Here is a 132162-nt window from a genome sequence, read left to right on the forward strand (position 1 = left end):
GCTAGGGTTTGTAGCCTGTGATCCAGGCTTGACCAGTCAGGCACACCCAACCCAGGCCTAGCAACAGGAGCTAGTGATGCCAAGTGGCAGGGGTGTAGGGCACTGACATACAGTATGCCCACTTTTCCCAGAGGTAGCAGCAGTGATGGTCCCAACAGCAGCATTCAAAGCCACTGCTGGCTGTGCAGGATCAGCAGCATCTTCACAGGCTGTGACTGTGGCTGGGTCCTTGTCTGCTGCCAGAGCCCCTGTTCCTGCCTGTTTTCCAAGCCTGTATCTCTATACTCTCCAGAAATCCTTTAAATAACCCAGTGTCCTTTTCTGCTTCTATCAGATTAGGTTAATTTTTCTTGGGCTAATTTTCAACCTGCCAGACTGATATGGATTATCAGATCAGATGGTTTAATAAAATATACGTACACTATTTCTACTTTGTTTTATTGGCTTATTGATTTGCAGTGTGCTTCTACATGGCTCCTGTTCAGGGACTGTTTTTCTTGGATGATTTTTGTTTTAGTAGTGCTGAGATGGTAAAGAGGATTGTTCATTCTTATTGTTGTTTGGCAGGAAGATTTCCTCTTCTCCCTTGCCCTCCTTCCTCTTTTTTGGTGTGTGTTTGGGGTGTGGGTCAGGACATTCAAATTTTAATTGACTGGAATCTACTCCTAGGTAGAGAAAATTAGGTAACTAATGAGTACGAAAATTAAGGAGATGGAGAGGAGCAAAATCAGTGCCCTGTGCAGGAGAGTATCCCAACACAACTGTGAGCTCATTTAATTTATAGATAAGGAGTTTGGAACAAAGAACCCAAAGGTAATGTGTGTTCAAGATACAGCTAACTGTATCTTCACACTCCTAGCCCAGGGCTTCTGGCTCTATCCATTTGCCTCCACACAAGAGGCAAATGACCTAAAAGCAAGCTGAGGTCAGGTTAAATTCAGCCCAGTCAATTACACTTTTTAGGTTTATGATTTTGTATGATAAGAACCTACATTTTCAAGAGCTTTTTATAATTTACAGGCATTTGGTTCATGAAATTCCCTGAACTGCTCTGAAATAAAGTACATATAATATATATTGAGCATTTAATGTGTCAGGCTGGGTACACAAGATAGAGAGCTAGTTAACCCCTTGATAACCAGAAATTTCTATAATTGATATATTTCATTTTAAACCACTATTATTGAAGTTTTTACTGTAGTATAGACTTATTTTAGCAGGCGGCCAATCAATAAAAACTGTTCTACTTACACAAGACTCAAGTAGCTAGATCTCTATGGAGACCAATCTTGAAATATATTTAAGATCTAACTCAAAACCATGTTTTGCATCATTTGTCTAGATTCTGTAAAGTAAAATGGAAAGTTGTGATTCTCAAATGTCCCCAAATGAACAAAATATTGACAAGAATATGAAGTTGACTGCATGACTGTATAATTAATTATTAAAACCTAGATTTAACAAGCTATTTTCGTTTTCAGTCTAATGGCATACAAAGAGGAAATTTTATTCTCTGTATAGTTTTTCTAAATTCTTTGTATGGAATATGAAAGTCACTTGTGAAAGGAAACTAAGCTAATTGACCTGTAACATAAAGTGAGTAATATATATTTTTGTGTAGCTCTGAATCACAGAAAATGCCATTCTTGTATATTTAGCTAAAACAAACCATTAGTATAAGACCTAAGTATTAATGAGATCCAGGATTTTCAACAAAATTTCATTGCCGCTTTCCCCTCGAAAAGTTAAAAGAAAAATGGGGAGGGCTTTTAAGTGGAAACTAAATGACGCTGCTGGCATCATAGTGCAAAGATGCAGAAGACCTGGTAAAATGTGGGTGGGCAGTCTCACAGTAACGTCAGAAATAACAAAAACTTTCCAACAGGCTTCAGGTGGTTGTCAAGCTTTTTAAACATCTGACTGACAAAGGTAGCTTTGTCAAAGGAGCGTTTTCTTTTTCAAAAACATTAGGCGACAGTGCAACAGAACCTGCTCAAAGCCTTGCACCCAGGATAAGTCGCCCCAGGCTTGCCTGGCCACGTCCCCTTCGAACGCCCGCGGCGAGGTCCCGCCCCTTCCACCTCCCACTTCCTGGTAACCAAGCTGCTTTGCGCCGCCTTCGCGGGATCTGATTGGCTGACGAGGCAACCGCTAACGGCTACGGAGTTTAAACCCAAGCCCTGACCCCGAGCGCCGGGCTCCGGGAGCTGAGTGGTGGTCCCACCACGCTGAAAAAGCGGTAAGTCAGTGATCTGTGACATTTGGCGTGGCCTTGCCCTGTCTGGCGGGACCCATGCCCTTCCCGAGCTGAACCTCCCGGCGCTGCCCTCCCGGGTCTCTGGTCCGCCGAGCCGCGCGCGGCCCCGCCCACTCCGCCTCGGGTCTCCCGGCCCCCGGGCCCAGTGCTGGCTCGGAGGGGCTTCTTGAGGAAGGCCCTGGTTTGGATCTAAGTCACTGCTTCTTGCCCCTGGGATTTGAGCTCTCGGCTCCGTGAGGGGGGCCAGCCGCCAGGCAGAAACCCAGCGCCTGTAGGAAGGAATTTCTGTCTATATGACTGCTCTACTGCTTTTAGAACAGTATCTGGTTCACTGTGAGCGCTCAGTAAATAGGCTGAATGAATGTTAGAGACTGCTTTTTTCAAGTTCTTGGAGGAGCCCTTTACTTTGGAGTGCTCGATTAAAAGGGAGACTGACTGAAGGCGAAGCGGTGATAGACGACTGGGAAGAACTTAGAACCAGAACTAGGTCTTGACGCACAGGTAGGATTTCGGTAGGCAAATAGGGACTATGAGTTTTCTAGATGAGGAATCCAATTCAGGAGAATTGAATGTGGGATTGAGTAGTTCTGCTTTAGCCGAGATGCTAGCCAGACAAGAGCTACGGAGTAATAATACATAGGTAATGTTACTGAGCGCTCTGTGCTACGTCCAGTACTAGGCACTGTATATGCGTTGGCTCATTAAGTCCCTACAATGAGATGCTCTGACTTTTTATAATTTTCCAAGTCTGGAAATTGAGACTTGGAGATGCTAGGATCACGTAGCTGTGAAATATTAGAACTGGGGCACCAACACAGTCTAACCACTATTTATAATACAGTCAGCTCTCCTGTCCGACTCTCGGGTTCCGAATCATCTCCTTCAACCAACCGAATCACTGAAGGAAAAAATTGGGGAAAATTCCAGAAAGTTCCAAAAAGCAAAGTTTGACTTGCTAATTGCCGAGCAACTATTTACATAACATTTATATTGCATTTACAACTATTTACATTGTATTAGGTACTATAAGTAATCTAAACTATGCAGAAGGATGTGCCCAGGTTATATGTAAATACTATGCCATTTTATATAACGGACCTGAGCATAGTGGATTTGGGTATCTGTGGGAGTCCTGCAACTAGTACCCTGCAGATACCAAGGAATGACTGTACCTCAATCTCTGTGTGGTAAGTCACCCTGGAATGGGTACTCCAATACAAGGGACCTGAAGCTGAAAAATGCCTGGCATATGTCAGGAGCAGTTAGATCTTGGTGGCCACTGTGGCTTGAGAGTCATGGACTAGGGGGGAGAGAAGGAGGAGTTTAAAGTTACAGAAATGGGAAGAAGAGCAGATGGTGAAGAGTTTTAGATAGTATAGATTAATACACTGTAGTGAGGGCAGGAGTGGAAGTAGGGAGGTAAGAGGCTATTGAAATAATTCAGGTGAGACATGTTAGTGCCTTAGTCTAGGTTGGTAGCAGTGGAGATACTGAGAAGTCGTCAGATTCTAAATGCATTGTGAAGGTAAATTGGGATGTGAGAGATTTTTGACTAGAGCAACTGGAAGGATGGAGTTGCCATTAACTGAAGTGGGGAAGGCTCTGAGTGAAGCAGTTTTGGGCAGGTTAAGTTTGATATGCTCTTTCAGTTATCCAAGTGGAATTGTGGAGTAGACAACTATATGAATCCAGGAAAGTTCAGGAAAGAGATCCAGACAGAGGACATAAACTTTGGGGTTCTTGATATCTAGGTAGTATTTTAAGCCATGACTTAAATACATAAAATACACCAAAAGATTGAGGGTAGATAAAGAGAAGAAATCCAAGGAGAGAACTTATTATAGGTTGGAAGAATCTGTAAAAGAGACTGGAAAGAAGCAGCTAGTTAGCTAGGGAAAAAAAAAAAAAACAAAACCCAGGAGTTTGGTGTTCTGGTAGCTGAGGAAATATTGTTTTTGAGGAGGAAAGAGAAATTAACCACATTAAATGCTGCTCTTAGATCAAGTTAGATGCGGACTGAGATAGCAGTGTGGAGGTCATTAGAAACCTTGGCAAAAGCAGTTTTGTTGGAATTGAGTGAAATAGGTTACAAGAAGATTGGAAACTGAGTATAGGCAATTTTTTAAGGAGTTGTGCTGTAAAGGCTGCAGAGAAATGGAGTGTATGTCCGAGGATGAAGTGGGAACAGTCCCCATAGGATTAGGTACATCTGTTCTGTGCATGTCTCTAAGGTTACACTTCTTACTTTGTATCACAATAGAGTCTGTGCCCACACTGGACTGTGCATTCCATGACTGTGCATTCCTATGCAGCTTTATCCTGTTTTTTGTCCCCAGTGCCTAGCCTAGCTCCTGGCAAGCAGATATAATGATATAGGTTTAAACGAAAAAACAAAGTCATTTACCTTTTTAGGATTCTACTTTTAAACCACTTTTGATTATATTCATACTTTTAGATTTTATATGAAGGGTTCTGCAAATACTTATGTACAAAGTATATTATTTAAGTCATGATTTACTTCTTAGAATGTATTTATCAGTTATCCTTTTTCCCTTTATTAATCAATACTGTGATCTCCTGCTTTCTTTTTTTACTTCAGTGATGGAGTACCCAGTGATGGAAACTGGTTCACTTTTTACCTCAGGAATTAAAAGACATGTGAAAGAGAAAAGAATTTCAAAGGCTGCTAAGTTGAATGTTTCTCTTGCTTCAAAAATCAAAACAAAAATACTAAGTAAGTGTTATTAGTCTTAAAGTATACTCACATTTTTACTTTTTTCTGGAGAATCGATATAGTATTTGATACTTTTTCAAGTATAGAAAATGACTATTTTGTTAAATGAGACTTTCTCTATTCAATTCTTCCTATCTCCTTCAACTCCTGTTAGTTGGGTGGTTATGATGATTTACTGTCAGTGGTGACAGCTGAATTTTCAGCAGTGAGGCTGGGGTGGCCCAAGGCAGCTACCTCCTACACTGCAAAGAAAATACCAACATGACATTTCTGGAAAAGAGCTGAAAAAAAAGTGACGGATTGTCCTTCTGACATGTTGCAGCATTTGGATGATGGGTAATCTAGAGGTGGTTGGCCCAGATAGTGTGCTGTAGTGGGTGATTTTATGTAACCAAAGCTCATCATGAGGGCACTGACCTCTTTGGAGATGGTGTTTCATGGATTCTGGAGCTAAGATGTCAGAAGGCAAAAAAAAAAAAAAAAAAAGAAAGGGAAACACCCCAAGATAAATTTTCATTACTTCTGAAAATTATCTCAGTGATTCATTTCCATCTTAGCAGGATTGGGGGAGGTTTCCTGTTGATCAACACGTGTGAAAAGTAATTGTGCCTTGTGAAATAGCCCAGCCTCTTGAGTGTCTTTAAATCGTAATGTTGCTCCTACCCAGGTCTCTAGGACCATCTTTTGTATTAGACCACTTTCTATAGTGGCAGTTTCCTATTCTCTTTGGCAGGACCATTGCACGCCCACTGCTATGAAGGAATACACTGAGTCTGAGGAGTGCAACAGGAAAATGTTATTAACCTTTAGCTTCTGCAAGTCCTAAACTGGTTCTAGTCTATTTCCACTTGATATGTCAAAGGTGGCTGTCTGAATCTACTTTCTTTGTGCCAAAAATAAAGTACTTTTTGGACTCTGTTTTTTTTAGACACCCAAGCTTTCCCTGAGTATTTTAAAATATATTATTAGTATTATAAACTATTATTACCATTACTATTACTATAGCTATTAATACTATTACATAAAAATATATATTACTATTATAAAACATATTACAGGGCTTCCCTGGTGGTGCAATGGTTGAGAGTCCGCCTGCCAATGCAGGGAACACGGGTTCGTGCCCCGGTCTGGGAAGATCCCACATACCGCAGAACGGCTGGGCCCGTGAGCCATGGCCGCTGAGCCTGGGCGTCTGGAGCCTGTGCTCCGCAATGGGAGAGGCCACAACAGTGAGAGGCCCGCGTACCGCAAAAAAAATAAAAAATAAAAAAAAAAAACATATTACATATACTATAACTTTAAATCCATGGGATGTGTTATTGAATAGTGGCATGTAAATCAAAATTATGAAAATACAGTTATGCTTTAGGTGTACTAAGGGAACACTATATGTAAGGTGAGCGTTACCAAGGAATTCACAATTAAATTTCTTTTGCTAACAACGGGGAAGCATTCTGATTTAAATTATATTTACATAGTACTTGTAAAGAGAAGGGGTCAAGTTTAGATTGCAATAGATGCCTAGAAATAAGAGGTAGGATATCTAAGGTGGAGGTAGAAGATCCCACAGGGTTTAGATGATCTGTCCAACATTACAGTAAGTATGCTGCCTTTCGACTTGAGGTTTTGAAAAATGGACTTTGGGAGCATTAATTCAGTTCTGGAGCCACAGAAACTGGCTGTAAAATTTTCACGGATTGGCTACCCTAATTTCTCTAGGACATCTTTAGTTATAGCTGTGGGATCAGCTTCTCCATTCTACCTCCTAGTCAAAGGTAGGAAGGAAGGCAGAGCAACAAGTATCAAGATTTAGTTTTTGTGACTGATCTAATTATCTAGAATACTGTGTCTATATTAGAGTCCTCTTATTCCTAACTCTGTATTCACAAACATTCTGCATTTCTCACAACTCTTATTCATCTTCTATCTAGCTTTTATTTCTTCAGCTCCAAACTCTGGGTACATTTTTTTCAAAATTCCATCTGTGTTGTCATGCTCTTCTTTTCTAACTTCAGCTAAAACAAAGTGAAATATGTTTTGTCCAAAGTAGTTTTATTAAGGAATATAAAAATGTATTAAGATGTTCAATATTAACTCTTAAAATTTTTTTACAGATAATTCTTCTATTTTCAAAATTTCTTTAAAGCACAACAACAGGGCATTAGCTCAGGCTCTTAGCAGAGAGAAAGAGAATTCTCGAAGAATTACAACTGAAAAGATGCTATTGCAAAAAGAAGTGGAGAAACTGAATTTTGAGAACACATTTCTTCGTCTAAAGCTAAATAATTTGGTATGGAAACTATATTGTGTTTGAATTCTAAAACTGTATTATTTTAGAAGCTCTAAATGTTTTTCAGACCTGTAATTAATATAAAAAATTTATTGAAAGAGTGTGCCATGTTAATGGACAAACTGTTAATGGGTAATAAAATAGGTGTCTTGAATCTACATTCTAAATGTGTACTTGTGGCTCTGCAAACTAATATAATACCTTGATCAACATTTGATTGCTTATCATAAGCAAAACTTGATACATTAATATATTATAAGAAGATGGGCATAATTCCTCCAGTGAATTGAAAGGAGGGAAGTTCCCTGAGTGTTTGTATTCTCTCTTAATGGCAACATTCCACTGGCTACAAGCCAAGTAGAATGAAGATTGTAGTCCTTGCTTTTCCTTCCAACTTCCAACTTTGTCCACAGCAGGGCAGTAACAGCCAGTGCTTAGCTAGGTTACAGCTACAGCTATAGCTCTAACTCCAAAATGAGTAGAAATTAATTTAAAATGGAAAAATGACTTACTATACTTCTTGGAGGTTAAATTCCTGTGGCTGACAAACTGTGGTCAGTTGCCACATGATGTATTATTATTATGAGAAGATTAAAAACTGTAGGAAGGGACTTCCCTGGCGGTTCAGTGGCTAAGACATTGTGCTTCCAATGCAGGGAGCTCGAGTTCGATCCCTGGTCAGGGAACTAAGATCCCACATGCCGCGTGGTGCTGCCAGAAAAAAAAAGTAGGAAAATTTATGACTGATAGCTCAAAAGCATTCAAAACTTGTGCATATGTGTCTGTGTCTGTGTCTTTTTGAACTATGCAGTGTAGCACCTTTTTAGCCTAATGTGATCTGTTATTTTTTAAGTCTTCTCAACTGATGGTATTTGTAAATGTATATGGTATAATAAACTCCAAATCTTAGTTGATTAGAAGGCTCTTTCTTTATTTCAGAATAAGAAGCTTATAGAAATAGAAGCACTCATGAACAATAGCTTGATAACTGCAATTGAAATGAGCACTCTTTCTGAGGTAAGTAGAATTTGTGTCTAAATAGTGTAATATTTTTAGCATTACTGAGGATAATTCAGATTAGTTAAGTAGCATCAAGGTTAGAGATGCATATCTTAAACTTTGTACCAAGGAATGGAGATAATATTAATTTTAATTGGCTAACAGCACATTATTATTTGATATAATTGGTTATTGAAATTTTTATATAAAAATTAGCTTTCAATTAAAAGTAACACAGGATTAGACAGCTTATGGAACACAAGACAAAACAGATTCAAAAACATAAAAGATATTAGTAGAAAAGTCATTTCAAATTAGGGAAGAATTTGTATTATTTTTAAAAAGATGGACACAATCGAAAAACTATTGGGGAAAAAAATAGAGGTAGATCCTAGATCCCCATGTTCTTCAAGGGTCAAATGTATATGTAGAAATATTGTATATGCATGAGTATAGACATGTGTATATATTCATAGGCATAGAATAAAGTTTGGGAGGTTATACACCAAAATATTAGTAGTGATTATCTTTGTATGGCATGATTAAGGAAGAACTGTGTTTGACCTTATCATCACATTATTCTCATTAAACTGTTGAAGGCTACACGTAAGAATTGTTCTATTACTGTTAGTATCTTGTATAATTTGGTACTTTAATGACAAACATGATCTAATGAGATTAGAAATTTCATTCATTTTCTTTGTTCTTTTCAAAAATAGTTCCATGAGAGTCCCTTTCTTCTGCCAAGTAGCAAGAAGAAACGGGTTAGTAAACAGTGCAAATTGATGCGTCTTCCATTTGCAAGGTAATTGCTCCAAAACTTGGTTAAATACTGACTGGTGCACTTTTACCTGAATTGGACTTCAAAAAGTTTTTATTTGGTTTGCTTCCTTGAAACAGAAAAACATTTAAAAATAAATAATGAAATACTTGTCAATATTGTACCAGTGAAAGAAATTGAAGATATAATCTAATAGAATTCAGTTTTAAACTTTGAAATAATATTCAGCTTTCCCATAGTTTCTAGAGAAGAAAGAGACACAGGTAGACCTTGAGTTACATAGGTTTGAATTACACTGGTTCAGAATACTTAGATTTTCATACAACATAATCTGTGTGTGTTATGCAATGTTCTGGTTTCATCAACCTGTAGTTGCCTGTTAAGGTAGAAATGAGATGGTTTGTGGTATCTTGCTACAGGTTGTATTTCCAGGGCTCCAAGGAAACTTACCCATCAATTCAATAACCAAGGTCATCTATAGAATCCTGCTACTCTTCAGTTCTTTCTTTTCCTCCAGGTCACCACTGGCCTCATGTTTTCTGCTGGGTAAATCTCATAATTATTTCTACCTTTATTATCTTGCATACTACTCAGACTTTAAAATAAACTTTCATCATTACTATTCTCCTGACCAAAATTCCCATTTCTTGATTAATTTGATTATAATCTTAGTAAATACTCTATTTCAAACCTATCACTTTTACCGTTTTTTTTTTGTTTGTTTGTTTTTTGCGGTACGCGGGCCTCTCACGGTTGTGGCCTCTCCCGTTGCGGAGCACAGGCTCCAGATGCGCAGGCTCAGCGGCCATGGCTCACGGGCCCAGCCGCTCCGCGGCATGTGGGATCCTCCCACACGGAGGCACGAACCCGCGTCCCCTGCATCGGCAGGCGGACTCTCAACCACTGCGCCACCAGGGAAGCCCAAACCTATCAATTTTAAAGACAGTTACTGAGGTCCAGAGAGGTAAAATGACTCAATGAATTAATAGCATTGATCAGAATTGTCTTGTCTCTTTTAGACAGTGTTCTTTCTGTTACATAAATTATAGGTTTAATGCATTTTTTTAAGTGTACAAAGTGCACTTATGTATTGAAGTGGTATCTGTACTATAGTAAAAAAAAAAATTCTTATATCCACTGTGTCATTTTCTATTCATTCCAGTTTGTTCCATTGTTTTGTCTGTTCTGTACTGGCGTCACATTGCACCTGTACATTTTAATTAATATAGTTTTAAAATAGTACATTTTGTTGTCTTGTAGGTGCTCAGGTTTTTTTCAAGAAAATCTTGGCCGTCATTATGCATGCATTATTTCATGTAAATGTATGAATCAAGTGTTAACTTGCCCTCCAGAAAATTTTACTGTGTTTTTTTAAGTAAACTTTTTTTTTTTTTTTTTTTTTTTTTTTTGCGGTACGCGGGGCTCTCACTGTTGTGGCCTCTCTCGTTGCGGAGCACAGGCTCTGGACGCGCAGGCTCAGCAGCCATGGCTCACGGGCCCAGCCGCTCCACGGCATGTGGGATCCTCCCGGACAGGGGCACGACCCCGTGTCCCCTGCATCGGCAGGCAGACTTTCAACCACTGCACCACCAGGGAAGCCCTTAAGTAAACTTTTGTTTGAAGTATAATGTACATTTTAGAAAAGTGCAAAAATCTTTAGAGAATGGTGAATTTTCACAGTGAACACTATATGGTATAGCCAATACCCAGACCAAGAAACAGATTATTACCAGTACCTCAGATAGCCTTGTGCCCCTTGCCAGTCACTACTCATCACCCACCCGAGGATAAATATTATCCTGACTACTAACATTGTAGATTAATTAATTTTGCCTAGTTTTGAATTTCCTTTAATGAAATCATACAGGATGTATGATTCTGGTCTCTGGCTTCTGTAGCTCAACATTGTGTTCGTGAGATTTCGTCCATATTGTCCTATGTAGTTGTAGATCAGTCATTCTCATTGCTGTATAGTATTCCATTGTATGTATTCCATAATTTATCCATTCTTCTGTTTTTAGTTTTTTTGCTAGGTTTGGTCTATTATAAATAATTCTACCTTGTATCTGCCTTTTGATTAATATATGTATACATTTCTGTTGGGTATATACTTAGGAGTAGAATTGCTGGGTTTACATGTATTTGGCTTTGGAAGGAACTGCTAAACAGTTTTCTAAAGGGATTATGCCAGTTTACATTTCTAACAGCAATATATGAGAATTCCTGTTGTTATGTATCTCCAACAACACTTGTTATTGTCTGTCTTTTAGCCATATGGGGTGTAGAGGTATTTTAGCCATATGGGGTGTAGAGGTATTACACTGAAGTTTTAATTTCCCGATACTTAATGAAGTAAGGCATCTGTTTATATGTTTATTTTCTTTCTATCAGGTTATCTTTTTTTTTTTTTGCAGATTTGTAGGAGTTCTTTCTATACATTGTGTATAAATTCTTTGTGCATACAATTGTCTGTTACTCTGTGGCTTGCCTCTTTGCTCTCTTAATGGTATCTTTGGATGAATCCAATTTATATATCTGTTTGTCCCCCTCCCTCTTATGGTTATGCTTTCTGTGTCTTTTAAGAAAGGCTTTACCAATTGCAAGTTCATGACGTGTTCTCCTATGTATGTTTTCTTTTAAAAGCTTTATTATTTTCCCTTTCATGTTTAGATCTTCAGTCTACCTAGAATTTTGGATATGATGTGAGAGAAGAGTCATTTATTTTTTTAGTGTGGAAATCCTGTTGACCTTGAACCATTTATTGAAAAGACCATCCTTTCCCCACCTCATTGCAGTGTCATCTGTATAAAAAATCAAGTGACTGGATATGTATGGGTCTATTTCTGAACTCACTATTCTATTACATGAGTCTTTTTGTCAAAACCACACTATCTTAATTACTAACTTTATAATAAGTCTCGATATTTGATAGTTTGAATCTCTATTTTAGTTATTTATGCTTTAAGAATACATATTAATTGGCCATTCTTGGCCTTTTGCATTTCCATGTGAATTTTAGAATTAGCTTGTCAGTTTACATACACACACACCTGGAATTTTGATTGGGATTATGTAGAATATAGTTCAGTTTGGGGAAAATTGACACTTTATAAAATTGAGTATTTCTTCCATGACCATGGTATATCACTCTGTTTTTTAGATATTATGTATGTAGTTTCAGAGCTTTTAGAATACAGTTATTGCACATCTTACATTTATTCCTACTTATTTGATGTTTTTAGTGCTATTCTTGATAGTTTTCAAATTTTCTTTTTCTTTTTGATGATAGTATATAGAAATACAACTAATTTTTGAATATTAACCTTGTTTACATTGACATTGCTATTAATTTTAATAATTTATCCATAGTTTTTAAAAAATTTTATATTAATAGAATTTTATTATTTGTAAATAAGAACTGTTTTCCCTTCACCTGCCTCTCCAGTTTATAGGCCTTTTATCTTTTGTTTCTTACCTTGTTGGACTGATTATTTCTTGTTCAGTAATGAATAAAAGTACTAACAGTGGGTATTCTTATTGTATTCCCATTATTTAATATGTTTGCTCTTAGGTTTTTATAGATTCTCCTTATCAGATTAAAGTAGTTCCATTGTACTCCTAGTTTGCTAAGAGTTTTTTCATCAATGGCTGTTGGATTTTATCAAATGCTTTTTCTGTCACTATTGAGAAGATAATATTTTTCTCTTTTTTTCTATTAATGTAATGAATTTTTAATATTTTTTCTACTAAGGTAATGAATTATAATTGATATTTTTAATGTTAAATCACTTACAATCCTGAAATGAATTGCTCCTGATGATATATCCCTTTGATATATATCACTAAGTTTATTTTGCTAATCCTTTAAAGGATTTTTGCATGTATTTTAATAATGAAGATGATGTATAATTTTCCTTTATTATAATATATTTTGTCAAGTTTTGATATTTATATTATGCTGGTCAAAGTAAATGAATTGATAAATACCCCTCTTTCTATTTTCTGGAAGTATTTGTGTAAAAAATTTTTTTTCTTTAAATATTTGGGAGAAGTTATCTGGACCTGAAGTTTTTTTGTGGAAACATTTTTGATAACATCCCATTTTAATAGCTGTAAGAACATTCAACTTTTCTATTTCTTCTTTTGTCAGGTTTGTTAATTTTTAAAAAGATTTATCCATTTCATTTAAAATATCAAATTATTGGCATATAATCGTTCAGAATAGCTTTAGTTACACGTTTAATGTCTGCTGTAGGGTACATAATGATGTTCTCTTTCAATATTGGCTATTTGTTTTTTCTCACTTTTTTCTTGATTAGTTTTGCCCTAGAGATTTATCAATGTTGTCATCTTTACAAAGATGAATCATCTTTGGGGTTATGTTGATCGTTCTTTTAGTATATTTATTTTCTATTGCATTTATTCTGCTTCTTATTATCTCTTTTCTTTTTTAAATTTTATTGAAGTATAGTTGATTTACAGTGTTGTGTTTATCTTTTCAATTTAAAAGTTTTATTATTACTGTAATTATTTGTTTCTTAAAATGGTTTAGATTATTGTTTTTAAGCCTTTTCAAAAATATGAAGTTGTTGGGGTATAGCTGCATTTAAGGCTATTTTTTTCCTTTAGCTGCATCCCACATTTTTTGATAAGCTGTATCCTTATTATCATTTATTTCAAAGTAGTTATTACCTTCAGTTCAGATACATTGTTTGACTCATGGATCATTTACAAGATTATTTAATCTCCAAGCAGCTGGGTGTTTTCTTCTAATTACTTTTTGTTGGTTTCTAATTTAATTCCTCTGGGATTACAGAATATAGTTCAAGTGATTTTAGTCGTTTTAAATTTATTGAGACTTGCATTAGAACACAGCTTGGTCTAATTTGGTAAATATTTTTGGTACACATGGAAAGAATGTGTATTTTGTGGCTGTTGGATGCAGTATTTTATATATGTCAATTATGTCAGGTTTGCTGATTATATTGTTCAGACTTTCCATATCTTTCCTGCTTCTCTTGTCTATCAGCTGTTGAGAGAAGTGCATTAAAGTCTACCACTGTGATTATGGATTTATCTATTTCTCCTTTTAGTTCTGTCAGTTTTTGCTTTATATATGTTAAAGTTGTTACTAGATGCATATAAATTTAGGATTGATTTGTTTTCCTGATAAATTGTTTTATCAATATGAAATATTTCTGGAAATGATACTGCTTTAAAGTCTACTTGTCTGATATAACATTGCCATGGTATGTCCTTTTCTATACTTTCTAAACTCTCTGTTATATTTAAAATGCATGTAGGTTTACCTTTTTTAAAAAATGAATTTAATGTAATATCATCTCTTTTAATTAGAATAGCTGTTATGTTTACATTTAATATAATTCCTGAGGGTTGAGTTTATATCTGCCATCTAGTTATTTTCTGTTTGAGCCACCTGTTTTATGTTCCTTTTTTCTCTCCTTTCTTTATTTCATTTGAAATAAAACATTTTTCATAATTTAATTTTCCTTGTCTATCAACTTCTATTCCTTTATGATGACCCTAATGATAGCAACACTCATCCTTGATTTATTATATCATAAATAAATAAATAAAACATTTTTCATAATTTTAATTTGAAATAAAACATTTTTCATAATTTAATTTTCCTTGTCTATTAACTTCTATTCCTTTATGATGACCCTAATGATAGCAACACTCATCCTTGATTTATTATACTCTAATACTGATTATTATATTAACATTCCTCAGTAATGCTAGCATCTTTGAACACTGACTCGACATTCCTGTGTCCTGCCTTTATGTTATTATTATGTATTTTCATTCTGCATATATTTTAATCCCACAAATTAACTACTTTCACTGTTTTGTGTAGTCAGTATTCATTTCCAATTTCTTCATATTGCTTCCTGCATTTTTTAATTGTATGCTCCTTTTTAATTGTATTTTATTTTTTGTTTTTCCAGCTTTATTGAGGTAAAATTCACAAATAAGCTTGCATTTTATTTCCTTCTGAAATAATTTTCCTTCTGCCTGAAGAAATCCTTTATTATTTAGTTCAGGTACTAGCAATGCATCCGCTCAGCTTTTATTTTTCTGGAAACATATTTATATCACCTTCATTTTTAAAGATTATGTTTGCAATGATAAAACTTTAGGTTATTAAATTTTAGCAATTTAAAGGTATTATTTCATTGTCTTCTGTCTTTACTATTGAAAAGTTGGCACCATTTCTGCAAGTTGAGGAAGTTCCTTTTTATTCTGGTTTGCTGAGAGTTTTAATAATGAATTTGTATTGAATTTTGTCAAATTTGTTTTTTCTGTATCTGTGGAGAGAATCATAACTTTTCTCCTTTGTTCTATTAATGTGACTTTGATTTGTTTAATGTTAAACCAACTTTACATTCCTAGAATAAATTCCACTTGGTCATGGTGTATAATAATGGTGTATTATTATTTCTATGTGTTGATGGATTTGATTTGCTAATAATTACTTAAAGAATTTTGTACTTATTTTCATAAGGAATATTGGTCTATAATTTTCTTATTATATATTTGATAGGTTTTGATAATGGTTATGCTGGCTTTGTAAAATGAGATAAGAAGCATTCCCTCTTCCTCCATTTTCTGAAAAAAATTGTACAATTGGTATTTCTTCCTTAAGTATTTGAGAGAATTCATAAGAGAAGTGGGTCTGGAGTTTTTAATTATTAATTTCATTTTTTAGATAGATATGGAGGGCTTTTCAGATTTTCTGTTCTTTTCAGGTCAACTTAGAAAATATTTGTCTTTTTAGAAAATTATCCATTTCATCTAGACAGTAAAGTTTGATCAAACTAGTTAGAGTATTGTCAATTTTATGGATCTCTTAAAAAAACTCAGCTTTTGGTTTCATTGATTTTTTTTTTCTCAATTTTTTTTCGGTTTCATATTTCTTTGGTGTCTGCACCTTATTATTTCCTTTTTTCTACTTATTTTTTAAAAAATGAGATATAGTTCACATAACATAAAATTTCTCATTAATATGAAGTTTATTTTTTAAAGTATACAATGCAGTGGTTTTTAATATATTTACAAAGTTGTGCAACATTCACCACTTTCCAATTCCAGAATATTTTCATCACTCGAAAAAGAAAACCTATATCCATTAGTAGTCATTTCTCATCTCTTCTTCCCCAGCCCACAGCAACCACTAATCCACTTTCTGTCTCTATGGATTGCCTATTTTGGACATTTCATATGAATGGAATCACACAGTATGTCGCCTTCTGTGTCTGGCTTCTTTCACTTGGCATAACATTTTCAAGTTTCATCCATATTATAGCACGTATTAGTATTTCATTCCTTTTAATGACCGGTTAATATTCTGTGGTACGGATAAACTACGTTTTGTTTATCCATTTATCTGTTAATGAGCATTTGTGCTCTTTCCACTTTTAGACTGTCAATGAGTAATGGTACTATGAATATCCATATAAAAGTTGTTGTGTGGACATATTTTTCACTTTCTTGGGTGCGCCCTTACCAGTGGAATTGCTGGATCATATAACTCTATGTTTAACTTTTGGAAGAATTGGCAAACTGTTTTCCAAAGGTGCTGTACTGTTTTACATTCCCACCAGCAAAGTATTAGGGTTCCAATTTCTCCATATCCTCACTAACACTTGTTATTACCTATCCTTTTGATTATAGCCATCCTAGTGGATATGAAGTGGTATCTCACTGTGGTTTTGATTTGGATTTTTTGGGTGACTAATGATACTGAGCATGTTTTCATGTGCTTATTGGCCATTTATTTATTTGGATCATTCTCTGTTGATTATCTTTTCTCTTGAGTTTGAATCATGTTTTTCTGTTGCTTCATATATTGAATAATATTGGATTGTACCCCCGACATTGTGACTGCTATGTTGTAGAAAATCTGGATTCAGGTATATTCCTCCAACAAGTTTGATGTTTTATTTTAGTAGCTAAGTTACCTTATCTGAACTCAGACTTGTTAATACTTCCCTGTGATGAACAACATATGAAATCTCATTTCAGTTCTATAATCCTTAGCTGGGCCACTTGGAATCTTTCTCATATATGTGATTCAGGAATGAGCTAGAGATTTGGAGAGAGTTTATGCACAAAATTTGGGGCTTCCCTGTCTACTTTTCCTGTTTTTTCTCCCATCACACACACTTTACAGCAGTTGTAGTTGCCCTGAATTCTGACCTTGAACTAATAATAATAAGACTGGATTTCTAACTTCTAGAAAAGGTCGCACTGACTGAGGTTTGTAAACAGTGAGAAGCTCACCCTTTTTCTAAGTGCCAACCCCTCTTCTGTATCTAGTTGCTTTTTATTCACTCTCCAGTGACTTTGGGTAGTTGTTTTTTTTATATTTTGTCCAGAATTTATATTCATTATGTTTGATAAGGTTGATTCAATAGTAGCTATTTGGCCATTACCTGAAGCAGAACCTCTCCTCTGTAAAATAAACAATTTTTGCTAACCTGTTTCTTCAAGTGGTATAGACATTTCTTCCCAATGGCTATTCTACTGATAGGTGCCTTTAAATTTTTAACAAATATTTTCTAGTATTTTCATTATCAATAATTTTTAAATATCTATGATTTGTTTGGCATACAAAGCAAAATCCTTATCATTGGAGCATATTACTCTTTCTTCTTTGAATTCAAAAAGGTCATTTTGTCTATTTCCATAGATTTCTTTTTCCCTCCATAGATTTAACTACTCTAGGAATATGGCTTTAGTTTACATGGATACCTTTTGGAAACATAGCAGACTTTATTACACACAAAACTTTACATACAAGTTGTACTTGTTTGAAACCAGAGGAAGAGTTTTGGGTTTTCCATAGAGTTAATTACAGGAAAATTATAACTATTATACACGAATATTTATAAGTATGTTTGAACTTTATTCATTTCATTAATTTTATTGTCCTAATAGCTCAACCAGTGATTATATCATTTATCTCCTTTTGGAGTCACTGGAGATAAGGGGATAAGAAGCATTCCTGTTTTACTCATCCGTACTATTAGAAACTACCTATTTCCTACCTTCATTGAACACAAAATGGTATCATTGCCTTCATTGAACACAAAATGGTATCAGGGTGGGTTTGTGGTTGGATCTTAAATAAATCGAATATAGAAAGAACTATCCATGTAATTTTCTAAATAATTTTTGTAAAATACAAAATTCCTCATTCATTCTTACTTGCTCTTAGGGTTCCATTAACTTCAAATGATGATGATGATGAAGATAAAGAAAAAAAGCAGTGTGACAATATCATGTCAAAGACATCACCTGATAGCCCCTCTTTGGTATCAACTCAGCATAACTTGGAATTGTTATTTCTTAAAGAAAATGATCAGAATGTTTGTGGTGTAAATGATTCCAAACACATTTCTTCTATTGTTGATATACTTCCCAAAGGTGAGTTTTTTTTTTAATTCATTTTGAGTGTCAGTATTAAATAGTTAACATTCATTGGATTTTCTTCTTGGGGGCCATCATGTATAAACAGTTAATAAGTTAGACTTCTTATGTTACAGATTTCCTAACTTCTACTATTTAAAATTTCTGGTGAAAAAATTAGTTTAAAGGTAAATATGCCAGGACTTCCCTGGTGGTACAGTGGTTAAGAATCTGCCTGCCAATGCAGGGGACATGGGTTCAGTCCCTGGTCCAGGAAGATCCCACATGCCATGGAGCAACTAAGCCCATGCACCACAACTGCTGAGCCTGCGCTCTAGAGCCCGTGAGCCACAACTACTGAGCCCATGTGCCACAGCTACTGAAGCCTGTGTGCCTAGAGCCTGTGCTCCACAATAAGAGAAGCCACTGCAATGAGAAACCCATGCACCGCAATGAAGGGTAGCCCCCGCTCGCCACAACTAGAGAAAGCCCACGCGCAGCAACGAAGACCCAGTGCAGCCAAAAAAAAGTAAATATGCCAACAAATGTCAGGTCTACAGTGGCCTAATACTACTACTCTGGAAACAGTATTTAGAAGTGAGCTGGCCTAAAGAGCTTTTCTTGGTATCTTAGCTTATGAATTGAAAGACATGATATATTATTTAGTTATATCTTCTCTTTTTCAGAGATATAAAAATTGAGGTTCTAGATACGTGTAGTGACTTTTTCAAGATCATAACCAATTGGTGATAAAGCAAGAACTTGAGCCTAGGTGATGGTTGAGCAAGAAAAAATGATGACACTTAAATTTTAATTATATGGTATTTTAAAATAATCCTGTGGTGTAGTCTGGTTTATATATTTGACATAGAATTTCAGATTGGGATATGGAACCATAACTATATTGAATTTGGAGTTTGAATTATTTTTCCTTAAAGGTATATGACTGTGTGTATATAATTTTTATAAACTTTAGCTACCTGCTGATAACATTTTGATAGTAATCCTTATCAGAGTTATCACTGTTACTTGGGTTCATTTCCCAGATTCCTCTCACTTAGAAACATATGTTAATGTTAATGGCTCTGTTGTTGGCTATTCTCCACTCTACTGCTGAGGCCAAGGCAGAGTGAATTCCCAGTATATATTTTCTGTAGATAGAAATGTAAAATGTGACTTATGACTACTCCATTCATTTCTACTTTATTTATTTGTTAAATATTTTTTTATTTTTGGCTGTGTCGGGCCTTAGTTGTGGCACGCGGGATCTTCATTGCAACATGTGGGATCCTCTGCTGTGGCACGCGGGCTTCTCTCTAGTTGTGGCACACAGGCTGCAGAGCATGTGGGCTGTGTAGTTGTGGCATGTGGGCTCTGTAGTTGGCAGCACGTGGGCTCTCTAGTTGTGGCCCACTTGCTCAGTAGTTGCAGCGCACGGGGTTAGTTGCTCCATGGCATGTGGGATCTTAGTTCTCTGACCAGGGGTTGAACTCTCATCCCCTGCATTGAAAGGCAGATTCTTAACCACTGGACCACCAGGGAAGTCCCCTACTTTATTTTTTATCAGCATAGATTCTTCATAATATTAGTATCTGAACAGAACACATCGTCAGAAATCCTTTCTCTGAAACAGTTTGATTCCTAATCTCATTTGTTTAAAATAATAAATTCCTTGTTACTACTTATTTCTGAATTTTGTTTCCCTTTATTTTATAGAAAGCCATTCCCACTCAGACCAAAGTTCCAGGAGTTCTCTAATGAGTGAGATGAAAAATGCCCAGTCAATGAGCCACAGAAAGAAGTCATCTCCTAGTAATGTGACTAAAAGGAAAAAACGTGTATCATCTTGGGAATCAAATAATCCTGCAGACACTCCCTGTGTAACAGATTTGGATCAACAACAGATTTCAAGTCCAATATTAAATTGGAATAATGAAATAAAAGATTGTACTAACGAAGCAAATATTAAAATGCAAAGAAACATAATGTGCCTTCCTGCCTCATCTGAGTCTGCAAGTGAACCTACTGCAGAGGGCCTGAATCCAGTTCAGGGTAATGATGACTTTCAATTGCAAAAAACTGTGTATGATGGTGACATGGATTTAACTGCTAGTGAAGTAAGCAAAATTGTTACAGTTTCAACAGGCATTAAAAATAAAAGAGATAATAAAAAACCAGATGATTGTGGAATAAAAACTTTCAGAAAAGTGAAAGATCCAAGCTCTGAAAAAAAGAGAGAAAGATCAAAGAGACAATTTAAAAATAGTTCAGATGTGAATATTGAGGACAAGGTCAAAAATGGACCGGAAAGAAGATCTCTTGTCCTGGATGGCAAAGAGGATTCAGAAGAACCAAATTTTATTTTCAGTACTGAACAGCTGACTCAGTTGAACATGCCGAAGAAAATAACCCTTCACAATGGCTTTGATCAGGATGACAGACCAAGTACACAGTATAACAAAAAGAGGAAAATAATTCATGTAACAGATGATCAAGAGGAAATATACTCTTTCTCCCAAAGTTCAGATAAAGTTGAGCAGGACAGTAAATTTGATATGGGTCATAGTTCTCTAGCTTATAAGAAAAGTAAAACTTCTAGACAGACATTTGTGATTCATACGTTAGAAAAAGATAACTTATTCCCAAACCAAAAGGTTAAAGAAACCACCTCTGAAAACGTAGGAGTCACAAGTGAATTTCAAACAGTTTATCTTTCCAGCAAAGATAATGGAAAGTTATGTGATTATGAGACCCAAAATATGTTAGATTTGAAAAAGCATGTCACTGATAGGCAACCCACTCAGCAAAATGAACCAAAAATAAATAAGAAGCTTAGGCAGAAAATAAATCGGAAGACAGAAATAATTTCTGAAATGAACCTAATACTTGGGGATAATGCCAAAGATGTGCAAGGCCCAGAAAAAGGTAACTTTTCCTTTCAAACCCGAGAGGATAAAGAAATCATCTCTGGAAACCTAGAAGTTTCAAATGACTTTCAAAAATCTGGTGTTTCCACTAGCAATAATGGAAACCTGTGTGATTGTGAGACCCAGAATGTATTGGGTCTGCAAAAGCAGATCACTGACGTGTACCCTGTTCAGCAGAATGAATCAAAAATTAATAAGAATCTTAGGCAGAAAGTAAATCGGAAGACAGAAATAATTTCCGAAGTGAATCTTTTAGATAATAACAGAAGTGGGTATTGCCCAGAAAAGGGTAACTCTTTCTTCCTAACCCAGGATAAAGAAGTTATCTCTGAAAACCTAGAAGGCACAAGTGCGTTTCAAACACCTGCTCTTGCTTCCAAAGATAGTAGAAACCTATATGATTATGACACTCAAAATGTTTTGGGGGTGAAAAAGCATGTTTATGATATACAACCTGCTTGTCAAAATGAATCAAAAATAGATAAGAAGCTTAGGCAAAAGGTATGTCGGAAGACAGAAATCATTTCTGATATCAACCAAATATATAAGAATCATGACAAAGGAATGCATGACCCAGAAAAAGGTAACTTATTTTCTCTAACCCAGAAAGATAAAGAAATTACCCCTGAAAACCTAGAAGATGCAAATGAGTTTCAGATAGCTGATCCTTCCCTCAGAGGTAATAGGAATCCATGTGATTATGAGACTCAAAACCTTTTAGGTGTGAAAAAGCATGCTACTGATACTGGGAAGCAAAATGAATCAAAAATAAATGAGAGTCTCAGGCAGAAAGTAAGTCGGAAGACAGAAATAATTTTGGAAATGAACCAAAAAAATGAATTTAACGACAAAGGTATACATGACACAGTAAAAGGTGCCTTCTTTTCCCTAACCCCAAAGGATAAAGAAACCATTTCTGAAAACCTAGAAGTCACAAATGAATTTCAAACGATTTATCTTCCCACCAAAAATAATAGAAATTTATATAAGACCCAGAATATGTTGGATTTGAAAAAGCATGTCACTGATAAGCAACCCGCTCAGCAGAATGAATCAAAAATAAATAAGCTTAGGCAGAAAGTAAGTCAGAAGACAGAAAGAATTTCTGAAATGTACCAGATATATGAGGATAATGATAAAGATGTGCATGGCCAAGAAAGCTATACAAAAGATCTTAATTTTAAAATAAATAAATCTAAACAAAGACTTGAAGGCCAAGGTATTAGTGGATACTGTATGGAAATCAACAGTAATGAAAAAGAAAATTGTGGTCAAATTTCAAAACCTTACAAACCAGTTAAAAAGCATGGGGAAGAATCATCAGGCAAGGCAAAGAACATTTTGGCAAAAGGTAACAACAAACCTATTTTGCACTTAACAGGTTCTTCACAGACGTCTGTCTCCTTAGAACTAGGTTTAAAACACACTACTGATGAGACAGATTCTGACCCTGGAAACCAAATGGAACTACATAAGAATCCAAAGCAAAGCACTACAATGCTGAATAAAAAGAGAGATATCCCCTTCATGGAAGTGACAAAGGAAGGAGAGTGCCAGGTCAAAAAAATAAATAAAATGACATCCAAATCAAAGAAAAGGAAGACCTTCGTAGATCCTTCTCCAGATAGTCATGAACTAATGGAGATAATATCTGACACCATTCAGGGAATATCAGTTGAATCTGAATATGCTGTTAAGGAAAAAAAATTGGAAAATGAGGAAATTGTCAAAATTAAGCCAGACTTTCACACAAAAATGTTGAAATCTTTATCTCAGATATGTTCACCTAACAGACAAGATTCTTCCTTTAACAGTGTTCCTGAGGGTTCAAAACCTTTGAGTATTTCTTCTAGTAAAAATCTGAAAGAAAATTTTGCTCTGGAGAGCTCACCCGTCTTTCAAATAAGTGATGATGTGCATGAGAAGATGAAAAAGATGAATTTTAAAGTCAACCAAAGAACACAAAGATCAGAAATAGGTATGTCCATACCTGAAGTGATCAAGTTTCAAAATTCTATATATTTTTTCATTTAACCAGTAAAGCCTTTCCTGTTATAACATTTTTATGGAATTTTAAAACAATGTATAATTGTGTAGCCCGATCTGTAGAAGCAATATGGAGGAATTTAAAGAAAGTTTAATACTTTGAGAAGATAACAGTGAGAGTGGCTTGGACATTTATACACTAAAAAATGTATTTGGCCTTTAGCACAAAGTTGTCTGATAATGACATTAGGCAGATAATTTCATTTTTCATAGTTTTGAAGGAAATTGGCTGTTTTAAATGTATATAATAATGAACTGCCCTGGTTTGATTTTACCAAAGACAATTGCAAATTTCTTAAGGTTGGGACTCTCTCCAATAGCATATATTTAATATGATCAAAACTTATTCTAGGTATTTTAGAAGATTAAAAAATAATACCAACTCCCTTTCCTCAGAGTACATGTATGGAAAAGTAACAGGTACAGTGTTTAAATATGGCAAATGCTTTAATAAAACCACACATGTTAAGGGATATAATGACGGGGGATAATTTTGGCTAGAGGAATCTGCAGAGGCATCATCAAATAGATAGCATTTTAAGCCCTAAAGCATAGGTAGGATTTTTACCTTTAGTGTTTATTTCTTATTTTCCCCAGTTATTAAAATAATACTCATTGCAGAAAATTGAAAGTAGAGAATCAGAAAATAGTAGAAAAAACAATCACCCAGAAGAACTGCAGTCAACATTTTGGCATATGCATGCAGGCTTGAATCTATGCATTTTAAAATATATACTTGAAATCATTCTATATATAACATTACTTACCTCACTTTTTCCCCTTAACATTGACATTCTTTTGTTATTAGCAATTTTGCAACATTAGACATTCCCATATCAATTAAAGTTTTCTACTGGGAGCCTAACATTTCAATGTACGTATGTAGAACACTAGGATTTTTATGGATAAGACTTCATGTAAAGGGAATACTGATGCAAAAGAAGTGCCAAGGTCTAGAGTTGCAGGACATTTTAGAGACTGGTGAGCCATCTTTCTTCTCTGTTCCTCATGGTGCCTTTCATAGCGTGAGCAGTCGATGACAAATGTTGAATGAATGTGCAGTAATTTGCGTGATTCGGTGACTAGAGTTGAATTCATGAAGAATTTCTGTCAGCCTAAATGTGATTTCAGAATAAAAATATTGCAGGCTACTACTTTGCTAGTTTGTCTTAAATGGTAGGTCTCTTTTCCTCTCATTATTGCTAGAAAAAAACTGATTTACAGATAATTTCAGTGCTACTTTCGTAAAATTTAAAGTTATAACTTGATTATTAAGTTTAAAAATTTGCTACCAATAATTTACAAACCAGTAAATATCCTATGTGTAGTTCCATATCTCTATATATACTGTTAAAAATATTTTTGAAAACAATACTCTTTTCAGGTATTAGAATGCTACAGGACTTGACAAATACCAGTTTTGTTTCAAATAACACTGCTAAATCTGAAAACAAGTTAGAAGATCTATCTTCGGAGCTGTCAAGCCGAAGAAGAAGGTGTACTCCTCTCTCTTTAAAAGAGCCAAGTCTCAAAGGGTGAGTATTCAATGACATAAAAGCGATTTCAGTGCAGTACTGTAAAATACGTGCTTTCAAAAAGATTCCTGCCTGAATTAGTATTTGAACACTTCTGAGTATCAGTGAAGCATGTATTGTTGACATGTAACAACGCAGTATGATCTGGGTAAGATTTGAAGAAATGTCTTCTTTTATTCTTTGAACAGGCTTAAAAGGTTTTTTTTGTTGCCTATAATTTGCAAACCTCATTATTTGTTACCCCCATTTATTGATTCAGAGTGTTTATATGTCCTTTGGTCTCAAAGAATAATAGTCCTTTTTCTTTTTCTTTTAAACCTCAAACATATACCCCCAAAGAGGGAATAGTACTCCCCCCACCATTTATCCATCCCTCAGCTTTGAGAGTTATCAATATTTTGCCATATTTACTTCCACTATCTGTTTTTTGTTGTTGTATCTTTAAAGCAAATCCCTAATATTGAGTCATTTAATTCCTAAAACACTTCTGTATATATCTCTAGAATATAAAAACTTAACAAAACTGGACAACAATGATCACAACTAACAGAATTATCAGTAATTCCTCACTGTCATCTAATAGCAAATCCCAATTCACATTTCCTTGATTATCTCAAAAAATGTCCAAATGCCTTTTACATATGTTTTATTCAGAATCTTATTTTTCCAAGGATAAATGAAGTTGCTATTTCAGATAACCTGATCATATTTGAGATGGTATTTCCAAAAGGATAGAGAGAAATATCCTCAAATTTTCTCTTTGCATTTGTTTCAGTGTTTGCTTCTATAAAATTAAAAACATTGATCGTTTTTGACAGGTATTTTAAAACAATAACCAGCAGGTGGCAGCAATGCAAGAGAGGGTGCAAGAGAAGCCAGTTAACCAAGGGCTTTTTTAAAAAACAGCTTTATTGAGCTATAGTTCACATATCGTATGTTTCACCCATTTAAATGGTACAATTCAGTGGGTTTTAGTAGATTCACAGATACGCACACCATCACCACAGTCAATTTAAGAACGTTTCTTCATTTCAAAAAGAAACCCCATGCCCTTTAGCTGTCACTCCTGTATCTCCCAGCCCTAGACAACCAACCGATCACCTACTTTCTGTCTCTATAGACATCCTCTTCAGACATTTCATATGAATGAAATCATATAATATGTGGTCTTTGTGACTGGCTTCTTTCACTTAGCATAATGCTTTCAAGGTTCATCCCTGTTGTAGCATGAATGAGTAGTATTTCATTCCTTTTTATGACTAAATAAAATATTCTATTGTATATATACACCACATTTTATTTATCGGTTTGTCTTTTGATGATCATTTAGTTGTTTCCACCTTTTGGCTATTATAAATAATGCTCCTATAAACATTTGTGAGTTTTTTTGTGTACATATGTTTTCATTTCTCTTGGGTATTTGCCTAATCGTGGAACTGCTGAGTCATATGTTAGCTATGTTTAATCGTTTGAGGAACTGCTAGACAGTTTTCCAAAGCTGCCGTACCATCTTATAGTCCCACCAACAGTGGGACTCTGTTGGGTCCTGATTTCTCTATATCCTCACCAGCACACTTGTTATTATTTGACTTTTTGATGCTTCTAGCCATACTAGTGAGTGTGAAGTGGTATCTTATTATGGTTTTGGTTTTCAGTTCCCTAATGACTAATGATGTTGAGCATCTTTTCATGTGCTTATTGGCCATTTTTATATCTTCTTTGGAGAAATGTCTATTCAGATCCTTTGCCCTTTTTTCAGTTGGGTTATCTTTTTCCTATTGAGTTGTAAGTTAAACTTTTTATTTTGAACTAATTTTATACTTACCAAAAAGTTGTAAAAATAGTAAGAGGTTTCTCATATGTTCCTTACCCAGCTTTTCCCAATTCTAACATCTTACATACCTATACTACAATTATCAAAGCTAGAAAATTAGCAGTGGTACAATACAAGATCTGGGCACTAGGTATTCTCACTGCTTATGTTGTGTTGTATTATCTGTTGTTGCATAACAATATTATCATAAACCTGGTGGCTTAAAACAACACACATTTATTTTCTTTTGGTTTCTGTGGACCAGGAATCTGCACTTAGTTAGCTAAGTTGGGTACTCTGCTTAGTGTCTCACAAACCTGTAATCACAGTGTCATCCAGGCTGATTTTCGTCCGGAGGCTCTCCTGGGGGAAAATCCGCCTCCAAGGTCACACAGATTGTTGGCAGAATTCATTTCCTTGTGGTTATAGGACAGAGGGCCCCAGCTTTTTTGCTGTTGGCTGGAGGCTATCCTCAGCTCCTAGAGACCACCATTAGCTCCTTGCCCCATGGGCCTCCCAACATGGCCACTTACTTCAAAACCAGAGAGAGTCTCTAGAGCAAATCCTCTGGCAAGATGGAGTGCTATAAAATGAAACCTATACTCAAAAGGGAGACACCCCATCACTGTTGCCATTTCTGTTGGTCAGATGCAAGTCACAACTCCTGTCCATACTCAAGGAAAGGGTATTATACAAGGGCATGAACACCAGTAGGCAGGGATCATGGCGGGGTCCTCCACAGAGTCTCTCTACCACAGGGACAATTGATATTAGGCCCCATCAGCAGACAGAGCTAGGAAATGTATGTATTATACTAATCCATGAATATGCATACTCTTATATTTATCTATCTGTGTGTATAGTGAAAACCTTGAGTTTAGACTGATACCTCTGATTCCTGTTCAACATCACAGGGTTCATTTTAGCTTTGCTTATTTGTAATTTCTTTCTCTATTGGTAAGTAGCTTGGCTCTCATTATCTATAACATATTTATTTATTTATTTGTTTGTTCAATTCTAGCATACACATAAAGTAGTTTCAGAATTGCTGACCCATATCCCTATGAGAAACATACTAACTAGATCATAACATTTAGGTACAGTTCTTTTTGTCTTAGGTTAGTTCTTTTCTTACCACCCACCTTCAACATAATTATGTTATTCATTTGTTATTGTTTGTATTCCATTTTCTTCTCCCACATCTTGGTAGGTTTAGTCATTTACTTTTGGAGTATGTGAGTCATTTCTTGGGTTGTACAAGTCAGAGCTATACAAAGTGGTATATGCAGAGAAGTGTCAACTACTTTCATTCCTGCTACCCCATTCCCATTACCCCTCCTTTCTATCCTATTTTCACCACCTCCTGTGGATAATCAGTTCCTTTAGTTTCTGGTTTATTGCCCCTGTGTTTCTTTTGCACAAATGAGCAGATATATGTATATCACCCTTTTTCTTACATAAAGGTAGCATACTTAACTACTTTTTTGGGCTTTGCTGCTTATCATTTAACAGTATGTTCTGGAAATCACTCCATATCAATTTGTAGAGACTTTTCTCATTCCTTTTTACTGCTGAATAATAATTAATTCTTTTAAAAGAGCTACCTATTCTAAACTAAATATAGCAAAATGCTGTAATGAAATAGTATTCTATTTTAGTTTAGATCTTCTGGGCATGCAGATTATCTGGTAATCAGTTTAGTTGGCAAAATTTTTTTTTTGCGATTCGCGGGCCTCTCACCGTTGTGGCCTCTCCCGTTGCGGAGCACAGGCTCCAGACGCGCAGGCTCAGTGGCCATGGCTCATGGGCCCAGCTGCTCCGCAGCATGTGGGATCTTCCCGGACCGGGGCACGAACCCATGTCCCCTGCATCAGCAGGCGGACTCTCAACCACTGCGCCACCAGGGAAGCCCAGCTGGCAAAATTTTTAAAAGCAAATATCACAATGTACATTAGTATAAATACTAAGAGTAATAACAATCCAGCTGCTGTTTTTTTCCTTTTGGATTGGGAATGGCATGCAGCAGGTACATCACAGCTTTTGATAGGCCCCCACTGAGGATAAATCCTGATGGAAACTGCTTACAGTATATTATGGAGTGGTCATCATAGGCATTGAGAGTAGGAGCAGCAGGAGTTACCAGGAAGGTAATACAAATATATTTTTTAAAGTCTTTATCTCTTAAGTCCCAAAGTACTGAATATAACAAAAGGGGACATTTTAAATAGTAAAAGCCCTAATCCACAAAGAGTATGTAATAGTTATGATAGTTATGTACCAAATAGCAGAACAACTACTTTTATGAAGCAAAAACTACAGGAGATACATGGAAACAGATAGGAACACACTAATAAGTTTTAATATACTCAGTATAAAACAAATAAAGTGGGCAAAAAATAAGTAAGGAGATGTAAGGTCTAAACAACATAATGAATAGGGTAAATCTTATGTATACATATCAAACTCCACACTCTGATAAGAGAGAATACATATTCCTCTCAAGTGTTCATGGCACAATTACAAAAGCATATCCACACCATGCTATGAAAAACATATACCATGACTGAGTAAGGTTTATTCCAGGAATGCAAGGTTGGTTCAGTATTAGAAAACCTCTCCTCATATACCATATTAATAAACCTAAGAAACTAAAGCATATGATTCTTTCATAGATGCTGAAAAAAGCCTTTGACGAAATTCAACAGTCACTCATGATTAAAACACTCGATAGACATTGAGGGATACTTTCTTATAATGATAAATTGTATATACATACCTTAATCCTAAAGGCAGTATCTTGTTTAATGAGGAGACAATGGAGGTATTTCCATTTAAATTAGGAACAAGGCAAGAATGCCCACTGTTTCTGCTACTATTCAACAAGGGATTGATGAACTCAATTCAAAATGGTGGTTTCTTCTCAGGAGATGAGAGAACTGTGATCTCGTCTCACAAAAAGGAGCACACTGGAAAGGGGCACACTGGAGGCTTGTGAGGTGTGGTAAGAGTTTATTTTTTAACCTGGGTGTAGGTGTATCAGCATTTATTTGAGTTTTTAAATTGTACATTTTGGGCATCCCTGGTGGTGCAGTGGTTGAGAGTCCGCCTGCCAATGCAGGGGACATGGGTTCGTGCCCCGGTCCGGGAAGATCCCACATGCCGCGGAGCGGCTGGGCCCGTGAGCCATGGCCGCTGAGCCTGCACGTCCGGAGCCTGTGCTCTGCAACCAGAGAGGCCACAACGGTGAGAGGCCCGCATACCAAAAAAAAAAAAAAATTGTACATTTTTATATATTCTTATATGTATGCTAAAGTTCATTAATAAAAAGGAAATATATAGTAAATCATGAAATGTGTAAAATCTATGTTGATTAATTTCTCTTAAACCTTATTTATAATTCCCATTATCATAGAGTATTTTAAATATATGACGAAGCTTTGTTGTTTGAGGAAACTGCTTTCTACTGGTATGATGCAGCAATTTTCCTCTCCATACTTTGCAGCAAAAGCATTAGCTTTAGGTTGTTATTATTGTTAATCTTCCTTTTTTTCCTACTTTGCAGGAAGATGAGAAGATGAGTGAATTTATACATTCTGGTTTTTCTGAATTCTCAAACCATAACAAGTCAAAACAAGGGTATAACTAAGATCAAGAAGATGAAACGTATGACAAAAAGTTTTGGGGGTTTTTTTCTTTTTCATTTTCTGCCTTTTCATGGAGTGTTTATTCTTATGTATAGAGAATATGCATAAAATAGCTATTTTGTAATACTAACCTTTTAAAATTATTATGGTCATCCTATAACATCTTCCTGCTCATTTAAGCTCCTTTCAACCAAACAACCTTTAAGTAAACAATAGCTATTAGCCTTTTAACCAAATAAAATGTATTATAAATACTTTTGTATTGGTTACCTTGTTGTACACCAAGCTATCTTGTTTTGTTTTGTTTTTAAAACCATTCAGTAAATGTGAACACCTGTAAGATTTTAAAAGTCACCTTCTGCCCTGGCCAGTTGTCTTTCACCCTTCGTTCTTCAACTTTCAAGATTACTTCTTCAATTGCAGCTTCTGTATTACTTCCATTATATGTAATCTGATGAGGGGTTGGCTGAGGGGTTAACCTCTCAGGCTCTTTTGAATTTGGTTTTTATAACTTTAAGTAGTAAATCCTATTCCTATCTGAGATTAATGAACATAGCTTACTGTATTCAGATGACTAGTCAAATTCTATTCTGCCTATATGGAAAAGTTTTCTTAGACAATATCCGACAACGAAAAGGGTGGGCCCAGAAATCTGCATTTTTAACAAACACTGCAGATAATTCTGGGGCAGATTGTCCTAGGACCAAACTTTGAGAAACTGCTGTAGGACTACAGAGTCCCACAGAACTTACTCATTATCAACAGTGTTGGCTGAATGGAGGCTAGAGGCTTCATTAAAGGAACAGTTTACACAGTGGTTAAGAGCTTGGCATCCTGACAGTCTGTTCCTTTCCTGTACTCCTATTACTTTAAGGCTTCAGACCTCCTAGAGTCATTCTCTGGTATTATGTTTCCTATTGTTTAGTTCTATTTTTTTCTCTTTTCCATGAGGTTTGTCTTTTCTTTTTTTCTGTTCCCATGCAAATTATTTTTCATTGTATGTATCACACTTATAAACCTTTTCTTTTATTGTTGGCGGAATTTGGTCACAGCAAGAAACAAATTTCCTATTCCCATATTATAAAGACATTTACCCATGGTTCCATTTTGTTTTTACATTTAAATTTCTGATTCATATGGATTTTGTTTCATGGTGTGAGATAGGAATGCAATTTTGACCTTTTTCCAAATGATTCCCCATTAATTAAAAAGTCTGTGTTTTCCACTACTGATTTGAAGTGCCACCTTTTTCAATGTTGTATTTCCATGTACACTTACATTTATTTCTCAATTTTCTGTTCCCTTTACTTGTCTGTGTTTCTTTTGATGCCCCACTACCATCCTCTTTAAATTATAGAGACTTTGTGGGAGTTTCAAAGTTTCCCTCATGTATGTTTTCCACATTTCTTGATGCCTAGGCATTCTCTCTTTTTTCCTGGTAATATAAATGGGAAATAAACTCTGTTATTGTTGCAGTATTTTCTAGATCTATCTCCTGAAAACCAAGCTATCTTTACTCCCTTTTTCTCCCCAATTCTTAATGCCTCTTGTTGCTTTCTCTTGTCTAATTGCATGGCTGCTACCTTATGTTAAATGTTAAATAGCAGTGACAATAGTGGGTATCCTTGTCTTGTTCATGATTTTCATGGGAATGCCTCTGGTTTTATCCCATTAAGTAAGATGCTGTGGTTTGAGCTGGTTCTGTATGTTTATAATCACATTAAACTATTATCTATTGATTATTATTTTATTGAGTGCTTTTTAAAAAAATTATGAATGAATGTTGTTTTGTCAAGTGACTTTTGGCGCTGATGGAGACTATTAGTTAGGGTCCAGCCAAGAGATAAAAACCACAGATATACTGGGCTTCCCTGGTGGCACAGTGGTTGAGAGTCCGCCTGCCGATGCAGGGGACGCGGGTTCGTGCCCCGGTCCGGGAAGATCCCACATGCCGCGGAGTGGCTGGGCCCGTGAGCCATGGCCGCTGAGCCTGCGTGTCCAGAGCCTGTGCTCCGCAACGGGAGAGACCACAGCAGTGGGGGGCCCGCGTACCACAAAAAAAAACCCACAGATATAAATTGTTAACCATATTCTAGAGAATTGAACAAGAACTGAAAAGGCAAAAGGGACTAGGGGAGTATCATAGAGGAAGTAACTATGGGAAGCACCCACCATCTCTGAGGCTGAGGGAACACAGAGAAAAGGATGGAAGTATTGAAACTTAAAGACTTAGAGGAAGACTTTCAGGAAGACTTTAAAGGCTTAGAGGACTCTAGGGGGAGGGTGTGCAACTGGTTGGTGCTGTTTCCCTGAAGGGCTACACAAGACTGGCCCCATAATGTGGAAAAGCCGCGAATTGGAGCCAGCTGTGGCTGCTGAGGTCAGTTGTTCCCGCCGCGTGAACCACTCTGTGGTGACCCTGACAGGAACAGGAAGCAAACAGGAACAGCAAATGTCCCTCTCCTCCATCCTTCCAGTTCCCCTCTATCACCTATCACCAGAGACTGGAAGGGAACCTGGCAAAGGAGAAATGTGGTTTGTCAAGGCTTAGCCTTAAAGTGGAGTAGAGAAGTGTGGATTTGAAGTCAAAACATAATAGCTTAATATGAATCAGCACAAAAGAGATATATGATTATCCTCCTTTGATATATTCACATAGTGAACTATATTCATTAATTTGTTGATCCTGAAACAAATTCTTGCTCTTGTGGAATAAACCCCACTTTTTAATGTGTGCCAGCTCTTGTCTCAACTCTAAGCCCATCTCTCTATACTTTGCCGTGTGATGCCAGAACTCTGCAAATCACGTTTCTTCTTTGCTAGCTGACTTTGAAGCTTCTGTCAATAGGGGACGATAGAAGGAGATGGAAAGTCATGTGAAATCTGAGTGCCCACTGACCCCCGGAAGCCCTTTTCCTACATCCTGAGGTATTAACAGCAGCTGAGCAGTGCCCTCCCCTCAGAGGTCTCCTCTTAAGTTTCCAAGTTCTAATAATCCCAGCCTCTTCCTTTGTTCCCCGGGGAGGTTCCTGTTCATTGCTGGAGGGAATGCAAAATGATACAACATTTATAGAAAAGGTTTTGACAATATCTAGCAAAATTATTCAATACATATGCATATAAAATCATTTGACGCAGCAATCCCACTTTTAGGAAACTATACCAAAAATTCTCTTGAAAAGAATACAAAAATTTCACTATGGTATGGTTTGTAATAACAACAACAAAAAAGGAACAACATAAGTAGCAATAGGGAGCAGCTAACTTGAAAAACAAGTGAAAATGAAAACTATCAAATGGTGACAAACACAGAGATAACTGACCTTAGAAAAAGAATTTTAAATATGTATCTTTATTAGGGTATACTCTAAGAATAAAAGAACTGTAAAGAAATCTTAAACTTTTATTCACTAACCTTATTGTGGCCATAGTATTGATGTGGTTGTTTTGAAATCGATCTAAGGACAAGATAAAGCAATTAGTTTTAGAACCAAGATTTTTGGCATAAGCGAAAAGAGATACAATTGTAAAACCCAAGATGGTTAAAAAAAATTGAACCTGAATTAAATCAAGGCTTTAGATCCGTAAGCAGGGTACAAGAAGTCAGTAGCATGGAGGAACAAAGAACACCAGGGAGAAGCAACCAGTCATATTCAAAATGTGGTTCATTCTATAGGACAACTGACCTAGGTTTCTTCTTCAAAGTGTTGATAGCTTTAGAAAGGAGGAGTGGATGAGGAGACTATTCTAGATTTAAAAAGACTGAAGAGACAACAAGGACGTACATCAAGTAGAAACCAAATGTAAAAAGACTTTTTTTTAAGACACTGGGAAATTTGAAGATATTAAAATACTCATTTTGTTATATTTGATAATGGCATTTTCCTTTGTAAGAACAAAAATTTTAATGTATACTGAAGTATTTAGGGGTAAAATAATGTGCTTGACATTGGCTTTAAAATACTCCAGAAGAGACATGGGAGTGTGGCAAAATCTTGCGAATTTTTAAAGCTCAGTGAGTCAGGTGTATGGGGATGCTAGTTGTACTCTTTTATGTACAAATATTAGAAATTTTCACAATAACGTATACGTTTACATAAATGAGATGGCAAATGTTCTAGGTATGTTAAGAGAAGTCTGGAAAAGAGTGTGAGTCCATTTGAGCTTTTAAAAGGTGTTATAGTGCAGATTTCAAAAATGTAAAAATAGACCCAGAAAGTTAACAGTGGTAAGTTCTAAGTTGTGGACACAGGTGACTTTTCTTTGTATGCTTTTCAGTATTTTCCAAGTTTCATTTTTAAAAAGTTTTTCGAGATGTTTTACATCACTATTGACACTCATCAGATAAACTTTATAGTGATTTACTGGATAAACTGAATAACGATAAAACTTAAAAAAGATAGTTTATATCAAGGTAGCTCTTGATATAAAAAACTGGAATAATTGTTTGTAAAACTGTGAGGTAAAGTTGTAAAACCATCCATTGTCCTTAAGTTTCTTTCCTGCAAAGCTGGAATGAATGTGATTGTTTATCAACTGTTAAAAGTACAGGATGAGGCAGGCGTGGTGGCAGGAAAGGTACAAAAAAAACCCCTACTGTTCCCGGACTTCAAATCTAGCTGGAAAGTCATTAAAATATGTACTAATATAAGAGACCGTAGAGAGTCACAGGACCCGCCCTACCTGCTAAGAGGCGGGGGAGTGGGGCGCAGACGCCCACCGCCGCAGGCGAGGGAACGAGGGTCTCAGCCAATGGTCTCAGGCCGGAGGGAGCGCGGCGGTGACGTCCTGATATCCGGGGGGAGAGCTTCCCTGGCCGGGCGCTCACAGCACTTTGGATCTTAATTGGGACTTTATCCCTCGGCGGTGGCTGGACTTTAGGCTTCTGCAGCCCGGTCTGCGTCGTCGTGTCGGGTCCCAGGTGCCGGCGACTCTTCCTCGGGATCCTCGGACCGCGGGCCTGCGCGGTGGGACCGCGGGACGCCACCATGGACGGGACGACCGAGCTGCTCTTCTACGTGAACGGCCGCAAGGTGAGCGCGCCCCGGGGCTGCCCGGCCGGTCCCACCGGGCCTCCCCGGTGCTGGAGCGCTGCTCACGCGCCGGGCCCTGGACTGCACGCGGGTTTGCCTGCGCGTCGGGGCAGGGAAAGGATGCGTCTTAAGGGACTGCCTGGATCTTTGGGTTCCGCCTTCCTCATGTTCCTTTCTCCTCTCCTTACAAGACGCACAGTATCAACCGCACCCCACCCCATAAACAGGAAGAGAAATGACTGTCCTTATTCAGCAGAGTCAGCACTCCCAAATCTTCCCTCCGTCAAACCCACCCCCAAACGGGAATGTCTTTCATTAGGCCTCAGCTCTTGGGTGTGTTTGGATGAGCAGAGAGCGGTTTGGAGTCAGGACAGGACCACAGAGATGAATTCATTGAGACCTCTCACTCCCATCGTTTCCAAAGTCACAGCTAGTTCCTGGCAGCGCTGAACCGACACCCTCCTCTGGGGACTCGAAGGTCCTTAGTGGGTCCACTGCTGGCGCGGCAGCTGCCCTCTCAGAAGCCGTGCTGGCTCTGCAGATCCTCTGGGGCAGTTCCAGCGATTGTCCGATGTTTGGAGGCAGCAAAGCGCCCGGGGAATCCTTTAAAACACTCCCACGGACGTGACCATAGATTGCTCACTCTTCATGTTGTCCCAGCATATTGCCGCCACTTTGCAAGGGGGAAACTGAGGTAGGAGTGTTAAAGGGCTTCCTTAAGAGCAGACAAAGGAGCAAGGGCCGTGATAGCGGCCTTTCCACACGCCGGCGCCTTCAGAGCCGCCCTGTGATCCCTGCTTCTGGGCCGGGATAGGCCGACTTTCCCTGACTGGCACAGGGACTCACCAGAAAGCTAAGGAAGGTCAAGCGTCAGGGCCTCTCACTCGTGAGGCCTCTTCTAAAGCCCTGAGCCTAATTTCGAATTTGGATTTTGTATTATTTTTCTTAAAGAGGATTCCCTCCCCCAAACTGTGCAAGTTCTAGGCCCTATAAAACCTTCTTCTGTTCCTGCTGCCTGGATTCCACCCTGGGTAAGATGAGCTTGTTTTTCCTGAACTGTGTTGGGGGCCGTTAGGACCCCCCTCGCAGGACTGCTATGAGCGTGAACCATGATAAGGGCGAGGATGGCAGATGGGAGTTGGGTTTGAAGTGATCACGTGATGTCATTTTTTTTTTTCTTTTGCATAACTGAATGGTTTAGTAGACACAGCTCTGGCCTTTATATTTGGACAAACAAGTATTCATTTCCAGCTCCAATTCTTATGGAGACAACCTAACCTAGCCTCAGTTCCTCTGTTAAAGAGAGATAATACTGCCTACTTCACAAAGAGTGATGGTGAGTTTTTAATCCGTTTATTTAAGGACCTGCTATATGTCAGTGTTCCAGTGCTCTCAGGGGACACAACAGAGCACAGAAATGACCAAGTCCCTGTCTGCACGGAGTTTATGTTGTGCTGGGGAGACAGACGACAAGCATATAAATAAATAGAAATGTATCAAGCCAGGCAGTGATAAATACCAGGATAAAAAATAAAGCAGAGTGAGGGGCCGGAGAGTGGCGAGAGCTGGTTCTTCAGGCGGGATGGATGTTTAAGACTTTCTGAGAGGCTGACATTTGAGTGGTGGCCAGTATGAAGTGAGGAACAGACATCTGAGGGAAAAGCATTCCAGACCGAGGGAGCGGAGGTGCAGAGATCCTCAGACACGAGGATTTCTTCGTGCTTGGGGGGTTAGCAAGGAGGCTGGTGGGGCTGGAGATGTGGCCAGGGGCTTTGGAGGAGATGGTAGGGTTTTGGTTAAAGGAGGAGACAGGTGTTTGAGTCTACCTTCTTCTCCCCCTCCTCCCTCCCCTGCTCCCAAACAAACTGTAGTGGAACTTTTAACAGAATGGCTAATAATAGTTTGTGCTCTGTTGATTTTTTTTTTTTTTTTGCGGCACACGGGCCTCTCACTGTTGTTGCCTCTCCCATTGCGGAGCACAGGCTCCGGACGCGCAGGCTCAGCAGCCATGGCTCACGGGCCCAGCCGCTTTGCGGCATGTGGGATCTTCCCAGACCGGGGCACGAACCCGCGTCCCCTGCATCGGCAGGCGGACTCTCAACCACTGCGCCACCAAGAAGCTCTGTTGACTTTTAAAAATAGATAAGCTGGTTCTTATCTATGGGCTTGTTTTATCTATGAGCCAAAAGTCCTGTGATCATTTGGAAAGTGCAGGCTAGAAATATTGATTTAGTTTTTGCAATTACCCTGTTAAAAGAAATTATGTCACCCCTTCCCTTTCCTGCCCCTCCCTTCCAAATTCTGTTAGGTGTGTGCTTCAATCCCAGCAAGCAAGCCTGATTGCCACATGGATAGAATTAGAATAAAGTCTCTGGTTCAGAGGGCAAGTGGATGTCGAGAAAAGTGAGAGAAGAAAGCCACCAGGAGAGGGGGTCTTGAAGTCAAACATAACCTCTGGGATTAAAATCCTGCCCTTGAAAGGAAGCTTTGAAGCCAGTTAGGAGACTCTGGGTGATGCGATTGGCCTGCAGTCTGGGTTTTTTGCAGAATCCCCCCAAGTCACCAAAAGGTGTCGTTGGGTAGGGGCTAAGGCCATGCAGGTTGGTCAGAGATCGAGCTGCAGAGAGATTTCTGAAATCTTTCTCGCTTCACCAGCAGCCTCCAAAGCAGGTGACTCAGTTAACATGGAGTTTGCGGGAGGCAGAGCCCAGGAATAAATTACATCCTAGATGCCACTCTCAACACATCTCAGGAACCGTAGCAACTCATTTTATGAAGCAGTGAGGTGTAGAGATCAAAGGTGTGGGCTTTGGAAATGGTTAGGCGTGGATTTGAGTCCTGTGCTGTCTGCTCTAACGCTCAGCAGCTCTGGGGCCTTGAGCAAGTGTCCTCATTGGTTGTCCCCTCAGGCCTCTTTCCGTCTTTCTCTCCTCACCATGTCCCACAATACACACCTCTTCTGTCTTCTTCCTCTCAGCTTTCCTTGTTTTCTGTTCTTTTACCCCTTTCTCTCTCCTCCTGATCTCTTTCTCTTTCTTCTTTCTGCCTCTGTCTTGTATCCAGCAAGGCCCCCTTCATGCACTAGTCACAAGCCCTGCACAGAGGAAAGTGATTTGTCAACCTTGTGCAATGTGAACTTATCTCCCAAAGGGCCAGTGGAAACAGAGGGACACATGCCACCCTTGCAACATGCAAGGCTTTACTGAGACAAAAACATGCAATGACCCTGAGCTGAGAGCTGGCATCATTTCTCCCAACCAGAGTCAGTGAGAATAACTCTGTTCCTCATTCCCTCCCTCCCTCCCCACCCCCTGCCAGCTACCATCTGAGTCCTGACCTCCCTGTTTCACTTCAAGACCTGCCGGGACAGGGTACGTGCCAGATCCCTGCCCCACTTCCCTCCTCCCAATGTGCCATCCACCAAATCAAGAAAAGTAAACACATTTCAAGCCAGGGGCACTTTGAGCCAAAGTCCGATCTCTTGAGACATCTCCGGGAACAAATACCCAAGCAAGCCAGGCCTGCTCTTCCATTCATTCCTTATGAAATACAAATATCTCTCAAGCCTAAAGTGCTCTTTATTACCCAGATCCTGTCTCTCCATTAAAATTGGGCTTCTGAGGATTCATCATCATATGTATGAATTAGAATTAGTTTCACCTGCAAATGGCACAAATTCAAAACTAAGTAGTTCAAAAAAGATATAATTCATGTTTACTTTTACATAAAGGATACTGTATCTGGGGATAGACATTGCAGAGCTGGTCTAGAAGCTTCTTGGTGTCATCTGAGACCCAAATTTCTTTTCTTTTTTTTCCCCTGTTGCCGTTAATGTGTTGCCTTATGGTCTAAAATGGTTGCTGGCATTCTAGCCACGTCATCTTTATTACAGGCAGCAGGAAGGAAGAAATGGAGAAAGCATGCTGAGATAGACAATCAGTAGTTTCTGCCACCATTACTGGTTCTTCTGTTTTTCTTTCTTTTCTTCTGTTCATAAGTCCCAGCCTGTGAGAAATCATCCCTCCTTTCTTAGTGTTCTCATAGCAAATTGTACATATCAAGTTATTCATTTAGATTAATTAACATTTATTATGTCCTTATCATATATCCCCAGCACCTAGTTCAGTGTTTGACATAAAGAATAATGGAAGGTGGTTTCTCTCAGGATCAAGAGAGGCTTATACATAAACAACTAATTATGCTGCAGAGTAACACGTTCTGTGAAAGATGGGTAGATGTTGACCATGGGAGCACAGAGGAGGACTGTTTCTTGGAGCAGAGAGTGGGAAGGATATATTAAATGGCAGCAAATCCCACAGGAGAGAACACTTGAGCAGGGCTTTGAGTGGCATACAAACTTCTGCTAAGTAGAGAAAAGAGGGAGGACTTTCAGGACAGAGGGAATCCTATAAGCAAATGTAGTTAAGGGTAAAAGTCCCTGCACTGCTGGGACCAGCCAGTTCTCCCATGTGACCAGAGTTCAAGATGCATGGGTTGAATGACAAATGATGGGAAGTTTCTCAAAGAGGCCTTGTAGGCTATGCTAAGGAGTTTGAATTTCTTCTTGTGTTCCAGGAGCTCTTGAGTAGAAATTCACCTAAGACCCACTCAGTGTATTCATTAAAGATGCACATTTTCTGGTTCCCTCTCCCAGAAATCCTGATTCGATAGGGGTTTCATTTTAACAAGAACCCTGAGTGATTCAAGAATTCCCAGCAGAGCAGTTTGGCATCCAGGAGCCAGTGTTGGATTTAGGCAGATACAGGACATGATCAGACTTGGATTTTAGAGAGGTTGCTCCAGTGGTGGTATAGAGGCGGGCATTGAGGGTGCCCGGAATGGAGGCAGGAGACCTGTTAGGCAGCTGTTATCATTGTTCAGGCTGGAGGTAATAAGGGTGGATTTCAGGGAGTGACAGTAGAAGTGAAGGGTGTTTAGACAATCATTTTGGAAGTTTAAATGGCAGGACTTGGTGATGCTGACTGTGGTAGATTGAAGGAAAGAAAATGTCACAGTTAGCGCAGTTTTTTAAGCTTAGGTGACCCAGCAGATGGTAAGGCTATTAAACAAGTTAGGGAAAAGAAAGGAAGAAGTAAGTTTGGGAAATAAAGAGTTCCATTTGAGGACCAATTTAGTTAGGGATGCCTGGGGACGTCCCACAGTTTTCCTTGTATTCTAGTATGTACACACACACACACACACACACACACACACACACACACACACACATAATCACTTGTCTGTTACCATATTGCACATTCCTCTAGGGCACAGATCTGACCTTGGTAATTGGCACATGCCTCACTTTGCCCGGCCTATGGCCACTTAGAATTGAGGGTGAGGAAGCATGTGTCCCCTCATCACCTACTTTCCAGAAGGGAAAATTAGTATAACATGGTGAAGGATGATTTCTAGTTCTGAAATTGTGAAGCAAATCATGCTTCTATTTGTGAATGTAAAAGAAATCCAAATTTGTCATCAAAAAAGAGAAAACACGATCACTTTGGAAAACATAACCAATCATGACATTTCAGTCATGCCATCCACTGGGTGCTGCTGTCCTAACTGCCATGCTGCTAGGCTGCCCACACAAACTTACTTCTTAAGTGTGTCTTTGCTTGCACATCTTTGTATCATCCTTTGTCTCTTAGATTTGGGAGCCATGGTTGGTTGTGATCTCTTTCTGGAAACTGTAATTCTTTGAACATGGTGAACAAATAAGTCTTTAAAAAAAAACTATATCAATTTCTCAGAGACTATTCTAGTCCAGGAGACCTCCCCCACCTCTCTCTTTCTCTTTCTCCCACTCCTATATTCAGTTCTACTGTTATCTTTACCCTCACTTGCTTCAGACTTTCTAGGAGAAGTTGGACAGGAGTCAGTAATGTTTTGTTAGTAGAAACAACCACCGCCTTAGAGAACAGTGATAATTCAGGACCAAGGACAGTGGCAGAGTAGTGGCCGGGGCTCAAGATGTAGACTTCACACTTCAGAGAGGTGATTTGTATATCACAGGTGTTCCGTAAACATTAAATCAAGTTTAGAATATGAGTAGAAGAGTGCATGTTCATGAAATCACCGATGTAAATATTCTAGTTCTCTCAGCTTTGTGAGTTAAACTCTTTCTTTTGGTACAGGTGATAGAAAAAAATGTCGATCCTGAAACAATGCTGTTACCATATCTGAGGAAGAAGCGTATCCTTTGCTTTGAGTGTGCATATGTGTGTATGTGTGTATATCCCTGATATCCTCATCAAATGTTATTTCAAGTATCTTTTTAGAGCCACAATGAGTCATATTCCCTACTGGGGTTTTATGTTCATCTTTAAGAAAGTCCTAGATTGGAGTTTTGTAGGCAGTGAACAATTGTGCTTATCAGAGAACCAAGTTCTTTCTAATCTCTGTTTCGGCATTAAATATATTGAATAAAATGGAGACGCTAACAATGGGAATTAAAACAATGGGTGCTAAAATGGCTTAATTAAACATCCTTTAGAATTGAGTCACAATATTGATATTCTACCTTCAAGGACTAATCATCATGCCCATTAGAAAAAGAGAGCACAGGAACTTCCCTGGTGGTCCAGTGGTTAAGAATGCACCTTCCAATGCAGGGGTCACGGTTTGATCCCTGGTCGGGGAGCTAAGATCCCACATGCGGCAGGGCAACTAAGCCCGCAAGCCGCAGCTACCGAGCATGCAAGCCACAACTAGAGAGAGAAGACCACGCACTGCAGTGAAGAGCCTGCGCACCGCAATGAAAGATCCCGCATGCTGCAACTAAGACCTGACGCAGCCAAAAATAAAAAATAAATAAATAAACAAGTAATAAAAGTTATTTAAAAAAAGAAAAACAGAGCACAGAAATCTCCTGAAATGAAAGTGAAAGAACAATAGAGACATTAAACCTGAAAATGTTACCTTGGAAAAACTTTCTCAATAAAAGTCATCTAAGGAATGGGTTCTTATCCTGCTACGCATGAACTCCAGTGGGCTTCCAGAGGTCTGTGGACCCCACTACATTATATGCAAACTTGTGTGACAATGGGAATTTGTACATTTTTCCCCCAGAGAGAGTGAAATTCCCAAAAGAGCACACAACTCAGAAAATATCAATAGCTATCTTCTGAAAGTCATTCAAGGATTTATTATTATTATTATTCTATTAATTTTATTTATTTTTGGCTGCATTGGGTCTTCATTGTTGTGCACGGGCTTTCTCTAGTTGTGGCGAGCAGGGACTACTCTTTGTTGAGGTGCACAGTCTTCTCATGCTGCAGTGGCTTCTCTTGTTGCGGAGCACGGGCTCTAGGCGCACGGGCTTCAGTAGCTGCAGCACGCGGGCTCAGTAGTTGTGGCACACGGGCTTAGTTGCTCCGCACCATGTGGGATCTTCCCAGACCAGGGATCCAACCCATGTCCCCTGCATTGGCAGGTGGATTCTTAACCACTGTGCCACCAGGGAAGTACTCAAGGTTTTTGGACATAAAAGTAATTAATACTAATTTCCTGGTTATCCATGGTACCAATGTGATATTTAAGATTTGGTTCACTTGTGAGTGACAGAAAATCCCAATAGCAGTAAACAAGATAGTTTATTTCTTTCTCATTGTGTTATTTCAGGTTCTCTGGGAAGCACACACTAAAAAATGAGATTAAATATTCAAGGGTTTTATTAGGAAAAATGCCTGAGTGAAATAGGGAGGCAGCCACGGAAGACTGATACCTGTAAGGAAAAGCGGGAGAGAAGGCTGAGTTGAAGGGTCTCAGACTGCTGTGCAGTCTAAGGCACGTTCATCAAAGCCACTGAGAATGGTTGACAAGGACTCCCACACCTCTGCATAGCACTGAGCCATTGGTGGGAAGCACCCCATGCGAGGCATGGCCTTGATGCAAAGTGGGGTGATGGATATCAAAGTGCAGCAGTTGGCTCTCTTGGTCAGTTACCCTCTGTGTTGAAGGAAGTCTCTGAGGCACATTCTCATGGTTGTCATACTCACGTAAAGGAATCCCAAAGGTAGGTAGATCCAGGCTAGCAAAGCATTGTCACAACATTATCAGGAACCAAGCTCTTTCTGTCTTGCTGCTTCACCCTCCTCAGCAAGAAGCTTTCTCCTCATGGTCAGAGATAACTCACTGAGGTCCAGCCATCATATCTGAATTCCAGCAAATAGGAAGAAGTAAGGGATGAAGGAGGGGCACCCCTCTCCCTCTGAGGACATTTCCCTCCTGGACGTCAAAAACAGCCTTTATGCTTACATCCCATTGGCCAACATTGTTAATGACCCCACCAAGCATCAGAGGAGGCTGTGAAAATGTATTTTTTTAATTCTGGGCAACCGTGTGTGTAGCTCAAAAATGAGGATTTCTATTACCAAGAAAGAATGAGGGAAAAGATATTGGGAAACAACTAGCAGTTTCTGCCACTGAGAAGCAGAGAAATATGGCACATTTGTATAACATGACACTAATATTCTAAGAATTATTTACAATTTGACATTCTACTTTGTATGTCATCAAAGACACAGATAAGGATAAGAACAGATATGCAGTGTACTCAGACCTTCAAATCCTCAAGGCCTTATATGTGTAGACTCTTCCTTTACTTAAGTTTGGCCTTATTTTTGGCAACCTGGGGTCCAGTTGTTTTAAAAAGGAAGAGACTAGATATAGCATGCAAATGTAAATCAAGAATTTACAAGATTATAAATAATAGCAGCTAAGACATACATACATTATTTGATAAATAAGTATCAAGCTTAACTGTACATTTAAGAGTCTTTGATGGTGTTGTCTCCTAAGGTCAGAGCTATTTCACAAAGAGAATTATGGAAAACACATTATCTTTAACTGTGCTTTTTCTAGTCCGACTCACAGGAACTAAATATGGCTGTGGAGCGGGAGGCTGTGGTGCCTGCACGGTGATGATATCACGATGTAACCCCATTACCAAGAGGATAAGGTACCTTGCTGCAAAGTCCAGATATGGTTGAAATTTTGTAGCTTTGAACTTTGTTTTTCTTCTTCCTTTGGTAAATATGCATTGAGCACCTACTATGTGACAGGAACTGTGATAGGCATTGGGGATACATTGATGGGCATCAAATCATTCCGGTTCCAGCAAAAATGTTACATTCTCAGCCCTCCCTGATCACCTTCTCCATAGCAGTGCCCCATCTCACCTCGGCAACTCCCTACTCCCTTCGCCTATATTAAGGTATTCATAGCACTTCTCACCATATGTTTGTGTATGTACGTATTGTCTATGTTCCTATGTATTGTCTATCTTCCTCAACTAGAATATATACTCTACAAAGGCAGGGATTTTATCTGTCTTGTTCACCAATGAATCCTAGTGCCTGGTACTCCACCTGGCACACAGTAGGCACTCAATAAATATTTACATTTATTTTATAAATGAAAAATATTCTTCCAGTCTTTCTTTTGTGTGTATACTTAAGGAAGCATACTGCCTATACAGCTTAGAAACCTCTATTTTTTGCTGAACTTCTCATAAGTATCTTTTCAAAATAATAAATATAATTTTAATGGCTGTATATGTTCTGTTGTTTGGGTGTATCAAAACCAACCCTCAAATAGTGATCACTTAGATTATTTTTTGGTTTTCACTATTATAAGGAGAGTGAGCATTCATGTGTATATATATGTTTATATTTATGTTTCTGATAATTTCCTTATGATAGATCCATGGAGATGGAATTAGAGGATAAAAGAGTGAGTGCGTCTTTAAGTTTTTATGCCTTCCAGCAAAATGTCTCTCAGAAGAGCTCTATCAGTTTACATTCTTTTCAGCAGTATGTGAATTCCATTTTCCCAAACCTTTGCTAATAATGCATATTACAATTTTTTTAACCTTTGTCATTTTCTTTGATAAAAATGATTTTTCATTGCTTAATTTGAATCTCTCTTGATTCCTTTCATTTCATGTATTTATTGGCCATCTGTAATTTTGTTTGGTAAATGAGAACATTTTAGGAGTCGTTTTGAGTTAGACATTTTCTAGCAGTAGGTTTGTGGGATTGAGGAGTTCTGTATCCACACCCTATTTCTTCTTCTGAGGCACAATATCAGTTTAACTTTATGGCCCAACTAACCCCTTGCCCAGCATCTGCTTGGAGGATGAAATATGCTCTAGGTGATTGTCACATGTGACTGGAGAGGAGAATGTCAGCCCCTCAATGGAGAGAAAAAAACAACGTTAGTGGAAACTGTTCTTGAGTTAGAATTAGGAGGCCTAATTTGAATCCTATCTGACACTCCAGCTGTGATCCTGAGCAGCTCACTCTGACCCCCAGAGTCTTATTCTGTAAAATGGCCATGAGCTAAGGACAAAATGTATATGCAACGCCTGGGACATTATACAAAACCTGCCATGTTGGAGGTGCTCCTTTCCCACTGGATACAATGCAGTTTGTGCTTCTCTTTTTCATTCTGAAGACATTATTCAGCCAACGCCTGTCTGATTCCCATCTGTTCTCTGTATGGTGCTGCCGTCACCACAGTGGAAGGCATAGGAAGCACCAAGACCAGGATTCATCCTGTTCAGGTGAGGATGCATCTCTTCTTCAGAGGGTTTCTGTGCTTCGAAAACCATTAATGACATGATGAGCTCTTGAAATGAATACAGTAGATCAATGAGCCCTGCTGCTTGGTGACAGCCAACAGATGACACCAAGCTGGGGGCCAGGAGTGAAACCTGGGACATGTGACTGACTTCTTAGAAAAATACTTTTGAAAGACTAGAGAGCTTTCTCTTTAAAAAAAAAAAAAAATCTTGACATCACTAGCATTGTTTTCTGTATTCTAATTAGATGGGACCTGTCCATTTTACATTTTCCAAACTTATAAAGAAATGAGAGCCAAGTGCATTGGGGGATATAATCTTAATGTTTTTTTTTTTCTATAAAGAGGAAAATAACATGATTTTAAAGCTGAGTGAAAATCTCAGCTACCAAAAAGATTTGTTGAATTTAGGGCTTGTTCGGAAGATATATAATGGGAGTTGTTAATGAATTTTGAAGCTTTTCTCCTAAGGAGGCGCCTTGTTAGAACTTTGCCTCAATGAAAGGGCACCTCAGACTCCTGACTCTTTCAATTATGTATACATTGCCCAGAAAAATGCTGTTGCTACTTGTTTTTATCTAAGTTAATGAGTACCACTTAAGAGGAGAGGGTGGAAGAGGAAAAAGATAGGGGCAGCATAGAAAATGGCCAAAGTTCATATTCTCTGTGCTTGAAGGAATCTTGGGTTCTGTTTATTTTCTATGAAACCTCTTTACCTAGAAGGAGCAGATTCTGCTTGGTTATGCTTGTGAGACACGGCTGTTCGGAGGCATGAAGACACCCTTTCATTTAGTACCTGCCGCCCATCTCCTGGCTGCAGTGTAGACAGATGACGGCTTCTGAAATGGGGTTGCACCTTTGAAGTTAGACTCCAAAGAGAACAGTTGGGGTTGGGGGCTGGGGGGAGATTTGGAAGAGAAATCAAGGCAATGTTTCCTTCTTGATTGTTTTTTGGATTAAAGATGGCACTTTGTAAAAGAGTCCCTGTGTGCTGAAGTGTTAGGGCAATAGGGGCAGATAAAGGCACTTGGGAAATAAAAGGGTTTTTTTCCCTCAACTTGAATATAATTCAGTTCATTTCTGTGAAGGACTTCCTTTATCTCGGTGATTCCCATTCTGGACTACAGATTGAAACACCTGGGAATCTTTAAAAAATACATGTCTGTGCCCCACCCCCAGAGATTCTCAGTCAAATGGTCTGGGGTACTGCTTGGACCTTGGAAATTTTAAAGCTCCCCTGGTGATTCTGAAATCTGAGAACCTTCAATGAAGTTCAAAAGCTGAGAACCTTCAATGAAGCTCAAAAGCTGTTGAGGACCAGTCATCACGGCCACCCCAGCCCAAGAAAGGGAGACACCAAGGCTGAGAAGGATTTTCCAGGGCTGCTTCTTCAACTTTAATGTGCATGTGAACCACCCAGGGATCTTGTTAGAATGCAGGTTCTGATTCATTAGATCTCGGGTCAGGCCCAAGATTCTGCCTTTCAACCTTTCTGTGCTTCCAGGAGAGGATTGCCAAGTGTCATGGCACGCAGTGTGGCTTCTGCACCCCTGGGATGGTGATGTCCATCTACACGCTGCTGAGGAACCATCCAGAGCCCACCCTGAGTCAGTTAACTGATGCTCTAGGTGGTAGGTTATATGTGTGTGTGCTTTAATTTTTAAATGATGTTGATAATGATAGCTAACATTAGCCATTTATCAGGTGCCACACACTGCATTAAGTGCTATATAAACATTACCTCATTTACTCTTTATGATAACTTTATAAGGTAGGCATTATTATTATCCCCCATTTCATAGATGGAGAAACTGAGGTTTAAAGAGAGTAATTTACTAAAAATTATGCCACCAATAAGTGGAGGAGTTAGTTTGTTCAAATCAGGATTCAAACACGATCCACACATTGCACTTGGCTGATATATTTCTCAAGTCTCTCTTAATCTATAAGAGTCGTCTCCCTTTTTTATTGTTTGCTTATTTTAATAATAATTACAAAGCCAGTTTATTCATTTACCCTTGGAAACGGTCCAGTTATCTCCACATGCTGCTCTCTCCTATTGGGTGGGTGCTCTCAGGGCAATATGAAGTTATCAGAAGGCTCATGATGAATACAACATGAAATCAAAGAGACTGACATCTTCTGGTGGTACTTATTTCAAAGAACTGCCTTTATCTGGAGCTAGTTTATCAAGTTCAGGAGCTCAGTGTGTGTGTGTGTGTGTGTGTGTGTAGCGGGGGATGGGGGGAGCATTGGAGGAGGCCTTCATTAACAAGACTCTGAACAATTCTAAAGAATAAGAGCCTCCCGAATCCTATTTCTGGTGAAATTCTCCATGGCTCTACTTGTCTGCTGTCTCCCAGGGACCTTATTTCTCTGCCGTGTTACATGGGCCTAAAGCTCATGTGTTCAGCTCCTCTGTGAAAGTGTTCCAGGGAAGACAGGACTAAACAGAAGTAGAAAGGGGAGGTGCATAAGACACAAACTGTCTTCTGCCTTATTTCCCTTAAGTCTTATTATGCATTTGATCTCGTGGCCGTTTGTGATGTGAACAAGTGACAAGGGGTTCTCAAATTTTCGGGTGCTTAAGACTTACATAGGAGTTTGTAAAGAATGAAGATTCCTGGGACCCAACCCCAGACAGCTGGCTTCAGTGGCTTTGTGTTTTAAATAGATGCCAGGTTTGGGGGTTGGAGGAGAACATGGGATATGGACCACTGTGGAGGAGCACTGGCCTAATGATTTACTGTAAATAAATTGTGTGCCCAATTGCTTCCAGAGTTTAAAAATTATCTTTGCTGCTATATAATGCCTTTGATCTTTCTATCAACTGCAGCTTAGCTCTTTTTTTAAATATCAAATATCAAAATAGCAGTATTTTTAAATATCAAAAAAAAATGACGTACAATGTAGCTTTATTTACATTGTCTTTTACTGCGTATGGAAAATAAATTTTTTTTATTGAAGTATAGTTGATTTACAATATTGTGTTAGTTTCAGGTGTACAGCATAGTAATTCAGTATTTTTGCAGATTATATTCCATTATAGGTTATTACAAGATAATGGGTAAAATTCCCTGTGTTATACAGTAAATCCTTGTTGTTTATTTTATATATAATAGTTTGTATCTGTTAATCCCATACTTCTAATTTACCTTTCCTCTTCCTTCTCCCCTATGGTAACCACAAGTTTGTTTTCTATGTCTGTGAGTCTGTCTCTGTTTTGTATATTTGTATTATTTTTTTAATTCCACATATTACAGTATTTGTCTTTGACTTATTTCACTTAGCCTAATATTCTCTGGGTCCATCCACATTGCTGCAAATGGCAGTATTTTATTCTCTTTTTATGGCTCAGTAACATTCCATTGTATCTATATATACCACATCTTCTTAACCCAATCATCTGTTGATGGGCATTTGGGTTGTGAAGCTTAGCTCTTGAATGTGCCTATAGACCAAGAGTTCTTGGCTTGAAATCATTGTGTTCTTTGAGCACCTATCACAAGCAGAGGATATAAAAACTGTTTACAGAGAGAAAGTACAAATAGCTGAGTTGTTAGATTACCTCAAGACTATCAACCAAGTATCCCAAGTAGCTGACAAAAAAAAAAATCCGACTTTGTGGATTTGGGGACCAAAATGTCAAACAGGGCTTCCTTCTAGGATGGGGTCCTTATTTCCAGCATGCATCTGGCAGACGGTGCCTCTCTCTAGGTTCCTTGATTAACAGAGTTGGGTTTTTCCCCTTCAGGTAACTTGTGCCGTTGCACTGGATACAGGCCCATAATCGATGCATGCAAGACTTTCTGTAAAGTGAGTAGAAAGGAACACGTTTTTGAGTATATTTTTTCCTCAATGAAACAAAATGGTGGGAGTTGGCAGGTGTGATTAGGAGAATAGCCCATTGTCACTAATGCAGGGCTACTTCTTATCTCAAGGTCCGTAATTGCTGTTTGTTACTTGATCTTGAGCAGGGCGCCTACCCTGGTTCATTGAGCTTGCCCTGTAGCCACACAGGCAGCACCTGAGCACTTCAACATTGGCTGTGGGTCATTGTTCCAAGGGGTCTTAACTGACCTGCTTGTCTGGGTTGGGTACCCTGCCCCGCTGCTCCCGCACCCCTATCACAGCGCTGGGCACACGGTGGTGTAATTGCCCATTCGCTCTTCCGTCTCTTTACCAGAATGTGGTCTGCTTGACGCAGAGGCTGAGTCACTGTGCACCAACGGAATTAGGCACTCAATCGATGCTTGTTGAATGAATAGATGAACAAACAATGTTGAAATGAGGGACATAAGATGGCCCTTTGGAATTTAAATGATGAAAGCAGTGTATCATAAGAACAGAGTGATAATAATAATACTTGTTAATATTTCTTTATTAGTAAATTATTAATAATAAATTATTTCTTGTTAATGAAATATTAAATCAACCATTGTTAATATTTATTGCCATGTGCCAGACTTTGTTATAAGATCTTTACAGCCTGGTGACTATAGTAATAATACTGTGTTGTGTACTTGAAATTTGTGAAGAGAGTAGACCTTAAGTGTTCTCACCACACACACACACACACACACACACACACACACACACAAATGGTAACTGTGAGGTGATGGATGTGTTAATTAACTTGGTTGTGGTCATCATTTCACAAAGTATACGCATGTCAAATAGTCACATTGTACACTTTAAATATACCCAATTTTATTTGTTAATTATATCTCAATAAAGCCGGAAAAATATTTAGTAGAATCAACAATAAATTCTTGGTTATTTGTTTTCTTCACCCACTAGGTTTCTGGCTGCTATCAAAGTAAAGAAAATGGGGTTTGCTGTTTGGATCAAGGAATAAATGGATTACCAGAGTTTGAGGAAGGAAATGAGGTCAGTGAAATGTAAATTTTTTATAAGATTTTCTCAGGACATGAGTAGAGACCAACTTACCTTTAGGAAGATTAAATGGCTGTGTAAGGTAGCTAATTTGAGGTGTGCAGCATGTCCCCTCCCGCATTCTCACCCCATGTCTATCAAAAAAAAAAAAAATTCTAACCTAACAACTTCATCCCTCACTCCTGATGTTACTCTCGGTCACATACAACTACCTATAAGAGGGAGAACACATTGATCTCTTATTGTCTCTTAGTTTAAAAAAAGCCTTCTTCAAGTCTTTTTTCTAGTGGAGATGTTAGGGAAATGGAAGGGCAGGGAGTGATAAGAGAGGTGGCAATTCAGGAGAGTGTTCTGGCTCTCAGTTGTGTCTCACGCTGCTGCCTCCTGTGCTCCCCCCAGACTCCAAGGAGCATGTGCAGGGGCTGAGGGCTTTGGACGCCCACCAGCATCTGCCCTGAGATGCTGGTGACCTGGTCTGTGTTAGAGCCCTTGGCTTAGAGCCCAGGTACCATGGCTGACCAGTGGGGTTTTTTGTCTGTCTGTCTCTTCTGTGCCTATCTTCATCTGACCTTATTCCACAAAAGGATTTAAAGTAGGGAGAATTGCCTGATGACAATAACTTCTGGTACTTTCTCTTTTTAAGACAAATCTAAAACTCTTCTCAGAAGAGGAGTTTCTGCCATTGGATCCAACTCAGGAATTGATATTTCCTCCTGAGCTAATGGTAAGTAAGACAAAGTTGAGCTCATCCTGGAGGAATTCACGGTGAAATGCCAGGAAGGATATTTGCTTATAGATCCTCTCGAAAGCTGATTGGCAAATAGGTAATATCCACCTGCCATTCTCAGTCCAAGGTCTAAAGAGTATGGGACCAGGGCAGAGATGGGGGAATGAGGGTGGAGTCACCACCAGGGGACAGTTGAATGTAAGAAGCAGCAGATGGTATGTATTAAAAAATGTCCTGAAAAGACATCACAGCATCTGTAGATTTAGACATGTTTTCTATTTCCGGTTTTGCTGAGTTTTATTCTTCCATTAAATGTTTTGACGAAATTAAGCATGTAAAATATTTTTAAGCATAGAAATGGATTCTTTTGAGATATAAAAGCACCAAAGGGAGATGTATTGGAATAGTCTCCAGAAGGAGTAAAATATTGTCACATTTTATCTTGTACTCTGATTCCTAGTAAAGCTCTACTTTTAGGTGACTTTTATTTTATTTTGTTTTGTTTCTTCCAATGATGATTTTTTTTTTAATATTTATTTATTTGGCTGAGCTGGGTCTTACTTGCAGTGCATGGTCTCCTTAGTTGTGGCATACGAACTCTTACTTGTGGCATGTGGGATCTAGTTCCCTGACCAGGGATCAAACCTGGACCCCCTGCATTGGGAGCGCCAAGTCTTATCCACTGCGCCACCAGGGAAGTCCCACTATTATTTTATTTTTTAAAAAGATCTCTATCTCCTGTCTCTGTTCCCGTAAAGATAGAGAAGAAACAGGTGGAAATATTATCACGAGATGATCTTGAATCTTTACTGCTTTTTCAATAGACAATGGCTGAGAAACAACCTCAAAGGACCAGGATTTTTGGTGGTGATAGAATGACATGGATTTCTCCAGTGACCCTGAAGGAACTTCTAGAAGCCAAAGTCAAGTATCCCCAGGCCCCGGTTGTCATGGGGAACACCTCTGTAGGTATGTAGATCCCCAGGGACTTCTTATGAGGAAACTGAGGAAAAGGGCTTTGGGGAGGAGAAAACCTCATATATGCATGTTCTCAGAAAAAGCAGTCTGAAATAACATTTTAAATCATTTATACTTGACTTCTCTTGAGCACTGCTTAAGAGGCTTTTACAATTTCCATCACATCAGTGAATTCCTGTTGCCCTAACCGGAGCAGTGCACAGAGCTGTACCCAAGAGGCCTGCTCCATGACAAATTAGCAGCAGCAGCTCCAGTGACAGCTGTCCTGTCTTTCCATGTAGAGACTGATCTGGGGCTTGTATTTGAAATTGCTGTTTCCTCTCTCAGTGGTGTCTCAATGGCCATAATAGGTTTTCTTAAACTGCAGGGACAGGCTCTTTCTATGGTGTCCATTGTAAACTCAGTTTGACTGCGTACTTCTTTGAGGAGTCTCCTAGAGTCTTCCCAAGGAGAATTTTGAGTATGCCACACGTGGTCTTGGACGTGTCTGCCAAGTTTTAAGGCTGACGAGTCCAAAGAGTTCCCCAAGTTCAGTGAAAATCCACCCGTCCATTCTCTGTGCGTGCGATTTGGCAATGAACAGACCAATAGATATGTAATTTTTTATATATTTTATATATTTAAAGACATCTGTTTTATATATTTATATAAAATATATTTTATATATTTAAAGACATCAGTTTTATATATTTAAGGACATCAGTTTTAATCACAATTTCAAAATCTAAAAGGCAGTTAGCCCCCCTTCATCTCAGTCTGCTTATTTTTTTTTCCTAATCCTTCAGGGCCTGACATGAAATTTAAAGGCATCTTTCACCCAGTTATAATTTCTCCTGATAGAATTGAAGAACTGAGTGTTGTAAACTATACAGATAATGGTGAGTTCTTAAGGTCCCTATTTTCTTAGTTGAAATGCATTAATCAGCTTATTTGCTTTGATCAGCAGACAAGCAAAAAAAGTCTTATTCATAATTAGAATATACAGAGAGACTCCCTTGTAAGGTGATAACTGGAGGAGGCTCAGGGAAGAATTCTCTATGATTATACGAGATACTAATTGTCTGAAGAGTCGGGTTTTCACTGAAGAACTTTTATGTCTGCTGTATGAGGGAAATGTAACAGCTCTTCAGTGAAGGGTACTGTGCTAAGTGCTGGGTAGAAGATAAAGATGAGAGTCTTTGCTCTCCAGAAGCACAGTAGTAACCAAACAAGTTTACGTATGAAGCAGCTTACAAACTGGCTTTTCCATTTCAATAAAGGAAATTGATTTAATGACAATGATGAGAAGCAATGAAATGTGGGTTTGGAGGCTGGCTCTGGAGTCCAATTCCTGACCATGTCATATATTAGCTGAAAAACTGAGTCAAGTTACTTAACTGAATCTCAGTGTGTGGGGGGCTATTAATACTTCAAAGCTTTGTTAGAATTCAAGAAGATTCTGTGAAGCATTCAGCATAGTGCTTGACCCAGTGAGTATTCAGAAAATTTAGCCTCCATGACCTCCATCACTCTCAACCCTGCCTCTGTCACCAGCACCATCACCTCCTTCACCATCATCATTAACACCTCCATTACCAACCACTATTCCCACCGTCACCACCATGACCACCAGTATGCAGGGTAGCGTGTATCTAGCATAAAGATCCCATATCTGTAGTCTAAAATCTAATGGACATTTCCAGGTCAGCAATGATCACATTGCGTTATCTACAAATGATTTCATTTCAGGACTGACCTTAGGTGCTGCCCTCAGCCTGGCTCAGGTGAAGGACGTCCTGGCTAATGGGATCCTGAAGCTCCCGGAGGAGAAGACACAGATGTACCATGCCCTCTTGAAGCATCTGGGAACTCTGGCTGGATCCCAGATCAGGAACATGGCTGTATGTATCTGACGACTGTAACACCTAGTATGTGTCCCATGAATGACTGTCCCTGATAAATCATGACATTTTCATTCTTTTGGAACAGACAAAAAGAATAGTTTTCCAAAGTCTTGCTCGATTCTTATTTTACCACTTGTGTCTTTATAATTACATAAGTGGAGTGAAAATAACCCATTATTTTAAAAAGTCTTTAGGGGGCCACATAGTGAGCAGGCATCCAGATTCGGATCTGAACCCCCTCCTCGCCGTGGGCAACTGTACCCTCAACTTGCTATCAAAAGGTAAGTGACAGCTCCTTCTTAGGGACTATTAAACCCTGTTCCTCCTACCCTTTTGCCTCTCTAGGGATGCAGGAAGTCCAGTTTTGAAAACTACTATCCTTTATAATATTAATAATTCCTCTGCCTTTCTGGATGCTTGGAAAGTTGGTCAGTCTGGTCCTAAATGCACACACACCCAATGTCTTCATCTCTTTCTTTCTGAGGACTTGTGCTAGATGTTTTCCCATACTGGTCACCTGACATCGACCAGTGTTGGCTAGTGTCCCGGTGTGATCTGAATAGTGGAGAGAACTCTAGGCTATTGACAACGATTGGGCCCCTTTGTCAAAGACTTTCTCCAGGTGGTACAGGAGTGTGTGAGACCCACGTCATGCTGTGTGCTCATGCTGTCATTGATGGAAGCCTGCAGACCTTTTTCTGTTGAACAGTGGTTGGGCTTCATTCTATATTTATTTACTTGAGTTTTGTTTTTTGAAACTAAGTCCAGGACTTTTCAGTTATTTCTTTTATTTTAACTTTGTCGACAATTATTAGGAAGTTTTCATTGGTCCTGTATACATCCGTTGTTTTTTTTTTTCATTTAGAAATATGTACTAACTTTCTGTTACCTGCATTGTTAAATGCCAACTCTTCATGTCCTCTAAACCACAAAATTATCTTAAGGAAGAAGGTGTACATTCAGTTATCAATTTAAGTAACATCCTTTAAAAAAATCATTTATTGAGAAATAGGCTTTGTGATGTAAATATGAACATCAAAACCTTCTTAGCTTTATCCCAAAGTCCTATTTCATTATAGCTTTAAACAGTTCCTCCCCCCAATATACTGATTAAAGAACAGAAATTCTTTTGGTGCTGAGAAAAGATATAAACAAATAAGACTGCATCCCACTAGTATAAAAATTCATTAAAGGCAATTTATTTATTCACTACTGCATCAAGTAGCGTTCTTGGTTATAAATAAATGTTTGTTGAATGACTTTATTAGAATATCAAAAGGGATATTAATGTCCTCTCCCTTCTTACAAAGCTCAAAATGAATCATGCTGTTCAGAAAGAGTGCTAAGGTCCGACTCTACCTGACCTCTGGTCTACTCTGCTAGATATTTTTATTTATAATCAAGCAAGGAAGCCAAAAAAAAAAAAAAAAAAAAGGTGGGCCCTAGTTGGGAAGAAACATTGCAAGATGCCATTTCATGGTGAAAGATTTTTAAACATAGGAAGAGCACTTTTTCCCTCAAACAATAAATTTCCTGTGATATTTGGTAGAATTATTTCCCAAGTTTTGGGAGTTTGATTGTTTAATAGAACAGATTCCAGGGAAAGTGTCATTTCTTTCCACAGAAGGAAAACGACAGATTCCTTTAAATGAGCAGTTTCTCAGAAAGTGCCCCAGTGCTGACCTTAAGCCTGAAGAAATCTTGATCTCAGTGAACATCCCTTATTTGAGGAAGGTGAGAATGTCCTTTCAATTTCTTGGTTTTACTTGTGAGTGCACAGCTTGTTAATTCCCACATAGGGTGGGTTAAGAAAAGGTGTTGAGTGTTTGCAGTGGAGAATATGAGGATTTGTGAATAGTTAGGTTTCACTTGTGTTATATACACCCCATCATTGCTAGAATCTGGAGACCTTTGACTCTACCTTCCTCCCCAACCCTGCCCACCACCTCTCTCTCACTCTCTGTGTCTCTTTCTCCCTCCCCACCTTCCCCCCACCCAAACCAGCCTCTAAAGTTACTTTCTTACAGATTTTTAAAAATACTTTGTCCCATGAGGCTTTTTCCTAAATAAGACTTAAAACTATACTTCTACTTATATCTTGAGGTTTTGAAGAGGCTATAAATTTGCAACAGAACTTAATGGTAAGAAGAAGGGCTTTGGAGTCAGACTCAAGAGTGAATCCTAGTTTTAGACCTACTTTGACCCTGAGCTCATTACTGAATCACTCCTAATTACAGATGCCTCATCTGTAAATGCGAATAATCAAGCTTGCCTTGGAGGGTGTATGAATTTGCTAGGGCTGCCATAATAAAGAACCACAGCCTGGGTGGTTAACTACACTCTTACTTGTGGAGGCTGGAAGTGTGATATCCAGGTGCTGCAGGGTTGGTTTTTCCTTGGCTTTTCTCCTTGGCTTTTAGATAACTATCTTCTCCCTGTGTCTCCGTGTGCTTTCCCTCTGTTTGTGTCCGTGTCCAAATTTCCTCTTCTTGTGAGGACACCACCATGCTGCATCATCGCCCACCCTGATTATCTCATTTTAACTTAATCACCTCTTTAAAGACCCTATCTCCTGATACAGTCACATCCTGAGGTACTGGGAGTTAGGACTTCAACTTATCAATTTTGAGGGGGACACAATTTGGCCCATAACAGAGAGTGTGGCAAGGGTCAAATGAGGCAACATAAACAAACCGCCTTGTGCACAGTTGTCCCTCAGTGTGCTTTTATAGGTGCCACTTCACTTTTGCTTTCAGTGGGAGTTTGTGTCAGCCTTCCGACAAGCCCAGCGGCAACAGAACGCGCTAGCGATAGTCAATTCGGGAATGAGAGTTTTTTTTGGAGGAGGAGATGGCATCATTAGAGAGTTATCCATTGCATATGGAGGCGTTGGTCCAACCACCATCTGTGCAAAGAATTCCTGCCAGAAACTCATTGGAAGGTATGGATTCATGTCCTTAGTCTCCAAGTAATAGAGCAGCTCTTTCTGTGGTGTCATGTAATTACAAGAAGAAAAATGCTTACTATTTTCTGTTTAATGACATGGAATTCCAATAAGATCTCATGATTATTCCCATGTGTCTTAGTGAATTCTGAAGTGGACACCATATAGTGTGTGTGTGTGTGTGTGTGTGTGTGTGTGTGTGTGTGTGAACCCATCTCCCAATAGTATATAGACACAGTAAGCAAAATGAGTAAATCTGCATTCTTTATCATAAGAGAATAATTTACCTTTATGAAAGATAGATTATGGGAGTTTGTTTTATAATAACTTGCTAAATGCACATGCATACCTAACTTTTTTATTTCTATACGTAATACTAGTCGCCAGTATTTCTTGAGCATTTACTAGGTACCAGTTAACATTTCAGAAGTAATAGACTAACAGTTAAAACCACGATCTTGATTGAACCACACTGCCTGCGTCCACATCTCAGTTCAACTCTTATAAATTGTGTGATCTCTTTCAGCTTGCTTAATCTTACAGTACCTCAGTTTCCTTATCAGTCAGGGAGATAATCACACCTCATAGGACAGTTGAGAGGATTAAATGAATGGATACAGATAAGGTACGTAAAACAGAACCTGGCATGCAGTAAATGTTCTAGTGATCTAGGGAGCAGTTATTCCTGGGCTGAGGACTTAACATGAGTTGTCATTTCTTTCTCACGACCATTCCAGGAGGTGTGTTCTACCATTACTGCCCTTTTAGAGATGATGAACTGGTGGGCCCAGGCCAGACACCTTGAGAGTGGTGGTCTGTGATTTGAACTTGGGTTGCCTGACTCTGGAGTTTGTACTCTTTTTCTGCTGCATTAAACTGTTGCTATTTGTCTTACGAGCTCACTGAGCCTGTGAGGTAGTGAGTCCTGTTGGGCTAGGAGTCTTCTCTTTTGACGCCCACAGGCGCTGGGATGAAGAGATGCTGGACACAGCTTGCAGGCTGATTCTGGATGAAGTCTCCCTCCCAGGCTCAGCCCCAGGTGGGAGGGTGGAGTTCAGGAGGACTCTCATCATCAGCTTCCTCTTCAAGTTCTACCTGGAAGTGTCACAGATTTTGAAGAGGATGGTAAGTGGAACTGACCATGCATTACCTTTCCCAGTCTTGGGGGCTCTGGGGATACACAAAGTGGCGGCAACAACTCCTTGCCAAATAGCTGTGGAACAGAATAGAAAAAACAACCCAAATCCGAGACTCACGGGCTTGCTGGGCGTATGGCAGGCCGTCTGTTGATGGAGTGAGTGTTTGGGGAAGAATGGCAAGTAGAACACAGAGTTGTGCGGGATTTGGTTTAATACCACTCAGTTATTTTGTTTCTGACCTGTTGTATGTCTCCATTGTGTTCAGAAACTTGTTAATGATTTGAATATATTTTCCCTTAGGAAAGCGTTTCTTCCACCTGTCGAGGTTTACCTTTGTACGTTTGGCTTTCTTCTCTGGGTTCAGCTTTGTTTTCTCTCACTTGTAAGATGGCAATGGCAGCCACTCCACAAGGTTATTGAGAAATGGGTCATCATAGGAAAAAGCTTCATATGGTCCCTAATGCTTCAGAGAACCATGGTGAAGACTGTCTACTGGTAGTCATAATCACAGTAGTAAGCATCTGGGCATTCTTTCACCTGGCCTCCCTTATGACAAACAATTAGAGTTACAAGACTGTTGGCAAGGGAGGATACAACTGAAAAAAGTTTGGAATAAATTTGCTAGACACAAAGGGAACTTCAGCCATATTGGTTCATTAATCCCAAGCTACAATCAGCGGACCAAATTAGACTAGAAGCCAAGAACATTCCTCATGTGGTATAGAAATTAGTATGATCACTTTTTTTTAAATAAAATTATTTATTTTTGGCTGTGTTGGGTCTTCGTTGCTGCGTGCGGGCTTTCTCTAGTTGTGGTGAGTGGGAGCTACTCTTCGCTGCAGTGCGTGGGCTTCTCACTGTGGAGGCTTCTCTTGTTGCGGAGCACAGGCTCTCGGCACGCGGGCTTCAGTAGTTGTGGCATGCAGGCTCAGTAGCTGTGGCTTGCGGGCTTTAGAGCACAGGCTCAGTAGTTGTGGCACACGGGCTTAGTTGCTCCGCGGCATATGGGATCCCCAGACCAGGGCTCGAACCCGTGTCCCCCTGCATTGGCAGGCAGATTCTTAACCACTGCACCACCGGGGAAGCCCTAGTATGATCACTTTAAATTAGAGGCAGAGTTCTCTCTTATCATTGTTTCTGACGGTATCTTCTCATTATATATGAGAACTAAGAACCAGAACACTTGTATCAAAGTTTTTAGAATAGAAGCTTGAAATCATATATAAGTGATGTATTGTCACTGGGTAATCAAAAGAGAAAAAGTAATAAAGCCAACTATACACTCCTCCAATTAATAGCAAACTAATACAATTTATTGGATGAATCAAATTATATAAATTACAGCTTCCATCTTATAGTCTTTTACCTTCTATTCAATTTCCTCTATTAATATTCCTCTGCTATTAAAAATAATAGCCTTTGTGGGCTTTAATTTTCTGTTAAAACTTTTAAATTGTAAAAAATAACCATTAGGTGCACTGTTTGAAGTCTTGCCTAAGGACCAAATTGACCCACTTTTCCTCAGCTCTAGGAGGTGTTCCTCCTGGGGCCCCAGAATGCTTACTGCTGTGAGGTTGTGGCAGAGGTGCAGCCGCCGCAGTTTCTCTTCTTCCTGATTGGCCAGGTGGTACAAAGCAGAGCTTGATGCTCATTTGCAGCGGTGTACCTTGGCTCTGACATTTTCCTGGTTTAACTACTCTCTTCCTTTCCAGTCATTTACTTAGCTTCTACTTTCCTGTTTTATTGGTTTGTAAGTCCTCAAATCATTTAGGAAGGCATGTGAAAGTATCATAAGAAACATAAAGATATTGGGAGTCAGTAATCTACTGTTTTCATGTGGCTGTTCATAATATGTGGTCATATGTGTGGACCTTCCAGAGTGTGTGTCCTGGAGGTCAGGGAGAACCCTGCTTCTACTTCCAGGATTCTGAATTAGGGAAGTACTTAACAAATTTAGACTTCATAGTAGAGTTGCTTGCTAAGAGCCATGTTAGCCTCCCTCCCAAGACCATTCTGGCATATTTTAAATATCTACAGTGGTTCTACTTTTCAGGACCCGGCTCACTATCCTAGCCTTACAGACAAGTACGAGAGTGCTTTAGAAGAGCTTCATTCCAGACATCCCTGGAGAACATTAAAGTACCAGGTTAGTGGCTTTTTTCTTCTTTTTAATTCAGAGGTCCTGGGCTAAAGCTTCTTCACTTATCTCTCAGTGATTGTCAAGATGTATTAGCCCGAGCTCGCCTTCTGGTGAACCCACAGCCTTCTTTACTGTTAATTAAATTTCAAAATCAATGCAGTATTGTGATTAAAAATAAAGCTAGCAGTGGTAATTTTTTTAAATGTCTGTTTTCAACTTGAGGACTGTGTGTTTTGTTCTGTGGCCTTGTACCACTGACATGAACAAGCTGCCTAGTTTGCCATGTGCTCTTGCCCTTGGCATTGTGGAAGTCAGGACACAACCAAAGGCAGAGCTGCTGATTTATTTTGTTTGGATGTGGAGATACTCTGCTCCCCCAGTCCCCATTCTCCAAGTGTTTTCTCTGTGAGTTAGAGTTTTAGAGTTGAATCAAACGTAAGTTCTAAGAGCTAATTTCAAGGTCTCCTAATGAAAGCTGCCTATTGGAACACAAGTCCTCATGACTTTCAAACAGAATTTTCAGCTACAACATCATAAGAGTATCGCCTGAAGTCCTCCTATTGGTAAACTAGATAAGATTCAGTGCTTCTCCTTGAAATTGTTATCAAGAAACTTTACCTTGAGAGTTTTATTAAGTCAAGAGCATGAAAAGGCTTTTTAAAGATGCTTTTTAAATAGATTCAGTTCATTGGATCTATTGTTGAATTTAGTTATAAAAGCTTACAGTATGTCGTAACAAACAGTTCCCTATTGGTATATATCTCTTCAGTTTTTAGGTTCAGTATATTCAAAATTCAAATATGCCAAACTCCATTGAAAGTGTTGAAAGTGATCATTTTGAAAGTCAAAAATAGCTTCCCTCTTCCCCGGTGTAAAATACGACCACTGCAACGTTTGGCTCATTTATAAATACCCTAACACTGCCTTGACCATGGAATAAACTTCAACAACCACGGGGACAACAACAAATTAATGGGCTTTCAAGTCATCCAAAGAAAAGTGATAATCTTCACATAGTTTGTTATTATAGATTGCAAGATCAAGTTTTGGAAGTAGTGTATCTCTCACATATATGTTTTATTTTTGTTTTTCCTCTGGGTTTTCACACATACACACACGCGCACAGGCGCACACACACACACACAAATACCCACATTGCTAGAGGAACTTCAGCAGTCATGACCAATATTTTTTTTCCCCCAAATCAGTTAATTTGCTTAAAAGCCTTTTGACAGAGATCACCAGTTAGAGGAGACAACATTCTTTCCTCCGTGGTATCTTTAGCCATATAACAAACACAAGCAAGTAATCAAATACAACCTCTTTCATCAGTAGATTCATCACAACTGACTTTTTAAAAAAAATTTTATAGCTTCAGCTAAATTAATCAATTTTATATTTATAGATATATATATGAAAGATGTATTTTGGCATTTATCTTCAACCTTTTGGCAGGCAGGGCTCACAGCAAGGTTTCAAAACACTTTTTTCCCAAAGCAGTGATGCGTTTCAGTATTTATAGTAAAAAGTATTATGTCATAGAAAACTCCCAGAGCCTATGTAGAGACCTATGAATGTGTTTCCTTAGTGTCTAAGCTTATGGATTACCTGGAATTTTGCTCTTCAGGATAGAAAAAATCTCTTTGGATTAAAAAAAAAAAAAAGATGTGGGTGACTCTTCATTCAAATGTTGTTCAAATGGAGAACTCAACACAGCATTATAGGGCAGCACTTTGGGGGCATTTCACAGCGGAATCAGTCCCTACCATCTGAAACAAACCGGACCTGATACATGTTTTTCTTTGGATCACCACCTCAGCTTCTCAGAGAAGAGGGAGAAGAAGCCTGCTGAGAGCACTTGGCCGTGAGGATGGGGCTGGTGTGCACTGGGGCTGATTCAAATTCCTGTTCATATTGCCTGAACCCCAACATGGAAAATTTCCTCTCATTTCCCGCCTTCCCCTACATTTGTGGCCTAATGTCCACCTTTATTTAACGGTGCCTAGTCCAAGTTCTAAATTATTTTTCTTCATAATCTGCTTTCTAGTTGATAAAGTCAGGATGAACACAACCACCACAAAACAAAACACAAAGACTTAGCCAACATTCCTTTTCTGGTGCATTGTCTGGTACTAACTACAGAATTGAAGTTTACATTTAAGTGAAGCAAATATGGGCTTTAAAACGATAAATGTTTATCAGTAAGTATATATTTTACTGTAAAACAGTATATTTTATATGAAATAGGAGTAAGTTCAGAGCATCCTACACATATGTCTTATGCCAAATTCATTTGAGAAATGACTCTACTTTCTACATATAACTGTCAGGGAAAATTTGGCTGATATCTTACTTGTTGTCATTTATAGTATAAAAACAATAGGGTTTTTTTCCTCATTTCTCTAATAACCAATAAAAATGCTGAACGCGTTTTCGGATTACATGTGCCACTCTCCTTTTCCCTCTGACAGATCAGAGGTTTCTCCAGGTTCCTGCCTAGAGAACCTCTGATCTATCTCAAGCTGAAGGTTTATTTTTTGAGTCCCTCAAGTAGGTTGGCAGTGACTGACAACCATTCTTCCCGGATCTCGTGAGCAGCAGAGGGGCTTGGGGAGGTGTCTTTTTACAGATACCTTTATGTAAAGTTCCCATCGTAACCATGCTGGCTTTCCTCCATTCATGGTATTTGGTAAATGGAATCCAAATGTTCAGAAAGGCAAAACGCCTGCATGAGAAGAAAACATGACAGTTGATCAGTGGGATCCCAGACAGCTAGGGTCTTTCCCTTCCATTCTGTGCAGCAAGAGCCTCAGAGCACTTTCGTTGAACCAAGGGAAGCTCTGACTCTGGAAAATCTGCAGCTATGATTGACATGAGCTACCACTCTAGATGGAATCAAACAGCTGATGTATTGTCAATATGTAACAAGTAGGCTTTCTCAAACTGCACATTCTGGGAACCAAATACAAATGTATTTACTTTTTAAAAATTTCTCAGATGCCTTACATGATGCTGAGCTGGAAACAGGTCAGCTTCTATGGCTTCTTTTCCTCTCAGTAGAGGTGCTGACCAGCATGTGTTCTGTTGGTGCCTTTTCTTTTTTTTTTTTTTTTGCGGTACGCGGGCCTCTCATCGCCGTGACCTCTCCCGTTGCGGAGCACAGGCTCCGGACGCGCAGGCTCAGCGGCCATGGCTCACGGGCCCAGCCGCTCCGCGGCATGTGGGATCTTCCCGGACCGGGGCACGAACCCGCGTCCCCTGCACCGGCAGGCGGACCCTCAACCACTGCGCCACCAGGGAAGCCCTGTTGTTGCCTTTTCTGTCTTCCCTCCTACTGTGTGATGTAGTGGAGTACTGTGAGCCTCATCTCAAAGAAAGAGCCCGTGCCTCACCCAGGCTCAGGGTGACGCCGTGAAAAGCGGTGTGGAGCAGCAGATGGGGTGGGAAAGGGAGCCTCCATAGCTTTTTCCGGGCCTTACCTTGGCCAACCCTCCTCCTGACCGGGTCTTCCTGAGAAAGCCTAGGGGGTCTGGCCTCAGCCCTGGTGCCAGATGCAGTACTGACCCCGCGAGGTGTGGACGGGGCAGCTCTGCACTGCCTCGCAGGCGGCTCCTCCCGCAGAGCTCCAGGCCCCAGAGCTGCCTTCTTTGAGAGGAGCCTTTTGGGAGTGGCCGCTTGGCTGGCAACTTTCCTGGAATTCCCACCTCCCACAGTCCCATCACCGGACCCCTCGGCAGCCTCAGCCTTGCCCCTGGCCTCTGAGCGTGGTCTATACCATGTCTCTTAACCCTTCTTTCTTCATACCTCCAATTCTTCTCCCAACCAAGAAAGCTAACAACTCTCTCATTTTAAAATACTGGAGGAGATGTTATGTTTCTTAATTTCGACTTTGGTTAATGAAGCGTATTTAAGGTATACCAGTGGCAAGACATTTTACTCCGTGGGTCTCTAAGAAAAAGTCTTATTAGTGAATAATTACTCAAAATGCAACTTCCTTTGTCCTTCATTCTTTATCAGGATTGTCTGAGTTGAGTCTTACCAATTATTTCTTAGACTTCCTCACTCAAAGAAGAAAATAACAAAAGCTCTTGTGGTTGAATGCATGCACTCATTTTCTATAAACATGGTCATCAGGCTTTTCTGCAAAATAGTACATGTACCATGCTTAGCTACAGCAGTAAAATAATTTTGATAATAAAAGTTAAAGAAATACATGAGCATTTGCAAGAGGACATCATTTTCTATTGTCAGGAAGAAAGATTTATATTCATTTACTTACACAAATAGAATTTGCATTAGAGACGTTTGTGGTCTGTATCAAAATAGTGGGGAAAAAAATAAGAACAACATCATGGCTATACATCCCAGTTTGCCTACTGAATTATTGAAATAGGCTTACTGTCCTGGTGTTATTAATAGTGACGTTTTTATTTTCGAAAGTGTTCTGGTTTGGATGTAAATGATATAGCTCCCCTCTTATGAGAGATGTGCATAATATGATTATAAAAATGATATGTTGATTATTGATTAAACAGAATGCAGACCCAAAGCAGCTCCCTCAAGACCCAGTTGGCCATCCCATCATGCATCTGTCTGGTATTAAGCATGCCACAGGTGAAGCCATCTACTGTGATGACATGCATGCAGTGGACCGGGAGCTGTTCTTGACTTTTGTAACAAGCTCAAGAGCTCACGCTAAGATTGTGTAAGTGATAAGGTTTTTACCCAGTAGACAGAAATGATTGCCTTTTTTGGCCAAGTCACATTAGTGAAAAGTAATGGTTTGAAGAGGGTAAGCTGTTTGTTGGCAATGTCCAATGTATTAGATTTGAAGTGAAATGGGATCAAAGTGTAGGCTTCACCACAGTTTGTCCCTCCGTATAATAACTTCATTGTCCCAGGAATTTTTCCCCCATTGTCTGGCATAGAACTATTGGAGGGTTTTGGATGTATCTTCCCTCTCTTGTATCTTATTCTTGGATTAAGCAAGTTCTCTGTAGTCTGCAGGCTGCGGGGCCACCCTGAGTAGCCCTATTCTGTGTGTTCTCATCTAGGTCTGTGGATCTGTCAGAAGCTCTCAGCCTGCCAGGTGTGGTGGACATCCTGACTGAGGAACATCTTCATGGCATCAACTCCTTCCGCCTTTTAACCGTACCTGAGAAACTTCTATCGACAGATGAGGTACTGCATTTTTGCTTTCTGTTTTAAAAGTAACTTCCTCAGCTTATGACACTTCGTATTTTCTTAAAAGATAACATTGAACTTGGCACATCATAAAGGATTCCAGTATTCTTTGAATGCTTATTATAAATCACTATATTCTGGGCTTCCCTGGTGGCGCAGTGGTTGAGAATCCGCCTGCCGATGCAGGGGACACGGGTTCGTGCCCTGGTCCGGGAAGATCCCACATGCCGTGGAGCAGCTGGGTCCGTGACCCATGGCTGCTGAGCCTGTGCGTCCGGAGCCTGTGCTCCGCAACGGGAGAGGCCACAACAGTGAGAGGCCCGCGTACCACAAATAAATAAATAAATAAATAAATCACTATATTCTAATAGTGAATTAGTTCAAAAATATTCATTTTCCACGTAAGTAAAGAAGTTGACTAGTTATATAAAAGATACTTGAGTGTTTTATATTTTCTAGTAGTAAGATCATGTGTTGCTTTCATACTTATGAAAGGATATATGAGAAGAGAATAATGACTTTTATTTTCTGATACTTTCCCTGAGAATCCCTTGCCATTGCCCCAGTCTCAGTCCAACGTCCAAGTTCAAGGGGTAGCTCCACCATGAAGTCTTTCCTTATCCTTTAATCCAGGAGTTCTCTCTCCCCCTCGGAACTCACTCTCTCTCATTCATTCATATGCCATGTGTTCAACAGGCATCTTTTAAGTGAGCACCTGCTGCCGTAGGTGAACGAGACCCCTGTGGTTCTTGCCCTTGCAGAACTTAAAGTCTGCAGGAGCAGGCAAAGTGGACCTTTATTGCACTGTCTATCTTATGTTGAGCTTATGTATCTATGTCTATGTCTTACCTATTTCTCCTACCTAGTAAAATGCCTTGAGTGAGGGCCCACGTCTGATTCATCGGCATATTCCATACACTGCTTCCTACAAAGAAGAGTCAATGAGCAGAGGAACAGTGATAGCATTGTTGCCATTTGAACGTTTCAGATGATTGAAACATTGACTACTGTATCTCAGGTTATCAGAAGATGCAGCAAGGGCAGTGTCCAGAAGGTTTCCTGCATAACTCCAGATTCTCAGTTCAGTGTTTACCCAAAAGAGCTTTATCATTTGCAAGAGTCCCTGCCTCTGGCTCTCACTAGCAGACACAGTTGATAAAAATGAAAGTTTGGTGACTGAGAGTCTGATGTCAAGGTTGAACCTCCCCCAAGGCAGAGGACAATGAGAGCTATGGCCTTTGCGTAAATGTTAATTAACCAAGCGAAGCCCTCCTGGGCCCTGAGGTGTGTGCACGTTGATTCTGAGCATCTCAGGGGCGTGTCTGTGAACCAGGTCACAGGGCAAGACCCACATCTGTGGAGAGCGGAGAACAGAGCTGTTGCGAATGATTGCCTCTGTTAGTTTCATTCCTTTTTTTAACATTTGTCCTTAGCACGCTATATCTTTAAAAATCGTTTCATTGCAGAAATTTTAAACACACACAAAAATAGAGACTAGTACAATGAATCCCCTTAGGCCCATCACCCAGCTCCAACCGTTATTAACACTTGCCATTTTTGTTTCATGTGTCTCCCCACTGCCCCCGCCCACCCGTACCCAACACCCTTTTGTGTGTGTGTGCTGGATTTAACTTTTCTTTAACTACCATTTTTGTTTGGTGATAAAACTACTATATGTTCATTGTAGAAAAGACCTAATAATCTAATGTCGTTCTTAAAAATGAGTGATTATGTTTTGATTTGGATCACAGTAAAAGGTGGGAAAGAGAATCAAAGAGTCGTATGACTTCTTCCAGTCCTGACTGTTTTACCTCTCTGGAGCCTTAACCTTGTTTATCCCCATCCGCTTTCTACCCTGGTCCCTGGGTGACCTCCTTAGGCCGCCTACCTACCCCACCTGCTGGTGAACCGAAGAATGCTCCGGGCTCGCTCTTGGCTCCTGTAGTCACTTCTCTCCGTGAAAAGCCTGTGCTCCACCACAGTTCAGGGCAGACATGTGCTCACCAGCAGTGCTGCATTATCACTCTCTCCCTCCTTCCTCTCTGGGTGAGATGGTCTGGGTGAGATGGTCTGTGCTCCCGGTTCATGAAGGAGAGGCCACTTCTCAGAATGGCCCAGCTCGTGGTGTGGCAACCCCAGGTCAAACCACGGGACTGACTCTTCTGCTGTACATGAGGCAGCCTCAGACCTGTCCCTCTTCAGCCACCGCTGCCAATGATGCAGCGCAAAGACCTGCACTCTCCCAGTGCCCGAGGTCAGCAGGCCAACTCTGACAAATGTGCTTCCCTACCGAAGCCTTCGTTCACCACAGCACTGCGGTTAAGTCACACGTGAAGGGGTCATTGACTGTGTGTCTAGCTCTGTGATAGCAGGGAGGCGGGGAATGAACAAAAGGAGAGGCCCTGGTGCCTGCCCTCCTTGGGAACAGAGGTCTTTTCTGTGTTGTAGGTATTTTGCGTGGGTGAGCTTGTCTGTGCCGTGATTGCTGATTCCGAGGTTCAGGCAAAGCGAGCTGCGCAGCGAGTGAAGATTGTCTACCGAGATTTGGAGCCACTGATCCTGACCATCGAGGTAATGAGTTCAAAGTTTGCGCCAGAAGAGCAGATTTCAGTGGCATATCACTTAACATGCTTTTGACTGCAGAAACAGGAAAGAAAATGCAACTCAAAGTGGCTTCCGAAAAACAGGGGCTTTGTTGGCCTCAAACTCTATCAGTGTTAGCAAGAAAGCTGATCTTCTGCCTCTCCTCCTTGCTGCCCATGGTACAGGCTTTATCTCCTGTGGTGACAGGTTGGCAGCCAGGAGCTTCCAGTTCACGTCCAATAAGCAAGAAAGGATGCCATTGTCCCAACGTCCCACGAGTAGGTCACATCCCTCTCTGGATTCATGACTGGCAAGAACTGGTGGTTACTGCTGGCGGGGGGGTCAGATTTCTTTGCGGTTTATGGGCTGTATGGGGGAGTGATGGAGACCTAAACAGAAATCTGAGCACTATTTGGAAGGGGACAGGTGAAAAGAATGCTGGATGGGTAACCAACAATGTTCAGGACTCCATATACACCTTCACCCAGACTCTTTCAGGTACACAGTGAGAACCAACAAGATGCTCTATGAAGAATATATTGGAGACACTAGTTTTAGATCCTTTAATGCATATCTTAAGTAAGTATGAGAAATAGATCCTATGATGCCTACAGCTATTTTGGCAACTTAAACAAATTGGGGAACTGCATTTCCTATCCTGTTTTTTAAAAAGGATTTTGAAATTTCTAAAGGTTTTCAGACTCATCTCCCTAAAATGATATGAGTATTCTTCTGCATATATTTCACTGGTTCTTATAATTTACTAAATAATAAAAGCATGAAAGTTGGGAAAGCATCATGAATAGACAAGATTCAGCACATACAGACTCAGTGTAATCTCGGAATACAATATTATCTCCACAACATAATAAATAAATTGGGCTCTAGGTAACTAGCATGCTCTGAGGCAGAAAATAAGGAAATAAGTTGGCCAAGATTAGTGTCTCCAGGAGAACTTGGCCTTGGTTATGTTTCCTATCATGCTGCTTCATGCCAAGGAACATAGTGTTTGTTTCTGGACAATGTCCTCAGTGTTCTGAAATTAAAATAAAATCATGTCAAGGAGACAAAAACATAAAAGTTTAGTTGGAGTCAAAGAGTGACTATGCTTTCCAAATTTTCCTGGCCAGTTTCAAATTCAAACATTCTGTTCCCTTCTTAAACCCTTTTCATTCATATGTTGCCTGCTCTTCTTGCTTACTTTATACATTCCTTCCTCAACATTTTGTTTTAGAGTTAGGCTTACTTCTTAGTAAGAAATTATGTCCGTAATACTTTATCAAAAATCTTGTTTGTAATTCTTTGCCCAATTCCAGTAGCTAAATATCTTCCCTTCCCCCTCATCCCACTTTCCAGCCAAATAAAATTCCAAATAAGCAAATAGACACCACTCTCTTCCCACCCCTTCCCCCGCAACTTGGACCGGCACATCTCTAATTGTCTGCCAGAGAATCCCAGCATCAAATACCAAACTTTGACATCGTGGAAAAGAGCTACCTCTTTATACCTTTATATATGTTTATATCAGAGGTTAAACTCTCCAGGGTTAATCAACTAGATCAAGTAGATTTAATCAAACTGTATAGCAAGGAAGTATGTCCTGCTCCCTACACATTACAGTTCTTTTTATCACTTTGCTGACCAAGAAATATTCTGGAAATTAGCTCCAAGTTACTCAAAGAGCAAGCAGCAAGGGAAGTGGAAAAAAGATTAAACTTAAAAAAAAATTGGATTTATAAAACTTAATTTCTGTTTTGAACCTAGAATATCTGAGTCTTAGATTAATAAGAAAATCATATGAATTGATTCCATTAGGAAGTGTGTTATCAATCAAAATAGGATAAAAACAAATGGATCTCCAGCACTGTCACTACTGTTTAACCTAGCTTATGCTGTTTTGAATTTTTAATAGTTTGAGTGGGGAAATGCTATCAAAACTCTTGGCTCACGGGGTCAGGCTGATGACCATGGTGAGAAAACTATGCTTCCGACCAGAATCTCTCATCAATCGTCATGGTCAACAACGTGGCCATAGCTAATACCTAGAGTTCTCTGTGTGTTTACCTTGTTCTAAGCAGGTTTCCTTCATTAACTCACTAAATGCTCGCAACAATCCTATGAGGTAAAAACTCCCCATTATCCCCATTCTGATGCAGAAACTGAAAAACACAGTTACCCAAGGTCCAGCAGCGGATCAGCAATAGAAGCGATCAACAGACACTCTATCAAAGACCCTTGGCCCCATGGTAGTAGAAAAAAACCAACCCACTTTTTGAATGGAGGAAATGGCGGGATCACAATAGAACATCCCGTAAGGTATACTGATAGGTCTAGACACCGATTGGTGGCCAGAGGGAGCCAGAGTTAGGAGAACCCCTAGCCGCCAGCAGGCTGGAATTTCATAGATGGACAATAATGCATTGTAGAAATTCTGGCAGGAGCTGGCATGTCACGTTTGCCAAGGACCCAGGGATTACAGCAAGATGAATTCCTAAGGATAGGTAAGAAAACCAACCTGGATTATTATAGCTACATCCCTGATTATGTGTACCTACTACTGTACCCCTTTCAGTAGGCATCTGGGAGAAGCCATTAGGAGCCAGAATATAAGTGGATTTGTGGTACCCACTCTGGACTTGTAATGGAATCTTTCTTCCAGGGCTGGAGGTCCCAGGTGCAAATGCTGTACTCATACCCCCAGAGGAGCTTGGGGCTGGCAGGCAAGGCCACCATGTCCTTATCACTAGAGTGTCTTCAGCTAACACTGACAGAGCACTTATTATATGCCGTGTAAGCTCTTTCATGCCTCATTTCATTCTATTCTTTCCACAACCCTATTGGAGCTATGTGCACAACTCTACCTTCATTTTACAGATGAGGCTCAAAGAAGTGAAGTAACAGACCCACAGTCAAACAGCTGGTAAATGGAGAAAATGGACACAACTCCGACTGGGTCCAGAGCCCAAGATCTAAACCCCTGTGCCTTGTTACACTGGCTGCATAACATGGGCTGTGGAATGAAAAGAATAATCTGCCTGGAAATATTAGTTCCGTAATGGGACCACCTGGTGCTAGGTGTTTTCTGAGCATACTTTTTTTTTTTTTGATGCGGACATTTGCCTTTGCTCCATGGGGAGTCTTTCTGCAGCCTGGTTCTCAGCTCAGCTCATGCGATTCCAGAGCAAGAGAAGCGCTGCGCAGACTCAGACGATGCAGCATCACATGTGGCTACTGCTGTAGGGCTGGGTCTCTTGCCCCGGGGGCCTCACTTTTCTGTTCTCTTTCTAGGAAGCTATACAACACAAGTCCTTCTTCGAGCAAGAAAGGAAACTGGAGTATGGAAATATTGATGAAGCATTTAAAATGGTGGATCAAATTCTTGAAGGTAAAACTATCTGAAAAGAATGATGAGAGGGGAAGCAACCCCGGCCTGCCCAGTTGTTATACAGATGGTGTCTGTTTTCCTGAAGGTCTGGAAACTGAGGCTCAGAGTGGTTAAGGAGCACCGTCATACAACAGCCACTAAGCCACGAAGCACTGTGGATTGATAGCTTTTTTCAGGATTTCCAAAGCCCATGTTTCTTTCTGTTTCATCCTTTCTGACTTCTCCCTCCCCCCTCCATCTCTGCTTTCTCCTTCCTTTCTTCTTTCCTTCCCTGTCTCCTTCCCCCACTTCCTTGCAGACTTCCTTTAGTTATGTATATATGTAATGAAAATTAAATTTCCCTCTTGGAAATCAGTTGATTTGAACTTTCCAATAAAATTTTTGTAACTTTTTATTTTGAAATAGTTTTAGATTTCAGAAAAGTTGCAGAAACATTAAAGAAACTCCTAATTACCCAGATTCCCCAATAGACATTTCATGACACTTGCTTTATCATTCTGTGTGTGTGTGTGTCTCTGTCTCTGTCTCTGTCTCTCTGCCTGTCTGTCTGTCTCTCTCTCTATATATATATAGAGAGAGAGAGACATATGCACGCACACACTTTTTTTTTTGAGCCATTTGAGAGTAAGTTACTGACTTGATGCCTCTGTCCTCCTAAATACCACAGTGTCCATTTTCTAAGAACAAGGATATTATCTTACATAAACATACAGTTGGTTTTTTGTTTTGTTTTTTTTGCGGTACGCGGGCCTCTCACTGTTGTGGCCTCTCCCGTTGTGGAACACAGGCTCCGGACGCGCAGGCTCAGCAGCCATGGCTCACAGGCCCAGGCGCTCCGCGGCATGTGGGATCTTCCCAGACCAGGGCACGAACCTGTGTCCCCTGCATCGGCAGGCGGACCCTCAACCACTGCGCCACCAGGGAAGCCCCCATCTGAGAATGTCTTTTTAATTTCTTTTTTATCCTTGAAAGATATTTTCACTGAATATAGAATTCTGAGTTGACAGGTCTTTTAGCACTTGAAGAAATATGTTATACCAGTTCTTCTGGCCTCCATGGTTTCTGATGAGAAATCTGCTGTCTTTTGAAGTATTTTTCCCCAATAGGAGAGGCAGTGTTTTTCTCTCTCTTCTTTCAACATACTTTGTTTTTAGTTTTCAGAAGTTTGACTGTGATGTGTCTTGGCATGAGTTTCTTTGGTTTATCTTCTTTGGGATTTACTCAGCTTCTGTAATTGGTGTCTTTTACCAAGTTTGGGAAATTTTCACGTATTACATCTTCAAATACTCGACTTTAATGACACAGATGTTCAGACTTTAATCTTAATCACAACTGTGTCTGAGGCTCTACTCATTTTCTTTTCAGTCTATTCTCTCTATTGCTCAGGTTGAGCAATTTCTATTGTTCTGTATTCTTGTTCCCTGATGATTCCCACTGTTCTCTCTATTCTGTTGTTGAGCTCATCCACTGAGCCCCTTATATTCTGAGTGTTGTATTTCTTAGTTCTAAAATTTCCATTTTGTTCTTTTATATCTTCTGTTTCTTTGCTGAGATTTTCTATTTTTTTTCATTTGTCCCAAGTGTTTATGTAAATTAAAGCATTTTTATGATGGCTGCTTTAAAATCCTTGACAGATAGTTCCTACATCTGTGTCATCTCACTGTTGGCATCTGTTGATTGTCTTTTCTCATTCAAGTTGAGTTCTTGGTATGATGAATGACTTCTGATTTTACCCGGTTCACTTTGGATATTATGTTGTAAGACTTTGGATCTTATTTAAATCATCTATTTTACCAGAACTCCTCTGACCCTGTGTTGGAAGGAACGAGGGGTGATGTCTTGTTACTGCCAGGTGGAGCATGGAAGTCCAGGTTCCCCGTAGGGTCCCCATTAACACCACCCCAGCGGAAGATTTGGGGTACCTCATCACAGCTTGATAAGGGTGGAAGTCTAAGCTCCCCACTCAACTTTTGCAAACAGAGATAAGTCTTCAGTTTTTTCTGTAGTGTTTGGCTAGAGCAGAGTAGGTATTGCATAAAAGTTTTCTGTCTTGATAGGCTTCCGCTCTCCTGGTCCTTTGGCTAGAGAAAGTAGGCTTTTCTTGGGGGATTTTTTTTCTCTTTGCCTGTTGGTGTTTCTGGATTTCTGCTTCCCTGGCACCAAGTCTGGGATATATGAAGCAAACAATAACAAAACCCACTGAACTCAACATTGTGTCTTTCCTTGGGTCCCAAAGTCCCTAGCTGGTTTGCCTTTTCCTCTACTTTTCAGAACCTTCTTATGTTTCTTTTATTACATATAATGTCCAGAATTGTTAGCTGTACATAGAAGAAGGAACAGGGAGAAATATATCTACTCCATCTTGTCTTGGAACTGGAATTCTCCTTGCTGTAGTATTTTGACTCTGAAAAGTCACACATCTTTCCCTATCACTCTAAGACCTACCCTGCTGGCAGACATGACACATTCCCCTGCAGAACTCTACTTCAAATATGCAGGTATAATAAAAGCTAAATATTGTTATGTTTGGAATACATAAACACTTGGAACAAATGAAAAAAAATAGAAAATCTCAGCAAAGAAACAGAAGATATAAAAGAACAAAATGGAAATGTAACCCACTGCCCCAGCAGAAGCACTGTCATAATTTCTCTGTAATGAGATAACACCTGAGGGGTGCTACCTGTCCTATCTGACTGCCTCCTTGATTCTGGAATATTTTCCTCTAACAGGTGAAATACACATGGGAGGTCAAGAACATTTTTATATGGAAACCCAAAGCATGCTTGTTGTTCCCAAAGGAGAGGATCAAGAAATTGATGTCTACGTGTCCACACAGTTTCCCAAATACATACAGGTAATGTGGGAACCATTATGGAGGGGACATGGCTAAGTGGTTTCTGTCAACAAGATATACCAAGAACAATTTAGAACATTTTAGAAACTGAAGGAGTTTGGAATACTAATAGCCATATCCATTTGGGTATTAATAACCATACAACTTTAAAACTTTTAAGATAGTATTATGAAAGTAATGGCCTTCTGTTTGTGGGTCTGTAACTTTAAAATCAGTTATGGGATCAGCCGGTCTCTTTTTCTATACTCTTGACACTGTTAAGAACATGAAAGAAATGACGACTATAGTCAACACTGCTGTATTATATATGAAAGTTGTTAAGAAACAGATCCTAAGAGTTCTTGTCACAAGGAGAAATTTTTTTCTTTTAATTGTATCTATATGAGATGGTGGATGTTAACTAGACCTATTGTGGTAATCAATATATGTAAATCAAACCATCATGCTATGTACCTTAAACTTATACAGTGATGTATGTCAATTATTGCTCAATAAAACTGAAAAAGAAACCCCAAAATTTTACAAAGGAAGGCCTGCCCTCCAAAACTTACAGTCACCTAACTCACATGAAGCAATTAGGAAATAGTACTGGGCAAAATGCAACCAGCAAAGTCAGAATTTACATAGGTGGAAGAATTAAGGGAATGGAGGTTTGTAAAGCCCGAGAATCATCCAGGAAGTCTCATGAAGATGAAGTCTTAAGCTGGGATTTACAGTGGTGGGAATGAGGTTCGTCTAGATGGTGAGAGGAGAAGCCATTTCCAGGGAGTTCCACACCACGATCAAATGCCACTCATTCGTTCATTCATTCATTCACTTGTCCCTTCTGCAAACACTTTTTGCCTGTGTCCTATGTGCCAGGCAGCATGCATGTAAAGAAGGAGGAATAGTACGAAGACTGCCCAATCTGGAGGTGCCTGGGGTGGCTAGTTTAAGCATCGGGGTGAAAGTAAGGGGAACAAACACTGGGGTCTTGATTCAGTAGGTCACAAGGAGCCAGTGTCATTATCAGAGCAAGTAGGAATGTGGGAATGTGGAGAATGAGGCCTCTTAGAAGGTGGAACACTAAGAAGGATCAGGCGAATTCCATTCCATTCCTGTCGTGCCTCTCACTCCCTGTGTGACATTGGTCCCATCACTTCATTCCTCTTGGGCTCCCCACCTATAAAAATGAGTTATTAAGACTTAATGACCTGGACTTCCCTGGTGGCACAGTGGTTAATAATCCACCTGCCAATGCAGTGGACATGGCTTCAAGCCCTGGTCCAGGAAGATCCCACATGCCACGGAGCAACTAAGCCCGTGCACCACAACTACTGTGCCTGCGCTCTAGAGCCCGCATGCCACAACTACTGAGCCTGCGCACCTACTGAGCCCGTGCTCCGCAACAAGAGAAGCCACCACAACAAGAAGCCCACGCACCGCAACGAAGAGCAAGCCCCACGCCTCGCGCGCCACAACTAGAGAAAGCCCGCGCGCAGCAACAATGACCCAATGCAGCCAAAAATAAAAAATAAAAGAACAAATAAATAAATAAATTTATAACAACAACAACAAAAAAGACTTAATGACCTCAAACATTAGGATGGCAAGGAAGAGCAAGGCCTACATCCAGGGAAGACCGACCAGCCAACTGAATCCAAATGGAGGGTGAGGAGTGCTCGTTCTCCAGTGGAGACAGTGGTGTGCAGGGAAAAGACCCAGTCTGAGAGAGGCTTGGAAGGCACGAAATCTCACTGCTGCAGGAAACATATCCCAAAGGATACCTTGGGTGTAGTTCATGGGGAAAATTTTTTTTTAATTTTATTATCACAAAAATATCTCATTGATATTGGAAGGACTACTTAATATTAATGATAGTTTTGGTGCTGTCATTACAGCTAAATACGGCTGAGCTCAGCATGGATGCATGCTTAGGTTACTGGAAATCATCCCATTATTTAGTATAAACACACAATTTGTGTATCATGTACATCATTAAGGAATCAAAATGTGTAAGGACTATTCCCACTCCCTTGCTGCAGATGGGTCAGATTAATGAGAACTGTTATCATTCGCAGGACATAGTTGCTTCAACCTTGAAGCTCTCAGCTAACAAGGTCATGTGTCATGTGAAGCGTGTTGGTGGGGCTTTCGGGGGGAAGGTGATGAAAACTGGCATCATGGCAGCCATCACCGCATTTGCTGCAAACAAGTAAGTGGAGAAAATCTGTTAAGTGGACTAAAAATAAAGTGAGGTCACATTGAATATTTTCAGTATTGCGGTTAAGGAGGAAGAATCTGGGTCAAGGTTATTTAAAATCACATATAATATACAAATATACAAACCAGCTGCCAGCTTATTACAACTTCTTTATTTTATATTGTCAAACTACATACTATAAAAACAAAAATGAGAATCAATTACTGAAAAGAGTAAAAACCACAGTAAAATATATAATACCTGGAGAGAGACAGAAGCAGATCCTGAAAGGGTGGGGTTACTTGTCCTTAGCACCTGTATATCTACATAGGTCAGTTCAACCTTTTGAGGTAGACATTTATATCTATCTATATATCTACACCTATCCATATCTCAAAAGGTTTATATACATATAGATATAAATATGTGTATCTCAAAAGTTGTGTGTGTGTGTGTATATATTTTTCCCCTTAATTTAAATGGAAAATTGGCTTCTGTTATGCTTACCTTTATTTATAGTACCATTTTCCTTTAAGGGTGTCAGAATATAACTGTAGGAAATTGTCTTTGGAACAGGCACACCTAGAAGGCTTAATTTCTTTGCTAAGTAATGTACGTCAGTTCCTCTGCCCCATGACACAAAAAGACCTTCATTCCAGACCTGTCCTATCAGGGAATACTTGGCAGTCAGACACCACTTGAGTTCCTCCATTTGTAACCATCTATAATGTGGCCTTGGGACTGTTTGCCTATCATGGAGGTGATTATCACAGTGGGAAATAACCCCAAAGCAATACTCCGGAGCCTTGGGCCTGAGAGCCCCCTTGCATAAGTAGTGAGTGCCAGGCACTGTGCCCTGACCCAAAGGAAGAAGTCACTTGTGTATGCCTGAGAGCAGCACAGCCTGGGCTCAGGGAGTCACTTTGCTGTTCTGCGGTGTGTGTGGATGCCACCAGGCTCTCACTAGGCGTTACATAAACCCTAGATAATACCTGTTAGGTAAAAGAGTTTACCTCTCCCGATTTTTTTTTTTTCCTGTTTTAGGCATGGTCGTGCAGTCCGCTGCATTCTGGAACGAGGAGAAGACATGTTAATAACTGGAGGCCGCCACCCTTACCTTGGAAAGTATAAAGTGAGTAGAAGGATGGAGGATTTATGTTGTAAATATAACATAACAGAAATGCAGAGGGCAGCATCTGGCTACTCTCTACTGGGGAATGACAGTGAGCAAATCAACAAATTGTGCATCACACTGTCTCTTCCTTGTGCTAACTGATTACTGGCTGGTTCAGTGAAGCTTTTCTGCTTTCCTCAAAGATACCAGTTTGTGGAAAAAGTACGAGCTGGTATTGGCTGCTACAGAGTGCATAGCTGGAAAACATGTGAGTATATACATACGTCCATGAAAGTGGATCTGATAACCACACTATTCCCACAGTTTTATACGTGGGAGGTAAAAACAGAATAATTTCTGTAACAATAATGTTATGCGAAATTGCAAATGCTTGCCAACAGCTTCCTCATTTATCAATTTGTCAAAGGTATTTTGGTAAAACTCTGTACCAGAAATTCCTAATTCCTAGAAAAGTTTCTGTAGCAGAAAATAAGTATTATTTTGCTTTATAAGAAATAAGTTTACTTGTCAGAATGGGCTAACTGCTCTAACAACTAAAAACTCTCTGGGACTTAGACCTTTTTTGTGTTAATTCTTGCTCAAGTAACAGCCCAGTGTAATCAGAGGAGGGTGGGAGGTGGGTGGAGAACAGGAGAGAACCCTGCTACACAGAATCACTCATGGACTCAAGCTTTTTCCATCTAGTAACACCACCATCCTCCCCTCAGACCGCACTGTTGAATACGGAAGCCACTAGGCACATACGGCTATTTAAATTTAAATCTACTAAGTTAAATGAAAGTTAAAATTCAGCTCCAGGGCTTCCCTGGTGGCGCAGTGGTTGAGAGTCCGCCTGACGATGCAGGGTACGCGGGTTCGTTCCCCGGTCCGGGAAGATCCCACATGCCGTGGAGCGGCTGGGCCCGTGAGCCATGGCCGCTGAGCCTGCGCGTCCGGAGCCTGTGCTTCCCAACGGGAGAGGCCATGACAGTGAGAGGCCCGTGTACCGCAAAAAAAAAAAAAAAAAAAATTCAGTTCCACAGTTGCATTAACTATATTTCAAGTGCTCAATAACCACCTGTGACTAGTGGCTGCCATATAGGACATGCAAATAGAGAACATTGCCATCATCACAGGAAGTTCCATTGGTTAGCACTGCCCTAAAGACTCTTTGTCCTCTGCTGGATTTTCTGCAGAGGGCAGCAGACAAGGGAAGGGAAGGGAAGGGAAGAGAGGGAGCAGAGTGTTGTGTGGGAGATGTTCTGAGCACCAGGCCTGGAAGTGGTGGTCCTTGCTTTAATCGACACATTATTGGCCAGAACTTTGCCACCTAACTGCAAGGGGGCATGGGAAATGTAGTCTTCCTGCATGCCCAGGATGAAAGACAACAGGATTTGTTGAACACATCACATCGTTTCTACCACAACTGGTGTACCTGCATACATATTGTTAGAAGATAACGAGTGTATCTATTTCAACTTACATTCACTCTAAGCTATATTTTGAATTGGGTTTAGTGCAACATAGATTTATTAGAGCAAACTTTGTCCTGAAGGAGACCACATTTTAGCCGTTGAGGGAAAAATAAGACTTACACCTATGAAGTCATTATGAAAACATAATAATCTCAGGTTAAAGGAGGAGGTGCACATAGTAAAACTATGGGGAGAGATGAATATGAGTTGGGGTGTGTACAGGAAACTTCTTAGAGAAGGTGAAACGTAAATGACCTTCAAGAATGGATTGGCAGAAAGAAGGCAGAAAGAAGGTGGTGGGAATAGTAGCAGCATAAATGCAGAGGTGGGATACACACGGCCTGTTTGATAGGAGCAGGAGTAAGGGGAGAAGGGGAATTAGAGCACAGAGCACTTACTGGAAAGTAATGGGAAATGAGATGGGTTGGGTTAGGTGATGCCAGACTCAGAATGGCCTGAGAATCCCAGGATGGGGGGTTAGACTTGATCTCATAAGATACAGTGAGACTGAGTAGATGCTTGACCAGTCAAGTGTCATAACCAAACATGGGCGCTTTGAGGGGGAGAATATGATGGCACTGGGCAGGACGGCCTAGCGAGGAGGGAGGACGCAGACCGCCTGGAGGCAGCTGATGCTTTCAGACATGAAGCAGCTGGGGTCTGGCTACGATAGGAAGATGTAGAAAAAGAGATGGGTCCAAGAGCTATTATAAAATAAAATAGAATTCGGTGACAAACTTAGCAAAATATAATGGAGAATAAAAACCACAAACATGCCTTGGAGGTTTCTGATAGAAAGAGCCAAGTTGGAAGGAGGAAACAGTCTAGACGGACAGGGATGAGTTTATTTGTGTGTTTGGAGAAGAAGTGACAGTGGGACATTTAAAAGTGGAAATGTCCTTCATCGATATGGGACTTTATTGAAAAGACTGGATTATAAGTTACAGAAACCATCAGCATAGTGATGATTAAAACCTTGAGAAAATAATGTGTTCCGATGGAGGGTAGTATGAGGACAGGAGATGATATTAATAATATTTACAGTAGTATTATTTAGGATACTTGCTAGGTTTCAGTCACTGGCTTATGATTTTGCCTGCATTACCTTACTTATTGCCAGGTCACAGATAGTCAGAGAGGTTATGTGACTTGCCCGAGATCACAGAGTGGGTTAAGTGGCAGACCCAGGATTCAGACTTAAACTGCTGAATTCACAGTTCATGCCCTTGACTTCAGTTTGAATTTGGCTCCAGTCAAGAAAAATCATTAAAATAAACTTTACTTTTATTATTATTATTATTATTTTCTTTTGTCTACGTCACATGGCTTGCGGGATCTTAGTTCCCCGATCAGGGATCAAACCCGGGCCCTGGCAATGAAAGCACAGAGTCCTAACCACTGGAGCGCCAGGGAATTCCCAAAATGAACTTTAATAAGTTCAGAAATATTGAATACATCTTAAAAGCAAGGAAGATATTTATTTAAAAGACCTCCAGCAACACCAAATGCTGCTGAGAATTGTGATGAAATTGGGCCCTATGAGAAAAATGTGCAGAGTCCCTTATGTGCAGGCCACCAGATTTGGAGATTCGAAGATCGCTGGCTTTAGGGGAAAAGGTTTTGGTGGAAATATGAGGATGGGAGTCAGAATTCAAGAACTTATGGCGAGAATAAGAGGTCAAGAAATATGCAGTTGATTTGCTTTAGGAGGAGAAAAAAGATTGAACAGTAGTGACAGATTAAACAGGAGGGTTTTTGTGTGTGTTTGTTTTGCTCTTATATCTTTCTCTATCCTTCCTTTTTATTGTTATTATTTTATTTGTGGCAAAATACACATAACATAAAATTTACTATCTTAACCATTTTTAAGTGTACAGTTCAGTGGCATTATTAAGTACAGTCACATTGTTGTGCGGTCATCACCATCCATCTCTGGAATTCTTTTCACCTTGCAAAACTGAAACTGTACCCATTAAGCAATAACTCCCCATTCCTTCCTCTCCCAACAGCCCCAGGAAACCACCATTCTACTATCTGTCTCTGTGCATTTGACTACTTTGGGTGCCTCACATAAATAGAACCATACAGTGTTGGTCCTTTTGTGACTGACTTACTTCACTTAGCGTAATGTCCACAAAGTTCATCCATGTTGTAGCATGTGTCAGAATTTTTTCCTTCCTTTTTTTGGCTGAATAATATTCCATCGTATGTATATGCCATATTTTGTTTCTCCACTCATTTACTGATGGACACTTGAGTTGCTTCTACCCCTTGTGAATAATGCTGCTGTGAACATAGGTATACATATATCTCCCTGAGATCCTGCCTTCAATTCCTTTGGATAAATACCCAGCTGCACCGTTTTACCTTCCCACCAAGAGTGCACAAGGGTTCCAGTTTCTCCACATCTGCACCAACACTTATTGTTTTGTTTCTGTTTTGGGTTTTTTTTTTTTTTTTGCTATAGTAGCTATTCTAATGGATGTGAGGTGGTATCTTATGGTTTTGATTGGCATTTCCCTAATTATTAGTGATGCCGAGCATCTTTTCATGTGCTTGTTACCCATTTTGTATATTTTCATTGGAGAAGTGTCTATTCAAGTCCTTTGTCTACTTTTTAATCAGGTTGTTTGGGGCTTTTTGTTGTTGAGTTGTGGGAGTTCTTTATACATCCCAGATGTTAACCCCTTATCAGATATATGGTTTGCAAATATTTTCTCCCATTCTCTGGATTGCCTTTTCACTCTGTTGATTGTATCCTTTGATACCGGGAAGTTTTAAATTTTGATATCATCCAGTTTATCTATTTTTTCTTTTGTTGCTTATGCTTTTGGTGTCTTATCCAAGAAATTGTCAAATCTAAGGTCATAAAATTGTTCATCTATATGTAGAGGGTTCACAAGTGACAGAGTAAACTTTAGAGAGACTGGGTCCCCAGAACCAGTATCAAAAGTCCATTCTCTTTCCCCAGGCTGGATTCATGAACGATGGCAGAATCTTGGCCCTGGATGTAGAGCATTATAGCAATGGAGGTGCCTCCCTGGATGAGTCATTACTTGTAAGTGTTTTAATGAGCAAATTCACATTCTGGAAAGTGTTATGTAAAATTATTTAACTCAGAAAAATGTTCAGTAGTTAAATAATATTTAATTATAAAAGTGTAAAGATTCGCCATGCAGGGAGCGAGTAGACTCATGTTACTTACTGGTGCCCCCAGGGGTGAGCCCAGAGATACTGGCTAAGTCTGCATCTGTGTGTTATCTCCGTGTTTCCCAAACTTAGAGCTCTTTTCCCAGATGCAAGCATTAGACCTTCACCTTGACCCCACTGATGTTTTGAAATGCATAATTCTTTGCTGTAGGGCCGCCCTGTGCACTATAAGAGGTCCCTCAGTATCATTGGCTCCTATCCAGTATGTGTCAGTGGCGTAGCTACCCTCCAGACCTAACAACCCAAAATATCTCCAGACATTGGCACATGTCCCAGGAAGGAAGAGGGGAAGGTTGCCCCTGGTTGAGAACAAATGCATGAGGCCAAATACCAGCATTTTTTCCCTGTTTTTCAGGGTATTTTATTCTGTAAACTGAGAGAGAGTCTACATTCTGTAGACCGAGGGGCCTATGAATGCTTCAAAGGCTTTTGGAAATTTTTAAAACCTGGGGAAAAATGCATTAGCCCTAATGTGAAAATGTAAAAGTCATGATTTCCAAAAAATTATTCAAATCTTTAAAAATCATTTTACAGTAAAAATGCATTTAATTTGAGACATGGGTCCAGGTCAGCATGTTTGATGTGACGTAGGTCATTTCTGGCCTGATTTTGGTCCGAAGTCTCAGGATGGTAAAACAGGTGCACAAGGATGAGGTCTCATCACCTCAACTCTGGATTTCCCCAGATAATAGAGATGGGACTTCTGAAAATGGAAAATGCCTACAAGTTTCCCAACCTGCGCTGTCGGGCATGGGCGTGCAGAACCAACCTTCCGTCCAACACGGCTTTGCGAGGGTTTGGCTTTCCTCAGACAGGGCTGATCACCGAATCCTGTATCACGGAAGTTGCAGCCAAATGCGGGTTGTCTCCTGAGAAGGTAAAACTGAATTCGTTTCACAGACAAACGATAGTGAATTTTAGAGGTGGGAGGGCCCCGGGGAGTCTTCATGTTGAGGAATTTGTGGTCCATAGGGGCTACATGATTTGCTGCAGGTAACCCAGCTAACTACTTAATACAGAGCAGGACTCCAGAGTTCAGGGGTCCTTGTCTTACTCGGGCTCCTCAAAAATCCTGGGGCAGAGGGTATTGAGAAGTGAGCTCTGGATTCATTGTTAGTGAGAAGTCTCCATGGGTTAGAAGTTTAACTGCTACTAATAAGTTCTGTCAAACCCTTCTTTCCTCTGCTTCCTTAACATCTTAGGGAGCTGTCATCTGAGTCATTTCAGTTACCAAAATGGCCTCCTTTCTGTTCTTTAAGTCTTGGTCCCAATTTCATTCATTAACAAGCTTGGTTCCCTTCCCAGGATCCTGGAGTAGAGTTAGGGTGGGCAGAAGGTGTGCCCTCTGCCCCCTTCTCCCTCCCGTGAGGACCAGGGAAAACAGCATCTCCCCAGCTGACTTCTCCCAGCAAGCTCTCTGTCCTCTTCTTGGTTAGATGAAGCCACTTTTCAAGTATGTTGTCTCCGGGCTCCATTTCTGCCAGCCCTCTCAGAAATTGACAGTCCCCTGCAAGCATTAAATCTCCAACTGACCCTCAGCTGGCCCCTCACGCAGCATCCCCTGAAGCCCACACCTCTTGGCCCCATGCTGCAGCCATCCATGGAAAGCCCCAGTCCCTGATTCATCTACCTCCTCCCCCCCCGCAGCACTAGAATTTGTGACCATAGACAGGAGCCATCATCTTTATGTCTCTTGAACTTGGGGGGGGGCCCTGCCCCTCCCTTCCTGGCTGTCTCACCATGGCCTCTTTCCCAGATGTGCTGTCACACTGGTAGCACTAGGAGGAGGATCAGCTAATGACCTCCCTTCATCCCCAGAGAAGATGGAGGAGAGAGTAGCCATCCTTCAAAACACCACAGCAGGGGGCTTCCCTGATGGCGCAGTGGTTGAGAGTCCGCCTGCCGATGCAAGGGACACGGGTTCGTGCCCCGGTCCGGGAAGATGCCACATACCGCGGAGCAGCTGGGCCCATGAGCCAAGGCCGCTGAGCCTGCGCATCCGGAGCCTCCGCAACGGGAGAGGCCACAACATTGAGAGGCCTGCGTACCACAAAAAAAAAAAAAAAAAAAAACACCACAGCAGGGATTTCCCTGGTGGTCCAGTGGTTAAGATCCACACTCCCAATGGAGGGCATCTGGGTTTGATCCCTGGTCAGGGAACTAGGTGCCACATGCCGCAACTAAAGATCCCGCGTGCTGCAACTAAAGATCCCGTGTGCCACAACTAAACATCCTGCGTGCCACAACTAAAGATCCTGCGTGCTGCAACTAAAGATCCCACGTGCCGCAACTAAAGAGCCCACGTGCCGCAACTAAAGATCCCGCGTGCCGCAACTAAAGATCCCGTGTGCCACAACTAAGACCCAGCACAGCCAAATAAATAAATAAATATTTTTTAAAACCCCCCAAAACAAAAAAAAACACCTTCCCCAAAATGGCACAGCTCACTAATTTCCAGTCATCCTTTTATAATGATCTGGGACTTTTTGGAGGGGGAGATGGGAAGAAGATATGTCTGTAATGACCCCTGTCAGCTTGGGGAGAGGGCTGGCCTCAACTGCTGAGAGTTTTCTCAGCTGAGAATGTGAAGTACTTGACCTTTTGTTCTCAGCTGGGTGCCTTAGTCACCAATTTCTGGGAATTCAGGAAGAATTCTGCTCTGCTTCAGACATCCTGGGATAGAATCACTTAATTGGCTTTTCATCCTAGTTATGGGCTATATTTAAACAAACTTTCATAGTTTCCTGTTTGCAAGTGAGTGGTCTTCTCTTGCCTCAGCATCTGAAAATTGAAATCACACGGATCATGTAGCCTGTAATTAAATTCAGCATTACCTTTCAACAGATACTCACAAGTACAACTGGAATTAAGAGTCCACAGTGTACCTGGACTGCACTGTTGAGTTATATAAGAAATATGAGGAAAGGAGTCCTTCCTCTGAACTTACACAGGAGCGGCATCGAAGGCATATAAGTGCTAACACATTTGATAGAGGCTCTGAGTAGAGGAAGAGGAAGATGTTATGTGTTGGGAAAGGCTTCAGCAAGGAGTAGATTGAACTCAGTTTGGGTTTTCTATGATGAGCAGAATTTGACTAGGAGGACAGTGGGTGGGAGAGACTATGTCTGCCTAGTGCCCCACCAACCCTTTTGATCTCCTTCTCTTTTGTAGGTCCGAACGATAAACATGTATAAGGAAATTGATCAAACACCCTACAAACAAGAGATTAATGCCAAGAACCTGATCCAGTGTTGGAAAGAATGCATGGCCATGTCTTCCTACACCCTAAGGAAAGCAGCCGTAGAAAAATTCAACTCGGAGAACTGCTGGAAGAAGAAGGGGCTGGCAATGGTCCCCCTGAAGTTTCCTGTCGGCCTTGGATCAGTTGCTGCTGGTCAGGTCAGTTCTCCAGACAGACAAATCAAAAGGTGTTGAGGAAACTTTCCATTAAGGTGGATTAGCCATATGGTTGCAATATCTAATTGTTCAACTTCCCCAAAGCTGTGCTCCGTCCAACTAGTTTTTCTCCAGAGGAGACGAGAGCTACTTTGCCCACTTCCCCAGGGTTGGTGACAAGCATTCTTGCTGGGAAATTGGGAGACCCAGCACCTATTCCTGGCCTTGGAATTGAACAGCTGAATTAGCTCACTGTGGGCCCATATCACTTAAGTATAAAATACTTAAGTATTGGGGGACCAATGACCCCCAAGACTCCTCTTCAGCTACTCTGATTCTGTGAGGTAGAAATAGGAAATGGAATAGTAACGAGAAGCTGCAAGGCACTCGGTGCTCCTCCCATTTTTGGTGGGCTGGGGAAAATTACATCCAGAAAAATAAATCATTTAAATATCTTTTCAAACAATCGAAGTTTTTTTTCACTTTATAGCCATTAAAGGTATCACGGGGAGGACTGAAAATCTATTCTTTTTTTTTTCTTTTTAATATATTTATTTATTTATTTTTGGCTGTGTTGGGTCCTGTTGCTGCATGTGGGCTTTCTCTAGTTGGGGCGAGCGGAGGCTACTCTGTTGCGGTGCGCGGGCTTCTCATTGCGGTGGCTTCTCCTGTTGCGGAGCACGGGCTCTAGGTGCATAGGCTTCAGTAGTTGCAGCACACGGGCTCAGTAGTTGTGGTGCACGGGCTTAGCTGCTCCGCGGCATGTGGGATCTTCCCAGCCCAGGGCTCGAACCCGTGTCCCCTGCATTGGCAGGCAGATTCTTAACCACTGCGCCACCAGGGAAGTCCTGAAAAATCTATTCTTGTTGTTTACTTTCTTTAATTGATTAAATGAATTCCGTGCTCGGTTGCTAAACCTCACTTGCAGGTTGCACCTCTTCATTCTTGAGTGGAATTTACCCCGAACAGCTGGTGGTCTTTATTGTTGCTCATTGTACAGCAGGGACGTGGGAACCCTGTTCCCTATGTTCTTACGTGTCCGTGTGTGTATCTGTACATACATGTGGATGAGGTGGCAGAGCCCTCAAAACTGTAGTCCCTCCCCTTCGCAGAGTTCACGCCTTTGGCTGAACCGTGAAGAAGGTACAGCAGGTGTGTGTTTTGAGCGCTGACAGAATAGGGATAAGTGGGGGTGGGGCCGTGAAGAGCACTAGTGTGTAGGCCGTGTGTGATGGGGAGGCCAGGAAAAGCAGGCAGGAAGGCCCTTCCCCCGTTTCCACACCCATCATTCACCCATCTATCCTGACTCAGCCTGGATGAAATCACCAGAACGTTTTCATGCAGCTTTGATTGTAGGTGGGTTAACGCAGAGGGGCATATAACAACACAGTGGCGATCTGAGTGCAGCCTTCCTATGCCTCTCCTGTTTACAATGGCAAAACAGCACAGATGTTGTTTAGTCATCTGCCTACAATTTACTCAGATGAGAGAGTCAAGAGGCTGTGGTTGAGGAATAAAGGCAAAAACAAGGTTATTAAAAAGGAAAGGAAGGGGGAAAACTATCCCTAGAAAAGGGTTAGCGAGCAGTGACTCTTTGTATATAGTTTTGGGGCAAACTGATTAGCCAGCGGCCAGCAAAGAGGTCAGTCTGGGCCGTCTGTCCTTGAGTACACCGACCAGGATCATGCAGAAAACAATTTCCATTGTATATGAATCTTCTGGAAATTTGGGGGCGTTACGCTGTGGGTAGACATGGCAGGCTGTCTCTATTCAATGGTTGCCATTACTTAATACTTGGCCTCCACAGGAGACTAGGTCTGTCCCATTTCCCTCATCAGAAATTTCTCAAAAGGTAGATAAAAATTAACGATAATTACTGAGCACCTACGATGTTGTAAGTTCTTTTAGATTTTATCTCATCCAGCCCTCAGGGCAACCTATAAGATTTGTAACCTTATGTTAATGATGAGAAACTGAGGCTCAGAGAGCTTAAATCACTTGTCCAGAGTCCCGCAGCTGGTGAGAGGCAGGGCGGGTGCTGGAACTCAGGTCTCAGAGGCTCCAGAAGCTGTGCTTTGTAGCTACATCAAGCTGCTCCCCCATAGCACCTTCTGGGGGGAACTGAGGTGGGATTCAGCTCAGCTGGGAAGAAACTAGACAACAGCCAGCAGCACAAATTCATTCTCAAAGGCTCCTGAGACGCCTTCCCCACCACCACCATCCCCTCCCATCCTTGCCTGGAAACCAGCTTCTGTGCTTAAAACATTTGCTTAGGGCTGAATTGCAGAGTTGAACTGAGGAGTTTGAGATCACTCAGGCTGCTTCCTGGAAGCCATACGCTGAAAGCCTCTGTTCTGAAGCAAACCAGATACAGGGTGGAACTAGAGCACCTTCTGCGTCTACGGCCCTAGGCTGGGTGATTTGCAATTTCCCACTTGATTTAAGCCCTATCTCCCCTCTGTTGGCTGGTGTGATTCTGTTTCATAGAAGGGGGAGCTGAAGCCCACAGAGGTCCGCTCTCCTACAGAAGGACATCCAGCTAGTGAGTGGTAGAACAAGGACTTGACTTCAAGACTGTGCTCCCAACAGCTGAGGGTGTCAAACATGCCTCACCTGCATTATATTTAATTCCTAGACAGAGCACTGAAGTGCGCACAATATCTAATGAACCTCTGTATTCCCAGTGCCTTCATACGGCACCTGGCAGAGAAGAGGAACTCAAACGTTTGAATGGCTGAGACATTTTGGGAATCTGTTGGGTCAAAGCTCATGTCTCACCAACACCAGCAGTCATTGCTTGAGGACTTACATTTCACAGACTAAGTTCCAAGTTTATATTGGACAACTATCTGTTCCCACGTGCCAGTTGTGCTGATTTCGCAGATGCAGCTTTGCAGAATTATCTTTTCTGGCGCTAACAATGAGCCACCCGGTGGTGCCACTTAACTGAACCGAATTCGACATTGTAAGTGGCCCAAGAAGACTGCAGCAGCACATGGGACAATTACTCAGCAGTCTCGGACAGAAATGCTGCCCTGACACACAGGCAGAGCGCTGCTGCCAGCGGGGTCACACGTGATGAAATGCACAATCCCCTGTACTTGTAGTTCAATCACATGTGCCAGTTACACATTTCACCCACAAGCAACTTCTGAATTGCTGGCAGAGCCAAGGAGGCCAAATAGAATGTCTACAAGCTTAAGGAACAGATTAAATGGCTATGCTGTTGCCAATTCATTTATCAAACTTTTTTGAGTACTTACTACTCGTGAGTTACTATGTGGCTTTGCAAAGGATGCCTTAGGACATGGACTTTCCTTTCAGGGGGCTTACATTCCAGCAGAGTACAAAGAGCCCAGGAGCAGCCGCTGCAGCTGGCATCCCCCGCCGTCTGGTGCATAACCCCTGGGCAGCCCGCCCCGGTGCTCTGTAGAGGATGTCACTCCTTATCTTTATTGTGTAGAGAATAAATGACCAGGAGCACAAGACAGTGTTTCCAGGACTGATATATCAACAGACAGTAGAACGTGCTCTGCTGGGTCTCCCCAAGGCACTTGGATATGATTATTCTGGCAACGATGCCTTTCCTAAGGTTCTAAGATTCTCCCTTGGGCTGTGAGTGTAGGTGCCTTTGTCCTCAGAGAAAGTGCTCCTATGTCCCCATTTTCTCAATACATCCCTAGTTTATACCAGCTGACCAGGTAAATAGAGCCCATTTTCACTGTCAAAGTGCCTGGTTTGGAATGCTAGAGGCTTCTGCTTGTCATTTGCTAGAGTAGTGTGAACCTTTGGATGCCAGTAAAGAGGCAGCTCTCCAAGTGTGGCCCATGGCCCACAGGTGGCTCTAAAGGTCCTTCTGGTGGGCCAAAGAATCGATCTAGGAATGCACTCCTTTCCTTGGGCATATCTGGTGATTGACATGCAGTTCCTTCGACTTTCACTTCTGACCAGGGTTGTTTATAACTAATCTAAGTGAGTAAAGCAAGGCTTAAAAATTTTAGCTTCATTAAATGGAAATTAGCTTGTTACCAGAATTTTCTGAAGACCTGCCTTTACAAATCCTAGATTATTATGCCACTCTGCATAGAAGCTTAGATATTAAGAATCCTAGCCGATAGCTTTTAGTGACCCCTGGCTGGCCTAGACTACATCTAAGAGACTGACATTACCCAGTTGAGCAGCAGTAAAGGTGTGCCTTGGAGACCCCCTGAATCACAGTGGAACCAGTAGAAGCATTTTTCTCTAGGACCATATGCTGTTAATATTGCTCGTATACTGGAGACTCAAAGTGAAGACGCCATTCACATTTTCTGCAGTCTCCTGGGATATCTCAGTCTCCTGGCCCATCTCCATACCCCCTAGTTTAGCACAGGCAGACTTGGCAAGAAGGCACATTCCTATCGACTGTAAAACATGCTTAGCTTAGAGCCTGGGTGTTTCTGACCACAGCAGCCTTTTATTCTATGTTAGCTGTTTGGTTCCTTCTGTATTCCTGTGGGAGCTGTGCAGTTAGATAAGATTACTTCGAAGTTCTCTTCGAACTCTAAAGCCCTATAACTCTGGGCCAAGATGACTGAGGGTGGGCTTAGCTCATTTTGCAGCAAAAATGTAATGTCTATCTGCCCCATCTTATTTGGATTTTTATTTTTGCTTCTCTATAACATACCTACAACTATGGGGATAAGTGTTCATGTAAACAAGTCTTCCTTCTTCCCCAAACTATCTATACTTAACTTTGCATTTAAAACTGACGACACCCTCTCCCCCAAAACACCCAGATCCAGATTATTGTTCCACCCTGGGTAGGGGGGATCCTTGAAGGTACCAGTGCGCTCAGCTTTTCTACTGAGGAAATAGTAGCATAAGCAGCCTAACTAATCCTGCCCCAGACTCACAGCCATCCAGCGACAAGCTGGCCTCTTGTGGGACGATCATGAGGCAGCACCTGTCCCGGCCTTGCCCTGGCTCTGCTCAGTGCTCTCAGGGCAATGGGGAAAGGGTCTGCGTTTATTTTGGCAGATGTGGAAAGGAGGGAGGGGATGCTTTACGGGGAAAAGGTTTTCTAATTGACAAGATATGTGATAATGTCAATCAAAAAGATCGCGGCAACTGTTTTCATCTTTTTTGCTTAGGCTGCTGCCCTGGTTCACATTTATCTAGATGGGTCTGTGCTGGTGACTCATGGTGGAATTGAAATGGGGCAGGGGGTCCACACTAAAATGATTCAGGTAAGAGTGCAGATAATTGGATTAAGTCGGATGTGTGCTTGTAGATATGTGTAGGAGAGAGAAACCTGGAGTGTACATCTTCTGTTCCCAAATAAAAAGGATAGGAGACTTTAGCTTTGACTACTTCAACTGCTAAGCTATTCACAGAAACTGGGTAAACAAGCCAGTTTTGTAACTGACCCTCCTGAAAGAATGTGGTAGAATAGCCTCTGGTTGTCTTACTGCTAAAGAAGGTTGTATGGTCATTTGCTGCTTTCCTTTGGATATATTAACAAGTGTGTTGTCTTTTTTGAACCTTTGCTGGGCAATAAAAAGATTTAGAAATTCTCATGTATTGCATTGTTTCTTGCCCTTTTTTTTAATGCCTCTTTTTTTTTTTAGGGTTCCCCAACCTTTTATTTTTTATTTATTTATTTTACATCTTTATTGGAGTATAATTGCTTTACAGTGGTGTGTTAGTTTCTGCTTTATAACAAAGTGAATCAGTTATACATATACATATGTCCCCGTATCTCTTCCCTCTTGCATCTCCCTCTTGCCCTTTTTATAGTAAGGACTCTGAACAACTGATAGTATAAAACACATTTGATATTTCTAACCGAGCTACCAGTTTTCTTTTCGCTCAATTATTTTAGAATAATTTTTAGCTACTGTTTCTATTTTGCTAATTATTGTAATATTACAGATTATAAAACATTTGAAAGGCAAACATTATTTTAGAAAACCCTGCATAATTCTACCACTTAGCAATAATCACTGTTTTGGGGTCTCTCTATTTTGACATTTTTTCTTTTTCAAAAAATCACTAGCATTCTTTTTATATAATTTTATATCCTGGATTTTCACCTATCCTTATATAGAGTGACCATTTCCTCCTGTCATTAAGAATTCTTTACAATCATGATTTTTAATGCTGCATGTATATGTCTGTATAATTTATTTAGCCATCCCCAATTGCTGAACACCTCAGTGAACATTTTTGTCCATAAACCTGTGATCAAACCAATGATTTTTTTAAATAAATTCCAGGAATGGAATTACTGGGTCACAGAATATATCTTAAGTCACTTGCCACATGTTACCAAATTGTTTTCCGAAAGTATCCATCACATTACACCACTACCCAACGTTGTACATGATGGATTGTTTTTTTTAAATCTTAGATAATTTAATAGAGGAAAGTGTCTCATTATTGCTTTAATTTGCACTTTTCTGATCATAGAGGTGCCGAATTTATGTTTTATTTCATGTTATCACTCGCTTGAGAATTGTGTGGTCATACCTGTCCCCCTTTCTGGGGTGAGACTTCCGTGTTTTCCTTATTGGGCTGCCAGAAACCTTTCTGTTCTAAGCCTATGCACTTTGTGTAGGCGGTCTTCTGAAAGCCAGTGATGGGGAGGGCTCTGTATGCCTTATGCCCCTGTCGTAATTGTGGACAAACTCAACTAAGCCATACTGCTAGCAGGAAAGAGAATGTGGAACCAGCTGAGATGAGTAGTATGATTTTGCCCCATCATTAAACACAAAGGAAGAACCTAGCAGCCAGCTAAGTCCTTATGTTGGCCAGTGGCACTGGCACCATGTACTTCTGGGATCTCTGGTTGGTGCAGCTGCTTTAACAAAGCCATTGTCCTTTCTCAGAAATGCTCTCTTCCTGGAGCATCTCCAGAAATGTGCATAAGGCATCTCCTCTCTGATGAAGTCAGATTTGCTAGAATTTTGCAGAGTGCAGAGGTAGGAGGGGCCTTGAAGATGCTGATTTCATGATGATGAAAACATGAAACATTTCTTCCTGCCTTGGCTTGGGGCCTCACCTCCTCTTCCTGGTGCTATTGCACAAAAGAAAGTCAAAGAACAAGAAAGTGTGCTCAGGGCTGGGGGGCCAGACTAGCTACAGGGTCTTAGACAAGAGGAACTTCTTGTGGCTGGAAGAATTCGCGGTCCTGCCGCTTGTTCCAGTTGGGCATGGGGGTGTTCCACACACATGCTATCGTATGCTAAGTGCACGGGTCTATGACTAACCAAAGAAAAGTGAAAGAAGATCTCTTCCAAAATCCAGGTGGCCAGTCGTGAATTAAGGATGCCATTGTCCAACATCCACCTTCGGGGAACAAGCACAGAGACCGTCCCTAATGCAAACATCTCTGGAGGCTCCGTGGTGGCCGATCTCAATGGGTTGGCAGTAAAGGTAAAAATCGTTGCAGTGGCACCCAAATCATGAACCCCGTCAAGGCTGGAGCTCAGAAGATGTTGCAAATCAACCCAGCTCTTGTCTCCTTCCCACACCCTCTTGGGGAAAACTGCGCCTTCCCCCAGTCGGGGGCTCAGTCAGTGTCAGGACTGGCCACTCTCCCGAGCGGGAGATGCCACCTCCTTTCTCCCTCACTCCTGACAGCTCACTGGTCCCCAAGCCCTATCAGTTCTACTCAGAAATGTCTCTTTCCAGTTCCAGGTTGCAGTACCACGGCTGCTTTGGTTCAAACTCGCGCCTCTTGTCAGGGCCATCGCGAGCCTCTGTCTGTCCACCCCAGTTTTATTGCCTTTCACTCTGGCTTCCTGCAGCCAGGGAAAGCTTTCCCACAAAATAAATCTGACCGTGCTGTGCTTAAAAACAGTGACCAGTGGTTTATCAACAGCTTTTCTGTTAAGTCCTGACCGCTTAGCAGGGCTTACACGGCCCCCATCCCAGGCAGTCTGTCTTTAAGACCAGCTCATGCTTCACCCCCAACTCCATGAGACCTTTCACCCCACCTCTTACGGAGTTGGTGTCTTCCTTCTCCTCTTAAATAAGCCTATATAACAGCACATAATAGTGTGTTTTTGAAATTGTTGTTCTCGTGACATTATGATCATAATTTTAACTAAAAAATAATCCCTAGGATGCTTGTCAAACTCTTCTAAAACGCCTTGAACCCATCATCAGCAAGAATCCTGGAGGCACTTGGAAGGACTGGGTGAGAACCACTGTTACTTTGTGTTGTATGTTAGGAAAAAAACGGAGAGAGGAGAGTGAGACGTGTGAATCAAATACCAGTAGAAAGGGCACATTAAAAGGTACTGCAGTTACATCATGATCAATAGAAGCCCTTGGCTCTCGGCATGTGGAGATGTTATCACAGCATGATGGAGGAACTCCTACATCTGGGACAATTCTCTATTAGAGAAAAGATGGTTCTTGTGTCCAGAACTCTTGTTTTAATCAAGAATTAATTAATGTTTCTTCCTAAGGAAACTAGGTATTTTCTAGATAATAGCAGTCCACCTATTTGTTCTTTTTGGGGGGTTCTCCTGTTCCTAAAATTGGAAGATAACACTAGAATCTTTTTATAAAAGTAAAAATCATATAAGCGCTCTTTAGACAGAGGAAACCAAGCCATTTGGGTATATATTCAGCAAGTCGTAGGCACTAAATGGAATGGAAATATTCAACCTTTTCCTTTCATCTACCTAAAATCTAATTGGATGAGAAGACACACATTCTAAAGTCAACTAGGAAACTTTTCAGAGTAACAGGTTCTAAAGTACCAGGTGGTGTGGAATGGATACCCACTGAAGGCTGACAGTTCTAGGATGTCAACTCATATTAAAGCACTGGTCTGGAGGAAATAACATTGGAGAGTCTTACTTAGAAATGGTTCCTGCTATTCCATAGAGTTAGGATTCATTCTATAATTCATATTTATGAATCCTCTCAATCCTTTCTGGGCATATTTATTTCTGCCCTTTGCCCAGTGCTTCCTGGGAGAGTCTGGTTGGAGAAAGATGGAGAGAGATGCAATGCAAGAGAGTCAGTCCTCCACCATCAAAAAATGCTGCCATTCAGCCCACTTTCCTCTGTAATGGTTGCACTTCTCACATTTTTCTTTCTCAGACTTGGGGGCATCATTTTGTATCTTAGTCAACTGTGTACACTGCAGAGTCAGGAGAAGCCTTTTGGTGTAAATGGTACAATTTAGTAAGATTGTACCCCTCTCCTAAGTCTGTTATGGATACATGATATTAAAATTAAATGTCTGACCACCCATTTTTTCCTGAAATGTTCTGTGTTAATAGGCTAAGTCTTACCAGGTGACTGAGTGAAATTCTTTATAAGCAGAACATGTGTTGCCCCCAATAGTCCAATCTATAAGTGTCACATACCATGGGAGTCGTTTATTATGATGATATGCATTGAACAAATGCTGTTCCTACAAGCAGTGAACCATAAATGCCTATAGAGATGGAAAATGCTGAAAGGAATAAATTAAACTTGGTCCTTCCTAGTTATTACTACTGATCACTTTATTTAACACAGAGTAAAATTAATATTGAAGTCTCGAGTGATTCTTACTTTAAACAACTTTATTGCATCACGTTGTATTCTTCTTTTCCAGGCACAGGCTGCTTTTGATGAAAGCATTAGTCTTTCAGCTACTGGATACTTCAGGTAAATAGTCCTTTCAATCGCATGCTATGGAAAATGGCAGCAGTATCTTGAGGGGAAGTTTCATTTCTGTTTGCCATTTTGGCAAAAAATGATTTTGTACCTTGTGTTAACCCACTGTTATAAAGAACATTTAGGTGCTACTTAATTCAAATTTCCAGAAAGCCTGGGAAAAAATAGACACAGAAATAAAATACAGCTGAATCGATGATTCAAATCATACTGGGAAGTACTAACCTGGGGGTTAGTGCCTGGAACCCACAACAGTGGTTGACCTTTTGTTGAAAACTCAGTGTGTCCCTTAAGTTAGGAAATGAAGGAAAAGGGATGCAAATTAAACCCATAATAAGATAAATACCATCTCACACCTTCTAGATTGGCAAAATGTAAGAATTTGACAATAACTGTGTGTTGTCAAGATGTGGCACAACTAGAACTCAGACACTTTGGAAAAGAATCTGTCAATTTATCGAGTTATTTTAATGGAGAGTGGAAGCCATCAGAGAATAGAGTGATATAGAGAGTCATACCTGATTTTGTCTCTTTGTCACTTGTCATGGGAGTCCCAGGCTATCAGGAATTGGCTCTCAGGAATAAGCCCCTCCAGACTGGGCGGAGCAGAGGAGAGAAGGGTAGAAAGTACTGGCAAGCTGCTGGCCTATGCTTGTCTTCTACCATGGCATTTGTTTGGTGTTCTTAAAGAACAGTTAGGAACAGAGCAGGCCATGGTGCCTGATGGAGCGACCAGAGTAGTGGCACAGAATGAGAGCCAAGGGGCCTGATCCCTCGCACAGAAGGCTGAATCCTAGAGCCAGCAGATGGGTGAACTGGCAAGCCTGCACCTCTGATGTAGTGTTTGGTGTAAAATCCAGGTGGAATCCCCCAAATCTGATGACGATAGGATTACATGACCCAATATTAGCCAAAGCAATAGGATGAATATCCAGACAGTCAGCAGTTAGCTTCCAAGCATAAGGAGTCAGTGGTAGGGAGTGGCTTCATGTTTTTATGAGGCAAAGCAAGTTTAATAAGAAAGAAGTAAATATTTATTTATTCAGCAGACTTATTGCCTGTATTATGTGCTACACATCATTGTACATGTGCACTCCTCTGGTTTGCTGTGCATACAAATTGAGCACAGCTCTTAACGGGTCTGTTTAATCATTGTGGTCTGCAATTAGGGGACTTGATCACTTAACAACGCTCCTCAAGAATTCTATTTCCTCCAGGGGTTATGAGTCGAACATGAACTGGGAGACAGGTGAAGGCCGTCCTTTCGAATACTTTGTTTATGGAGCTGCCTGTTCCGAGGTTGAGATAGACTGTCTGACAGGTGCTCATAAGGTCAGTACCAGTCGGGAAGGTCTTCAAGTTGAACTCTAGATACATCTATTTTCCACATATTCCATCTGTCTGAGCACCAGAGAGGCACCATGTAATCGGCCTAAGGATAATTTGTCTGTTTTACCAAGGAAGATAGAAGCTCAGCAATCGCCTCGGTTTTATGTGGAGAACAACTGGCAGCCTCTCTTCTTTATTTCCCCTGCTCTTTCAAATGGAATCAGAAAAAAAAATCACTTCAAGGAAGAAACACAGCCTACAGGGGGCTCCAAGGAAGAAACAGCCTACAGGGGGCTTCAATGTAGAAACACAGCCTACAGGGGGCTTCCTCTTCCATGAAATGCCATCATATGGCATCCTTTTCTTTCTTTTTAAGATGTTGGGGATAGGAGTTTATTAATTAATTAATTTTTTTTTGCTGTGTTGGGCCTTCGTTTCTGTGAGAGGGCTTTCTCTAGTTGTGGCAAGCGGGCGCCACTCTTCATCGCGGTGCACGGGCCTCTCACTATCGTGGTCTCTCTTGTTGCGGAGCACAGGCTCCAGACGCGCAGGCTCAGTAGTTGTGGCGCACGGGCTCAGTTGCTCCGCGGCATGTGGGATCCTCCCAGACCAGGGCTCAAACCCATGTCCCCTGCATTAGTAGGCAGATTCTCAACCCCTGCGCCACCAGGGAAGCCCCATATGGCATTCTTGAAGGATTTCATAAGCATCCACAATCTGCTAACAAGCACCAAGGGCCAGCCCAGGGAAGCTAGTGGCCAGCTTTTGATATCTTTTGTCCAGCTAGGTCCTGCTTTTTAGATAGTTTAAGAGCATCCTTATGCTTTTAAGAAATGCTATGGGGCTTCCCTGGTGGCGCAGTGGTTGAGAGTCCGCCTGCCGATGCAGGGGACACGGGTTCGTGCCCCGGTTCAGGAGGATCCCACATGCCGCGGAGCGGCTGGGCCCGTGAGCCATGGCTGCTGAGCCTGCACATCCGGAGCCTGTGCTCTGCAACGGGAGAGGCCACAACCGTGAGAGGCCCACGTACCGCAAAAAAAAAAAAAAAAAAAAAAAGCTATGAGGAGATGCTCACACAGATTCTCACACACACACACACATGCTCCTGCTTCAAGGACTCAGAGTTTCTCCTCTTGTAGCTGGGCCTTTGAGGGTAAATGAAGTCCCTTGCCACTATCAATAAATGATCATCGATGGATTAAATGGGACTGTGATACCCTCACAACTGTCATGTGATAATCTGCCCAAAAGCTACCCAGAGGCAAGCTCTGGTTCTTGATATTTCCAAACATCCTTCGTGACTGCATCTTGGATTATGATCAAATATAAGCTTTCATTTAATATGTCTCCAGCCTGTATGTTTTTAAACTGTAGTCAGCCTAATCTTTGAAATTATATACACCTTTATTGAACCTACACCTTTATTGAATCTGCCCATTCAGGTATCTAGTTTGTCAGGATTCTGATTCAAACCAGATTACTTTTGGGGAAACTTGGACTGGGGCAAGACAATGATCTCTCTAAGCATGCTTTTCATGCTACAGTAGCTGTCCTGTGTTAGGGAGTTCAGTAGAAAGTCCTCTCATGCTAACTGATTTCTACATCCCCCCTCCCTCGAAGAAAATGTTGGTGAAAACTTAATCATTTGGGTTTCCTTGTGTCTTGCATATGCCTTGGTCTTGTTAAGATCTAAGAACAGGGTAATAATTAGCCTTGGTGTTAAATGTTAAGGTGTGCTCTTATAATTTATTGAACAATCTTTTTTTTATATAAATTTATTTATTTTTGGCTGCATTGGGTCTTTGTTGCTGTGCACGGGCTTTCTCTAGTTGCAGCGAGCAGGGGCTACTCTTTCATTGCAGTGCGCAGCCTTCTCATGGCAGAGACTTCTCGTTGTGGAGCACGGGCTCTAGGTGCAAGGGCTTCAGTAGTTGTGGCATGCGGCCTCAGTAGTTGTGGCTCGCGGGCTCTAGAGCGCAGGCTCAGTAGTTATGGTGCACGGGCTTAATTGCTTGGCAGCATGTGAGATCTTCCTGGACCAGGGCTCAAACCCGTGTCCTCTGCATTGGCAGGCAGATTCTTAGCCACTGCGCCACCAGGGAAGCCTAACTGAACAATCCTAAGAGATGCATGAGACAGCCTTATCAGATGTCTTCATAAAAGCTAGATCTGAGGCTCAGGTTAGGTATCACCCCAAGGCAAAAGGCCGTAATGTGACATCCCACTAAGGGACCTCCCTGTGGCCTGTTTTTCAGAAATTCTCTTCATATTGATGGAATTGCTTTAACAGACATTTATTAGCTGATACCATTTCTGAGGGTCAGGAACCTGGGAGTGGCTTATTGGGGTGATTCTGGCTTGGGTTTCCTCATGAGGTTACCGCCAAGCTGTTGACTACCGCCAAGGGTTGCAGTCATCTTAAGGCTCAGTGGCAGCTGGAGAATCCGATTCCAAGCTGCATTGCGTGGTTGTTGGCAGGAAGCTTCAGTTTCTCACTGGCTGTTGGCCAGAGGTCTCCGTTCCTCACCACATGGACCTCTCCATAGGATGTTTCAGTGTCCTCAGGACGTGAAAACTGGTTCCCCGTGAGGGATTGGTCCAAAGGAAAAGGAGAGAGAGAGAGTATGGGTGATTAAGATAAAACCCAAGACAGAAGCCAGAGTCAGCCTAGTCTCGGAGTGATGAACTATTACTCCTGCCATATCCTACTGACCACACAAGCCACCCCTGGTAGAGTGCGGGAGCGGGCTGCATGAGGACGTGAATACGGGGAGGTGGGGGCCAGCGTGGAGTCTGCTGCCACCGCCTAGAACAGCCCTATCAGATGACAGTGCAGACAGCAGTAAGCCCACAGCCTTGAAAGCAAACCCTTCACTAACACTGCAGAACTGAGAGCGCCCCTGCTCGCCTCCAGTTGAGGCCACTGGTCTCCTAGAAGAGGCCACCAGCCTTGCTAACTGGTGTGGAAGAGAAATTCACATTTCACTGTGTCTTTAAACAAGAGGGGTGGGTACCTGAAGTTTTATCATAGTAAAACATTCTAGATCACTATCTAATTTACTTAAGAAAAATGCTAGATGAAAGTCCCAGATCAAATAAGGAAATTCTTGGGTTTCCTTTGTTGCATTCATAATTATAAGTAGAATCTGTCATGACAAAGACCATACGTCACAGAAAAGAAGGAACAGACCTGCTGGGGAGCAAAGGTGTCACCACCAGCCTGGCTGGGCCTGCTGTCCTTCTCCTCATTTGTAGGTTATCAGAGAACTTTTGGTCACCAAGGTGGTAATGTTAGATTTAATCTCTGCTCTGCTCTAAATATGAAAAATGTAAAATAGCATATAACAGATTTTTTGCTGATGTGCCCTGAGCTCGATTCAGTAACTATCACCCAGCCAGCTGGACTCTGAATGTGGGGTTGTGTGGTAGCCACAGAGTTTTGCAACAAGGATCAGGAGGGCCATAGACACTTCCTGTTTCCTGTGGCATATGTTCTATTTGTTGTAGTGGATTAAACTGAATATGTTACATCACTCAGCTGGAATCAAAGTCAAGTAAATATTTTTCTCTCCTATTTTTTCCAAGAAAAAAAATATCACTGATTAAGCTGGTTGAGTATTTATATAACTTTGAAAGTTATACATAGTAAGCTTTGTTGCTTCTTTCTCCTGAAATATAATGTGGCCCAAAGATAGGTTCTTTTCCAATGCCATCCTGACAGGAACTGCTTCTCGACTTTGTCTCCCCAAGTTGTATTCATTAAGCTAAACGTTTTTACTTTTTTTTTTTAATTACTAGAACATCAGAACAGACATTGTCATGGATGTTGGCTGCAGTATAAATCCGGCCCTTGACGTAGGCCAGGTATGTGGAACTGACTTTCCTGACTCCCTATTTGTAAAAGTCAAAACTTCTGGGGGATCTGCCAGGAACACATCCCGTTGGCTTGTTCATCGTCTTCTTATTCTATCCCTTTATTCAGAATGTTTCCGTTCAGGACAGCCACGGAACTCAAATCTCTTAGTGTTTAAAAAAGGGAAGGGGACAAAGGTGTTTCAGGTAGATTTTGAAGAAACATACAGTCTGTGACTGGGGAGCTTGAATGAGCAGGACTAAGCCTAGAGGTGAAAAGTGAGCCCCATACCTGTGGGCTGGAAGTAGAATGCAGTGCTTAGTGCTGAATCCTGGGGAGATGATGGGCTCTGGCTTCAGGGAGTTTAATGTTGGGTTGAGATAACAAACGTCAAATAGTTACAGCAGCAGCTGTTGATGGGTAGCCTATTTTGCCCACAGACATTTTAAAATTTAAATTTGTAATAATTAACAAGATTGAAAAATCACAAGCTATTTTACATGAATTTTCAAGTGGCTAGCACCTCTTGGAAACAGAAAATTTGCCAACACCGGCGCTACATTTCCACGAGGAAAAGTTGATTGGCTGCTTCTTTAGAGAGCCACATGCTCTCTGGAAGCTTCACTCACTTTCTTTACCTGCCTCAACCCCAGTGGGCCATTCAGCTCCCTACTTGCAATGGAGCATATAGTCTGAGGGACTCTCCAATTAGGACATTGACTGGAGAATGGGAAGAATGTATGGGTTGGAGAAGTCAAAGCAGGCTTCCGGGAGGAAGTGGTGTGGACCAGGTAGTCAAAGAATGATCGGGAAGAGGTGTTCCGGGTGGGAGGAGAGTGGAGCAAATCAACCTAAAGAAAGAGCTAAGATTCTGCACACCTTGTGTTCATGGCTGGCAGTGAGGAGAGGCTGGTGGCAGCGCTCACCCATGTCCCAGGAGCAGGATGTGAGGCTGGAGGTAGGGAGCAGAAGAGGGCCGGGCTGGTGGAAGCCTCCAAAGACAGGCACCTCACTTAGCAGGGGGAGGGGACTTGGCCCGGGGAGCAGTCTGGAGTGTTAGGAAGCTTCCTCTAACATCGTGGTAGAGAAGAACATCGCTGCTAATAGATAGAAGTGAGGATGGAGATGGGTGGAGAAAAAATGGCCACAGGAAGGAAAGAAAGGAAGAAGAGACTCAGAAATCAGAAGTCCGTGTGGGGCTTTCCTGGTGGCGCAGTGGTTGAGAGTCCGCTTGCCGATGCAGGGGACACGGGTTCGTGCCCCGGTCCGGGAAGATCCCACGTGCCGCGGAGCGGCTGGGCCCGTGAGCCATGGCCGCTGAGCCTGCGCGTCCGGAGCCTGTGCTCCGCAAGGGGAGAGGCCACAACAGTGAGAGGCCCGCGTACCGCAAAAAAAAAAAAAGAAGTCTATGTGGAAAGGTAATTTTGTCCACGTGCTGACATCTAAGAACCGGAGCTTTTTTTTTTTTTTTTTTTACCGTACGCGGGCCTCTCACTGTCGTGGCCTCTCCCGTTGCGGAGCACAGGCTCCGGGCGCGCAGGCTCAGCGGCCATGGCTCACAGCCCAGCCGCTCCGCGGCATGTGGGATCTTCCCGGACCGGGGCACGAACCCGTGTCCCCTGCATCGGCAGGCGGACTCTCAACCACTGCACCACCAGGGAAGCCCAGAACCAGAGCATTTTAAAGCTGTAAAGGAAGCTAAGCAAGCACACGGTTCGAACCCTTCATGTTACAAGCGAGGAAACTGAGTCCAGAGATGTGAGGCCAGCAGGCTCGTAAGTGAGGAGCTGCTAAGGTTCCGGAGCCCCGAGAGTCTTTCCTGGGGTGCTGGGGTCTGTGGCCAACCAGTCAGAGAGCGTTTCATCTGCCTTGTAGGCAGAAAAAGTCAGGGCATTTGGGCTACGGGCTCCCTGAGGGTTCTTCCAGAGCTGCAATTTTAATGCCAGGCTGAGATTCGAACTCAAGTCCTTTGAGTGAACTTAGCGTTCACTAAGATGTTCAGACATGCTTCGAGGTGAACTTGTAAGTAAACATTTGGAGACCTACTCCAAGACATGCTGAAAACCCCCTTCAACTGCATTTTTAAGATTCAGACTAACAGCAAGAAGGTGAAATGTTACTGTTGACTGTCTTTTCTCATATATGGAAATTTTTATTTTTATTTATTTATTTTTTGCCTCAGATTGAAGGTGCATTTATTCAAGGCGTGGGACTTTATACAATAGAGGAACTGAATTATTCTCCTCAGGGGGTCCTGTACACTCGGGGCCCAAACCAATATAAGATCCCTGCCATCTGTGACATCCCCACGGAGTTGCACGTTTCTTTGTTGCCTCCGTCTCAAAACTCAAATACCCTGTATTCGTCTAAGGTAAGCTGTGCTCTATGAATAAATGCATGTTTACGTGATATCTGTGCCAGGAGGGAGGGGCTACGTTCATCTCTTGGTTGTTTGGGGGTTTTGCCAGGATTGTAGGGGAAAAAAGCCCTATTAAACATTTTTTTTTGTTTGGCCGCCATGCGGCTTACAGGATCTCAGTTCCCCAACCAGGGACTGAACCCGTGCCCCCCGCAGTGGAACACGGAGTACTAAACACTGGACCACCAGGGAATTCCCAAAACATTTTAATTTTAAAGTAATTTAACAACATTATACAATTTTTAAAAAATACTCCAAATCGTGGAGACTAACACAAACTACTATTACCATCAGGTTGTCTGATTTTTCATCTTCATGCCAATAATCATCTTAATGCCTATATCTGCTTTCTCCATTTGGGATCATTTCCTTAGGCTGGAATCCTAAGAATGGGAATACTGGGTTAAAATAGTGAATTAGCTTTTTAAAGGAAAAAGTTGTACCTGTAACATTTAATATTTTGTGTACCCGTACATGCACATATGTACCTATAGATGCACATATGCATAATACACATACATATGTATATATACACAGAGAGAGAAAGAGAGAGTCATAATCTAGTTGACTTGTTTCCCTTCCAGGGTCTGGGAGAGTCTGGGATATTCCTGGGGTGTTCGGTGTTTTTCGCCATCCAGGACGCGGTAAGTGCAGCACGACAGGAGAGAGGGCTGTTTGGACCGTTGAAGCTCAATAGTCCGCTGACCCCAGAGAAGATTAGAATGGCCTGTGAAGACAAGTTCACAAAAATGGTATGTTCTGCTCATGCAAGTCTGAATTGTTTTTTCCCCTGTCCTTGTGGTTAAGTTTCATTAACCCACCGTGGTGGTTTTGCACGGAAGAAGAGGTGACAGGAATCCTGAAGACATCTGAGCAGGAGAGCAGCCTGCCTGCGGTGGGGCTCAGTTCTACACCACTAAAAAAGAAAGGTTCATTCTTCATTTCTTCACTCATCAATTGTATATTCCTCCTGATTAGTTTTGTTCCCTTCCCAGGACACATTAGTCAGGGATAAAGTTCAGGAACTGGGCCCTGAACCCAAGAATCCCAGGCCGAGAATCTGGGCCACCTCCACAGTCTAACTTCCTCGGAAGGAAGTTTAGAGGACAGACTAAACTTCCTTCCAAACCACCGGGAGTATGTGCCATTCCTCATTTGAACCACAAAGTAGGACGGGCCCTTTCCCAACCCCCAGCAGCAGGAATCCCTCCTGCAAGCCAACCCCCTCCCGCCCCGCCCCCCTCCGGCTGAGCAAACATCTCAGCTCTCCTTGGGCGTTCCCAGTGGGCTTTTTCATTGTGGGAGGAGGTCATGCCATTGACAGTGACTCCTCTGACTGTAAACAAGTTATTCCTTATACTGAGGGGAGAGCCCCGTCCTATACCTCCTCTCATGAGGGCTCTTCATGGTACCCCTTATAGCTCTTCCTACACCCCACGAATCGCCGCTTCCCTCTGGAGAAGCACAGAAGCTGATTCCACCTTTCCTTTGTCCCTCTTCAAGCATGAGATGACTCTCATAGCTGTCCTGCCTCGCCTGACCCTTGGTCTCCTCCTGGATTCCTCCACGTTTCTCATACTGTCATGGCCAGACCTCTCGTTGTCCTGGTCACCCTCTGGGTGGTTTTTATCCTATTTTGTAGTCTGCTATTTGTCACACATCACAAACATTTTCCAAGTTGCAAACATCCAAACCTGTCCTTTTATTCCAGATTCCAAGAGATGAACCTGGATCCTATGTTCCTTGGAGTGTACCCATATGAATCAAATACAAACCTCTGGCGAAGATGGGGTGGCTCTTCCAACAAAGCAATCTATCCAGTCTCAATGCTCTAGGATGATGGGTCTGAAAGACAAATTTTCACAGTTCAGAAATCATTTACAGAGTATTGCTTTTATAGGATGCTGATTTTAAATGTTCCATTTGGAATTTGATAGATATGCTTAAGCAATTTAGAAATCATATTTTAAATGGCATAAATGCTAACTGGTTTCCTCTAGAATGGTATTCTTTATTATTCTGTCCCTTAAATCCATCCAGCTGAATGGAATGGAAGATGATGGTTTATATGTAATTCATAGTTGGCTTGTATTCACCAACAGAAATTATACTGTCTAGTGAAAGGTGGTTTTCTAAGTAACTTTATTAGTATGAACTGTAAAGTTGTCATTTTCTCATTTGTCCCCATCTGCTATCACCCTCTTTTTCTTGTCAGAATGGATCTAGGCACTATGTCTAAAGAGTCTGTAGGACCAAAGAAAAAACCAGATAAATTGAACTTAATCAAAACTAAAAAGTTTTGTGCTTCAAAAGACACTATGAGAAATTGAAAAGAGAAACCACAGAACAGGAGAAAATATCGAAAATATTTGCAAATCGTATGTCTGATAAAGATCTACTGTGCAGAATATATTTTAAAACTCTTACAACTCAACAATAAAAAGATAAATAACCCAAGTTTTAAATGGGCAAAAGAATTAAATAGACATTTCTCCGAAGACATCCAGGTGGCCAATAAGCACATGAAAAGATGCTCAAACTCATTAGTCATGAAGAAAATGCAAATCAAAACCACAATGAGGTATCATTTCACACCCACTAGGGCAGCTGTAATCAAAATGATGGACAATAATAAGTGCTGGCAAGAATGTGAAGCAATTGGAACCTTTATCCATTGCTGGGGAGAATGAAAATGGTGCAGGTCCTCTGGAAAACAGCTTGGCAGTTCCTCAGAAAGTTAAACACGTAGTTATCATATGACCACTCTTACATATATACCCAAGAGAATTGAAAACGTATGTTCACACAAAAACTTGTACACAAAGGTTCATAGCATTATATAGAATAGCCCAAACTGGAAACAGCCCAACTCTATAAACTGATATGTGTTATATCCATATAAGGGAATATTACTGAGCCATACAATGAGTGAAATACTGATGCATGCTACAACATGGATGAACCTTGCCAACATTATCTGAGTGAAAGTAGCCAGGCACAAAAGGCCACATATTAATAGTATGATTCCATCTATGAAATGTCCAGAATAGGTAAATTCATAGAGACAGAAAGTAGATTAATGGTTGCCAGGCCCTGAGGGGAAAAGGGAATGGGACGGTGATGGCCAATGGGTACAGGGTTTCTTTTCAGGCTGATGGCAATGTTCTGGAATTGGATAGTGATGATGGGTGAACAACCAGTGTATATACTAAAAACCACTGAATTACACACACTTTAAAAGAGTGAATTTCATGGTATGTGAGAAACAGAAAACAAGGAAAAGAGTGAGAAGTTGTGAGATTCATAAGAAATATATCCCAGTGGCCTTTAGTGACAGGAAACCTCAAAGTGGACCAAGCAGCAAGACAGAATCACTGAAAAACTCCGAACATCGGCACTGATGTATAAAGGACTAGAGACTAGAGTATAATATCTTCTCCCTGTCACACTTGCAACTCTTGACTCTTGTCCCAGAGCCAGGTAAGACGGCAAAACTTCTTCAATGACCTAGGACTAAAGACTAAGGTCATTCTTATTATGGTTACACATGATTACGTTAAAACCCTTTAAAGAGCAGACTTTCTCATTCATATCACAAATGATTATAGAGCACCTACTATGTGCCAGGCGCTGTTCTAGTCACTTAGGACATAACAGTAAACCAAGTCAACAAAGATCCCTGCCCTTGTGAAGATTATAATCTAGTCAGGGGAGACAGACAGAAAATAACAAATATAATTGAATTACAGAGTGTGATCAAAGGAGCCGAGTGCTGAGGGAACGATGCAAGTAGAGCAGGTTAAGGTGACGGAGAGTGAGGGAGGCCTGGAGCTGGTTGCAGCTGGTAGGTCTGGGGATGAGGATGGTGAGGGTCTGAGCCAAGAAGGTACCTGGAGGAAGAGCACGTCAGAGCATCTGGGGGCAAAGTCCGCGCCGGGGGAGTGTGCCTGCCTCTCTGTGGACAGAAATGGCGCTTGTGAGCCCGGAACAGGCCCGGGGAGGGGCAGACAAGCAGAGCCTTGAGACCACTGTGAGGACGTGGGCTTTTAATCTGATTGAAAGGCAGAGCAGAGAAGTAACACGAACTGACCCATTTTAAAGTCTCACCCTGGATGCTGTGGTGACACAGATCAAAGGAGTGCACATTCTTAGGATCCTCACAGCTTGGCTTCCCCAGGTTTTCTGTTTCTTCTGCTTTCTCCCCCTCTCTTTTTGTCCCTTTGCCAACCCCTCCTCCAGCCCACGTCTATAAATGCTGGGATTTCCCAGGGAGCCGTGGGTCCTCATCTCACTCCCTCTCCCTGGCGGGTGCCTTCACTCCTGTGGCTTCTCTGCCTGCAGCCTGGGCTTCTCTCACTCAAAGTCCAGCTCTGAAAACCCAACTTGCCTGTCACTGCCACTTGGATGTCTCAAAGGCACCTCCATCTTAATGGGTCCCAAACAGATCTTCTTGTCAGTGCAGCCATCCACAAGACGCTGAGCCGAAGCCTGGGGTTGGGGGGAAGGAGGGAGTGATCCGAGATGCTCCGTCATCCAGGTGCGCAAGTCCTGTTAATCCCACCTCAGAGAAACGTCTTACATCTGCCTCTCACTCTCTTTGTTCCCCTGTTGTCCCAAGCCATCATTATTTCTAACTTGACTATTGCGGTAGTCTCCTCATCTTTGCCCTGTGTTCATTTTGCTTCCCTTCCAAACCATTCTCCAGATTAAAGCCAAAGTTATGTGTAGAAGTATGGACAGACACACACACACACACACACAATATGATCATGTTACGATCTTGCCTCAAATCCTGCCATGGCTTCCTATTCATCCCACCAGAATACTGTTCCAAGTCCCTAAGGTGGCGTGTGTACCGTCAGTGCTCTGGCTCCTGCCTACCTCTCCAGCATTATCTCACACCCCACTCTCTTTTACCGTGAGTACTTCCCGTTCTATTTCTCACTTTGGAACCTTTGCCTGTGTCCTCTGCCTGGAAGACACTATCACTTTGACCTATCCTTTTGTCTGTCTGATACTACTTAGTGCTTCTCTCATTTTAAAATGCACGCAAATAACTTGAGGATCTTGTTAAAATGCAATTAAGCAAGCCCAGAAGCAATAAGGTAAGCCGGAAGTGGCACATCCAAAATCAAACACAAGGAATTGAAAGAACAAGCAAGCTGCAGGTAACCCAGACCCCGTTACCCACTACTGTTGCATCAGCATGTCTCCCGCAAATCATCCCTGTGGCTACACGGTGGAGTGAGAGGTCCTTTAGGACAAACCGATGGAAAAGGAAAAGTCAGCTTGGTTCACAAATGGGTGGGCTCAGTATGTGTGTACAAGCCAGGTATGGGTGGTGTCTTCACTACAGCCCCACTCAGAGGTGGTGAGGGCAGATTCTCCTGATGGGCAGAGCTTTGGATGGCGCACCTGGTCATCCATTTTGTGTGGAAAGCTGAGTGGCCCAAGTGGCCCGTGTACTCATGTGTAGTAGCGACAAGCTCATACTTCATTGGTTGTGCTACCGCACACATTTTGGAAGGTGATTTAGTTGGACCCAGCAGTGTACATACCCTTCGACCCAGGAATCCTAGTTCTAGCAGAAAACACCCACCATGAAAGAGGCAAAGTAGACAATGGCATTTGACATTAGCCACCTCTGTCCCTGGTCACTCCACTGCTGACACAATGGATGTGGGAAGGGGCAGGGGGGCAGGGGTGGGCCCTGGGCATCCACGTAGCTGCTGCTGAATGTCCAACGGCCCCCAATACAGACTAAAGCTAGTCCCCAGTTTAGCAGCATCCTTCCAGGAGGCCAATTCGCCACTTGGTAGCAAGTTGACAGCATTGAACACTTCTACCCTGGAAGGAGCTGTGATTTATTTTAACAGGAAGAGATGCATATCTTGGGTGAAGGTTTGCTGTGCCTGCCTCCAGGACCTCAGCCATCACCACTACCTAAGGGCTTACTTAGTATTAAATCTGCTCTCGTAAGATCCCACATAACATCACCTCAGAACAATTTACAGCAAATACTGTCACCTGCTTTGCAGCAGGGTGGGGTAAGTGTGAGATACGGGATCCAATGGGCATATCACATCTGTACCACTCAGAAGCGCCTGGGCAATGGAATGACCTAGAGAGGATACAACTGACATGCCATCTGGAAGGCTTGTGGGGATGGAACGCCATCCTCCCAGATGCAGGATACTCGCAATTAAAGGGCTATATGTGATGTGTCCAGTGGACAGTTAACAAACCGGCATAAAATATCTGGACATTTACAGCAGATTATGGTTAATATCCCTTGTATGTAAGAAAATTCTTCAAATTAGTAAGAAAGTAAAAAACCTAATAGGAGAAAATAGAGGACAGAAAAATAAATAAAAATATTCACTAAATCTATAGCAAGATGGAATATCTCACAATAACAGAAGAAATGCCAATTATGAACTGAAATTCCCCCCAGATATTTGAAAAATGCCAAGTGTGGATGGTACTCGGTGCTGGCAAAGGATATGGGGAAACAGACACTCTCTCATACACGATTCATTGTATTACTGCACATTTTGGAAGCCAGTTTAGTTGGACCTAGTAGCATGCACACCCTCCAACCCAGGAATTCCAGTTCTCAGAATTTGTGCAGCAGATATACTTGCTCAAATGTGCAAAGATAAAGCCTACTTGTAATAGTGAAAAATGGAAAACAATGTAAACTTAGGACAGTTTAATAAATTATGACAATAATAAAAATAGTTAACATTTATTGAGAACTTACTAGGTGCCAGGTGCTGTTCTAAGCACACCTATTAGCTGATTGAATCCTCACAGCAATCCCCAGAGAGATACTACTATTTTGTCCATTTCACAGGTGAGGCAGTTGAGGCACAAAGCGCCTAAGTAACGAGAAAAGCAAATTTCGAAGTAATATGAATAGTTTGATTTCACTTTCTAGATTCATGTGTGTACATATATTTCATATACGCATGGGAAAATTCTGTATGGATACAGAGGAATCTGGTAAGAGTTAACTCTGAAAAGTGAAAATTGGGAAGGAGAATTTTCGCTTTTACTTTATACAATTTTGTGGTTTTGATTTTTAAAAAATAAGCATTAGTTTCATAATTTAAAAACAAATACATCGGGCTTCCCTGGTGGCGCAGTGGTTGAGAGTCCGCCTGCTGATGCAGGGGACGCGGGTTCGTGCCCCAGTCCGGGAAGATCCCACATGCCGCGGAGAGGCTGGGCCCGTGAGCCATGGCCGCTGAGCCTGCGCGTCCGGAGCCCGTTCTCCACAACAGGAGAGACCACAACAGTGAGAGGCCTGCATACCGCCAAAAAAAAAAAATATATATATATATATATATACACACATTAACACCTAAAAACACACCTGAACGCATTATATCTACATGATTTAGTTCCATTTCAGATTAAAGAAGGTTCTTGTTGCTGGCTGTAAGAAGAAATATTATTCCGGTGGGTCGCCCCCAGGGCAGGGAAAAGTGTACATTGTGTAAGAACCAGATTGAGATTGACCTTTCAAATTGGCCTAAGGGAGGAGGAAAGTGAGGGTAACAGAGGGAGGTAGGGAAATTAGACGACTGAGAGCGCAGGCAAACAAGATTTGATTGCAGGAACGCAGACAGAGAGCAGACCAGAATCACCCCTCGGGGCTGCCCTCTGTCCTGCTGGTCACCCTCCCATGGGAGCATCCCGGCCCCTGGCTCAGGTGGACACAACAGCAGGTGCTTTAGGGGCAACTCCACAACATTCAGCCAATTATTCTGGCGTAATGTCTCATTCTAAGGAGTCAGATGAACTTGTTTTCTTTGTGAATGGAAGGAAGGTAAGTTTATCACGCTGTAGTTTCTAAATTTATGTAGAGAAAGAAACCATGGTAGCAAGAAGGTATTAGGTTCAGGTGACCAGTGTGTGAACTGGTGATTGACTCAGTGACCATGGCACTCTATCAATCTGTAGGTCTCTGGGAGGAGGGGGTGGAATCTACTTGTAAAATGCATTAGGACTACTAGATGAAAAGCACTTGATTATATTGATGTCTTCAGACTACATTTGGTAATTGCATGCCAAATTAGGTTGTATTCATCTAAGTGTTAGACATCGATTTCTCTTTATGACCATCTTCCCCATCTCTCTCTTCCTCCCCACTTCCTTCCTCCCCTCTGCCCCAAGCCACCCTCCCCCGACACACACAAATTAGAAGTGTAAAATCTTCAGATCATTTGCAACTAATTATAAAACTTATGACCAGCAAGACTAGAAGAGAAGTCATCCCGGAAAGCTAGGGATAAATTTTACAGTTAGTTTACCTTTTAATCTGTTACTTCTTTAAGTGGGCTTAAATCAGACCTTTGTCCTTAAATTAGGACAAAGGGCAAAATAATTTTCTGGTCCCAGTTTTGTTTTGAGTTCTTGAGATTTAACTAAGACACAATCCACGAATGGAATGTGCACTTTGCTTTTCACTGTCTTTAACGCTGGGCCTGAAGGACAGCCCAGCATCGTTGTTCTCAGTCCCACTGGCAGAGAGGAAGAGGCAGTTGAGGTTGAAATTCAGCATAATGGTCCCATGTGCGCCCACTCCACATGTACAGAAATGGAGGCTCAGGGCAGCTATGTAATGTGCCCCAGATCACTCAGCTAATAGGCATCAGAGGGACATTGCTTCTCATCTTTCTGCTCCCAGAGTTTGTGCTGCTTCCCCTGGACCAAGTTTCCTCTCCTCAGGTGGTAGCAAGCCTTCTAGAATCCCTTCACCAACGGGAAGTGGCAGTGAGTTGTGCAAATGTTTTCCCGTGGGTGCTGAAATAATGCTATTTGATTACTACTGCCAAGGTCTTGTTTTCTTAACTTTGCAAATATGAGTGAAAAACAGGAGTATGTTTTTTAGGTAGTATTGAGAGTTAAAACCATTTTACTCAACTCTGTGAACTCAAGAATTTAAAAAGTTTATAATATTCAGTATTTCATAATCTTTTATTATTTTCCTGAAACCTGTGTTGTGTTAGAATGCAAATCCTTGTTGGTTATCCTCTGACACAAAGGCAAACATTTGGCCAAAATAAAGCCAAGTACAATACAGTGTTACATAATTTTATAATTGCAAAGAGTGATGTTTGATCAACTCAGGCAAACAAGATCAACAAGCATAGTTCGCATGATTCTTATTATTCAGAAATAACGGGCTACAGGTAAACGGCCTCAATCTATAGCATCATTTCCTCTGCAGGGGTCATTGAGAGTTAATTCAGATCCTGAAGTAAATTTATTATTCCACCTGAGAAAACACTGTATCGTTTTGTTTGGGAAATCAAAGCTAATAAGAAACTCTGGAAACTTTGCAATCTCTCTTGCAAAGTTTAGAACTGTTTCTTCCTATCATGCTTCATTGCAAACATTTTTTTTAAACCAGATTTATTGCTTGTTACATCATTTTACTGTGGGGCTGATTCACTGAATCAGTTTATTTAGCAATTAAATAATATTAAATAAGGCAACTGTGCCAACTTACACCAGCCCTAGCTTAGCTGACTCTACCACCTCCTCCCTCTTCTAATCAGTAGCTTAATAAGGCTGATCTGTATTCACAGGGATAGGCCTTGACTAGGAGATGTAATGTAAGCTTCTTTTTTTTAAAAATATATCTTTATAATGAAATTAGAACATTACATAACACCATACACAAAAATAAACTCCAGATGGATTAAAGACTTAAATGTAAGACCAGACACTATAAAACTCTTAGAGGAAAACATAGGAAGAACATTCTTTGACATAAACCACAGCAAGATCTTTTTTGACCCACCTTCTAGAGTAACAGAAATAAAAACAAAAATAAACAAATGGGACTTAATTGAACTTAAAAGCTTTTGCACAGCAAACGAAACCATAAACAAGACAAAAAGACAACCCTCAGAATGGGAGAAAATATTTGCAAATGAAACAACAGACAAAGGATTAATCTCCAAAATATACAAACAGCTCATGGAGCTCAATATCAAAAAAAAAAAACAATCCAATTTAAAAATGGGTGGAAGACCTAAATAGGCATTACAAACATTTCGACTGTAGGTAGGATTAAAGTAAGTGGCTTGTCTTGCAAATGGAATGGTATAAAACAATGGTTCCTGAACTTAATAAGGATAATGATTACCTGGAGATATTGTTTAAAATGTGGAAGTTTTTGAGCCCCACTCCCTGACACCTGATTCATTCTGAGAAACTTAAGTTCATGGGGGCCCTCAGCCTCTTGGTCAGTATCACGTGTAGCTGAGGGTCCTGCCTTGGTCTCCAGGGCCAGCCGCCAGGTCAGCTGTGAGCACGTGATCACTGTCTGCACAGACCCTCTGTGGAACTGAGGGTTGACCAGTGAGAGCTCTGGAGAGCTGGGGTCTGCCTGAATTCACCAGAGTTGAGCCCCAGACTGTGGCTGACAGTCCGGCCTCCTGGAGGCTGTTCTGACTGATTCCTAACCTTCAATCACAGTGTAAAGACAGGTGCCCCCTGTAGACTTGTCTTGGGGCAGGTTTGGAGACCAGAAAACACATCTATACCTGCAATCAGGCAAGAAGTGAAAGCCACCATCAAGAGAAGGACCCTGAGAGACATTGATTTTTTTTTGCTTGTTTCAATACCAAAAAAAAGTGTGAAAAGCGCCCTTAGAAACTCAACAGGCAGCAGTACCTTGTTCGTGTACCTTCTTTCCACTTTAACATCTTCACATTCTTGTGACTGTATAAAGGTGTCATGACAGCATTGGGGTGTGTCCCACAACCATGCAGAAAACCAGCTCTAATTCACTACATCCCCTCTGCTCATTCCATCATCGATTTATGAATGAATTGAAAGTTCAGGCATTTTGTGCGGTATGGCTATAGATTTCTCTTTCTTTTTTTAGGCCAAGCACCCAAAGTTGTATTACATTCTCTTCCAATTATCCTATGTTTCCTTGCTTAAAAGAAGTGGTACTGGGGAGGCTCCAATTATATTAGAAATTTTCCATTTTCGATGGTTTGTGTGCCTTTTAGATACTTTCTCCTTTCCTGTCTTTGTGTGAATGAAAAAAAGAGACCCCAGGAGAGATCTAAAAGCCTGCTCTCACCCTTCCTAATAACCCTCCTGTAGACAGATGACCATATTCAGGGTCAAACTCAAGTTCTCTCCTCCTCTTGAGAGGTGAATTTCATGTGCATTCAAAAGCCTGAACATTTAGGGGAAATGCTCAATTATCCTCATTATTTATTCAACCAGTATCTATCAAGCTTCCCCTGTCCTAGGCACTGGGAACCAAAGTTACCTGCCCTCGTGGAGTTTACACTCTGCTGAAGTTATTGAATGACTTGCCTTCAAGGTGGTCTCTTAACTTCCTCATATCCTCTGGGTCTTTATAAGATCACAGGTAACCTGGAGATTGTTTGAAGGGTAACGAATTTATTTGACCAGACATATAACAGCTGGCAAACTGAAAAGGGCATAGGAATAAACAGAGACCATTTCGACTCCAAAAATATTTTTCAACAAGATAGTTTGGAGGGGGAAATGGCTTTTTTAATTCCAAGTAATAGAATATTTATTTTTAGGTCTCTATACTCAAGTTCTGAATCATTTATGTAATGGCCCAGCTTTGATACATACTCAACTAACTGTATTCATATCAAAGTAATTACTATTATAATCATCTAAATACATTTTCCTTTTTCTTTTTTGGAAACTGCTGCTGTCACTGTGCCAATTCTTTTCAGCTTCCCTGTGTGAACTCTGAAGTCACTCCTCCATCACTGCCTGCCTGGTGCCCATCTGCTCTCTCGATGGGGCTGCTGCCACCACCTTAGAAGTCATAGGAAGCACCAAAACCAGGATTGATCTAGTTCAGGTAAGAGCATATGTTAATGAGTTCAGGATAGATATGGATCTAGGTGGCTCCTTTAGCTGTTCGGGCCATGGCTTATGGTTTTAGAGAACAAAGATAGCAGGCGAAAAAGTAAAACAGACAGCGAGAGGGAAGCAGCTGCATAGCACAGGGAGATCAGTTCAGTGCTTTGTGACCACCTAGAGGGGTGGGATAGGGAGGGTGGGAGGGAGACGCAAGAGGGAGGGGATATGGGGATATATGTATACGTATAGCTGATTCACTTTGTTATAGAGCAGAAACTAACATACCATTGTAAAGCAATTATACTCCGATAAAGATGTAAAAAATATATATATGGTAGGTAAAGGTCTCTGTCCCTTTCATAGGAAAAAATGGTAACCTTTTCTTAATTTCTTCTTTCATTCTGTGGCTTTCTTTATTATTATTTGAAGCTTATTACGCTTCCGTAAAAATGTACGGGCAAGGGGTGCAGAGGGAGTGACTCTCTGAGTCACTTCAGACCATCTAATTGCCTCAGGGAGGAATCCTTCCTGCAGGAAGGTTTTGGGACCTATGCACAAAGACACAGAAATGCATATTTATCTTGTTTCCTATAACGAAATGAAAAAGACAAGGTTGCCTATTCTGTGTTTGTTCTGTGTAAATGGCCAAGCTGCTAATTCTAGCCAGAAAAAAATACTTAAAAAAAAAACACTTTTGTGACTAAGATATTTGAATTTGGCATGCTATGTGATAGTCTTTAGTCAAGACTATATATGTTGAATAAGTAATAAACCCTTTGGGGGCAAGGACTATGTCTCGTATAAATGACCCTCCCACACCATAAGGCACTGGTGTACCAGGAAGGTCGCTGGCAGACCGCTGAGCCAGAGGCCAGGGGGAAGGAACCTCACCGGCCTTTTGTCCTTCTACTCCCACAAAGCCCCTCGCACCATCAGAGGCACGCAGCTGGGCGCATTAGTCTCAAGGCTGAGTTTGTGTGGGATTTTTAAACTCAGGTACTCAGCTGCATGAGTACAAATGTCCAACAATGAATGAAACACCAGGTAACCCTTCAGTGGAAATAAGAAGAAAAGCTGGAGCTCTCTCTATGGACAGAAGACTTTACAACAAATCCCTCGAATTCAATTTTTTTCCCCAATTGGTAGCAGAATGAGAGGGAGAACAAAATAAAAGCAGATAATCTCAATGTCTGTGGTCTTGGCTGAATCCAAACTGTGCCCTTGAAGTCATGTCCCGGGTTAACTTCGAGGACTTCCTCCCCAGCGACATCAATGGACTCTCTCCCCAGAAAGCATCCCTTGGCATCTTACATGTGAATAATCACAGCACTTCCAGCCTATACCTGCCGGGCCTGTGCCGAGCTTCAGTTGCACCAGTCGGAGGCTCTGCCTCATTTCTGAGAGCTTCCTACCCCTCAGCTTTCAGGCTGGGTGCTCTGTGTTCTCTGCTTTTAGAAAAGGATTGCTAAAGGCCATGGTACCCATTGCAAGTTCTGCACCCCAGGCATGGTGACGAGCATCTTCACTCTCCTAACGAACCACCCAGAGCCCCACCACAGAGCAGTCAATGGGAAGCTTGGGTGGTGAGTCCCAAACCTCTACACTGTAGAACGAGTACCATCCTTGACAAGATGAGCAGGACACTCAAGAATTTCCCTCCAAGGAATCAGGCCAAAGGACTTGGCAAAGATTGACTCGATCTCTGTGACCCACTTCTCTCAAGCTGTGTTGGCAAATATTATCCATCCCTATTTAGCAGGAGGGGAAACTGAGGCAGCCAGTCAAGAAGTAAAGTGAGTTTTCCACATGACTGTTACATTCTTGGCATCATATCAATCGTTTCTGCTCACTTTAACATAATGTATGTTTGGGAAGCACATGTTTATGGAAACAGTCTTTGCACGGGTGATTCTGATGCAGTTGCAATGTCATTGGAATGGTGTTTGGAAATATTAGGCCTTTAAAAATCTTTTAATTATGTACTTAGAGTCAGCCAAAAGAAGCAATGAACTTTTGTTTGCTTTACGTTTTGTTGTGGCTGTAGCTACAGTTGTTATTTAAGTATTATTAACACTTATGAAGTTATAGACTCTTAGGGATCAGAAGAAACTCCCTATGACTCATCAACTTGTACTCAATTGAAAAAAGCCTTAAGACTTTTAAAGCAGTGTTTCCCCTTTTGCCATTTTGGAAACTTTTAAATTCTTATTAAATTGCATATATGCCTGTCACGTTGTTTTCTAACTTTGATACTATTATTTGCAAATCAGATAAATATTACCTTCTGTCTGTATGTCATTGATTAAAATACTGAATAGAATAAGCCAGGCGGAGAACTATGAGAAAATTAATCAACACTGTTGACATTGGACTTGTTCACTCAAGTACAAACCCTTCTGGGGTATCATGCATTTACATTTCTTCATCGCCTCCACAGAGGGAGCACAGCCAGCATCAAATGCCTCATAAAACCCCCGCGCACTGTGTCTACAGCACTGACCAGCTTCTCAGTGTAGAAATCTTCTCTCAAGGGACTTCCCTGGTGGTGCAGTGGTTAAGAATCCTCCTGACAGTGCAGGGAACACAGGTTCGAGCCCTGGTCCGGGAAGATCCCACCTGCGGCGGAGCAACTAAGCCCGTGCGCCACAACTACCGAGCCTGAGCTCTAGAGCCCGTGAGCCACAACTACTGAGCCCACGTGCCACAACTACTGAGCCCACGAGCCACAACTACTGAAGCCCGGCACCTAGAGCCCGTGCTCCGCAACAAGAGAAGCCACAGCAATGAGAAGCTCGCGCACCGCAACGAAGAGTAGCCCCTGCTCGCTGCAACTAGAGAAAGCCCGTGCACAGCAACGAACACCCAATGCAGCCAAAAATAAATAAATAAATATATTTAAAAAAAAAAAAAAGAAAGAAATCTTCTCTCAAAAGGGAAAGAGGCTAGTTTTCTTCAGTATTCACTCTCCTCTTAGGGACCACTTCTCGAGGCCCCCTCATCAATAACCCATTCCAGAATAGATGCAGAAAGTTGCCCGAGAACAAAGTCAACCTCATCAGCGTGCATTTTTCGAGGACCAGGATCAATGGTTGCCTGTCTCCCGGGCTCCAGCTCTGCTCTGGTTTCCTGTGATGTCCCAAAACACTACTGACCATGGTTTCACAATCTCATCTATAAATTCAAGGTCATGGGACAAAGTTCACCTTGATCGATCTGACCACTTGAACAGATCTAAAGAAGCTAAGTGCTGTCTTAAAATCTCCACACGTGGTGGGCATCACATCTTTTTAAATGTGCTTATCTGATGCTTTTGGTTTACCAAGTATTCCTCTGGTGAGAAATACGGAAGCAAAACTAGGAATAAAATAGTTGTGCCTTCTCTCTGACACTTGTTAATATTACTCTAGCTTCATTGAGCAGTATATTTGTTCTTTGATTGATACATCTTATGTTCGATAGCATTTCCCACAAAAGTTCTCTCTGTCTGGCACTTAGCCAACTTGGCACTGCTCTGATTCACACTTCTGCCTTTGGTGTCAGTTTGCCCCATTACTTCCATAATTTGTTCACGTCCTTCCTTTGTCTTTGCCTAGCAGAGAACAATCTGGTTACAGTGCCCCCCGCACCCACAGTGCTTTTTTCTTCTTCATTTACAGTTACATCCTCCAAATTTCATTTCTGAGCGCTTCCTGGGCATTTTATGCTATATTTCCTTTTTACAGTTGCTGGTAAATGGGAGAAGAGCCATCACTGCTCTGTACTTTCTGAAACGGACTTCTGAGAAGCCTATAGCCCTGAATAACAACACCCAGCACTCTTGTCTTTCTCTTGTTATGAACCCAAAGATGTTCTCCCCAAACATTCTGCCACTCTCCTGTCACAGCCTTTGTGGTTGGCTCGACAGCCATTCCCCTCATTTATCCCTCTTACTTTTTGAGCAACGCAGGCATTTTTTAGGGCTTCTTCTTTAAAAGAGGTAGAGCTTCTCAAACCTGGGTAATTGAAGGATCCCTTCCCAGCTATATTCTCCCTCTGTTTAAGTTTTGTGATTTGCTTTAGGGAGGCCCCATCCGTACCTTTCGTTGGGCCAAGAGGCTTGTGTTGTCCAAATCCCGCTGGGAGCAAGCTTCTGGTTCAAGCGGTCGGATGGGTTTGGAGGCACGAAGACAACCCCTGTTGGGGCCGCAGCGGATGCTGAAACTATATGCTCAGATCAAGGAAGCTGGATGCAATAAGCCAGAAGTAGAAGTCTCAGTCCCAAAACTAAGTGGCTAGAGGCAGATATCAAAGGTAGAGCAATTATACTCCAATAAAGATGTTTAAAACAAAAAAGCCACGGAAAGCCAAGGATCAGAGGGTCAGGTATAAAAACACTAAGTTAGGGGGCTTCCCTGGTGGCGCAGTGGTTGAGAGTCCGCCTGCCGATGCAGGGGACACGGGTTCGTGCCCCGGTCCGGGAAGACCCCACATGCCGCAGAGCGGCTGGGCCCGTGAGCCATGGCCGCTGAGCCTGCGCGTCCGGAGCCTGTGCTCTGCAACGGGAGAGGCCACAACAGTGAGAGGCTCGCGTACCGCAAAAAAAAAAAAAAAACAAAAAACAAAAAACACTAAGTTAGGAAAATAAAAGCTGGGAATCTGGACAGTTACTTTTAGCAAGCACTGTGGCCCATAGTGTGAGGTACGAGAGAGTCATAGGTACATTTCTGTTTGTTTCTATTTGCATTCTCACCCAAATGGTCTCTACTCCCTTTCTTCCTGTGAAGTTCCTGGATTTCCACTCAAGTTTATATTTTATGATCATATGGTCCGCCCTTTGTTAGTTTTCTTGTTTTTAACATTGCCAGGTACCACGTGGATCTCATCCCTCTAGGTTTTGGTGGTGTCCATTAGACAACAGTAGCATCATTGCACCAAAATTGCAAGTCTTCTTTATCACCCATAGTCTGTGCTTTAATATCTAGATGCCACCGTAACAGCTAACTTTTATTGAGAACTTTCTATGTACCAGGCGCTATTCTATGGTAGGTACTATATGCTGGCTGTGCAGATGATGAAACTGAGGTACAGAGTGGGTAAGTTACTGCCTGAGATCACGTCACTAGCAAGTGGAAGGGTCAGGATTGGAACTCAGGTAATCTGGTTGCAGCATCCACGTTCTTAACCACTCATCTGAATATGTTTATTTTCCTGAGGTCATTTTCCTCGTTATTTTCTCTGGAGAATTACCAGGATCTCTTTTATTATTATCACTTTTCCCCCCACTATAACCAGTGTCTTCTTTGGTTTCATATTGTGGGGTATCATCTATATAAGTTTTTACTATTCTAATTTACTTAATTATTGCTCAAATTTATTCATGCTCCTTTCTACAAGCATCAGTGCCTACTGTGTTATGAGCAGTATGCCTATATGGTCTTTACACCTAGTGAGAATCAATCCAGACCAGAGGTTCTGATCCAGGGCCAATTAAAGTCTTTAAAGGGGTCCATGAATGTGCAAAATGTGTGTGTATCCACATGTGATTTTGAAGAAACATTCACAGAACAGAACTATCATCAGATTCTCAAAGAGTCTATGACCACTTCCCATAAAGGTGAGAATCACTGGCCTAAAGAGACACAGAGCTAATTACAATACAGTGACAGCCTGATCAGATCTAGGAGCCATTCCCGCAAACACGCTTTGTAAGAGATACTCGCTCTGTGTCTGGGTCAGTCCTTCCAATGTTAGAAGATATCTTAATACCACCTAGTGACCTCCAAGAACTGTAAAGGGTCTGAGATTTTACCCTACTTACAAACTAACAAGTTAGCCTGACACAGTTTGATGGATGCTAGCAGAAGACACAAGACTCCTGGATCAGAGACAAAGGACTTTATTCTTCACAGCAATAGCAGAGCTAGATTATTAGAATTTATGCCCGCTTCCTGAGCCTCAATTCCGAAGGCAATATGAGTAGGGCCAGTGGACACCTGGATGTGCAAAGGGTTGCATTGCAGGAGAGGAACCCTGAGATTAGGGAACTCAAATCTTTTATAATGGATGGTAAGCCTGCCAGAAGGGGACGTTATCTTTAGTATACTGGACAGTAAGAATGTCTGCTAATTCCTCCATGGGAGGCACTGCTTTATCTTCCAAAGCTGTTCACTATACCAACATCCTTGAAAAGAGGGTCTGGAATCAGAAAACAGATCAGTGGTTTCTGGGGACAGGGAGTTGCTGGAGGGTTGATTCCAAAAGGGCATGGGGAGTTTGTGAGGGTGACGGAACTGTTTCATAGCTTGTTCGTGGTAGTGGATATACAATTGTTTGAGTTTGTCTAAACTTGCAGAACTGGACACTAAAAAGAGTGAATTTTACTGTATGTAAATAAAAAATAAATATTATAATTTAAAAAACAAGAACAAAAGAAATAAGAACGACAACAGAAGAAAGAGGGTCTGGAACAAAAACAGGCAGAGCCTCTGCTCACGAGATGGGCACATCTCTGGCACGTGACTTGTACCCTTGAAGACGTTTCCTCAGTCCTTTGCCCTTTCTCTTCACTGGTTTCCTGCTCTGCCCCCTTCCACAGAGTGCAGTCCAGAAATGTGTCCTAAACGTCTTCTGATGACGCTAGTTCAATCTAGAAAAATTACTGGGATTTTGTAGACCGTCCTTTTTGGAGGGGAGAGGAGTCTTAGTTATGAATGAGGGAGACATTCCAAGGGCAGAGGAGTGAACTTTGGGTCGAATCATTGTATATTTCTTTCTACCCAGGCAATTATGCCGCTGTACTGGCTACAGACCCATCGTGGAGAGTGGGAAAAGTTTCAGTCCTGTGAGTATAAAACATCTGAGAGCTGCCGAGCCAGGACTTCTGGAGGAAACAGCAAAGCATCACACCCATTACGTGGAATTGGTTTTCAAGGAAAGCACAATACTGTGCATCAGAGACTCAGAGGTTTGCCATTTTGCCCTTCTCAATGAGGGTAACTAGATATTCTTCTCAGAAATACAGTCAGGGAGCAGCTTAATGGCTTTTTTGAAGGTGAAGTTTATAAACTAGCATGTTCTAAGTGAAAACAGATTATGCCATCTTCCTTACATCTAGCTTTGTGATAGGGAGAAACAGAAAAGAATCTGTTTCTCACACTGTCATTTCAGCAGCACGTTTTGTGGAGTCATAGCCAAAGTGAAACGTTTTTCTGAAATAACTGCGTGTGTCCTCTCTGAATGTGATTCCATCCTTGATTAGTACTAATGGTCTATGGGGAAGAGAGGAGAAGCTGTTTCCATCTTTCATGCTGTGTGGAATCAATAGCCACTAAGTATACGTACCATCCATAGAGCTTCTGTTTCAGACCCTCTCATGCCTACTGCCTCCACATCCCTCTCCCTAAAAAACCTAGGATAAGTCGCTAAGAAAGACTATATAGAATTATTCATTTTAAAAACATAACCTTTTTCCTACAAATGTATAAACTGTAGAAGTTAAATATCCAGAGATGTTTGGATCCCTAAATTGTTAAGAAGAATGTGGAAAAGTGAGAAAGCGTTATGATGATGCCAAAGGGGGATGTGCAAGGAAATATGTCTAAAGGAAAGATTAAAGAATGGATTAAAGTCCTGCATTGGTGTCATCACAGACTGGGCGCTCAGCTCACGTCTCCAAGCTCCTTCCATGCCCCAAAGAGCTGCCCTTGGCCACCACACAGGCCTGGGGGTGAGCCCCTGGTTGTACCCCTGCCCTCTCTGGGAGGAGGGACCAGAGCAGGGGCCAACATGGGCCCTGGAAGTGGGTTTGGGGCCTTGGCAGCAGGGAATTCGGAGGTTGTGTGTGTCCGTGGCTTGTGGCTGGAAGGTGGGGTACCGGCTGTGAGTGGAATGTCCCTTTGGTCCCAAGGACCCTTGCCCCTTGGGGATGGGTGTGGCAAGAAGGGGCCAGAGTTGGGACCCAGAGCGGAGTCCCGACAATCTGAGACTAAAGACGGTGTTGGGAATGGACTCCTTAAGCCACATTTGATACTTCTGACATCAACAGAAATATAAAGAAGAGTGGACTCCAGGATGGTAGTTCATATACACAAAAAATAACGTTACAGAAAATCGAATAAAGTGCTTAGTCTCACCATTCCTCACTCTTCAGCTATAATTTTCCTTACATCACCTCCCTGCAAAGTGTCAACTAACCATGTTTAGTCCCTGTTAGAACGGGTAGACTTCCCTGGAACTGTAATAGCCAACAGACAGAACTGGATTCAGTGGTTCCCCAGGCCAACTCTGGTTTAGAAAGCCATTTCTAATTTTGTCTGAGACCCGCTTTCCTGTAATGTCCACATATGGGATAATGTTGGGCAAATCCATGCCTCATTTATGAGACAGCCTTTCCCATAGGTGCAGCTAGTTCTCATCCCCTCTATCCTTATGCACTCACCCTCCTTGTCCCCTTTCCTTTTTCTTTTTTTCCCCACCCTGGCATCCCTTCCTTGTCCCCTTTCTAGCTGAGTTATTGTCATACATTTTTCTAACGTCTCTTCCTTCCTGAGACTCCAGGTAACATCTCCATAAATGCTTCCTGAATCCTCTCCTACTGCTGCTCTCTCTGGACCCTTCCCTCCCATACCTAATCCTGAGCTCACTATAACCTCCACTCTTACTCTGCTGAACCAGCCCCTCTCCTGCCTTCCATGCTTATGGTAAATGGTACCATCATTGTGTGCTTTTTCTCACCCAGAACCAAGGCCTGATGATTTTAACATGCACTAGCCCTCAAGCTCATCTGTCGCTTTTCCTCCGCACACACGCTGCCCTAATCCAGACCATCTTCATTTACACTGAGATCATTACACAACTTCTGCACCTGGTTACCTTCCTTCCCACACCTCCCACACAACGCAACTCACAGCAGGGTCCTCACATTTCCCAGAATTCCTTTCGAAGCTTTTAAAAAATGTGCTGGCCTAGGATTTCCCTCAGTTTTACTGGATTGGAACCTCGTGCGGAGTAGCCTGGGAATAGCTCAGAATTTTTACAAAACTCCCCAGGTGACAAACGCAACCAGTATGCAGGTCTGGAATCAGGAACCACTGCATACTGTAGCTCAAGAAACCTTCCAGAACTATCAGTTCAGAGATGCTGAGTGGCTCCCACTGGCCCCAAATGCTGTCTCAAAACTGAAGCCCGCCTTTGAAGACGCTCCACAGTCTGTCTGCTCTGACCCCTCACACCGCCTCCTTCTAATAATCACTTCCCTGTGGTCAAAGCCACCGACTTGGTTTCTTCCTAACACCTTGTGGACAGCCTCCCAATCTGGGTCTGTGCTGGCTCCATTCCCTCCTCACCCCTCTTCCAGGAAGCCTCTGCAACCACTGTTCCCTGACCTCCGGGGAGCCTGCCTCTGGACCCCTCTTCTGATGCGTGGCTTCTGTTGGCCCTAATTGTAGTTCATCTTGCTCCAGCCAGGCCCTGTGCTTGGCACAGGACAACTGCTTGACAGATGCTCCTCTCGTCAGAGTAAAACTGAGGGACTGCTCTGTCCCTCACTGCCACGTATCCCGAGCCCAGTCCAGGGCCTTTCAAACAGGAGAGTCTCAGTACTTGGCTGTTAATGACCGTGGTGCTTATCAAACTTTGACTTTTTTTTTTTAATCAAAAGATTAAAACACTAATTTTTCTTCTTAAAGTTTGTACCAAATTGTGTAAAAAAGAAGACCTGCAGCCCTTGGACTCAACCCAGGAACTTACATTTCCACCTGAACTAATGGTATGTTCTTTTCTCCTGATTTATTTCTCTTTTTATGTCAACTCTAAGGGAATAAACAGTCCATCAGCTCATTCCCAGGTGATACTTTCCAGCATCTTTAACTCAGATATCTTAACGTGAATGTCAAAAGGAAAATGTAAAACATCTTCAAAGAAAAACACTCTCTTCCTTAGAACTTGTTTCTTTGGTTTTTGCCCCACTAAAAATAAAGCCAAAGTGAACAAGGATTTACTATCTATCATAGGAAATTTTACTTACTCAAAATGTTAATAGACTTAATATCAAATTGTCCCATGGGTACCTTTGCACTACCGTCACCTTCAGGAAACTGTGGAAGGCACTCCCCTCCCTGCCCTGCCCCTGGGTGGACCCACCTTGTCCATGACCTTTCATCTAGTAGAACTCATCTCCTTCTGTGTCCAAAGCAGGACAGTCAGAGTCTGTTTTGGCACACAGGCATCTTTATTAAATCCAGAGAAAACCCAGGGTACAAACTGTAAGCAGGGGAGGGCAGTTACCAGCTCCCTGTATCACTTACCTGACAGCCTGGCACAGGTTTAAAGCATTTTCTTTTCTTTTTAAAAACCTGTTCCTCCAGGCGTCTCTTGGACTCTATGGGGAGCATCCCATACGTCGGCACTTTGCTAGGCTCTTGGGATACAGAAGTGATACACTGCCTGTCTCTCAGGAGCTCAGTCGGATGGAAGAGCCAGACAGATGTGCCCATAACAATTAATGATAGAAGGCCAAGAGGGTTGTATGGAGACCTAGGAACCGGGGCTGGGAGTGGAGCAGAGAGCAAGAGGTGGGAGAGGGTGGACATCCAGAGAGACTTTGCCAAAGCGCCAAGCTTGAGCTGAAACTTGAATTATCAATAGAAGTTATCAAGAAGTAGGAAGGGGAAATGAATGGGACACGGAGAGGGAATTCTAGGTAAAGTAAAAATCACGTGTATTGGCTAGTGGCTTTGCGGAACTCAGAGCTTTCAGGAAAAACCAACAATCCCAAATGATGAGGGCATCGCCTGTTGGAGGGTTCACTGTAACCCCCACCCCTACCCCAAAGTGTGGGACTGGAAAGGGCAGAGAAGGGCAGATCCTGATGGGCCTTTAGTGCAGATCTAAAGAATATAAATATTTTGCGCAGGTAATGGAGCGTCATGAAAGGATTTCAATAAAGGATATTTACCGTTTGGAAAGATTACTCTGGCTGTTGTATGGGGTAAATATTGGAAGGGGTCACAGGTGAATGCAGGGTGAAGGTGGGTATCACACAGCCCAGGAGAGGGACAATGGTGTCTAGGATTAGGGTGCTGGTGGTGGAGGTGGAGAGAGAGGGCAGACGGGAGAGAGGGTTAAGAGGCAAAATCAATAGGGTTTGGTGGAGAATTGAGATTGAAGAGTTTGAGTTTTGTATTATTTATTAGTGGAAGAAGCTTGAAGATTGATGGGAAGAATACAAATAAAAGGGAGAAGCTGAAAACTTCAGAGATGGAAGGGGTGGGTCGAAAGCATAGACTGAGGAACGCCTTCTCTATTTCTTTCAGAAACCTTTCACTAACAGTCTTCTCAAGTCTGGGGAGGAATCCCCCTGTGCTCCCTAGAGCTCTGTCCTTATCCTGTAGGGTATCTTCTGCCAGATTGACATCACCTATGTACTCACTAGGTTGTGAGCACAAGCCACCTGTGAGGAGAATGTGGCATTCACTGCTGTGTCACCATTGCCCTGCAGGGCATCTCAATTTTTGGTCTCAAGACTGCTTATGCCCTTAAAAAATGACTGAGGGCCCTAAAGAGCCTTTGTTTATGTGGGTTTTATCTATTAACATTTGAAGTATGTGAATTAAAACTGGGAATTTTTTGTCTTGTTGTTTTTTGTTTGTTTTTTGCGGTACACGGGCCTCTCACTGCTGTGGCCTCTCCCGTTGCGGAGCACAGGCTCCGGACGCGCAGGCTCAGCGGCCGTGGCTCACGGGCCCAGCCGCTCCGCGGCATGTGGGATCTTCCCAGACCGGGGCACGAACCTGTGTCCCCTGCATGGGCAGGCAGACTCTCAACCACCCCATCACCAGGGAAGCCCTTTTATTTATTTTTTTAAATAAATTTATTTATTTATTTATTTTTGGCTGTGTTGGGTCTTTGTTGCTGCGCGCGGGCTTTCTCTAGTTGCAGCGAGCAAGGGCTACTCTTTGTTGTGGTGCGCGGGCTTCTTACTGCGGTGGCTTCTGTTGGTGAGGAGCACGGGCTCTAGGCATGCAGGCTCAGTAGTTGTGGCTCTTGGGCTGTAGAGTGCCGGCTCAGTAGTTGTGGCGCACAGGCATGTGGGATCTTCCCGGACCAGGGCTCAAACCCACGTCCCCTGCATTGGCATGTGGATTCTTAACCACTGCGCCACCAGGGAAGTCCAACACAGATACACTATTGATACTATGTATAAGATAGATAACTAATGAGAACCTACTGTATAGCACAGGGAACTCTACTCAATGCTCTGTGGTGACCTAAATGGGAAGGAAATCCAAAAAAAGAGGGGATATATGTATACGTATAGCTTATTCACTTTGCTGTACAGTAGAAACTAACACAAATTGTAAAGCAACTGTACTCCAATAAAAATTTTTAAAAAAAGAAAATAACATGGGTGAACACATTGCACATTAGCATGAATAACATATGGTTCATGAAGAATAACTCTATCTTTCCAAAGAGAAATCAGTGAGAAGAGTGGCATTGTTTTACAATTTTTGCAAAGCTCTTTAATACTGGCTTAAAAGACAGCTGGATTTGCATATCTGCTTCTACATTCAGCCTGTTGCTGTACCACACATGATGCAACCTTTGGAAAGCTCCAGTGTAACTCGTGAGAGAATGAGAAGGAAGAGGGTAAATATTACTATAAAATAGTTTCGACCTTGGAACCCCTGAAAGGAATCCATGGACTATCCTCTGAGAACCACTGGCCCAACCTGGCGAGACAAGCGTACAGATTGTTTCATTAACTGGAGCTTTTAATCAGTTCCCAGAAACTTCCATCTCTCTGTCATTCTTTCCGACAAAACACATAACTTAAGACAAGATTTACAGAATTCTTATGAAAAGAAATTCTCTTTTAGCCAATCTGCCTTTACTGTTCAATTTCCATCACTTTAGTCAGTTAAGCAACTTCCACCATGATTTTTGTTCAGTGTTGAAATTATTCAGTGTGAAATGATTTATGGAAACACAGAACTCCACCCAAAGATCTGCCCTTTTGATGGCTCCCACAAAGAGCAAAACAGTTTTGCATAAAATATTTTTATAAAGGTATCATCAAATTTAATTTCAAATAAATTAATTCAATTCCCTTGAGAAATGGTTTCCTTATTTTTTTTAACTAGCGAAAGTTGTTTAAACCATGTTTTTTCCAGATGTATGGAACCATTTCAACTTTAGAGAACTCCAGGCAGGGAGCCTGGTGCCCTCGGGCTCATGGTTCTGCTCACATTAACCATCGGTGTCTCCTTGACTAGGTCACATCCCCTCTTTGAGCCTCATTGTTATTCCCGTCTATAAAACTAGACCAGTGGTTCTCAGATTTACTCATGTGCAGGAGCAAGCAGAAGTCCAGGGCTTTTCCTTGAATACCATTTTCTTTGCTGAACATCATAAAATAGTGGCAAATTTAGTTAGGCTGAATGGAATAGGAACTATTTCAGACTTAGAAAATATGACTTATTATATGGTCCCTGTACCAGGTCAAAACAGGAAGCACAGAAGTCCATTAAAAAGAAGAAAAAGGAAAAGAAAAGGTCACCCATTTAAGCATGATCTACTCTTTGCAAATTACCCTCATAAATATTGACTTGATCATTCCATCTTATTGTCAGCTCTCACTTGCAGTGCCGTTGGCTTTAGAGAAATGAAATGGGAGGAAAACTTTAACAAAATTCTGCTCTTTACTTCTGCTAACTGAGAAAAGTCCAACTTTCCGCTGTAGCTGTAAAACCCCTCAATCTTGCTTGGGAAACAATGATGGTCGGTGAAAGGAGGGTCCTTATTGGCTTTAAAAGGTCTGACATTCTGTTCTTTTACCATGTTTCAACACACAGCCAGCCTTACCTCACAGAAGTATGGCCTCTGAGAACCAAAGTAGCTTCTAGTCAAATCCCTAATTTGCAGATAAATTCAAGCCTAGAGACTCACTGAGATTTTCCTAAATTCACCTGGCTCCCTAGTGGTCAGTCAGGGCTTAGAACCTGGGTCTCCCATTTCCTGATGGACTCAGTGTTCTGGCACTTTGCAAGCCTGCCTGATGATAAATAGCACGCATTCCCAGCACACATACAGTTAATCCTCTGTTGATGTTCTGTTATCATTTGTAACTTAGCCAGCAATTATTTCTTCGGTTGAGAAGTTGACATTAGAAATCTCATCCCTGGCACATAAGATTCTTGTTTGTTTATAAGATAAGATTTAATTAAAATCCACTTAGTTTTTTTTTTTTTTAAACTAGAAGAGATGGAAAAATAAATATGCAAAGCAGTGAATTTAATTGTGAAGTGATTAGGCTACTGTTCTATGAGTATCTGTCTTTGTTTTGTTATCCATGGTGGGTTTGTCATTGACACCAGCATTAAGTCTGAATTTATCTGTTGCTGAGATTGGCAAAAGAGCCCAAAAAGAAATGTCTGGCTTTCTATGGGGAGAGGACCCCCTGGATCACCCTAGGAACCATAAATGACCTCTGGGACTGATAATGAAGGACCCTAAAGCTCCCCTTGTGGGGAACACTTGTGATGGTGACAGCAATGACACCACAGTTCCTACTTTGATTGAAAATCAAAATTAATGAAAGAAGATGTGTCACAGCATCTGCTCACAAATCAAAATACATACCCGGCGATTCAAACTCACTCTTTTGCCCAACTAATAGCCAGCTTGTTATATAATTAAAATCTCTGGCTTCTAAAGAGCAATTCCACCTCAGTCCAACTCTAGAACGTGGTCGAAAACAAGCCTCATCTGTCACAGTTTTATTTCACTTTGCTTATCAGGCCTATGATAATTGCTTCTAGGTCACAGTGTTATTTGCAACATGAAATCTAGCTGGCTTCTTTCCCACTAATGATAATTCTCCTACCTGTAAGGGCCTGATAGGAAGTTTAAGGAAATGTTCCATCCAATTCTTATCTCTCTTGCAAGGATGCCGGAATTATTTATAGTGACTAAGACAAAAGGTGTGTTCTCATTTATTATAACGAGACCCTTATGTTACAGATGGTTCTGCTAAAGAAAGCTAAGGCTACTTGCCACTAACCAAATCACAGGATCATGAGGCTGGAAGAAATCATACTTTCCAGTGTGATGCTCAACCACATCTGATCTTTCGAAAATTCAGAAAATCCTGGTAAAGATTGTACATTGTCTCTTTTTTTTTTTAAACTGACTTTTTAAAATTTTTAATTTTATTTTTTTATATAGCAGGTTCTTATTAGTTATCTATTTTATACATATCAGGGAATACATGTCTATCCCAATCTCCCAATTCATCCCACCCCCACCCCCACCCCCACCACTTTCCCCCCTTGGTGTCCATATGTGTGTTCTCTACATCTGTCTCTATTTCTGCCCTGCAAACCGGTTCACCTGTACCATTTTTCTAGGTTCCACATATATGCGTTAATATACAATATTTGTTTTTCTCCTTCTGACTTACTTCACTCTGTATGACAGTCTCTAGATCTATCCATGTCTCTACAAATGACCCAATTTCATTTCTTTTTATGGCTGAGTAATATTCCGTTGTATATATGTGTCACATCTTCTTTATCCGTTCATCTGTCGATGGACACTTAGGTTGCTTCCATATCCTGGCTATTGTAAATAGAGCTGCAATGAACATTGTGGTACATGACTCTTTTTGAATTATGGTTTTCTCAGGGTATATGCCCAGTAGTGGGATTGCTGGGTCGTATGGTAGTTCTAGTTTTAGTTTTTTAAGGAACCTCCATACTGTTCTCCATAGTGCCTGTATCAATTTACATTCCCACCAACAGTGCAAGAGGGTTCCCTTTTCTCCACACCCTCTTCAGCATTTGTTGTCTGTAGATTTTCTGTTGATGCCCATTCTTGTACATTTTCTCTTCAGACTCAGTTTTCTACACAGAGCTGTGGCTCAACAAATATTTGCTGATTCACCCAGAGACTCCTCTAGCAGCCCTAGCTACCTCCATTGTTCAAGCAGGCTTAGTGAGTTTCTCCCCTCCAGCAGCAGATGGCAACAGCGACCACATTCCCTGTTAAACAGCCCGTGGTGTTTTCACAGGTCAAAATAGTCACCAGGCACTCACTCCTTCAGCTTTCCCTTCTCCAAGCAGCCTGTCCCAAAGGTATCCAACAAGGAGAGGCTTTTTTTTTTTTTTAACTATTTAGAACTCAATTCTTTCTTTTTATTTTTTTTGTACTCAATCCCATAGACCAATATTACTCTGTGAAAAGTACAGGTAAAATAAAATCATTTTAAAACACTCATTTGGGGGACTTCCCCTGGTGGTGCAGTGGTTAAGAAGCCGCCTGCCAACGCAGGGGACACGGGTTCGAACCCTGGTCTGGGAACATCCTACATGCCGTGGAGCAACTAAGCCCGTGCACCACAACTACTGAGCCTGTGCTCTAGAGCCCGCGAGCCACAACTACTGAACCCTGCGCCTCGAGCCCATGCTCCGCAACGAGAGAAGCCACCGCAATGAGAAGCCCGCGCACCACAATGAAGAGTAGCCCCCGCTCGCCGCAACTAAAGCCCACACGCAGCAACAAAGACCCAATGCAACCCCAAAACTCTCATTTGTCTACTAACTGTATAGTTATTAAGCACTTACCATGTGCCAGGCACTGGGCTATATGCTGCTAAATAATGAAAAAGACATGATTTCTTCCCTAGGAACTCATCGTATTGTGGGAAAGATAGACGTAGAAAAAGAGCGATAAGTGTGATACTATTTGGCTGTACCACTCGGCTTGCAGGATCTTAGATTGAACCCAGGCCCTAGGCCGTGAAAGCATGGAGTCCTAACCACTGGACCGCCAAGGAATTCCCAATATTTTCTTTTTCATCAGTGGAATCT

General features: G+C 41.3%; 2 protein-coding genes and 1 long non-coding RNA gene across 8 annotated transcripts; 2 read left to right on the top strand and 1 right to left on the bottom strand.

The window, feature by feature from the left end:
* Positions 1–587: 587 nt before the first annotated feature.
* Positions 588–1729, bottom strand: LOC125965022 (uncharacterized). Its single transcript, XR_007478464.1, has 3 exons — positions 1684–1729; positions 993–1051; positions 588–665 (listed from the first exon to the last, which is right to left on the bottom strand). It is a non-coding gene; the product is annotated as an uncharacterized LOC125965022 (long non-coding RNA).
* Positions 1730–1985: 256 nt separating this feature from the next.
* On the top strand, positions 1986–32149 carry SGO2 (shugoshin 2). 3 transcript variants are annotated; one of them, XM_033430381.2, is made up of 9 exons: positions 1986–2239; positions 4857–4991; positions 7106–7281; positions 8221–8298; positions 9000–9085; positions 18303–18511; positions 20210–23398; positions 24851–25001; positions 29739–30063. In XM_033430381.2, the coding sequence occupies exons 2-9, from the start codon at positions 4859–4861 to the stop codon at positions 29743–29745; spliced, it is 4029 nt and encodes a 1342-aa protein (XP_033286272.1). In that variant the 5' UTR covers positions 1986–2239; positions 4857–4858; the 3' UTR covers positions 29746–30063. The 3 variants fall into 3 exon arrangements, with proteins under 3 accessions (XP_033286272.1, XP_033286264.1, XP_033286281.1); XM_033430373.2 differs by lacking the exon at positions 29739–30063 and adding an exon at positions 30377–32149 and having other exon boundaries at positions 1987–2239; XM_033430390.2 differs by lacking the exons at positions 1986–2239; positions 29739–30063 and adding an exon at positions 30377–32149 and having other exon boundaries at positions 4876–4991; positions 7138–7281.
* A 3023-nt stretch (positions 32150–35172) lies between these two features.
* AOX1 (aldehyde oxidase 1) lies at positions 35173–106658 on the top strand. 4 transcript variants are annotated; one of them, XM_004262875.3, is made up of 35 exons: positions 35174–35491; positions 41629–41686; positions 44357–44453; positions 45950–46058; positions 47580–47706; positions 49830–49891; positions 50876–50965; positions 51615–51695; positions 52523–52667; positions 53462–53554; positions 54405–54556; positions 54747–54840; positions 56184–56293; positions 57316–57500; positions 58466–58628; positions 60696–60788; positions 65318–65487; positions 65837–65963; positions 68415–68537; positions 71838–71934; positions 74667–74791; positions 76852–76985; positions 78018–78105; positions 82534–82620; positions 83458–83649; positions 85944–86171; positions 91301–91396; positions 93456–93584; positions 94276–94350; positions 95770–95822; positions 97049–97163; positions 100959–101024; positions 103196–103384; positions 104017–104184; positions 105144–106658. In XM_004262875.3, the coding sequence occupies exons 1-35, from the start codon at positions 35447–35449 to the stop codon at positions 105192–105194; spliced, it is 4017 nt and encodes a 1338-aa protein (XP_004262923.2). In that variant the 5' UTR covers positions 35174–35446; the 3' UTR covers positions 105195–106658. The 4 variants fall into 4 exon arrangements, with proteins under 4 accessions (XP_049568262.1, XP_004262923.2, XP_033286257.2 ...); XM_033430366.2 differs by lacking the exon at positions 91301–91396 and having other exon boundaries at positions 105144–105713; XM_049712304.1 differs by lacking the exons at positions 47580–47706; positions 49830–49891 and having other exon boundaries at positions 105144–105713.
* Positions 106659–132162: the final 25504 nt, after the last annotated feature.

This window comes from Orcinus orca, chromosome 7, assembly GCF_937001465.1.
Source record: "Orcinus orca chromosome 7, mOrcOrc1.1, whole genome shotgun sequence".
In the NCBI taxonomy this organism is placed as follows: domain Eukaryota; kingdom Metazoa; phylum Chordata; class Mammalia; order Artiodactyla; family Delphinidae; genus Orcinus; species Orcinus orca.

Bases quoted from the DNA above. Each gene is read 5' to 3' on its own strand.
- SGO2 (XM_033430373.2), top strand. From the start codon at position 4,859: ATGGAGTACCCAGTGATGGAAACTGGTTCACTTTTTACCTCAGGAATT. The intron at 7,282-8,220 runs GTATGGAAACTA...TCTTTATTTCAG, and splicing joins GTCTAAAGCTAAATAATTTG to AATAAGAAGCTTATAGAAAT. The intron at 18,512-20,209 runs GTGAGTTTTTTT...TTTATTTTATAG, and splicing joins TGTTGATATACTTCCCAAAG to AAAGCCATTCCCACTCAGAC.
- AOX1 (XM_004262875.3), top strand. From the start codon at position 35,447: ATGGACGGGACGACCGAGCTGCTCTTCTACGTGAACGGCCGCAAG. The intron at 53,555-54,404 runs GTGAGTTCTTAA...ATTTCATTTCAG, and splicing joins TGTAAACTATACAGATAATG to GACTGACCTTAGGTGCTGCC. The intron at 86,172-91,300 runs GTCAGTTCTCCA...TTTTTTGCTTAG, and splicing joins GATCAGTTGCTGCTGGTCAG to GCTGCTGCCCTGGTTCACAT.